The following is a 144179-nucleotide window of genomic DNA, read 5'->3' as shown; positions in this document are numbered from 1 at the left end:
ATGTGTAGCTCCTGGCTGGTGGAATGAGCTGCCCACCTCCATTCAAAATGTTGATTTCCTCAATGTGTTTGAAGACTCTTCTGTTTCGTGAATTTCTGTATCTTGTATCTTGTTCTGATGATCAATTTTGTAATCTTGTCCTGTAATACATGTTTCTAAACAGTCCCCCTGACTGATGTTTACTTGATTATGTTGACCTCTTTTGTATTTAGATTTGGATCAAAGGATCTGCTAAGGGCAGCACGGTGGCGCAGTGAGTAGCGCTGCTGCCTTGCAGTTAGGACACCCGGATTCGCTTCCCGGGTCCTCCATGCGTGGAGTTTGCATGTTCTCCCCGTGTCTGTGTGGGTTTCCTCCGGGTGCTCCAATTTCCTCCCACAGTCCAAAGACATGTAGGTTAGGTGGATTGGCGGTTCTAAATTGTCCCTGGTGTGTGTGTGTGTGTGTGTGCGTGCTCTGTGGTGGGCTGGCACCCTGCCCAGGGTTTGTTTCCTGCCTTGCGCCCTGTGCTGGCTGGGATTGGCTCCAGCAGACCCCCGTGGCCCTGTAGTTAATATATAGTGGGTTAGATAATGGATGGATGGATAGATGGATCTGCTAAGCAAATAAATGTAAAATGTAAATGTAGAGTTGAGAGAGCAAGGATTAAAGAAGCAGCTGAAGATATATTTAATGGACAGACAAAATATCAGAAGAAACTGAGAGCGAATATACTCAGAAAGAGATCTCAGCAAATGTTACAGGCCTCACAGGGCACTATGAGAACCATAACTGATCTCCAAATGGATTTTGAGGTCTTGTTTATATACATATACCACCTCACACATCACGTGAAAGACTAGGAGCTACGATTCACACATCACTGCACATGAGGTAAAATATACCTAGTATGTAAAAGATACAGCCAAAGGAGTAAAAATAATGTTAAAGAGCATGGAGTGACACAGTAGCACGTGGTTAGTCAAAACCCTTCCATTTTAGTTGAAGGATCCTAAAATTGCCTTAGGTAGACTGTTTGAGAGAGCACATCCATCCATCAATGCCCTTCATGGTCAGGCTCCAGTTGCGCTCCAGTCACATTCCTAAGGAAAATGATGTATTCCATTATATTAATTTCACCATGTCATGTCAACAGTTTTTACTGCATAAATTCTCATCTCAGTACTATGAGCTGGGGTGGCTAAGGACCTGTGTTCAAAACCCCACTATGATATATTGTTTGACACTGAACATTGTACTTAATTAAACTATAAGCAAACAACTGGTAATATAAAGCATTTTAAGGCCATGTTCAGTAATAAAGACACTTAGAATAATGAGTAAATGCACTACGTAACAGCTGAACTGATGTTTCATGATATTTATTGGGACTTTGCTCTTGTTCTACATCCTGTCACTGTCTATGTCTCTATTAGCCAAGTAAGAGTAGGTGAGTGAGAGTGAGTGTCCACTGCAGTGAACTGAAATCTATTTTGGGGAATTTGAACTCGGTATTGTCATAGGCTATACTGTAGCTGCCCATAATTCTTTATTGGAAAAGGTGAACTCCAAAAGCAGATTCACCAATAATTGCATTTTGATGTCCATTAATATTTAATTTCTATAAGGAAGAATTAAAAGGATATGAAGGAAAGTGGAGAAAATTATATTATTTATCGTGGTTTTCAGAAAGCATTTGGTAAAATGCCATATGAGAGGTTGGGCATCAAAGTACAAAAAAAGTGGGAGTTCAGGTGTAGTGTGGAGATGGGTGCGATATTGGTTCAGACACAGGAAGCAGAGGGTTATGGTGTGAGGAATTACAGTTGTGTTTTAACGTGTGGGTGTCATTTTGGTGGAAAAGTTAGTAGTGCTGCTTTCTTAAAAGCCTACCATTCTGGGTTCAAATCTCTTGCCTGGCGGTACTGTTTTTTTTTTCCCAAGTCCTGCTTGCTTGTCCCTCCTGTATTTCAGAGACAAGCATTTTACATATAATTTGGCCAAATGGTAGCATGAGAGTAGCTGTTTGCATCAGTATGCTCTGCTAGGAACTGTTACCCTGTCCTATCCTGAGCTCATTGCTCTGGCCTACCATGAACCTGAGTCAAATTAAGTGAATTTGAGAATGTCATCCATATTACTAACCGAAGGTTGTAAACCTGATATGGAAACAGGGCGCTGGGCGCATCGAGGCGCACGCGCACTGCCGCACTGCAACGAGCCCGCCACAGAGAAAACAAAAAAGGTTGTAAACCGGATATGGATGCAGGGCGCATCGAGGCGCACGCGCACTGCCGCACTGCAATGAGCCCGCCACAGAGAAAACAAAAACGAGAGGATTCAGCGCATATGTGAATCACATTACAGTATTACAGCACGGAATCCCCAGACGTCCAAACTACACAGCATATTTGAATCACACATCGAAGCGCACGTGCTCTGCTGCACTGCAACAACATATAGCTAACGGAGTCACGGCTCCAAAAAGAAACAGCTCAACTAATGGAAATACAAAAACGAGCCCGTATGAATAAAATGAATGAACGAAAGTGCCTACACAAAGACACCACTTTAGTACAAATATGTTTATTTAATTAAATGAAAACTTTACCATGGCTACGACCTGTAAACTAAACCTGAGGTAAAGCGTGCACGCCAGGTTGTACAGCTGCCCGAACGCGACCGCCCACACCACCGCATATACCACATTCGTTTAGTAATGTGGTCCTCCATGCCCGGATCCGCCGACATGGCCACTTCAGCACGCGAATCTGCCGCCGTCAGCAAACGACTTCTCGCTGACGACACAGCCATAGAAGCACAGAAACTAAACTGCATGGCTAAAAACAATAAACGAAGGCGCCTACAACTGAGTCACAGCTCTAACAAATATGTTTATTTAATTAAATGTACTTTCCTGGGACGCACCCACCCTCCATGATATTTCATCCCTCCAAATATTGGAGGGAACAGAAAGTGATTGCTATTCTTGGATTTGCGATTCTTTCGAGAATCGTAGGCTTGCTGGTGTTAATCTAATATAAAGATTATTTATATTTTTATGGCAAAAAGGAAATATATAATAGAGAGTTTTAGGTTCACATATTTGTAGTAGCCTTGCTGTTAACCACATTGTTGTTCACATCTACCTCAATGTTATGGGACTACAGATTGCCATGTAAAGCTGCTAGAAGCCATTACTGAACTATCTGTAAGGTCAGTCTCATCTGTCATATTTATGGCTTTTTCAAATCATTATTTATCATTTTTTCAGCTGATATGTCAGTTATTTTGGGAAAACAGCATGTTTTGGCTCTCTGATTTTTCCTTTCACTGTACTACTGAGCTTTCTCTTTAAATAACCAACCATTTTGTCTTTTTTCCTCTTTTGCAGCACTGTAGCACAATATCATAAAAGTGACTAATTAGTCACCTGCTCTGATCATGTCCTATTCACACATATTTTTCTTTGGAAAGTTTTTTTGTTTTTCTCAGATTTGATGGGATAGGATTTTTGTGAGTGCCTTTTGGTTTTTGATTCTGGGGTTCGTCATGGGTGTGTTCTTGCTCCTACTCTGTTCATTGCTTGTATGGACTGGGTGTTGGGCAAGTTCATGGGGTCAAGCAGCATTGGGGCATCTGTTGGTGGAGAAAGGTTCATTGATCTTGACTTTGCTGACGATGCTGTGATCCTCACGGAGTCAATGGAGGCTCTGATTGGGGTGCTCGAGAGACTGAGAGAGGAGTCTGAGTGTCTGGGCTTGTAAGTGTCCTGGATAGAAACCAAGATCCAGGCCTTTAATGACCTCTTGGGCACAGCCATCAGCAGTGTGTCTGTTTGCGGAGAGAGTGTCAACCTTGTCGAAAAGTTTACTTACCTTGGCAGTGACATTTGTGTCTCTGGTGAATCTTCCTATGAAGTCAGTAGACGGATTGGGAGAGTATGAGGGGGTAATGAGGTCGCTGGAAAGGGATTTGTGGCGCTCCTGATATCTATACAAAAGGACGAAGGTCCAAGTGTTTAGAGTCCTGGTGCTTCCCGTCTTGCTATATGGTTGAGAGACATGGATGCTATCCAGTGACCTGAGATGAAAACTGGACTCCTTTGGTACTGTGTCTCTCCAGAAAATCCTTGGGTACCGTTGGTTTGACTTTGTGTCGAATGAGCGGTTGCTCATGGAGTCCCGAATGGGGCACATTACCTGCATTGTGAGGGAGCGTCAGTTACAGTACTACGGCCATGTGGCACATTTCCCAGAGGGTGATCTGGCTTGTAAGATCCTCATTGTTGGGGACCCGAGTGGCTGGACCAGGCCAAGGGGTTGCCCACGTAACACCTGGCTGCGGCAGATAGAGGGTCATTTCCAGAGGGTGTGACTGGACCGCATGTCTGCCTGGGCGGCTACCAACCGGGATCCCGAGATGTTTTGGCATGTAGTGGGTGCGGCAACGCACTGTACCAATGCATGCTCCCCAACTTGACGATTTGACTTTTGGTGAAAACTTGGACTTTTCCTATACTCTGCATTTTTCTTTTCTTGCATACCATATGCTAAGGGCTCTTTGTGAGCCGAGGCACAGGGTGTACACTCAAGTTGCCCTGATGGTAAATCTGACTATTATTATAACTATAGCTAAACTGTTAACATATTGTATGTCAATTTCAAACTAGAATGTAATATCAAGTAAGTAATGATCAACCAGTGTCTCTCAGTTTATTTTTCCCTCCTACCTTTCAGGGGGGAAACCATTGTTTTAAACCCTTGATGTGACTTTCCAGGATAACACAATCATAAATGAAATGGTTTCCTCTCAATTAAAAGTCCCATTTTTTTCTATTCATTTTGAATATCTATTACTACTCCTCAGTTGCTGAGTGATCTAAATGATCAGAAAAGTGGCACTGCCATCTATAAAGTACAGTGTGACATTTTCACATTTGCTGCATCATGTGAGACATATTGATCCCCGGGCTCAGTGTTGTAACACTTTACAATTTCTCAGACAGGTCAGGCTATATTATGTTACATTTATTGAAATAATACACACATGTTGCATCATTTTGAAGCCTGGCAAAGACATTACAAACATATAAATGTCATAATTTGCTTTTATGTTTTTTTGTACAATGGAATTAGTCTTCAATTTAAGGACAATTAAAAGAATCCTAGTTAACATTACAGTAATACATATCTAAAGATAAAAGCTTGAAATGTAAACCTTTGACAGGAAAATTCTTTGGTGAATGAAAGAACTGGAGAGAGTAGCTAATAAGTCAAAGTCATTAATGAAATACAGTGAAATGATATACATTACAAAAATGAAAGAAATAAAGAGAAAAAGTAGAATAGGTGAGTACCTTTACAATATTATGTACATAGGAGTGTAAATGCCATTTTGAAGTACTTTTAATTAAAGTTTAAAAGGTCACATTACTGCTCTTTCTAATTCTATGACTGTGAAAAAACTAGTGTAACATTAATAGTATAAGGTAAATGAAGAGGTGGCATAACATTCTCAGATTGTATAACAACTCAGGATCGTAGGGGACCAGAGAGTATACTGGCATCATTAGGCATGAGACAGGAACCAACCTTAGACAGAGCATTACCTTGACATGAGTTCCACTTTCACTCACAATATCAGGGAAATTTGACAGACTAAACAAAAAACAAAAAAAAAAAAAACAATGATGACCAGGAGATATAAGGAAAACCAAAGCCCAAAAAGCAATTCAAAAGCCACAAAGTTCAGAAACTCTATACGTCTTTAAACCTAGGAAAACAAACACGTTTTTTTAAAACACAATTCAGAAACAAAGGAATGGATGCCACAATATTTTATCTTCTTGGTGATGACTTGCACTGCTCTTCCAGGAGCCACGTAGAAGGCACTGAGATGCTTTTATCAACAACAAAAGACAAAAAACAAGACAAAAATAAAACAACATGGCAGTGATAATATTTAAAACATAACATTAAAAAATTAATTATGTTTAGAAATATGAATAAATTAACATAGCACAATGACACACTACCCCTCACACAGTATCAATTTGCAATCAGCAATTAAGTTATCATAGACATCTCAGGGGATGTGGGATAAAAATCCACACAGACATCATAAATATACAGTAGAAACTGCACAGAGACAATGGCAGGCATGGGATTTGAACCCCAGATGCTGAGCTTGTAAGGAGGAGGAATACACACTGTACTAACAATGCAAATAAAGAGATAGTTTCATTTATTTTCCTGTTAGAATAAGAATTATAAACAAGTTTAACAATTTATATGCATGGTATAACATTCATGTTTTGGAACATTACTGCATGTTCTTGGGGTTGTTTTATAGACTGAGCACATGTACTGTATATTTCCGTATGCATAACTGACTAAACAACCATGCTTAAGGAGTGATTTAGATAAGAAGATAAATTAGATGAATTTTTTCTACACTTATGTGCACTTTTTACTTTTATGGTTACAAACATCATTTAACTTACTTTGTGTGACTTCAAGCAGCAGGAAAACTTGGTTGGAATTGCAGAGATTTCAAAAACCTGTTAATGTGAGTTGAGTTTCTGCCAAACAATAACTTCTATTTTCCCATCTGTTCTGGCTATCAGAAATGTAAAAGAGGAAGATACAGAAGTTGAAATAACTTGTCTTAAATTAACCAGTAATTGCACTGCGTACAATGTTTCTCTGTTGGAACATGACTTCAAAAATTTGCCAAAGGTTTTTAAAATCACGCTGTTCAGAATACTTTTATGAAAGTTTTACTTTACCAACAAAGTTTTCTTGAACAAAAAGTGTACCAAATTTAAAGAAATCAGTAAACTGAGAGCCAAGTTGTTTCATGCAGACAGATATGTTGATGACAATGGATGCTTCACATTTTATTCCAATCTATCATTGTATTTTTGTTTTAAAAATATACTTTCTGAGTTACAGGGGTTTTCTCTTTAAATCTAATAGCAGAAGTCTGACACTTAAGAGAACATTACTTTCTACAATTTGTATTTAACTAGCTGCGTGTGGTCTTTGGGACAAAAAAACAACCTGAAGACTCTCTAGCAGTTTTACAATATTCGTGAACTTGGAGAGGCATCAACTAACTCTTAAGAATTACCCACTGCAGAGGACGTGGACAAGCTTTGTGCTTGCTGCCCCATTTGCGTTCGTAAGAAGACACTGGCGATACCATATCTTGGCTATATCAATGGCATGTGAGTCCTATTAATCTCTGTCTCTAAAAAATACCTCCAGATAGACAATGTTTTTAGTGAAAACTTCAAGCCTTGCTTTCCATTACTGAGGCGTTTTGCTTGCAAGTTGTTGAACATCGGCATTGCTTCATTCTCACATTTTTCTCTTCATCTGTGAATTTCCCATTGGGATTAATAAAGTATCTATCTATCTATCTATCTATCTATCTATCTATCTATCTATCTATCTATCTATCTATCTATCTATCTATCTATCTATCTATCTATCTATCTATCTATCTATCTATCTATCTATCTATCTATCTATCTATCTATCTATCAACACAACATCATTGTTGGTTTGCTGCACTCAGGTCTTTCATAGTGAGAAGTGTGGTCCATGCAAGTGCTGAACGAAAAGGAAACGTGCATGCATGTGCCATCTAGTGGCTATGGTTGAGAGTGAGCAGAGCGGAATGCTCCATACACACACACACACGCACGCACACACACGGAGACACACACAGGTCTTTTGTTTATACAGTATATGTCTAATATGATTTTTATTGTAATTGAATGAGAAGACCAACATTTTAGTTTGCTTCCATTTCAACCAGTTATGCCTAAAGGTGCCCATAATAACATTGACGATTCTGTAGTTCATTGTATTAACTTCAAGTTTACATCAAAAAAGGATGATACACTGTAAATTGCATGTGATTGCATAAAAAAGGCAAACCATAAAAAAAGTAAATGTTATAAATGTAATCAAAAATGTACTTTTGCAAAATTAAAAAGATGTTTTAAAAATGTATTTAGAAAAAGGTACTTCTCTCATTGCAGCCTGAATAAATTTTGAATTGAATGATAAATGTCTTTTGAATGGAAAATTATCATATGTTAAAAAAAAGTCTGTTGGTCTTTTAACAGTAAAAATGAGAAGGGCTTTTACTATCTAGACTTTTATTTTGAAGTTTATTTGAGGACTAAAAGTTTTCTAAATAAATAAATATAAACCTGAAATGTGCTACTGCCTGGAACTTTTTATGTAACACTGAATTGATTCTTTGCTGAAAATCAACTCTCCATTGGTGACATTCTTACATTTCTAGCATATAAAGTGAAATTCTGCATGATTATGAGTGTATTGTTGTATTCTGTTACATTTTTTGATGGCTGGACAGGTTCTTCTGTTCTTCATCAAACCCTAGTAAAGTGTCAAGCTGTCCAGTTAAGTGAGCTGTGGGGTTGTGTTGACTTTAAATTGAGTGAAGTGTTGCTTGGCCGAGTGAAAGCACAAAAATGGAAAGGTGGGTAGTACAGTGGATTCAGAAAGTATTCAGACTCCTTCAAGTCTTTCACATTTTCTGCAGCATAATGCTAAAATCATTTAAATTCATTTTTCCCTTATCAAGCAACACTCAATAGTCCAGAATGACAAAGCAAAAGCAGGATTTTAGGATTTTTTTCAAATTTGTTAAAAATATAGAAAACTGAAATATTGCATTGACACAAGGCCCTTTGCTGTGACACTTGAAATCCTGTTCAGGTGCATTTTTGCCTATTAATCATCACTGAGATGTTTCTACACTTGTTGTGGTCAATTCAATTGACTGATTAGGAAAGGTACAGATTTGGAGAAGGGTCATGGAAAGAGACTTGACCAAGAGCCTAGTCATCACTATGTTTGAGCTCCAGGGAGCCTGGTGGCACCTAAAGCACTCTCCGACTGAGACAAACAAAACTCTGTGGTCTGATAAAACCAAGATTAGCATCATGTTTAGAGGAAACCTGGCACAACTCATTACCTGTATAATGAAGCATGGTTGTTTCTGCATTATGCTGTGGGGCTATTTTATAGCGGTAGGGACTGGTAGAATAGACAGGGTTGAGGGAAATCAGAACCAAGCATCATCCACAGACACCCATAATGAAAACCTGCTCCATAGAACTCTGGACCTCATTTTGGGCGAAAGGTTCACCTTCTAATCGAACATCTCTGAAGAGACCTGAAAATAGGTTTCCATTCCAATCTGACAGAACTTGAGAGGATCTCCAGTGAAAGATGGCAGAAAATTCACAAATCCAAGGTTGTATGAAGACTCTGGGTTATAACTGTTGTCAAAGGGACTTCATCGAAGTACTGAGTAGTTTTTTCTTTTTAATAAATTTGTAATCAATTCTAAAATCCTGTTTTCGCTTTGTCATTCTAGGGTATTGAAATTTGCTTGATGTGGAGAAAAAATGAATGCAAATGATTTTAGTACAAGACTATAATAATGTGAAAAAAGTGAAGGGGTCTGAAGACTTTAAGAATTCATTATGTGTGCAAAAGGAGAACCCTGTACATGGGGTTGCATTATATTTTAGGGAATCACGCGGTGAAGGAGTTGTGAAACTTTGGTTGAAAAGTAGTCTCTGTCTTCATATTGTCAAGCAGGTGCTCTCCTGATTGTGGTTGTATGTAATCAAAATAGTATCTAAACGAATAAGGAAAAAAAAAAACGTTCACAAGCAGACAAAGATTATTCACATTTCAAAGAGATGTTTGCTTGTATTGTTCTACTTGTAAAAAAATAAATAGTACATCTTTCTAACAACTGTTTTTTCAGATATTTTAAAATGTGTTATACAGTATGTATATAGAGATTTTGTTGGTTGGATTTGTGATGTCTTACATTTGCATTGCTGAACGTTTCCTTCCTTTCAGTGCTTCATTTCTTTGACTGATGCAAGTCACACATTTCAGTCCCGTTTTCTCTGCCTACATTATCATATATAATCAACAAAATGATTAAAATATTTATGCGCCCTGGCAAAGAGGAATCTGAAAGTAACACCTGAGCGGCAACCTAAGTTTGAGATTAAATATTTTTGAAGCATTTCATACAAATTTTCACATAGAAATGGAAAACTTTAGGAATAATATGAATAATTAGACATGAGATGGGTCAATATGATGCTATAAGTAAATGCGGCGTGCAATGGACTGATTTCCATTTAAATGGTAATGTCTTCATAGAGGAAGCTAGAGCACTTCTATGCTAATTACTTTGTTTATCATTGCAAAGGTGTGTTTTTCCCAAAGAATTCTTTATCATAAGTTATGTACAGGCTATTGTACTTTGTTCTTAAGTTAACAGTATGTATTTGTTTTTGTATTCTCACAGAACTCATATATGCAGCAATTGTGGGTTCAGTATAATTATGAGGACTGAGACAACAAAAATTTAGAAGAAAATGATTCAGTTTAAAAAATATAAACACACTCAATTAATTGTATTGCAAAATAAGTATTATGAGTTTTATGCCTAGTTATACTAGAAAGGTATGCATCCAAATTTAGATATTATATTCATTACTACTGAATATACATTCTTTTCATTGCTACTTACTGTTTACTATCATTATATGCATCCTTCCCATGCAGATTGATCAAATAGCTAAACACATAGTAATATTCTGAGGTTAAAGTTCTGCTCTTACTATAAATAAAAAACAGGTTACATTAATAATTACAGATGAACCAAGAGAGAATTCAGGCCTGTGAGCAGTTTAAAGTTAATATAAGTACATTTAAAAGTATGCCACATAAGAAGTAAAAATACTAGAATTGAATGCATAATGAGGGGTCCTGGATGTACAAACTATGAGAAGGACCTAGGCATTGCAGTGTATCTGTCCACATTAAAACATATGTATATAAGTGATCAAAGAGGTGTAATGGATAGCACACATTGGCTGGTCTCCTGACAGGCACCCTTACCTGTCTAACAGACCAGTATAACGGAAGGACTGGGGAAACTATGACTTGTGAATACTTTTTCACCCAATACACTAGATGGCAGTGTCCCTGTGCCTCAGTATTCATTCAGATACCTGCAGGGCATGCTGGGAATTGGAGTCCTGGGATGCAGCACTGTTTGGTTCCATGGGTGATGCTGGGGGATTGTTGCAGGATTTGAAATCCCTACTTCATGGGACTTCTGCATAACCTAGATATGCTTCTAATGGACCATGTCCTACACTGGGTCTAAGACCCTCAGGTCTCCAACATGTTGGAGTTGGGTGTGGAAGGCAGAAAATCCTTGCTGGCGTAGAAAGAAAGAAAGAAAGAAAGAAAGAAAGAAAGAAAGAAAGAAAGAAAGAAAGAAAGAAAGAAAGAAAGAAAGAAAGAAAGAAAGAAAGAAGTGTGTTGGTTCATGTGATTGTGGAAAAAGCCCATGTAAAGTATTATTATTGTAATAAACCTTGCATCTGGAGTTTGGTTCTCTGTGGTGTCCCCTACATATCAGAGAGGTATATGATGTTAGGTGAGTGTGTAGAGTATAAATCAAGAAAGGTTATGTTTAAGCTAAATATTGCATTTATGTGGTGACATCTGGAGTGCATTTCTTTTCTTTTCATTACAAAAGGACATAGCAGCACTAGAAAATGTCCAGAGAAGTGCCACTAGGTTAATTCCAAGATTGAGGCGTATGAGATGGGAGGAAAGATTGATGTTGATTTAAGCAAAATGCAACTGCAAGAACTCTAATAAAAAGAAGAAATCTGACCATATTCCACTGGCATTAAATCTTAACAAAGGTTACCTGTGTCTCTTGGTATCAGTTTTAAAATACTACTAATTGATTATAAGACTCTGAATAATCATGCATGTTCATAACCTTCATATTCATATTGGAATTTCAAATTCTGCTCTGCTTGCTATTCCGAGAGTAAAGTATAAAAGAAACAATAAGACTAATTTTAGCTTCTATGCCCAAGAATACAGAATAATCTACTGTGCCTATAAAGATCTATCAGGCAGGATTGTCAGAGTTGCTTAAATCACGTCCTAAAACTTACTTTTTTAAATTAACTTACTGTTAAATTTGTTACTAATCATATTGATTTTCATTTGTTTCTCTTCTCAGTAACCATTGACAGCCCTGTGCCACCAACATCTGGGCAAAATTCCCTCAGGCTGGTGGAAGAAAGAAGAGTACTGAGTTCCAGTCTTAGATGCTACCTAAGTATTGTTGTATATTTAATTATTGTTTTTCTTTGTTTCCACTTACTGCCTTTTGTAAAGCTTACTTCCATATTTAAAGTACATTACATTTTACTTTGTATTGGAAGGTGCTACACACTGCCAGTTACATGAGAGCTTGCACTATGTATGGTATATATTTTCTTAGCTTGCATTAAAATATATTTTCCATCCATAAGATAGTGTGGAGAGCTATGAGTCAAGTTAGGTGCAAGCATGTTTGGACTTGCGTCACCTGTTTGAGTGTTTCTGTAAAAATATGGATTGTTAAATAGTACTGAGTATTATTTATTATGTGAAAGCAGCCTGCTTTGTCATTTTATTTGCAATCATGGTTATGATAAAAATGTTAGAAAATAGGTAGCAGGTTAAGAAAAAGTTAAGGAAGAAAATAATTTCACACACCGGCAACATTAAATCATAGAGAAATCCTGAACTGCAAGGTGTAAAAGAATATCTGCAGATCCTATCTTGTATGGATGACATAGTATCTCATCCAACTATCTTATATATACAAGATAATGAGCCAGTTTCTCGAACAAATTTCACTAGCTAGAAGAGCTTGCTCACCGGTTTTCTCAAAGTGACAGACACTCGTGAATATGCGTGAGAATCAGTATAAGCACTTAGGAGGTGGTGAAAAGCTTTTTAGTTAATATAATTGTTACGCTTCTCATTGCGTCAGCAAATGGAAAATGTTTATTTTACTATTCACCGACTGCTTAAGACATGAAAGTATTCATTGACAGAGATAAAGATATTTAAGCAAGATTTAGGTTCTATAATAACCTTATATTACAAACAACTTGTAATATGTGATTTAGTGGTTGTGACTCTAAAGATGCAACTATTTCTTGGTGTAGTGTGACACATTAACACGTATTATACAATTCAGATGCACACATGAAGACTCTGTCCCCACAGCCATAATGTCCAACTCTAGCCACGTCTTATATTTGTACAGAGTGCATTCAGGCAGCATAAAGTGCAAATAAAGATGGGAATTAACTGTCTACCTCACCGCAGGTGGGAAACATCCAAATATCATCACATATAATTTAAATCAGTAACATTATACAACTGTTAAGAAACAACAAAAGACACATCACTGTTTTTCAGATGCAATTTGAATTTTTTATTGTTTGATACTAGATTTTAAAAGCTCATGTCTGTTCTTAACCCTGATATGGTTAAAGAAACTATAAATAATATTTCTTTGTATATCCATCCATATATCTTCTTAACTCTCTAATCCAGGGCAGAGTTGTGGGTCAGGAACAATCCTTGGATATTATGCCAGTTCATTGTAGTTCTTTGTATACATTAGATAGCATTTTGTGTCTAAATGAGCCTGTCCTATTAAAAGTAGAAAAAGTAAAAAGTTTTATTTTTCACTATAACTCCTGTAGCAGTGATATAATTGTTATAATGTTCACAAAGGTTTTCTGTGCCACTCAAATAAAAATGTTTTCCTTACAGGTGCAATTTAGATTATTTTTGTATAACGCTCTTCATTGAGTGCAGACTTAGAGTAACAGGCTTAGAGTTCACAGGTAAAAAGCAATTACAGACTTAACAAATGACTGATTACATAATGCAAATACAAAGGTACAGATTTGTTTAAACCCCACGTCTCTATCTGACTTGACGTCTTAATCATCAGCTCAGCCTGTCCAACAGCAGCCCTGCATATCAGGGAACAAAAGACAGACACACTGAGCCAGGCCTGGATAAGAAGGTGGGTGTGGGACCTCTTTAAATCCTTAGTTTTGTAAATGGTTAATGAATAGTATTATTATTGTTAATAATAATAATAATGCATCAGAAATTTTTAAAAGTGCATTTGATGTTTATGGAACTGTTGAATGATTTGCTAAATTTGGGATAAATGGTCAGCCAGTTAAAAGATTGCACTTCACAGGAGCTTTCTGAGTAGGTCATTTTGATTTTCACAAACCTAACTACGGGGGAGTTACCCCGCTTGATTGTACTGCAGATGAACTCCCCATAACTGATCATTTTCTTATTTCATTCAATGTTAAACTTGCACTTTCCAATACTAAGCTTTCTCGTCTCATGTCTTTCCGTAATATTAAGAATATTAACTTAGACCGTCTTTCCTCTAGTATTGATTCCCTTATGGACATTCATAATTTATCCACTCCTGAAGAACTGGTCTCACACTATAACACTCACTCACTCATTTTCTTCTTTTCAGCTTCCTACTTTCTCAGAAATCTCAGATCTTGTCTGTAAGTCTAAGCCATCCACGTGTCAACTGGACCCCCTCCCTACAGTTCTACTCAAAGCCTGCCTCCCCTCTCTGGTCCCTCTTATTTCTGCTATAATCCACTCTTCTCTCACTATTGGCACTGTTCCTTCATCTTTTAAAACTGCTGCAATAACCCCAATACTGAAAAAATCTGGTGCCCAATCCGAGTAATTTCAGTAATATTCGTCCTATTTCTTATCTACCCTTCATTTCCAAAATTCTTGAAAAAATAGTGGCTATTCAACTTCATTCTCATTTATCTCAAACTAATCTGTATGAACAGTTCCAGTCTGGTTTTCATCCCCTCCACAGTACAGAAATGACACTTATTAAAAATTACTAATGACCTCCTTATGGCAGCTGATTCTGGTTTAATTACTATTCTCATCCTCCTTGATCTGAGTGCAGCCTTTGACACTATTTGTCACACTACTCTTCTCAATAGATTATCTTCGATTGGCATTACCCACACTCCACTAGATTGGTTCAGATCCTACATCTCAGGCCGCACTCAGTTTGTTCGGCTTAAAACTTTCACATCCCAACCCACCGCTGTTACTTCAGGTGTGCCCCAGGGCTCTGTCCTGGGGCCCCTCCTTTTCATTATTTACCTCCTTCCCCTTGGTAATATCTTTCGTAAATATAACATTAGCTTCCACTGTTATGCTGATGACACCCAGCTCTATCTCACTAGCAAACTTACTGCTTCCTTTCCACCCTCCTCACTTATTGATTGCATAAAAGAAATCAAATCCTGTTTTTCTTCAAATTTTCTTAAACTAAATAGTGACAAAACTGTGGTTCTCCTCATTGGTACAAAATCAACATTATCCAAAACTGATCATTTTTCATTTGTTATTGATAATTCCTCTGTCTCCCCTTACCCACAGGTTAAGAGTCTGGGTGTCATCCTTGACAGTACTTTATCCTTTCAGTCCCACATCAATAACATCTCCCGGTCTGCATGTTTCCACTTGCATAACATTAATCGTATTCGCCCCTCCCTCACTTCCCACACCACTGCTATCCTTGTTCATAGCCTTGTCACTTCTTGTCTGGATAATTGCAATTCCCTTTTCTTTGGTCTTTCTCACAAATCTCTTTATAAGCTTCAACTGGTCCAGAATTCAGCTGCCCACATCATTACCAGAACCCCCTCTATTCACCATATCACTCCTGTTTTGCAGCAGCTTCATTGGCTTCCAGTTAAGTTCCGCATTCAATTCAAAATTCTTCTGTTAACTTTTAAGACTATCCACAACCTTGCCCCTCCATGTCTGTCTGACCTCCTCCATGTTGCCATTCCCTCCCATACTCTTAGATCCTCTTCCTCCATCCACTTGACTGTCCCCTTCGTCCATCTTACCACTATGGGGAGCAGAGCATTCAGTTGAATTTGAATGATCATTTTTAGTCAGTTTTATTCTTGGATTCTAAAACTGAAAAAAAAATTGTTCAAATGACATGTTGAGGGCGGCACGGTGGCGCAGTGGTAGCGCTGCTGCCTCGCAGTTAGGAGACCCGGGTTCGCTTCCCGGGTCCACCCTGCGTGGAGTTTGCATGTTCTCCCCGTGTCTGCGTGGGTTTCCTCCGGGCGCTCCGGTTTCCTTCCACAGTCCAAAGACATGCAGGTTAGGTGGATTGGCGATTCTAAATTGGCCCTAGTGTGTGCTTGGTGTGTGGGTGTGTTTGTGTGTGCCCTGCGGTGGGTTGGCACCCTGCCCGGGATTGGTTCCCTGCCTTGTGCCCTGTGTTGGCTGGGATTGGCTCCAGCAGACCCCCGTGACCCTGTGTTCGGATTCAGCGGGTTGGAAAATGGATGGATGGATGGATGACATGTTGAGGTGAATGTCCGCCATAGACGTTGTGTTTGTTTGCTCAATAAGACACCAAGAAGGAATGACTGAGATGCATTTGTATGTCTGTTTTTATCCCTTAAGCTGTAACTTTTACAAGTACCATAAATTTACACAGGATATTACAGACTCACATCAAATGTATGTTTCATTATGTAATAATAATAATAATAATAATAATAACAGCTCACTATTCAAAACGATAAATGCAAGGATGACGCAAGATTCTCGATCCACTGGACTAATTTCCTTCATAATTTTACACACTTCAATCATATCTCCTTTTGCTTAAACTGAAAAGGCTCAGCTCTTTTAATCTTTCGTCATAACTCATCCCCTGTACCTCTGGAGTCAGCCTAGTCACTCTTCTCTGATCACATTTTTCTTATGTCATTTTCAAACTGAACAGTTGATTGATGAATAATGGGGGGCAATCAGTAGCTACCTCCACCCAACAAGCAACACTGACTTGACCTTTTTCAAGATAGGTCTAGAAAATGTTTTTTATTCTAGCAAATTTGTCTAGGGAGATAGGAGAGAGAGGGAGAGAGGAGTTCTGTCAAGTTGGTTCTTTTGGGTCACGGTTTCAATGCCGGATTGTTTTTACCTTGGCAATCCTTCCTATTCTACCTGAGAATCTTCTGAGACAACACCCATTAACTCTTTCTTAGGATTTTAAGGAAATAATGGCAGATAACTCACTATTATATAGAAAATGTGAGACACAAATGGCCTAATAAACCATTACCTTTGTTTCCTTCTTGAAGTAACAGTTTTCTAAAATCCAAAAGCATAATTTCCTGAATGAAGGGCTGCCATACCTGAAGCAAAGCTGAATTTCAAATAATTGCAGAAGTAGGAAATACAACTAACAACTTCCTGTGTTTCTTCTGCAATAGTTATTGCCTTGGGGTTTAGTTACATGGCCAGGGCTCCTTGGCTTTAATGCTTTTGACGGGCAGTCTTAGGTGAATACATTTCTGCATATCAAGGATCAATGCTTATTTTCTTAGTTACTGTACTTGGTCTTATGTTTGTATGGTTAACGAACCTCTAGGCTCAATGCCAACCCCTGATTACGAATTCATCTCATCCTCACTGCAGAAAAGCAACTATAGTTATCTGGTCATGCGGCATTGCCAGGATACTAATAAAATGTGCCAAATCAAATGCTATGAATGGATTGTTATTCCTGTTTCTTGTTAACTAGCAGCTAAAAGAGATGAGAATACAAATCATTCAAAATACATTGAAAAAATAAAAAGATAACCTTAGGTTTGTTTCTGAATATATGAAAAAGGTAGTAGAAATCTAATTAAACAAGACTGTTATTTTAATAGCAATATATATATTTCTGATTAAAAAGATGCATGAAGATAGCAGCCAAAAGAAATTTTAAAATACAGCAGTGAAACTCTGAAATGGTGAATTCACCTTCCATTGTGTCTTAAGCTTTACTCTCCAAGGGTTGTGACACATCTCCCAGGTTAAGAACAGTATGTTGCATAAATAAACTGACACTGTGGCACATCCTTTTAAGCTCAATAATGCTAATAATGTATATTACAAGGCATTTCTTGACACACAAGAGTAGGCATGCTATTATATGCAAATTACTTCATTACCAATGCAATTTTAGACGGAATTTAAAAGGGTGAATTTAAAACAGCTCTTGGTATTATACATTTGCTTAAAAGTGAAAGATTTACAGTACACTGCAATGAATACACATGCAAAGTCATTATTCTCTTTAAAAAGTAATACCACTCACTGCCAACTTTTATAGGTTATCTGGACACATATTGGATAATAATGCAGACTGTACACTTGTATACAGCTTCACATAGGTTATAATGATGACTTTATGAGATTTTTCTGAAAAATGCCCCTTAAAAATGAATAAGTTGTAATTTATGAAGGGCAAAAGTCCACCACAGAAGCAGTAAGTTTAAGTGTGAATGGTAAACCAGACTACCATTTAATCCATACATCAAGATTTACCCATAATTGGTTCTGTCAGGTTATAGACTTTGGGTGTTTGAACATAACAAATATTTTTGAACAATTCATTTTGGTGAATTAAAGATATTGAATTTAGTAAATATTGTATATATTGTAAAGAGGTGGTACTCCATGTATCTATGGAGTGGTACTCCTTGGATCTATGGAACAGAAGCCATTTTTATTTTGTGTTGTTTATAATAAGACCACAATTTGCTGTCCCATTTAGAAGCTTTTTTCATTTCCCCAATCTCAGAGTCTACCAATCATTTCCTAACTAAAGCCTATCATCTTCCCACAAGATACTAGAGGGCACATAAACTTAATTTTAATTGATGGCTATCACATAATGGTAGGCAAAGTGCTATAATGGCGTTCTGGCCCTTATGTCTGTGGTAGTAGATGTAGCACAAACCCGGTGTTTTTATGTAGATATAAATGTAGACCAGACCATAACCAGGATGGAATTCTCAGGCAATCAGTAGGACATGGAATTAATGTTAAGAGATGCATAGTCTTGAGTAAATGTGATCAAAAGACATGACCAGGAGATAAAAAAGTGTAACTCAGAATGGTGCAAAAAAGTGGAAAGTAAACAAAATTAAAGGCACAAGCAAAACTCCTAAGTCAGAGAGCAAAGGTTAGTTTAAAGACCTGGAATGAATGCCTACTTCAGAAGAAACTAACTAATGCTAAGATTCTTTAAAGGTAGTAAAGTGTATCCACCGAGGGATAGCTAGTGAGTGCAACAAAAATAGTCATGAGAACCTAGTCATGAAATCACATAATCAACAAAAGCAAGTTAATAAAAAAATAAATACTAAAAAAATAATACTTTTAAAAATCAAGTTGAAATAAAAATAATTACAGAATTACATTTTTAGTGAACAAACTACACAGAAAACAATAGTATATCTGTAAAATTCTAATAATATTATAAGTAGAAGTGATAGATAGATAGATAGATAGATAGATAGATAGATAGATAGATAGATAGATAGATAGATAGATAGATAGATAGATAGATAGATAGATAGATAGATAGATAGATAGATAGAAAAAACTTTATCTTTAGGGGGAAATTGTCTTTTTAAAGAAGCCCAAAAAATAAATAAATATATATTATAACAAACAACATCCTCCCACTGATATACACACTAGAATGGCTACAAGTAAAAAAAAGTCTGACTTGCCTGAAGATAAAAAGAAAAGTTGCATTGAGGCATTACAAAGTCATACTGATGTTGGAATAAAGGAGCCCCAGAAGAAAACCACACCGTCCATCACAGAGTTGTAGAACTTTGAAGGATGTAAAGGATGTCACTAATCACATTGCAGTAGCACAGTCTCCTAAGAAAAAAGAGTCTGCTCTGCACTTTCTTTTATTGCTCCTCTACAAGACCAGTCCAACTTGTCATTCATGTGTACCCACCAAGTACTTGTTGCAGCCACCTTTTCTTCAACTCTCTGAAAAGAGAATGGTCATAGAGGCTGTTTGGGGTGGTGAAGGACAATGAACAGTTTCTTGGTTTTACTGATGTTAAAACGTAACTCGTCTCCTCTGTCTCATTCCCTTTATCATTATAGCCGATTAGTGCAGAATAATAAGATCAGTTCTGTAAGTGACAGGATCTGGTGTTATATTCAGGGTCCAAGGTCTACACAGTAGGAAGATAAAAACAGACAGCACTGTTCCTTGTGGTACACATTGTTGCTCTCATCCTTATTAGATACACAGTCCATGAGTCTCACAAACTGCAGTCTGGCCGATAGTCAATTTATTTATTTGGTATATTTATGTCTATTAATTTTATTTATTTAGGTTTGTTTATTTACATTTGTATAATTTTTTTTTCATTGTTTTATTTACCCCTTTTGTGTATTACCTTTATCTACTTAGTGTTGGTGTCTATTCTGAGTTTGAGGATGGCTCAGCAGCAGCCATACTAGTCACTATATTATATATATATATATATATATATATATATATATATATATATATATATATATATATATCACGGCATTCGTAGTCTGTGTCACAATCTGATTGTATGGGTGGTTACCTACCAGGTAACGCTTGTGGTTGGCCAGCAATCTGCTAACATCCGCCACGGTGCCCTCAGTTTGTGAGGAGCAGATCATAGAATGGTTGAAATAGTTTACTGTCAAATAAATGCAAAGAGTACACGACACGTGTTTCGCCCTCATTCTGGGCTCATCAGGTGTACACACTCCACTGCACTCCCTCTCGGGAATCGAACCTCGGTATACTGTACATATATACATACATATATATATGTATGTATAGTATATATATATATATATATATAGAGAGAGAGAGAGAGAGTGAGAGAGAGAGAGTCACAAACTCGACAAAGAGCCATAGCAAGGCTTGGGGCAGCCATCCATATATTGTTGCCTGGCTGCAAAATTGAATAAAGTGATAGCACTGATGTGCACAAATCAGAGTCCAAAACAAAACTGAGAGGATAGGGGAAAGGTGGCAGCTTTTAAAGGCCAGTATAGGAAATGACATCATAGGGGCCAAAACCAGAAGGGTCTTCATCCATAGGCTCAGACCCAGAAGTGACGTCAAAGGGGTCAGAACCAGAATTGACATCATTGGGGCCAGGCAGAATTTCCCGTGAACGGTCTGCAGAAAAGCGAGAAAAAGAGTCAGTGCGCTCTGCCCCATCCCAGTCTGGCTCGGAGTTACCCTCATTCAAGCCCTTTAGCTGCCTCCCACACGCACGTGTGTGGCAATATATATATATATATATATATATATATATATATATATATATATATATATATATATATATATATATATATATATATATAGCATAATACAATAATAAATGCATTAAATAAATGAAATTGGATTGTTTAAGCTATTAAAATGATTAAATGTAGATGCACATAGAAGCAATAACTGCCTTACACTTGTACAAAAGTAGAACTAGTGCCCTAATAAAATGAAATATTAAATGGAAAAGATCTGTCATGGATTAACTTGACTTTCTGAAGCAATGCCATAGTAATTCACTCTCTGAGCTTTCAATGCTCGTTCGATGATAAAGACCAAATCAATAAGAGTAAGAGTACATTTTCAGATTATGTTAAAGCATTTTTTTTCTTAATTTCCATCCTAGATAGGATGACAGTGCTTTAACTGGGTGTATCAATTAACAAATAACAGAGACTGCAATTGTAAATTTGTGTTTTCGTTACATATAATTGGTTTTAGTAGTCTGTGACTGTTTCAAGCTGTCTATCACAGAGAATCATATTTTCGTAATGGCCAAGTTTAAATTTATTTGGGTGTTATTTTACATATAACTGATCAATTTTCTATTAATATAAACTAATAGCATTTCATTTAAATGCAATTAACTGAAACAAATTAATGATTACTTATGTCTTTCTATTAAAAAGGCATAGTAATTAAAAATATTATGACTCATTACACTACAGAATAACATACTTAACTTGTACTGTAGAATTTCTTTGTTAATATGTACCTGGGGTTAAGGAGATGCAATCACATTAACAATATCTGAAGAAATACACTATTAACCTGGGAAACCACTGAACTGAAGTGCCATTTGAACTGAAGGTTGAGTAAATCATTAAACGTGACTACCAACAAATCATAAGTGCAGCAATTTGAGGAATTCAGCCAACACTAAAGGGGCATATCCATTTATTTGGTTACATTATTGTACATCAGTGGCATCTCAATGTAAAGGGCAGGTGGGGCATTGCTCTTCCCACAGAAGATAGTTCTGTTGTGCACAAATCTTTATGCAAAAGTTTCACTGGGTCAGTAAGTATGTCTGGTACCTCTATATCAGTCAGATACTACATACATTTTAGATGTTAGCTTACTGCTTGGTGCGTATAATTCAGGTTGCATTATACCTCAATCTGTGCATTTATGTACAGTGAGGTCTGTTATGAGAGAATGTTATACATGTGTGTGCTGCTATACGCTAGGTAAGTAAGTAGGAGATGCATATTACATATTAGTAAAAATATTTTTAGAAAGCTCAACTTAATCATCATTATCCACTTTCTCAAATTTTCCATAATACTCTAAACACAGCTTTTTGTCTAGAACAGTATCTCTTTTTGGAGTATATGAAATTTTCTTTGTACTTGGAGCCATTAGCCTGTTTTCAGCTTGCTTAGAAAGGCCCTTTGACCCTGCAGTGTTCTCGGCATACATTTGCTCATGTGCAGCCTGAATTTTTCAGTTCCACCTTAGAGTTTAAACACTAGAGTTCTTCTAAGCAACTCATTGCTTGATATTTTTCTGATGTGAATTGAATAGTGCATGAAGGTACTCATCCTTCTGTTTTGGAATAATCATCATCATTATCATAAGGCATGTCTGTTACTTATGTAGAATATAATTTAGCACCTTATGAGCAAAAATTGGACATTTACTAATACTGATTTACATTTTTGATTTTGGTGTTTAGGACTTAATTCTGGTGTTGAAAATATTTTAATATTGTTCTTTGGTTTAGAAGGTTTAATCTGTAATGAACTATTAAGACTGGCACCCCATTGAAAGATTTTAAGACTTTTAACAGTAGAAACAGGGGAAATTGTGCATATATATATATATATATATATATATATATATATATATATATATATATAGAATGACAGATAGGGGACGCTATCGCTCCCTTGAACCCTCGGACTAAACGCCAGACACCAGATAAAAGTCCAAATATGATATTTATTTGAACTATACAGTGCACAAAGCACCCTCCTCTCCACAATACTCATATAAATACACAATAATTAACAATCCACCATTCCCAGACGCGTTGCCACCCTGCAACCCAGCTCAGCTCTGGGATCTCCCACAGTCCTTTTATAGTCCTTGACCCGGAAGTGTTTCCAATCCCTCAGTCCACGTGACTTCCTATCACTTCCGGGTCAGATCAAAAGTCCTCTTCTTCATCCCGGAAGTACGTCATTTCATCTGTCGCTGTGACTAAGACGTACTTCTGGGTTATAGGTGAAACCAAAGTCTCTGGGCCTTCCTGCAGCGTCCCCTGGAGGCCCCCATGGTATCCATCAGGGCTGTGTTGAAGAACTCCACTGTCCATGATGCCCTGCTGGAACTCGGGGCACCTCTATGTTGCAGGCAGGGCTCCACCTGGCGGCCTGGGGGTATTGGCCGGGATAAAAGCCATGCCATGTCCCACAATATGATATATATATATACTGTATATACATACATACATACAAACATACACACAATAGTCTATACACACACCAGAATAATTAAAAGGAAGACAATTAAGAAAAAGAACATTTCTGACTTAACAGTTATAGCCATAGTGAGACAATGTATACACATATTGCTGTTAGTATAACTATGTTTGATATGCCATTTTTTCATTTGTATTCTTATCTATTTCTAAATTGTTTTTCTTTTAATTTTTTCTTTGACCTTTTGTAAAGCACTCTGAGCTACATTCTTTCTATGAAGCCTGCTATAGAATTAAATGTATTTGTAATTTTTTCTTTTTTTTTCAACTAACGTTGGATTGTAAACTGCAACCATCCACCCATTTTCACAATAACACTTGAGGACAAATAACAAACAAGCTGTTTCTTGGTCTGTGGAATCAGACATTCTTGATCGCAGCCATTTTGTCCACTTTGCCCCCTGTGGTGTACCCAAGGTATTGCACCTCCATCTTGGCAATAACAGTTCTTTCTGGGTTTACCACTAAACCTGCAGATTTCAGTCGATCAAATATATCCACCAAGTGCTGTAAGTGCTCTTCCCAGGTTTTGCTGTAGACCACCACATTGTCTATGTATGCTCTGGCATAATTTTCTGCTCCTTGCAGCACTTTGTCCATGAAGTGCTAAAAGTTGGCTGCTGTTCCATGCAGACCAAACGGCATCACTGTGAATTGATATTATCCTCCAGGTACTCTAAATACAGTGATCGGTTTTGCCTCCTCTCGGTTTTGGCTGAATGCTATGGCTTAGGTACAGCACTTTTTCTAGCCGGACTAGAAGGCAACACCAGCCTCTGCCCATGTTTGTCCAGGTGGTAAAGAATGTTATCCCTGGGGGCAAACTTCCCTCCAGTTTTAGATTGTACACCCTTTGTGGCTTTGTCAAAGTGTCCTGCTGAACAGAAGCTATGTCACTCAGCAAGTCACAAGTGTCACCTGAGATATCCAAAGGCACTATGGGTTCACTCTGCTTCTGAGGAACATTGAAAAGCGTCTCTCACCTATGCTAACTACATGCTATGGACCACAACTTTACTTGCTACTTCCCCAAAAGGCAGCAAGTCCCAACCATCCTCAGCACTTTGTTTCACTGCTTCGACCCTCATGACCACCAGGCTCTCCACCTACAGAGTAGCCTGTAGAAGGTCTTCAATCCCCGACCGTCCAACCCAAGCAGTACTGGGTAAGGCACTGCTCTCCCACACTTCACCAGTTTAATCAAGTAAGTGCTTTAACTTTTTTTTCCTGTGTGATGGCAGTGCTCTGGCAGGCAGATTACCACACCTTGTCGATTTGTTTATTCAAAGCTACAACAGCATAGGGCTTTGCAACTTCCACAATTACCATTGACATAAATATTGACAGTTGCTACATTTGGAACAGTGTTTAAGAGGCTAACATCTTTCTAGTTCTTCTACTTTATCACAATCATTTTGCTTTATTGCCACATTGAAGCTTCACACGACTGTATTTACCAAGCATATCGTAGTGGTTTGGCTGTACAGTGCATCTGTTTCACTCAAAATCTGATGACCAATTCACATTATCATCACTATCAATTCATTCAACTAATGGTTCAGTTTGTTGTAAAACTGGCTTAACAGCTTATCATTTACACACAATTGTAATTTGGCTGAAGTCTCTGCCCCACTCATAAATATTGATGAGTTAACATACAATGGCAAAACACAAAGAAATAGTCCTTTCTTTTTTGCAGCATGATGTTATTTTATCCAGCTAAACACCAGCGGAATACTGTCCCAGGCTTTATTCAGACTTAACCGCTGCATATCAGATCATAGCAGCTTCATCCAAGAGACACACAGGATTAACTGTTTTTGCCTAGTATTTTTGAGCACAAGAGATGTGCGGTGTTAAAGTTAAGGAGGCTAAACCTATATTTGAGATTTTGTTTTTTCTTGTTATTGTAACACTGCACAGCATTTTTGACCTAACACAGTCTACTTTGTAAATATAACATCTGCTGTTTTGCTACTGTAGAATTATTATGGCCACATTATAGCATATATTTTGTGGCATGCTGTGATGATTATTTTTATAAGTCCTCTTATGATTCAATGCAAAAGCTATCTCTAAATTTATTATAAGTTATGGACACTTCAGCTGTCCTTAGACTAGACAGACATACAGGAAAGCACAAAAGGCTGCAGTGAAACTCTTCCAATTTTATAGCAATACCAGTATAATTATAAATGTAGTCCATTCCCACCAGATAGCTATAGTATATCAAAAATCTTAAACTGATTTAAAGCCTAACCTATAACTATTTTAAAATTTATTTACTTCATGTGAATTATTTCTTTTTGAATACAGTAGGTTGATTTAATTTAGTTTAAGATATGAAAGCTAAAAAATCAAACAAAAAACATAATTGTTATCAATAAACAGACACTGATGCAGGCATAACCATCACCTAATTTAATTTAGATCTGCAGCCAAGCATAACCATTTATGACACAAAAATACATGCCAGCTTATTTTAACACTTCCCTAAATGCCTAATGACATAATGAAATCTGAATGATTCTGAAAGCATATGGCATCTCTGTCCTTGTACTGCTTATATTACTTCTGTATATTATATAAATTAATAGTAGTAATTGCTTGTATTTGCAATTACTAGTCTTTTCTGGTTTTTCTTTCTTTTATGCTTCTGTGGTGGCACTTTTCCAGCCTTGAAGAGAATGAGTGGTCAGCAGTTACATTTCTGCATTAAGGGACATAGGGGAACACCCTCACCAGATGTTATACAAAATAAACTCCCTTCAGTAATTTAATTTACTATTAAAATGTTTAAAATAGCCCTCAACTTTGTCTTCTAAAGCAATTTTTCCAGTTTTCACCAAATGCTCAATAAAATCTTAATTTTTGCTGTCATATATGTATCCCAGAATGGGCCTGTTAGATCTAAGGTCGGTGTTTCATCACGAAAATAACACCAACTGAGTTTAAAAATCTGTGTGGTACTAGGAGAATGTCTGCACAGATAGGAGAAAGTTTTAATTTTCATCAGATCAAAATCTAGGTAGAAAGTGGTCAAACCATTAAGGAAAGAATATTTAGTTTTATAGAAGTTTCATTGGCAATTGAAAGAGAAAGGAAAGCTGCAGACCTAGTATGATATATGCTGATTTTAATTAGAAACAGATAACATTCCATACAGTCAAGTCAAATTTAACAATTCAAAGAAAAGCTAAATTCAACCCCCATCCAAGAGAAAGAAAGAGGCACAAGCAACCAAAGCTACTCTAGAAAAGGAGCAAGAAAAGAAGGGTATCCTTTTCCCCTCTTATTGATTAGATCCTGACATATTTTTTTAAAAAATTAAACAATACAGAATATTGGTTACCCACTGACTTAAAAGTGGTGGGGTAGGATTCTTCCAGTTGAGCAAGATATGTCTATGTGCCAATAGTGAAGTAAAGGAAATTACAGTTTGTGTGTCCTTCTCCACTTTAAGACTGTCGGGGAGTACACAAAACACAGCTGTTAGATGGTTAGGAGTGACAGCGACATCAAGGCTGTCTGATAGGCATGCAAAGATTTTTGTCCAAAATGTTGTTAATTTGGTGCACACCCAGAACATGTGGGCCAGTGTGGCCAGAGCTCAACTGCAAAATTCACGGGTTGAATCTTGCCCTGGAAACATTCTGGACAATTTTAAATGAGATAAATGTGCTAGAAAAAGTTGAATGACTGAATGCTTTCCATATATGGAGATTGAGTGTATTCTGTGCGTGGCTGCCTTCCACTTCTCTTCAGAAATATTGAGTGACAGATCCTTTCCCCAATGTACTCTGGGGTCTTTGAAAGGAAGAGGCTTTAAAATATTTTTATAAATTGTAAAGATACTATCTGAGTCTTTAAGACTGATCAATAATTCTGGAATAGAACAAGGTGGAAGGTTAGGAAAAGTGGGCAGGATCTGTTTAGCAAAGTTTCTAGCTTGAAAGTAGTGGAGAAGTTGTGTTGATGAGAAGTTGTATTTGAAACATAATTGTTCGTAGGATGCAAAGACATTATCTATGTACAAATCTCTAAGTGTTTTAATTCCGGACATTTTCCAGACATTGAATAGTGTATAATATGTTTGAAAGGGAGGACAAAGGTGGTTGTTACAGTGCATCCGGAAAGTATTCACAGCGCATCACTTTTTCCATATTTTGTTATGTTACAGCCTTATTCCAAAATGGATTAAATTCATTTTTTTCCACAGAATTCTACACACAACACCCCATAATGACAACGTGAAAAAAACTTGAGGTTTTTGCAAATTTATTAAAAATAAAAAAATTGAGAAAGCACATGTACATAAGTATTCACAGCCTTTGCCATGAAGCTCGAAATTGAGCTCAGGTGCATCCTGTTTCCCCTGATCATCCTTGAGATGTTTCTGCAGCTTAATTGGAGTCCACCTGTGGTAAATTCAGTTGATTGGACATGATTTGGAAAGGCACACACCTGTCTATATAAGGTCCCATAGTTGACAGTTCATGTAAGAGCACAAACCAAGCATGAAGTCAAAGGAATTGTCTGTAGACCTCCGAGACAGGATTGTCTCGAGGCACAAATCTGGGGAAGGTTACAGAAAAATTTCTGCTGCTTTGAAGGTCCCAATGAGCACAGTGGCCTCCATCATCCATAAGTGGAAGAAGATCGAAACCACCAGGGGCCTCATGTATAAACGGTAGGCACGCACAGAAATGTTGCGTACTCCCGTTTCCACGCTCAAATCGCGATGTATAAAACCTAAACTTGGCGTAAAGCCACGCACATTTCCACGGTAACTCATACCTTGGCGTACGCAATTTCTCCGCTTGGTTTTGCAGACTGGCGGCACCCAGCGTCAAAGCAGTGCTACTGTTCCTGTGTGGTCACCCTTTCTTTCTTAGCTCCACATTCCTGACGCGGCTTTATAAATACACTGAAACTAACTGCATATTGTTTATTAGTGTAATGCATCTGATTGTAATTAACCTGCAGCAATATAATGGTCCAGGAAATAGCCATAGTATTCCAAATACCATAACTGCTTTAGCGTTGTAACTCTCACTGCATCTTCTTCTTCTTTCAGCTGCTCCCGTTAAAGGTTGCCTCAGCAGATCATCTTTTTCCATATTACTCTCACTGCACCACTCAGAGTATTTATATCACTGTATCTGAGTGGGGAATCACAGCAGCAGCTGATCGTAAAGAGAATTATCGGTATACAGCATGAAGCAGACGCTGCCTGAGCCGCAGCAAAACGCTTTAGAGACTTCCCAGTACGGATTTCGCAGTTTAGAAACAGTTTCATCCCAAGAACTCTAAATGCACTCAATCAGTCCATCAAGTGCTCCTTGTAGAACTGTTTACTTATAAGTACAATTACCTCACTGTAAACTTGCACTACAGTTATATAATTGCACAACCTGCGCCACTTTATAAAGTGCGTATTTACATATGATGACGATAGCATTTTTAAGATGAAATGCAGCAAAATATGTTTATTATATTATACAGATAAAACTTTAACTTCATTTAAATAATCAATATTGTTAATAATTAAACATGTGAGGATACGGTGTCGCAGCGCTAGCTAGTTCAGGGATTGTTCCTGCCACACGCTGTATTCTTGCTGGGGCTGGCAAGACACTGGAAGGATAGATGGATAGAATAATTAAACATGTACTACGAAGATATTTCAATATTCCTTAAAAGTTTTGAAGTATTGGCGTTCTAAGCTTACAGATGGCTTAATGTCTGTTACAGAGCTGATTGTGTGACGATTGGAGAAAGAAAAGAAAGGACAGGAATTGGGGGTTAGTATGTTTGAGAGAGACAGTACTGCTGAAATAAATTATTTCATCGAAGACCTTGCACGGTGCAGCAAGCATCTTGCGTGAGACATGAACAATCACTGCGCCACCATGTTCCCATGTTTAATAACATGCTTTAACTCCTATCATCATGAAAATATCAAGTATACATCTCAGTATTTAATTATTCAGAGAGCTGTAATATCACGAATGTAATGGATTCTGTGTCCTGTCGAAGGAAGAGAAAGCCTGTTCAAGAAGCACGTAGTGATTCACACACATAGAGCACATAGAAAGATCAAATACAAAACAAAGCATTTAACGTGCTACTTTAGTTTATAGAACTTGCGTACGCCAAGCATTTAGCTACAGTGAAAATGTGCGTGGCTTTAAATAGGTTTTATACATCGTGATTTGAGCATGGAAACGATGCTCTGAAGTAGGAAGAGCAGCTTGGGAATGATGGTCATCTTAACAATGTTGATTCTCCCTGCTAATGTAAGGTGGAGGGAGACCATCTAGTCACGTCATGTTTAATTTTTTCCATGGAGAGAGCAAAATTTTGTTGAAAAATAGCTTTAATTTTACTTGTAACATTTACCCCTAGATATTTAAACTGATCTGCTAATTTAAATGGGAAGGTGTCCAGTCTGATATTACGTGCTAGAGAATTCACTAAAAAAAGCACGCTTTTATTCAAATTGATTTTAAGTCCACATGTCTTTTGAAAATCTGCTTTTAGGGCTGCTGGCAAAGAATTTTGTGGGTGCGATATATACAGTAACATATCATCTGCATATAGTAATACGGTAGAAGTCTTTCTCTGAAAATCCTCTTATCAGTTATTCAGAAGAGAGACTGGTGTGTATTATGCACATTGTAGTAGGTCCTTGTTCTTTTTAGGAAAGATGGTAATTAACTTGTTTATAAAATTCCACTGTGTAGCCATCAGGGCTGTCTGCTTTCCAACTTTGAAATGAGTTTATAGCATCTAGTAATTCTGAAAGTGTCAGAGGTTTATCTGGTTCCACAGCACTAAGAGTATCTAGCTGTGGTATCTCTAAAGAATCAAGAAACTCATTAGATTGTCTTATCTTCTTTAAACTGAACAGAATATAAGAACTTATAGTACTCTCTAAATATGTTAGTTATATTTTAATGATCAATAATTTTATCTCCGTCTGTGTTGTTAATTGCTGTTATTGCATTATGGACTTCCTGCTTGTGGATTTGTTGGGCTATGATCTTATTGGCCCTTTCTCCGTGTTCATAATAATGATGTCACGATTTAAATATAAGCTGTTCCGATTCTTTAGTAGTCAAGAAGTTAAATTGTGATTGCAAAACCTGTCTTTTCTACAGAGTGCCACAGTCGAAGACCTGGCATATTCTAAATCTATTCTGGTAATGTCGTTGATTAACTCAGACGCCTTTTTGTTTTCCAATTTATTTTTGTGAGAAAGATATCCAATAATCTGTCCTCTTAAAAATGCCTTCAGAGGTTTGCAGAAGAAAACAACATGAAAGAAGAAAGATTATCAATGAAGAAAATAATCTATTTGCTTGGATATGAATTCTGTACAATTCTTTTCAGCTAATGACGGGGGTTAAGACGCCAGCTACGAAATGAGTGTGTAGGATGCAATAATTTAAGCTCCATGATCAGAGGAGCACGGACAGAGATAACAATAGCATCGTACTTACAAGATTTGATAGTGGGCAAAAAATTATTGTGTACGAGTAACAATGATGTATGTGTGAGAAGAAGGAGTATGCTCTTAGGTTAGGATTTAAGAACCTCCATGGGTCAGATTATTTATGATCTGTTACAAACTGTGTAATTATCTTTGCAGTATTAGATGTTAACACTGTTGTATCTGAGGATCTATCCAGGTCTGGATTTAAAGCACAATTAAAGTCTCCAGCCATTATAATTTTGTGAGTGTTCACATTAGTGATAGATGCAAATACATTTTGTAAGAAAGCTCAATCATCCACTTTAGGTACATAGATATTAATCAAAATTATTTTAGTATTAGATACATTTCCTGTCACCATGATATATTTCCCTTCAGAATCAGATATTGCATCTGACACTACAAATGGGATAGTTCTGGGTATTAAAATTCCACACCCCTGGTTTTCTTTGTATAGCTAGAGTGAAAATTTGGCCAGACTGATCTCTTTGCAACCGAAACTGGTCCTTGCTTAATAAGTGAGTCTCCTGTAAAATACTATCTTGGCATTGAGACAAGAGTACCTTCTTTCTCTTTAATTCATCATTGAAACCCTTGACATTCCAGCTCACAAAGTTCACTATTTGGTCATGGAAATATTTCTTCTGAATTTTTGTTGACATTTTGTAGTCTTAGGTTAAGGAAGCACATTGTACATATGATAGCTTTGACATAGATTTCATATTATTGCTAAGTGTTACAGCTATGAAGCGTATTGTTATGTTGTCACTAACATTTATTGGGATATAAGGAATAAAACAGAAATAGCATTGCTCTCTTTCTCTCCATCGTCTAGCCCCTAACCCCCATCCCTCCCATTGTACCTCTGCAACTGAGGCAAGCTACACTTTGCGAAGTTCCGTTCTTCTGACATGCTATGGGAAGGAGCATTTCTAGAGCAAAATGAACCCCCAGCAGCAGTGTGGAGAAGGTTAATACTGACATATCTTGTGAAAATACAGTCCAAATACAATAGACTAATTATATAATCTTAAACAGTCCAAATATAATAGATCAAGGGTATGATGTTAAAGAAGAAAAAAAAAAGCTTTAAAATACACTGGAAAGGCTGAATACTTAAAAAAAAAAGTTTAACAAAAAGACAATAACTTGTTACTTTGTGGTAGCCAAAGTGTGCACATAATTAATTTAAAAATTGTCAATATAATAACTGAAGCTTAAACAATAACTGTGTACTTTTAAGTAACCAATTAGCCAAGATGTAGCCATAAGTTGCATCCATCCATCCATCCATCCATTGTCCACCGTTTATCCGAAGTTGGCAGCAGCCTAAGCAGAGAAGCCCAGACCTCCCTCTCCCCGGCCACCTCCTCTAGCTCCTCTGGGGGGACCCCGAGGCGTTCCCAGACCAGCCTGGATATATAATCCCTCCAGCCTGTCCTGGATCTGCCCCATGGCCTTCTCCCAGTGGGACATATCCGGAACACCCCCCTAGGGAGGCGTCCAGGGGGCATCCTGACCAGATGCCCGAACCACCTCAACTGGCTCCTCTAAATGCAGAGAAGCAGTGACTCTTCGAGTCTCTCCCGGATAACTGAACTCCTCACCCTATCTCTAAGGGAAAGTCCAGCCACCCTGCAGAGAAAACTGATTTCGGCTGCTTGTATCTGCAATCTTGCTCTTTCAGTCAGTACCCAAAGCTCGTGGCGATAGGTGACAGTAGGAACGTTGATCGACTGGTAAATCGACAGCCTCGCCTTTTGGCTCAGCTTTCTCTTCACCACAACGGACTGTTGCAGAGCCTGCATTACTGCAGATGCCGCACCGATCCATCTGTCAACCTCCCGTTCCATTCTTCCCTCACACGTGAACAAGACCACGAGATACTTGAACTCCTACACTTGTGGCAGTAATATGTTCCCAAACTGGAGAGAGCATTCCACCCTTTTCCGGCAGAGAACCATGGCCTCAGATTTAGAGGTACTGACTCTCATCCCCGCTGCTTCACACTCAGCTGTGAACCGCTCCAGTGAGACCTGGAGGTCACTGTCCGATGAAGCCAACAGAACCATGTCATCCACAAATAGCAGAGACGAGATTCTGAGGTCACCGAACCAGACCCCCTCCGCTCCTTGGCTGCACCTAGAAATTCTGTCCATAAAACTTATGAACAGAATTCGATGACAAAGGGCAGCCCTGGAGGAGTCCAACCTCAACTGGAAACAAGTTCGACTTATTACCGGCAATGTGGACCAAGCTCCTGCTCCTCCTGTACAGGGACTGATGGCTCATAACAATGAGCCTTGTACCCCGTACTCTTGGAGCACACCCCACAGGATGCTTCAAGGGACATGGTCAAATGCCTTCTTTAAATCCACAAAACACATGTGGACTGGTTGGGCAAAATCCCATGCCCCCTCCAGGATCCTGGCCAGGGTGTGGAGCTGGTCCAGTATTCCACAGCTGGGATGGAATCCGTATTGTTCCTCTTGAATCCGAGATTTGACTATCGACCAAACTCTCTTCTCCAGCACCCCGGAATAGACCTTACTGGGGAGTCTGAGGAGTGTGATCCCCCTATAGTTGGAGCACATCCTCCGGTCACTCTTCTTAAAAAGGGAAACCACCACCCTGGTTTGCCAATCCAGAGGCACTGTCCCCGATGTCCATGCAATGCTGCAGAGGCGTGTCAACCAGGACAGCCCCACAACATCCAGAGCCTTGAGGAACCCAGAGTGGACCTTGTCCACCCCAGGGGCCCCACCACCTTGGAGCTTTTTAACTACCTTGGTGACCTCGGCCCCTGATATGGATGCCCCCCCCCCCCCCCAAAAGTCGCTGTCCATGGCTTCCCCAAACTCCTTCCACGCCCGAGTTTTTGCCTCTGCAACACCCGATGCCGCAACAGGCTTGACCGCCAGTACCCCTCAGCTGCCTCTGGAGTCCCACTGGTCAACCAGACCCAATAGGACTCTTTCTTCAACTTGACGGCCTCTTGAACCTTAGGTGTCCACCACCGGGTTCGTGGATTGCCGCCCTGCAAGGCACTAACAACCTTGCGGCCACAGCTCTGTTCTGCTGCTTCGACAGTGGAGGCTTGGAACATGGCCCATTCAGACTCAATGTCCTTCGCCTCCCTCGGAATGAGATTGAAGTTCTGCCGGAGGTGGCAGTTAAATATCTTTCTGACCGGTTCCTCTGCTAGATGTTCCCAGCATACCCTCACTATACATTTGTGTCTGCCTGGTCTGTCCGGCAGCCTCTCCCGCTATCTGATCCAACTTACTACCAGGTGGTAATCAGTTGATATCTCAGCCCCTCTCTTCACCTGAGTGTCCAAGACATAAGGTCACAGATGCGATGACACAATTACCTTAAGTCGATCATCGAGCTGCGACCTTGGGCATCCTGGAGCCAAGTGCACTTATGGACACCCTTATGCTCGAACATGGTGTTCGTTATGGACAATCCATGGCCAGCACAGAAGTCCAACAATTGAACACCACTCGAGTTCAGATCAGGGAGGCAGTTCCTCCAAATCTCACCTCTCCAGGTTTCACTGTCGTTGCCAACATGAGTGTTTAAATCTCCCAGCAGGACGATAGAGTCTCCAGCAGCTGCGCTTCGCAGTGCTTCCTCCAGGGACTCCAAGAAGGCTGGGTACTCTGAACTGCCATTCGGCGCATAAGCGCAAACAACAGTCAGAGTCCTTCCCCCAACTCGAAGGCGCAGGGAAGCAACCCTCTCGTCCAATGGGGAGAACCCCAATGTGCAGGCCTCGAGCAGGGGGGCCAGAAGCAAGCCCACTCCTGCCTGACGCCTTTCACCCACAGCAACTCCAGAGTGGAACAAAGTCTAGCCTCTCTCAAGAGGAATGGTTTCAGAGCCCAGACCGTGCATAGAGGTGAGCCCAACTATATCTAGCCGGTACCATAAGTGGCATATAATTAAAAAAAAGAAATATCAATATAATAATTGCAGCTTAAAAAGAGAAAATGGATGGGCAAAAACAAAGTAAAATATAAAATAAAGTAAAAAAAATATATATATATATATATATATATATATATATATACTGTATATATAGTTACGCCAAATTTCGCTTTTTCATCCACGGTGGAAGCCAACTGTTCAACTATTTTAATACAGGTCGTAAACATTTGCTCAAGCTGAGCAGCAAGTACTTCAGTTTTACTGTCTAACTTACTTGTATTTTCCTCTATTTTTTCATCACTTTTTGTAGCATTTCTGTAAAGGTTATAGTAAACTTAATCCTTCAATTTTGTTAAATGTCTTTTATATCCTATTTCTCATTTAGGACCTGTCATGTTTGTTGGGATGGGTAAAGTGTTTAATTATTGACCATTTCCATTTGAGGGCTGTTGTTGTGTTCAGATATGCATGCTTTGTAATGTTTGTCCTTCCTGAGGCGCCTTAGAGAGGGGCGTTCCCGATGTAGGTAATGTATCTGCCACAAACACATACAGCGAAGTTCATCCTGCCTGTTTAATCCTATGGTAGCATAGCCGGTAAGTTTATATTTGTAAAATGTTACCGTTCTGTACTGCTACTTATAGTTTAAACCTGTTATCAAACTGTTTGTTATTTGTTTGCTAAATATTATATTTATTTACTTGTAGTTTCACACCTGCTCTTTATTAATAAACTGGAGATTTGTACACCTCATGTCAAGTCAGTCTCCGGGTTGTCATATTGATCAAGGGAGGAGTTTAGCTGCCAGAATATCTATTACCATGTAATAGTGAGATCAGAACTGGACCTTTTATTTCATTGTTTATTTCTCTTTTGTTCTTTTTTGTGTCTCACTTGATATCATTTATGTTCCCCCTCAGCATGGCGATCATTACCTTCAGCTCAGAGAGTGTGTTTCAATCTTCCCTGATCTCTGTAGGCAGAGTTGTGAGTTCAGTAGGAGATGGTGTCATAGACCCAGGGTAATTAGCTGAAGTTGACAGTGGGGATGTAAAGGCCATGCTCAGCTCCAATGATCCTCCTGGAGTTCACAAAAGCTCCTTGCCTGCCTCACTTGCAGTTTCGCTCCCACTAACGCTCTCAACTGGAACAGATGTCACTGTGTCAGGTCCTGGCAGGTCTGTACTTTCGCCTGTCTGTTCCAGGTCTTATCTTGAAATTATATATAAAAAAATGGTTAAAATAACACCACTGCTAAAGGAGCTCCCCCCTACAGATCCATCTCCAACAATGGATGAGACCAACTCCAGCCACATGGATGAGACCAACTCCAGCCACTAGCCTTCTCAATACCCAGACATTACAAAGGAGCACTGAGATTCATAGAAAAGTATGCACTGGGCAAAAATGAGGCTATGGTATGGAGCAGGTGGAAACTACTGAAAATAGGTAATTGGTAAGAAAAAAATAAACCCATTAGCAAAAGGATCTGCTGTGGTCATCTGTTCACAACATCTTAAACACAAAAGTTAACCCATATAAAAGAAAGGTAGTGTCACACATGTGCGAATGTGAGTCCGCTTAAGGGCTCTGGTGAGGGTTGTTATCTGCAGAACCAGGGGTTGGCGCTGTTTGCTAATGCCTCCTTTCTCTCTCTCTCTGCAGACTGGAAGAGAGAGAGTCATTCCACATCTGATGTCACTTCCATTGTCTTCCCTCCTGGACCGCCCCTTCCTTCGGCCTTCTTTGTACTGAAACATAATTTCTATAACTTGTTGCATACTTTTGTTTTCTACAAATTTTCAATTATACAGGGTCACCAGGGTGATGCCCCAATCCTTTCAAGTTGTTGCATCTCCTTTTTCAGTAGTGAAAGGCCTCTTCTGCACCAGCTTGGGGTTTTGGGATTTTTGCATCAGACTCAAGAAGACTTCAGACTGTACTCACTGCCAAAGGGGCTTGAAGTAGATGCTGAGTAAAGGGTCTGAATATTTGTGCCAATGTGAGATTTTAGTTATATAATTTTTAAATTTGTGAAATGTTCTAAAATCCTGTTTTTGCTTTGTCATTTGTGTACTTAGTATTGCTTGGTGAGAGAAAAAAGGAATTTAAATGATTGTATCATAAGGCTGCAACATAGCAAAATATATAAAAAGTGAAGGGTTCTAAATGCTTTCTGAATGCATTGTACATACACAAGTGAGTCAGCAGTATTTGTTTGTTTAAGTCAGTCTGGCATATTTACATTAAGTAGGATATGAACCCATAAAGGATGTGATGTGATAATTCATTATGAATATTTTTATTCAATTTTCTTTTATAAATGTAATAAAATAATAAACAATACATAGCAGCCAATAAGAAATAACTAACTCTAATAGCACCCATCAACCAACTCATTCACAACCCCCAGAAACAGCAGCAACACCACAGGAGCTACTGTGTTACAAATTTACAGTAGGAAATAATTTTACCAGAGAAGCATCTACAGCTCCCATCTGGAAGGACTCACTGGAGTTGTCATTAACCCATGATGCAGATAACTAGGAGTGAATCAACTTTTAGTATAAGGGCAGCCAATTACTCAAAATGATTAATTCAGGGGTCTTCCAATGGGGCACAAGGAGTGATTTAATGGCTATTCTGCCCAAACAGATGCTAGCACAGAGAGAGAAAACATAGCTTTAAAAGTCAGCCATAGAGGGTCCCAAGAGGGCACAGGAAATTAGAATAACAGAGATTCGGAAAAAATGCATAGAGAAATGGATAAGTAAAGCAAGGCTGTAAATATGTTTCTTGCAGGAGTAATAAACAAATGGTGTGTTACTAGGCTACCGCCATAAGCTATTATACCCATGAATTCAAATGGAAAAGCTATGTGAGGTCACTAAAAGGCCACTGAGATAATAAAAGAAGAACATGGATAAATATTTAATGGGAATGAAGAGAAAAGCAGACAAGATACAATACAGACAGCTGAGTCAGGCGGAGGTGGAAAACCAAAGATTAAAAAAGATGACAATTTAGGTGTTGGTCTGGAGTTTACTAGTTTTATAATGGGTAAGGAATAGAGACCCGTGTGGTTTTTATCTAAAACCGTTATCAGCGGACTGTACCCCTGGGAAAAATGGGTTGTTAAAAATCTTTTAGTGAATTACTTTAATCTCATACTGAAAAATGGGAAAAATCCCACTTTTAATTTCTGAGAAAAAATAATCCCTCATCAAAAAATAACTATGGTTAATAAAACCATTATTAGCACCCCTAGAAATTGTTATGCACAAAGTAACCGAGACATTTTTCCATTTATATCTGACTTTTTTAAGTTGATCAGAGTATGTAGAAACAATCAAGCCATAATCCATGACTTTCTGTTTCACTGGGGTAAAAATATGAGGTGGCACAGAAGCCAAATTCCTTTATTTATTCATCAACTTGGGAAAGATAAGAAAACACAATTGAAATGACAGGAAAGTGTGTTGATCTTCATAAGTCAGGAAATAGCTATAAATAAATTGCTACTTGCCTGAAAATACCCATATCCATAGTTAGGGCGATAATTAAAAGGTTCATATCAGCTAGAACTGATTTAACAGTTTGCCTAGAAAATGACACAAACTTATTTTGGCCCCACGCACAATGAGCAGGATGCTAAGAAAAGTAACATTAATCCCCAATGATCACCTGAAGAAATACAAAAAAAGGAGCATCTTGAGGTCATCATGTCTCCAAAACTTCCACCCGACACCACCTCCATGCCAACAGATTATTTGGAAGGCATGCCAGAAAAAAAGCCATTCCTGTCATAAGCGTAAGCAAACTGGAGTTTGCTAAACACTACTAGATTTTTGATTAAAAACCTTGTTCTAGGGTCAGATGTAGCAAAAATGTAGCTTTTTGGTAACAAACACTCAAGGTGGATTTAGCATAAAAAGAACACTGGATATACAAAAAGAACCTAATCTTTGCTGTCAAGTATGGTGGATGTTCTACTATGCTCGCTCACATGGATAAAGCCATTCAAGGGGTCTCATATCAAGTTATTTTGACCTGCTCTTCCTTGGAATCTTCTGGCCTGCCACAGCGGTGATTCCATATCACTAGTGTTTTTCTAATCTGAAGATGGGAGCTAAAGCATGTCGATTGCCCCCATGTTGCGGCTCCTATCTCATGTCCTTGAGTGATGAAGTAATGGCTCCAATTTTGAATAATGTCTTGAGACTGTAGCTGCCTTCTGCATACAGTAATAATAGTACCTGTATTTTCTTTGGAGACCTGAAATCGCCTTCCTGCCTCTTGTGCAATTCTGTGACCCAATCTTGACAATACCTGTATAAAAATAGCACTTCTTAAAATGAAAAAAACTATTTTATTTGAAAATGAGACATTAGATGTAACTTTTTTTTATAGAAATACAGATATGAATACAGAATGAATGAAGATGTTAGAAGTAACTTACTTTTTCAGCCTAAACTGTAAAAAAAACAGTTTAGGCTGAAAAACGTCACTAACAGGATAAAACTGAATAATAAAAAATAAGCGCTAACTTTTACAAGTAGCCAAAATTTACACCGGCTGTTACAGACTTGAATCCAATGAATGTTTTTATTATATTGTAGAAATAATAGCAGCTTACTACTCAAAACGCTGTGTGCCTGGCCTTGAACCCGGAACCTTTGGGTTATAAGGCAGCAGTTCGTGCCTGTGCACCATTCAAGAATACATACAGTACCAACTTCATCTCAATTGACATTTCAGCTTGACTTTTTAACTCATTGACAGAAACATGAAAATCAAATGATTTTTTCTCTTTAGTTATCCATATTACTAACCGAGAATGCTAAACCGGATGGACGCAGGGACATCCGGCCATGGGCCGTAGCCGCAAAAAGACGTACTGCGCAGGTGCAAGAAATGAGGGGCCGCGAGAGGCGGATGAGGGGCCGCGAGAGGCGGACAAGACCACAGAAAAAAGGAGTGAGCAAAGAAAAAAGAAGTCAAAGAAATGAGACGCCGCAAGCACAGAAAAAAGGAAAAGGCAAAGAAAAAAGTAGTCAAAGGCAGGCGCCGCACGAAACCCATTGCACACGAAACTAGCACACAAAAAAAAAGAAGACGCTCGCGCACAACAGCAAGGCTCCCCCCCCCCCCACAGGCACCGGACGGGACACACACCAAGAGGGGGATTTAACAAGCCCCTGGAACACAAAAAAAAAGAACACAAAACCACCCCACACACCCTACAAGCAACGGACGGGACACACACAAAGAGGGGGATTCAACAAGCCCCTGGAACACAAAAAGAAAGAAGACGCTCGCGCAACAACAATCCTCACCCACCGCCCCCCCCCCCCCACATCAATAAGAAGTGACACCCAAAGCCACATATCTAAAGGAAACGTCCATATTAAACATACGTCATCTCAACACCTTCACATTAGGCAGCATAGGTGGATCTCCTTAAAATAAAGCACTATTAACCGTTCAACTGCAGAAAAGGCTCCATATTAACAGTGAGTGCGATCCTCCTTATTACTTATCCATATTTCGCACGCTGAGGAACAAACAAGTCATGAATACACGGTCACGGGTACAAAACGATTCGGATCGGATAACGGGACCAAACACACGAACACGAATGAAACAAAAAAATACACGTTGGCGCATACAACGCGCTTCGGAAACTCCGTGAGAAAAAATGTCTTAGATCAAAAAACGCAAAGCTCAAGTAACCCCGTTACAGAGACGTGCCCAAATGGACAGACACATTGAACGTAGACGCATACAGCGCGCGTCTCAAAGTGCTGCATCGAAACAAGCACGATTTCAAAAGAAAGAGCTTGCGTCTCAGACATACAAAAAAGGGAGCGAAGAGACAGAATAAATGAACGCAGACGAGTACAACGCGCATATGACCGGCCAGAAAACAAGCAAGCAAGACTCCAAAAGCAGAAAGCTCAACTGACCGACATACAAAAACGGACAAGGCTCGATACAAACAATGCACGACGTAGAGTGAAACGGACTTTGCGCAAAGCGGAGGCGAATCAATTAAAAATCAAAAATAGCGCGTCACAAATAATGGACATGCAACAACGCGGCACTCAAACACCACAAGCAAAAGATGCCCGTCGCGGACATCAACGCCAGACGTCTGCTAAACGCTTACGCCAGTTGGCTGACAACGCCTTCAATAATGAGTCCACTATTGAGGAAAATTCATTGGGATTAATGAATGTCATTTGCAATCATTGTCATTCACTTAACCTCCCAGAAGAAACAACTGGCAATACAAATAATGAATTTACACGTTGTTGTCAAAAGGGTCAGATTAGACTGCCTCCTTTACATTCATATCCTGAATATCTACAGAAGCTTCTAACTAACGATGTGCCTGAAAGTAAAAACTTTATGAACTGCATTAGATCCTACAATAGTTCATTTGCTTTTGCATCTACCGGAGTACATATCAGGCCACCAAAAGGCAATGGCCCATACTGCTTTCGCATATGTGGTTAACACAACGCACTATATTATGTCCAAAAAATATTAATGTTAATCACATTAATAACCAGGTCATTTCATTACTTCCTGGAGAGACACGGCTCTTTCTAAGCTCTGACAAAGTTGACTCTGATGACGACAATGAACATCTGAATTTCCCCTTAGAATATTTGAACACTATTAACCCGGACGGATGACCACAACACAACCTTACCCTTAAAAACGGAACAATAATCATGCTATTAAGAAACCTTAACACTAAACAGGGTTTATGCAATGGCACACGGTTAGTCGTCAACACCATGACACACAATGTTATTCAAGCAACAGTTCTTTCAGATTCACATGCTAACAATACTGTACTCATTCCTAGAATTGACCTTACGAGTTCTGACCTAGAATTACCTTTTACATTGAAACGCCGACAGTTCCCCATTAAACCTGCATTTGCCATGACCATCAACAAATCACAAGGACAAACCATGGACAAGGTTGGCATCTACCTCTCTGAACCCGTTTTTGGACATGGACAACTTTATGTTGCCTTCTCACGTGTTCGACGTTCATCTGAAAGACACCATCTTTACTACTAATGTTGTATACAAAGAAATATTCCAATAAAACATTACTCTATGCCAAACACTCTATTTTTTATTTATATAGGCATCATCCAAACCTGCACACTATTCTATATCTAATTCATACATCTCACTCTTTGTCATGCCCCAACGCCAGGGGTTGGCGAGCGAAGCAAGCAGGGGGCGGAGCCCCCTAGTATTCTTGATATTTGGACTAAAGTCTTCACACATTATACACTTCACATCATAATTAGTGTAACATGGAAAAAGTTTCTGTTTTAGCTGTGTTCAGCAGTTCCTGCTATCCTACACTTACACAGATCGTTGTAGACATGGAACACACATGAAATGTAAGTGTTCCAAATAATGATATATTATTTACACTATGCAACTCCAGGCACCTCACACCACAATAAAGAGACTTGAGCTAGGAGAACTTTAGCTACGTTGTTGGGGGGATGGGATAGCAGGGTTCTGATTGACACATTTGCAAAACAAAAGACGTTGATGAGGAGAGGTGCGAAGGGTTTTAAGGTGGGCCGGGATTACAAGTTTTTTCATAGGCTTCAGGGATTCCAGTGTTAAAGGGGCAAAGAGAAGCATTTACTACCTATGGCTGACAAATTGAATTCTATGGAAGCAAGGGATGAGGAGCAGTAGACTTCATCAAGAAAATATTGAAATTAAGAAAATCAATGAAATCCTTTATCTCACAGGGCACATTTGAGTGTATAAAATTTCATTTTCAAAATATTTCCAGGTAAACAGTGGTGGGTATGAATGAAGGAGACAAAAATGGAAGGATAACAGAGAGAACAGAAGGCAGGCAGTTAGAGAGAGCAGAAGAATAAGTGGAAACTGTTGGTAGTCCCAAAACATACAAAGAAAGGAAAAACGTGACAAATGCAACCAATAGCTAAATGCACATCATAAACTTTGAGACATAGTAGGGTGCAGGCAAAATACCAATATAAACTGAACATGCTGAAAATGTGAGTTTTCAGAGGATTCTCAGATATTATTAGGTATAGGCTTCCCACAAAGAACAGAGGTCACACAGACAGAGTGAAAATGAAGGTAGTGTTCTAGTGGATGCCTTACAGTAATTTGCATATAAGCCAATAAGATAATAAATACTGAAAAACTTTTGAAGAAGGCTGAGTGATAAGAGCACAATCAACATCATGAGATCTGGTCATGAATTTCATATTATAATAAATAATAGGAATCCATATTCCAGTGAACATTGTGTAAGCAGGTTTATATTTATTCAACACCATGAATGACATAAAATTTGATGCAATTTCCAAATTAAGCTTAATTGATATTCAGCAATAGATTTATTACAGTGTTCTTTTAATTTTTATAAATCATTGTGCAATTACTTATTTGAACAAATAATAAATCCCAAGCTACTTGTCTTTTCTGAGTCTCATTTACTCTCTGAAATTGATTTTATTGTTAAAGGTAGCTGAAAAAAATGTAAGGATACCCTTGCTACTGTAAGGTTTTTATTCATGCTTATCAATAAGTAATTATAAGATAAATATACTACTTCTCTTTATTTTGCATATTGAATTGGAAATTAGGTGCTCAGGAACTATAAACAAAATACCATTATTGAGGATTTGGAGTACACTTTTGTATTATTTAATACTGTTATTTATTGTTTAAAATGTATTGATGCTCACTTAGTTTTACAACAAATTTTTACTTTTAAACATTTTATCACATGTTTACTGTGAAATGAATCAATTTATTTGCAGAAAAATATTGTGTTCATCAAAATCACAATGAGTTTGGTGAGTAAAGAGAAATGAATTACACACAAATTCATGAATGTAAGCAAAAACAGTGATTTACTTGACTGAGGATAGTTAAAGTGAGTACCAATTTTAGTGTACACACAACTGCGTCTCCTACTTGATTTTTATCTACAAGAATCCTGTTTTTGTACCAGCTGGAATTAAAGAAAGGGCAATGTGCTTCTCAATAAAAAAGTGCTTGAAAAATGGTGTTCTAAGTTTAATTGGCACTCTGTCTTCTTTGTTTGGAAGGATTCTAGTGAGTCCCAAAACTAAATCTAAGTCAGCCAATTATTTTCGACAGTTTCCTCACACAAAGACTTACAATTATAAGGCATGCCAAGACAGAGACCTGAATTACAAAATGTAAAACAACTGAATAGATCTTGCAGTGAGAAACTCTGCAAGTCTAGGTTAACAAATTCATTAACCAGGGCACAAACGATATCTATATTGTTCACATTCATGATATACGTATCAAATTATTGATTATGTCTCTTCAACTTCAAGCTTGTAATCTTAGGGGATTAACTATGACTGGGGTGTAGCAATTCCCATATGTCACCTGCAGTAAACTAAAAAGGAAAAGTTTGTTCTTAGGAAATACGCAGGAATACAGCCATTAAAGGTTTAGCCTAGTCTGAACAAAATGAGACTTTGTTTTTCACTTGTATGCCAACATTCAAAATAAGTGAGTAACATAATAAGTGAAACCTACATTAGGATTAATTAACATGCCAGTCATCCTCTTTACCAAGCGCCCTTTGAAATCTCTTCAAATGAAGATAGTCACTACCTAAGTGTTTCTAGCTAACGCTTGTCTCAATAAACTTAATAATGGTTGACTTGTACATAGAGTATTGGAAAAGATATTCAGTCAGAGCTTTGAGCAACTTGATTCATAAAAGAGTTATTGTGGTATCTGTAAACAATGCTTTATTTTAATAGAGAACACCTTGTCCTAAAATTCTTAATTAAAAAAAATTTTTTGACAGTTTGTTTGGGGAGTTTCTTAGTTTGCTTTTTAGGCTAAGCCTAAAATCAAACAAATCCAATTAAACAGAAGAGAGAAACAGCACCTTTAAACAACACTAGGGATGAAAGTCAGGATGTCAAAAGAATCACAAACCAAAAGACATGAATCAAAAGCAGTACAGAAGCTGCAGCAGTGTATCTGCAACTTCTCCTTATATAGTGCAGGTGGGCAGTTATCAAATTACATTATTACCCTAACCCTAATCCCATCAGTTCAAGCTCGAAATATAGGAGGCAGGGCAGATAACAATATTAGAAAAAGAAAAGTAAACAGAAAGATTATATGCAAAAACAGAATTAAAAAACACAATATGAAAAGTAACATATAAGAGACAACAAAAATGATTACTTAAACAAAAAAACACATTTGAGCCAAGGAGGAGAACCTGGTTCAAATATATCATCTGTAACAGGTTTTTCATCTTCTCCACCTGGTGTTTTGTTCATAATTTGGATAATTCAGTTTTCTCTGAACTGTCTATCTGTAGCACCTTGCTTGTAGGATGTTAAGATAGAAATTTCATCTCAGAAATTCATATTTACTCTCCATTTGATAGCACATGAATGCAGCATTAAATATCCCGCACACACTCTTAAGTCACTCAGACAAGTATGGTGAACCACAGTGTTGCTTCTTAGAGGCACCAATGCAATCACAGACTTATTTTCAAATTGATTAAAACCACAAAAGCACAAACTTAACATTGTACTGGAGCAGTTTGAATAAAATACTCAAAAACTACCGGGGGCTGAAAGCAGCATGTTACTGCAGCTCTTACTAGTGAGTGCTCAAGACATCGATAAGCCTTTCACTGACACTGATTTACAAATAAGAATAGATTGCATCAAAAAGTAATTCTACCGCAGTGAATCTTGCAGTACATTATTGTTAACAGCAGTCCTCTAGCAACATGGAAAGAGAAAGTAGCTAAACTTCCAGCACTTGCATTACTGGTCTAATGCTACATCTGTCCTTGCTACATCTGTACCCAGCGAGTGAGCATTTTCAACTGCAGAGGATGTTGTCACAGCGGAGAGGTCTTGGCTTTATGCAGAGTCGTCATTTTCACTTTTCTTAAAAGGAATTATAACATGACATAATGGTAAGTTTACTTGTAAATATGAGGGATTCACAGATCTTATACTAAAGCCGTAATATCAAGAGAAATGTGTCTCAGTTAGTCACCTCAGACCACTCCAAAGTGAAGTTTTCTTAGTAATAGATGATTTTTGCAGTACTTATAGTAATGAGGTAATTTAGAGTATTAATACCATATTAAATTATCATTTAGGGAGGCACGGTGGCGCAGTGGGTAGCGCTGCTGCCTCGCAGTTGGGAGATCTGGGGACCTGGGTTCGATTCCCGGGTCCTCCCTGCGTGGAGTTTGCATGTTCTCCCCGTGTCTGCGTGGGTTTCCTCCCACAGTCCAAAGACATGCGGGTTAGGTGGATTGGTGATTCTAAATTGGCCCTGGTGTGTGCTGGGTGTGTTTCTGTGTGTCCAGCGGTGGGTTGGCACCCTGCCCAGGATTGTTTCCTGCCTTGTGCCCTGTGTTGGCTGGGATTGGCGGGTTGGAAAATGGATGGATGGATAAATTATCATTTACACTACATAGTTTCATATTTATTTTTTTGTAAGTTCAAATCTCAGGTTTAAATATAAGATTTCACTCCCATACTAAACTATACAATTAAAATCGTAAGATGTTTAGAGGTCTATTTGTTTGTTCGCTTGTCACGCAAAAACAGGTGAATTGATTTTTGTGAAATTTTGCATGTGCCTTGCCATTGGTTTAACTGAAAATATTGGCTCTACGTTGTAATGATAATTGAGGTTATAATTGGAGCGGGGCAACGCAAAAACCAACACCAACTTAGGGACTATGATTACCATCAGGGAACAGAAATTCACTGGAGCTGAGGTGAGGGTATTGTGATCTGCATGTTCAAAATTTAGTACTGGCCAAAGAGAAACTCATCAATGACCACAGGTACATGCAGCATTTTCTTAAGAGTTTCATCATCTCACAATATTACAGCTTTTGTCTCATCATAGGTTGTGTTTAGTCATGTTGAATTTCCAAAAGACAGTTTTTCACCCATTTATTTATCCATAGATAGATATATAGATAATGTGATAGGCAAGGCAAAACTATCTATCTATCTATCTATCTAATAATTAAAGCAGAGTTGTCTAAAATCAAAAAATACTGTAAAAATAAAATCAGTGTAAACTGGTATAATTACACAAACAGTCCAGTCCTTTGATTCACTTGTAAATGTTGAAATTCATTTATGAAGTGCACTCTTGACCTGCTAGAGGTAGTAAAGAAGGAGAGAATGAAAACAAAACTGAATGCAATTATGCACATCCTCTCTCTGACACACAAGCACTGAGTAGTGTCATACAATGAATTATTCAGTAGAAGTGTCAAGAAACTCTTTGGGGGCTCCTTTAAACTTACAGCAATATATCTGCATAATGCCTGGCTATGACTGGGACTGCCAAGTCAGAAGTTTTCTTTCATTTTAGTCATTCTGGTTTATATTTCAGAGGGATTTGTTGGATGTCATAATATAGTAATACATGTACTTATTTACTTATTGAGCTTCTGTGAAAAGCCTAATTTCCTACTGGGGACAAATGTAGTTCTATCTATCTATTATACTAGAAATAACATTTTCCCCAGAGTTTTGCAAAGTGAACGGTGCTTTAAATTATTTGTCTGCATAGGAAATAATGGTGACACTTGCAACTGGACACATAGAAAGTATGTTTAATATACTCTTTTGCAAAGAAAAATCTGTCTCATTGGAAAGTACTGTGAAATATAGAATAATGTAATTTATGAAGGATGTGTTTAATCTGGTAGTATTTTAAAATATGATTAATTTGGTCAAATATGATTTTGTAAAACACATTGTTCGAATGGTATTATGTAGAGATAGTCATAATATACATAAATAAAAAGTCAGAAAATGATATTTTTAAACCTCCTGCATTTTGAATAAAGAAAAAATAAACACAAAATAATATAAGTTGATATACCTTGTCAAAGACAAGCTAATTAGCAAATTTAGTCAAGCATTATACTATTAAATATTTTTTACACTTCAGGTATTTTTCTTATGTGTTTTTTTTTGCCCTGATTATTTTTTTTCCAGTTCATTCAACTGTCTTCATATATCATACTCAAGAAAATGTGAAGTGCTACTCGTACTTTTAAAATTCTGGAATGCCTATAATTACTGCATTGAAAGTTGTCATCAAGTTCATGCTAAATTGACTCATACAAGCTTTTATTTCAGTGCAATGCATTATGTCAACAAACTGATGAGTAAGCAGACCTTTTTAGAACAACAACAACAACATTTATTTATATTGAACATTTTCAAACAAAAAGTAGCTCAAAGTGCTTTACATAATGAAGAAAAGAAAAATAAAACACAAAATAAGAAATTAAAATAAGACAACATTAGTTAACATAGAAAAGGAGTAAGGTCCGATGGCCAGGGTGGACAGAAAAAACAAAAAAAACTCCAGAAAGCTGGAGAAAAAAATAAAATCTGTAGGGATTCCAGGCCACGAGACCACCCAGTCCCCTCTGGGCATTCTACCTAACATAAATGAAATAGTCCTCTTTGTAGTTAGGGTTCTGATGGAGTCACTTGATGCTGATGGTCATACAGACTTCTGGCTTTTAATCCATCCATCATTGTTGGAACATCATGGTGCTTTGGGTAGATGGTGGTGGCGCAAGCCACCACCAAAAGGACACTGGAAAAGGAAACAGAAGAGAGAGTAGGGGTTAGTACGGATTTTAGAGCCACCATGAATAGTTATTATAATGAATTGAATATACAGAGTATCAGGATTTAAATTACAGTAAAGTTATGAGAAGGCCATGTTAAAGTAATGTGTTTTCAGCAGTTTTTTAAAGTGCTCCACTGTATTAGCCTGGCGAATTCCTACTGGCAGGCTATTCCAGATTTTAGGTGCATAACAGCAGAAGTCCGCCTCACCACTTCTTTTAAGTTTTGCTCTTGGAATTCTAAGGAGGATCTGAGGTTACGATTTGGAATATAAGGTGTCAGACATTCCGATATATAAGCCGGGGCGAGATTATTTAAGGCTTTATAAACCATAAGCAGAATTTTAAAGTCAATCCTGAATGACACAGGTAACCAGTGTAGTGACATCAGAACTGGAGAGATGTGCTCAGATTTTCTTTTTCTGGTTAGGATTCTAGCAGCTGCATTCTGCACTAGTTACAAACGATTGATGTCTTTTTTGGGTAGTCCTGAGAGGAGTGCGTTACAGTAATCTAGTCGACTGACAACAAACGCATGAACTAATTTCTCAGCATCTTTCAATGATATAAGAAGTCTAACTTTTGCTATGTTTCTTAAGTGAAAAAATGCTGTCCTAGTGATCTGATTATTGTGCAATTTAAAATTTAGATTACAGTCAACAGTTACCCCTAAGCTTTTTACCTCCGTTTTGACTTTTAATCCTAATGCATCCAGTTTATTTCTAATAGCCTCATTGTATCCATCACTAATCACTAAGATTTCAGTTTTCTCTTTATTTAACTTGAGAAAGTTACTATTCATCCATTCTGAGATACAAGTTAGACATTGTGTTAGTGAATCAACACAATGTTGTTAACACTGTTATAACAATGTGTTGTCAATTAACTTATCATAAAAAATATCCAGTTATTTTATTGTTAAATGATAAGAAACGTTTTAAAGCCTTGATAATTTTTAAGGCACGCATATATACATGATGTACTATACCACTTTTTAGCACTTTGTAGGATTTTGTTAAAAGCAGAATGGTATGGAATTGTCTGGTGGAAAAGCAAAAATATATATTTCTATTAAATTATTACATTAATAACATTTAATTGTTTTGACTTTAGGAACTTTCAAAACTTGACTTGATGTTTTTTGGAAGAAATAAGTGGATAGGACTGGCGAGTTTTGTTGGGCTGAATGGCCCGTTCTCGTCCAGATTGTTCTAATGTACATAGAAATAAGCAGAAAGAGAAATTAACTATCATTTTCCCAGAATGAGCAATACTCTGTTTAATGAAGAAATGTTGTTGAAAAAGACCAGTGAAATGTATGAGGATACAGCCAGAGTTGACATTTCCAACAATTTACAAGAGCAACAGCAACATTAATTTATATAGCATATTTTCATGCAAATGTTGTAGCTCAAAGTGCTTTACAAGATGAAGAAAGAAAAGTTTATATGAAACAAAAATAAGGTTAGGCAATACTAAGTAACAAAGAATAAAATAAGGTCCAATGGCCAGGAGGTCAGAGGAAAAAAAAAATCTGCAGGGGTTTCCAAGGCCAAGAGACCACCCAGCCTCCATTGGGCATTCTACCTAACATAAATGATCTAAATCACTCATCGTGGTTTTCAGGCTTTATTTGAAAAAATTTGATGATGATGGTCATGTGGACATCTGGGGTACTGCTTCAATCCATCAATGTAGGAACTGCATGGTGCCTTGATCAGATGATGGTGGCACAGATCGCCACCACAGAAAAAAATGAAAAAGAACAGGAGAGAATAATAGGGATTAGTACGGATTGTAGAGCCTTAATGAAAAGGATAATTCAATGCACATGCAGCTTTACAGGGGCAAACTAAAATGTAGCTGTGACAAAGCCATGTTAAAATAATGGGATTTTAGCATCTATCCATCCATTATCCAACCCGCTATATCCTAACTACAGGGTCACGGGGGTCTGTTAGTGAGGATGATATTTTTGAAATGCTTCTTCCCATAACACCATTTTTGTTAATTATGGGCAGTGCTATTGCTTGCTGTTTGTGATGCAAGGTTGCCAAGCTATTGCTGGACCTGACAGGTGATGTCTTTAACACAATGGTATAAAGCTCAGTGTCTTACAATTCCTAACTGTCCAAGTTTTTGGATAAATGGAGTTTTTAACCAAATTGTTTAACACAATCTATAAAAGTGAGGAGATGCCTGAGGAGTGGAGAGAAGTGTATTAGTACCAATTTTTAAGAATAAGGAGGATGTGCAGAGCTGTAGTAAAACTGAAGAGCCGCAGCATGAAGTTATGGGAAAGAATAGTGGAAGCTAGTTTAAGAAGGAAGGTGATGATTAGTGAGCAGCAGTATGGTTTCATGCCAGGGAAGAGCAGCACAAATGCGATGTTTGCTCTGAGGGTGTTGATGGAAAAGTATAGTGAATGACAGGAGGAGTTGCATTGTGCCTTTGTGGATTTGGAGAAAGTATATGACAGGGTTCCTAGAGCGGAGTTGTGGTTTTATATGAGTAAGTTGGGAGTGGCAGAGAAGTATGTAAGAGTTGTACAGGATATGTATAAGGGAAATGTGGCAGTGGTGAGGTCTGTGGTAAAAGTGATGGATGCATTCAAGGTAGAGGTGGGATTACATCAGGGATCAGTTCTGAGCCCTTTATTTGCAATAGTGATGGACAGGTTGACAGACAAGATTAGGCAGGAGTCCCTGGGGACTATGATGTTTGCTGAGGACATTGTGATCTGTAATGAGAGTATCGAGCAGGTTGAGGAGACCCTGGATAGGTGTAGATATGCTCTAGAGAGGAGAGGAATGAAGGTCAGTAGGAACAAGACAGAATATGTGTGTGAATGAGAGGGAGGACAGAAGAATAATAAGGATGCAGGGAGTAGAGTTGGCAAAGGTGGTAGAGTTTAAATACTTGGGACAGTACAGAGTTACAGGGAGTGTGGAAGAGAGGTGAAAAAGAAAGTGGAGGCATGGTGGAGTGGGTGGAGAAGAGTGTCAGGAATGATTTTTGACAGATGGGAACCAGCAAGAGTGAAAGGGAAGGTCCACAAGATGGTAGTGAGACCAGCTATGCTATTTGGGTTGGAGATGGTGGCATTGACCAAAAAACAGGAAAGTGTTTGTTTGTGACAAGGATGAATAGGAGTAGAAATTAGTAGATTAGAGGATCAGCTTAGGTTGGGCAGTAGAGAGAAAAAGTCAGGGAGGTGGGATTTTTTCAGTTTGGACATGTGCAGAGGAGAGATGCTGGAGATATTGGGAGAAGGCTGTTAAGGATAGAGCTGCCAGACAAGTGGAAAAGAGGAAGGTCTAAGAGGAGGTTTATGGATGTGGTGAGAGATGACATGCATGTGATGGCTGTAACAGAGCAAGATGCTGAGGACAGGAATATATGGAAAAAGATGACCTGCTGTGCAATGAGAGCAGCCAAAGGCAGAAGAAGAAAATAACAGCAATTACATAGCAGTATAAAAAGCAATAATACAGAAATAATTAAACAACATTTATACTTAATTTTAATGACTTAGCAAACACTTTTATCCAAAGTGGCTTACAAAAGCGGCCCACATAATTGAGTTAACATCAGTCTGAAGACAAGAATTACAGAACAATGTTGCAAAATTGTAGAGTTCAGAAAAAAATACAAGTTAGTTACAATTCAACCTAAAAGCTAACACCAGTTAGACAGAAATTCACCAAAAATCTTCAAACATTTCTTAAAAACATTGGGGGAGTTAGAATTTTGAATGAAGTTAGGCAGCTCATTCTACTAGCCAGGAGCTACACATGAAAAGAGTGTGGATTGAGATTTGATATCATCCAGAGGTGTCATTTTCAGACACTGTTCCTCTGCAGACCTGAGGGGTTGAGAAGGAGCATAGGACCTTACAAGTGTCTCCATATGTATAGGTGTTGACTTGACTACTCTGTAGGCAAGCATCAAGGACTTGAACTTAATATGTGCTGATACAGGGAGTCCATAGAGTGACATGTGCCTTCCAGTGACTGGTTATACATCAGATGTGCTGCTGCATTTTGAGTCATCTGCAGTAGCTTGGTGACACATGGCAGTACTCATACCAGCAGAGAGTTGCAGTAGTCCAGATAGGAAAAGACCAAAGCCTAGACATGGAGTAGTGCTGCTGTAAAGGAAAAAAAGAAAAAATGGTTGAAAGTGCATGCCTGTTACACTAAAACATCCTGATCTCAGTAGTACCAACACATTAAAATTAGAAGATGAGATCATATATCACATTTAACTATGTTGTGTTCTCTGATAAGAGTTTACATATAAGAAATCATGTGCATTTGAGCCAGATATTTACTTAAGACTTTGAATATGATTAACTAATTTGGAACTTTACATGTACTTGATTGCATAAGGGGTGTTACTAGAATATACCATTTATCTCTATGCTGATTAGGGTAAATTAAAAAAATATTTACAGTGTTATGCAGATGCACCTAAATGATAAGACACTCCTCTCTTAGATTTCTTTAGTCTGCCAGGTCTGACATGGGACTACACTAGTTTTTGTAAATAAAGGACATCCATTGTGGAGTTCATGTGTAATAATAGCTCAAGATTCTTCTTTATCTATGAAGTATTGTTTGCAACACTGCATACAACAATAAGATGCAAAATAAATAAAAGCCTGGGGACAAAAAACCCTGGCTGTAACACAACAGTAGTATTGTTGTTATGCAACCCCATTCTGTTATTTGGGGGATACAACATTAAATTGTGAACGTTTGTGGTTGCCACCTTGTTTGCTACAATGTGATAACAGGAAGTGTGTGCGATGTCATTTTTTCCACAGTTAAAGGACAGTAATATGCACATCCAGCTTGTCCATTATTGTGAATTTAAACCATTAACTTTTAAAGTTAGAATTCTTTGTTAGTGGGCATCGACATTCTGGGTACAAATTTAGACTTTGATTTGAGTTAGTGTTTAGAAATTTCATAAAAGATTTCTGATCTCCAAGTTTTGACCTTGGCCTGTCATATGTTTGTGTTACTTGTTCTTGATCCACTAATCTCCTTTCCCTGTGTTTACTTGACTCCCTGTTTCAGAACACTAACCTGCTTGACCATTCTTTCACATCTTTATATATAATACGCTACCATGGCTGTTCGTTTGTCTGTCCAGGATTTTAAATCCCCTTTAGTTCGCAAACCGTTTGACCTATTGACCTGAAATTTGGTACACATATACTACGTGATGTCCACTGTCTGCTTTCAGAGTGATGATTGACCTCCAAGGTTATTCCCCATTTATTTTTATTATAGAATCAACTCTCGGCAGCAGCCAACAGGGTGGTCATGCATGCATACGGGAGCCATTCTTATCCCTACCACCTTCACCGTCACTTCCCCTACCTTTTAATATCTTAAATCATTCCTGAGGCAGATTGAAGACTTAAGTGCCAGTTTAAGTGAAAATTTAAAGAAAATGTACTAATTAATTGTAACACAAACACTGACTTAATCAGTTTTAATGAGAAAAGATGCCGACGAAAGAAGAGAAGAAGTGGGTCGCTAGGGTGGATAAAAGAAAAGCTGCTCAGGAAATAGCAAGCGCATCAACCGCTGAGCAAACTAATGCTAAACGTACAGAGAAAGAATATGAATGCTCAAGTCAAGTGTAACTTGCAGTGCGCCGTTACTGGTCTTAAATATTGAAAGAATCTTTTTGGGTAATTTTTCACATTTACACAATTTTTCTCTAAAATTGTTGTCTGGCAGAGCCCCCTGTCAGAAGTAGCTTCAACTCCCACCTCCAGCAGAACTTCGACCACATCCCGAGGGAGGTGGGGGACATTGAGTCCGAATGGGCCATGTTCCGTGCCTCTATTGTTGAGGCAGCTGACCAGAGCTGTGGCCGTAAGGTGGTCGGTGCCTGTCGTGGCGGCAATCCCCGAACCCGTTGGTGGACACCGGCGGTGAAGGATACTGTCAAGCTGAAGAAGGAGTCCTACCGGTCCCTTTTGTCCTGTGGGACCCTGGAGGCAGCTGATAGGTACCGGCAGGCCAAGCGGAATGCGGCTTTGGTGGTTGCTGAGGCAAAAACTCGGGCGTGGGAGGAGTTCGGGGAGACCATGGAGAACGACTTTCGGACGGCTTCGAGGAGATTCTGGTCCACCATCCGGCGTCTCAGGAAGGGGAAGCAGTGCAGTGTCAACACTGTATATGGTGGGGATGGTGCGCTGCTGACCTCGACTCGGGATGTTGTGGGTCGGTGGGGGGAGTACTTCAAAGACCTACTCAATCCCATTAACATGCCTTCCAATGAGGAAGCAGAGCCTGGGGACTCAGAGGTGGGCTCCCCCATCTCAGGGACTGAGGTCACCGAGGTGGTCAAAAAACTACTTGGTGGCAGGGCCCCGGGGGTGGATGAGATACGCCCGGAGTTCCTCAAGGCTCTGGATGTTGTAGGACTGTCTTGGTTGACACGCCTCTGCAACATCGCATGGACATCAGGGACAGTGCCTCTGGATTGGCAGACCAGGGTGGTGGTCCCCCTCTTTGAGAAAGGTGATCGGAGGGTGTGTTCCAACTACAGAGGGATCACACTCCTCAGCCTCCCTGGAAAAGTCTATTCAGGGGTCCTGGAGAGGAGGGTCCGTCGGATAGTCGAGCCTCGGATTCAGGAGGAACAGTGTGGTTTTCGTCCTGGTCGCGGAACAGTGGACCAGCTCTATACCCTTAGCAGGGTCCTGGAGGGTGCATGGGAGTTTGCCCAACCAGTCTACATGTGTTTTGTGGACTTGGAAAAGGCATTCGACCGTGTCCCTCGGGGAATCCTGTGGGGGGTACTCCGAGAGTATGGGGTACCGGCCCCCTTGATAAGGGCTGTTCGGTCCCTGTACGATCGTTGCCAGAGCCTGGTCCGCATTGCCGGCAGTAAGTCGAACCCGTTTCCAGTGAGAGTTGGACTCCACCAGGGCTGCCCTTTGACACCGATTCTGTTCATAACTTTTATGGACAGAATTTCTAGGCGCAGCCAGGGCGTTGAGGGGGTCCGGTTTGGTGCGCTCAGGATTGGGTCACTGCTTTTTGCAGATGATGTTGTCCTGTTTGCTTCATCAGGCCTTGATCTTCAGCTCTCTCTGGATCGGTTCGCAGCCGAGTGTGAAGGGATGAGAATCAGCACCTCCAAATCCGAGACCATGGTCCTCAGCCGGAAAAGGGTGGAGTGCCCTCTCAGGGTTGGTAGCGAGATCCTGCCCCAAGTGGAGGAGTTCAAGTATCTCGGGGTCTTGTTCACGAGTGAGGGAAGAATGGAGCGTGAGATCGACAGGCGGATCGGTGCGGCATCCGCAGTAATGCGGGCGTTGCATCGGTCTGTTGTGGTGAAAAAGGAGCTGAGCCGCAAGGCTCAGCTCTCAATTTACCAGTCGATCTATGTTCCTAACCTCACCTATGGTCATGAGCTATGGGTAGTGACCGAAAGAACGAGATCGCGAATACAAGTGGCTGAAATGAGTTTCCTCCGCAGGGTGTCTGGGCTTTCCCTTAAAGATAGGGTGAGAAGCTCAGTCATCCAGGAGGGGCTCAGAGTAGAGCCGCTGCTCCTCCGCATCGAGAGGAGTCAGATGAGGTGGCTCGGGCATCTGATCAGGATGCCTCCTGGACGCCTCCCTGGTGAGGTGTTCTGGGCACGTCTAACCGGGAGGAGGCCCCGGGGAAGACCCAGGACACGTTGGAGGGACTATGTCTCTCGACTGGCCTGGGAACACCTTGGGATTCTCCCGGAAGAGCTAGAAGAAGTGGCCGGGGAGAGGGAAGTCTGGGCATCACGGCTCAAGCTGCTGCCCCCGCGACCCGACCTCGGATAAGCCGGAGACAATGGATGGATGGATGGAAATTGTCGTTTAGCTTTCATCTACTCTATATACTGTATATAAAATCCTAAACCTAAATGTGCAACGATTTTGTGCAATGATTATATGTGATGTTTTTATGTGACTTTTTATCACACTTTAAACTGGGCTTATTTTAAATCCTACAAACATATGTTTGGTATCATTCTTTTCAAAATTTATTGAACTTTAATGGGATGTTGTTAGATTTTCAGATTCTTATTCCGCTTTTAAATTCGAAACTAAAAAATATCAAGAACTCACATCCCGCGAGACAAGACTTTGTGCCAAAAGATTTAACCATGCCCGGGGCCGGAAATAAAAGACAAAGAGTAGGACAGCTGCTGTACAGGCTTTTAAATGTTTGAAGCGCTGTGGGAGATGCAGAGCACGTGGCACGGCAGCAACAGCAAGCCAGCGATGATCGAGCAAAGAGGAGGTAAAAAAAAAAACTGTGTTTGTTTCCAATTGTATCACCGTTTAAGGTGGGGTTTCAGAGGAGCGACCACATCTTCTTGGGGTGCATTCCCCTCCCTCTTCACAACACAAGCGGCAGAGATGTGAAGTGGCTGATGCGTAGCGCAGGCCCTTGGGGTGGGGGATTAGTTGATGAGCAAAGTGAGCAGGGGGAAACCCCCTAGTACTTCATAATCATTTCTCTCATTCTCTCATGAGAACTGAATTTGTTTTTGTGCATGATACAGTTGCTTTTTCATTATTCTACTTTATCAATTGTTTAACCAGAGGGAAGTGCCCATTCATTTCTAACTGCTTCTAAATTTCACTCTGAAATTGTCCTACATTGTATGATACATCCTGTTAAAGCTGCTACACTACTCCTCAATTCAATTGACAATTCAAATTTTGTCTTAGTTAATTTTTTTTGAGACATTGTTGCATCTGTTCAAAATTAGCTACACTAAATTCAAGCTTGACAGTTGTAATTTTTAAACAGGTGGTCTGCCAAAACACTAAGAAATGTAATCAAACTGACAACCTATTTGTAATATATACAGTATAAGCATGTTTTGGAAAGAATTGTGAAATTATGATTATATATTTCATGGAGAAGCATAATTAATAGTAATGTGTTCCTCCACCTTGTCCTAAAGTTCTTCAGTACTTTGAATCAGCCTGTGGCAATGCTGCTAGTAGGCAAGTCCCAAGCCTGGGCACTTAAGTATATACAGTACAAATATTTCCAAGTAACTTCACCCAAATTAAGCAAAAAACAATCAGGATGTAACAGTTTTTTTTTTTAAAAAAAGACTTGTTATATTTCTTAGATGCAAGTGAAGCAAGGGTCCCACTAATGTCACGGGCTATAAGATACAGTGATTATGCTAGCATATAATAGCTATGAATGCATATGAGAAATATAACCTGTATATTCTGGAAATGTAAATACTATATCTGAAAAAACAAAAAACTTCATAATTTGTTCTGTAAATTGGGCTCACTTTGCTTCAGTTTTTCCGTCTTATTGACATGGTATATTGATAGAGTGTCAGTTCATTTTATCCAGACCTCTCAGCCCTTTGTCTTCTCTGCAGAAATGTTTGTCTCCTTAGTAATTTACAGCAACCTAGTTTGTCAGTGATGTAGTATTGCTGTTTTCCTGCAATCTTACATCGTGACAGTTTTAGAATTACAAGGCTTGATGGTTATTTTGTTGGTAATCTCAAAAAGGATGGTTTCTTGAACTTGTAAGGACACTTAGTTTTAGTTGCTTTTTTGTGCCTACTCTCCAACCTACTTTTAAACAATGCAATGCTCCTTTAATAAACAATAATAATTTAAATTAAGATACATCAAACATATCTTTATTTCATTTAAATAAGACATATAACATTTTGCTATATTGATTGCCACAGGAGATTAAGAACACAGTCCTAAAATATGTAATGTACATATATAATTATTGACTTACTGATAAGAAAAATATTTACTTTCTCTGCTAATTGTGAATCTTTTTCTTATTCAAAGTGCACAAGTGGCCAAAGTACAGTTTATTGCTCATTGCAGTTAAAAGTTACTGTAATATTTGAGTTAACATGACTGTTATTAGTGAACTTCAGCAAGTAGTCAGAGGTTAATTAGGATTTACTAGTGTATGCTTTATAATAAAACCTCAAAGGTTAAGTGACATTTTCTTAGTGTGGAACTTAAAATATACCTGAGGTAGCTAACTGTTCATGTATGTTTTGTCATGGTAGAGTAATATTTTACTCTACTTTCCCCTTTTTTATTATTAATATGTAGCCTTTGTCAGAAGGCCTCAAACCTCACAGACTTACCACTGTTTCTGAGGTATTATAGTATATAACTTCTCCCCACCTTCCCTTCTACATTTATAACCTCAGGCAATTAGGTGTAGTAAAAGACAAGCAGGAGTTAAGTTATAATTTAAACAATGTATTATTGATAATATTCATAAATAATAACAATATGCAAAGTACATTTGAATACTGGCAACCATACAACCTGATAAATGTTGATGTGTAGTTCAGGTGGCACACAGACTTGTTAGTTACTTAAAATGTCTCTGGTTAAGGCATCATTTTGTGGTCAGCGTTCTTCAGAACAGGCCGCATTGCCTGTCTCAATATGGCTGCCAAGCTGTGTTCTTCATTGTGTTGTCCTTGTCAGTTCATGGTGTGAGATGGTCATTCATCCAGTTGTTAGTAAGAGAGAGAGAGAGTGAGGGAGTGAGCAAATTTATAGATGTTCTGTCCAACCCCTAGAGCCAATAGTACGTCATAGTACTTAAAGTCTTCTGATACAAGCCAGTTCCAAACAGCCATACTTCAGACCAATGCGGGAATAGATCATCTTCACACCTGCCATCCCCATAAGGTAAAGTTTGTCAGTTAGGCAGCCTGGCTTTCTTGCGGGGTGAGAGAGAGACTTTAACAGAGAAAAACCTAGTTTTATGCACTTCCCCCAAATCATGCCGTAAAATTCAAAGAGACTCAGTCCTGGGGGGGAGGGGTACTTAAACCATCAAACCATTGCTGTTATTATCAATAATGTAACACTAATATTACATTGCTTTGCCTAACTTACAAATAATGACATACAAAATATTTATCAACTTATATGCAAAATCTCACATCACAACAATGTGTTAAATATAATGTAAATCTGGCCCTGTAGTATGAAATGCATACATACACAGCATATGTATGTGAAAAAAGTATTGCTTTCTCTCATTTCAGTGACTGCAGGAATATGTCATAACTGCCAATAGATAGGGTTAGTTTCACTGAAGCTTGCGAGGAACAGCAAGAGAAAAAGAAAATAAGCACTTTCCTAAAGTTTCCATTTTTTAGCATGACACTGGAAAGAAAGAGAAAAAAGGGAAAGAAAACTGCAAGTTTTTTTGTTTCAGAAATCTTAATAAATGAGAGGTACTTAAGTGAGTCCCCTGCTTCAATTTTGGATGTGCTACAGAAACCCTAACAAAAGTATTAAAAATATTTATCCAGTATGTAGTGCCTAAAAAAACATTCATTATTTACGAGTTTGCCTCAAGGTCTGTACTTTAACATGCTTTTCAGTGTGTCATTGGATTAACTCAAAACATGATGATTAGGTTTAAAACAGATATTTACAACACTGTTTTATGTAGTTCTGAAAGAAAACTATTTTACAGATCCTTAAATAAATCCTAATCCAATATGTAAACCACTGAGATCATAACATCATATTCCCTTAGGTATTTATGTTAAAGTAATTATAGTTTTAATGCCTGAAATTGCTACGGTTGCCTGGAGCATTTTTTAGATGTGTTTAAAATTCACAGCAGGGCACAAAAAAGTAAAATTAAAAGAGCTACATGTATTTCACTTAAAGAATATGGTCATGCGACATTGATGGGATTAATATACAGAATGTGCTGAATGTTGAAAAATCATTAGTTACACCTTTTCAATATTTTGTATGTACACATTTATGGATAAACTACAAACAGCTTTAAACATGCTATTTTGTGCATATAAAAGCAATATTTCAATAAAACATATTCATATTTTCTTTTTTCAGTGAATGTTTGGAATCACTTTAAATCACAGCATGGCTAATCCGAAAATAGGCAGTCATAAATCATTTCCATTACTCTGTGTTATGTAAAAATGTCTAAAGTAAATGAAAATAATGTACGCCTATTATTTAATATTTTTTTCTCATGCATATGAAACACAAGTATCCCACTGCAGAGTCACAACATTGGATCTAAGACAGCACCAGCCCTAATTTGGTTGTCAGTCTATCCTAAGTGTAGAGGAAATTGATTTTATTATGTTATACAGTATATCATATTCTTTCAATTGAAAAGGCATTATAGACCATGTTTTTAGGTTATTATTTCTTTATGCTTAAATTGTAGGTTATTTTCTTATACTTAAAATTTGACTTCATTAAAAAAGCAGCCAACTAAGCAAACCAGATTAAAGAGGAAGTGTTAGCAGAGGCAGCAGACAGAAGGCTAAACTAGCAAAAATGAAATTCACCAGTGTAATAACTGTAATCTAGCAAAGATAAAAAGTTAATAGGTAAATTGATCATTTTCTGGAATGTCCATGTGCATAAAACTGTAGCTTTTGAACCTTTGGTTATCTTTGTGCATGCTCACCTCGTGGGCAGAAGTAAGGGCTAGGATTATTCATCTTGGCCCTGACGAGCTTTAAAAAGTCATCAGCATAAAGTGAAGGTTTTTTATATATCTATCTTCTATTATTGGAGAGAAGAAAAAGAAAGAACATAGCCCTCAACAATGTGACCTTAAGAAAGTGAATATCACCACATTTAAATATGTCAACCCAACTCATCAATCTCAGCTCCTCAGATAGCAAGGTTGTATAAATGATTTGCCACACCTTTTTATTTTGCTTCTGCTTTTTGGGTTTAGCTAAGAATTTTTCATTTTTAATTACACAATTGCAAGTTTATTGCCTGCTCTCCTTGCATGCATTTAGTAATTGGTCTATCCTGCTGTCTGGGGTATAAATGAATAAAGGAGGAGACATCCAAAAGTGAAGTAGAGTAGCAGTCGATTCTGGGTGTAGTTTAGATCTGTAGTCCCAGTGTCCCATGCATTGCAACTGTCATGCTTCCATTCTTCCAAGCTAGGTAAGTGAGAACAAGGATAAGAGAACAAGAGTTGGGGTGATGGACATACAGGTGGACCTACATAACAAAGAATCTGGGCATTGGAATAAAAGTGTTCAATGTTTTCAGATTGGGCTACCCCAAAACTCTTCCATGCTGAAACATTTTGGTATAGTCGACAGGATGACAAATTTGGAGTACACCCTAAATTAGGAAAGTAGACACACTACTGTCTGAACCCATAATGAAGTCAGCTAATGTCCAGTGAGGTAGTTGGTGAAGACAGGGATGGGGCTAAGAAAGAAAGGCTTCTCATATTGGCCTGAAGAAGGGAAAATGACAAATGCAATGTAGGTGTTACAATAGGAAATATAGAGAATAGTGTCAAAAGTTGAGAAAAGAGAATAAAAGCAGTACAAGATATTAATGCATGGAAAGAGGCACTGACTGAAGTGGAAAGTGATATTGTGTTGATTTGTGAATGTTTAAAGTTTATGCTTGACAGATATAATAACTGGCAGGAAAAAAATGCAAAGCACTGGCATGTAGAATAGCCATAGTAAAGACTAACAGTAGAGAAGGAAAAGAAAAAAAGAAGAACAAGCCGTCTATGGTAAAAGTGAGAGCAATGTCAGAAGCTAACTAGACTTGTAATATGGTCAGCAAGAAAAGCTGAGCCCTTTATGTTGAATACTGCAGAGGCAGGAAGCCTGAGGTTTAGAGGTTTTTGCATTACCCTCTGCTACACAGATATGCTGGATGTTGTTAATAGCTTTAGAGCAGAAGTATCAGGAAAGCAACGCAGAGTTGTATGAGTTAACAGGAAATAGACAAATGTAGTGAAAGAATGTTAAAAGACCAGGACTGAAGTAAGTGTCAAATGAGAAAAAGAAATATGAGAAAATATTAGCTGGAATAATGGCAGCAGAGACGAACGTTATACTGTGTAGTGGAAACTGTGAATGCCCTCGGTGAAAGTTCGAGTTTGACAGTGGGTTCTTGGAACCTGGAGAAATGTTAGGAAACATTTGCCCTTTTGTGTTTTCTTTGATCTGACAATTGAACTGACAGCTGTCTCACTGACACTACAAAGGAAGAAAGCCAAATTTCTTACATAGCCCTCTGTATAACATTTTGTAACTGCAGAGATTTTAACTGGGAGTAATATAAATGTATTGCAGGCTTTGTGGAGAAGGCAATCAGAGGAGGAAGAGAAAGTGAAAGTACTAGCTAAACGGGATCAGGAAACATCAACATATTTTGGTTTGTAAAGCTGCCATAAAAAATAGGAAACTGTGGTGACTGAAAGCCAGATGAAGAAAGTAATACAACAACGTCTTTTGTGTATCATAAACTGTGTATGTGGCTGTTTCAAAGTGCTACAAGCATACACATAACTCAAGGTATGCTAGTGGATAAAATGTCACAGAATGAGACACATTTCACAGTGTTAGAAAAAGAAGAGTGGGCACACAGAAGAGGAGTGCTATGGATGCTGCATATCATGTATCATGCTTTAGCTGCAGGTTTAGTGGAACAGTGTAATGGACTGTTAAAACAGAAGTTGAAAATGTTTAGCCAGCTGCAACAGGCATTGTTCAGCTGAGACAATCGACCTTTAGGAGGGAAAAATACCAATGGCACAACTTTTAGTGTCACCAAAAAATGAGCTGATATTAAATTTAAAAATAGCGATTTCTGATCCACTAGAAGCCATTTGTGGAGCCAATATTTGGACACTGAGATAGATAGATAGATAGATAGACAGAGTTAGGTCCATAAATATTTGGACAGAGACAACTTTTTTCTAATTTTGGTTCTGTACATTACTACAATGAATTTTAAATGAAACAACTCAGATGCAGTTGAAGTGCAGACTTAAGAAGCCATCCTTAAGCAGTGAAAATAGAAAAAACCCATCCGAGAAATTGCTACAATATTATGAGTGTCAGAATCTACAGTTTGGTACATCCTGAGAAAGAAAGCAAGCACTGGTGAACTCAGCAACGCAAAAAGACCTGGATGTCCATGGAAGACAACAGTGGTGGATGATCGCAGAATCATTTCCATGGTGAAGAGAAACCCCTTCACAACAGCTAACCAAGTGAACAACACTCTCCAGGGGGTAGGCGTATCGATATCCAAGTCTACCATAAAGAGAAGACTGCATGAAAGGAAATACAGAGGGTGCACTGCAAGGTGCAAGCCACTCGTAAGCCTCAAGAATAGAAAGGCTAGATTGGACTTTGCTAAAGAACATCTTAAAAAGCCAGCACAGTTCTGGAAAAACATTCTTTGGACAGATGAAACCAAGATTAACCTCTACCAGAATGATGGCAAGAAAAAAGTAAGGAGAAAACGTGGAGCAGCTCATTATCCAAAGCATACCACATACACAGTAGAGGCAGTGTGATGGCTTGGGCGTGCATGGCTGACAGTGGCACTGGGACACTAGTGTTTATTGATGATGTGACACAGGACAGAAGCAGCTGAATGAATTCTGAGGTGTTCAGAGACATACTGTCTGATCAAATCCAGCTAAATGCAGTCAAATTGATTGGGCGGCGTTTCATGATACAGATGGACAATGACCCAAAACATACAGCCAAAGCAACGCAGGAGTTTATTAAAGCAAAGAAGTGGAAAATTCTTGAATGGCCAAGTCAGTCACCTGATCTGAACCCAAATGAGCATGCATTTCACTTGTTGAAGACTAAACTTCGAACAGAAAGGCCCACAAACAAACAGCAACTGAAAGCCGCTGCAGTAAAGACCTGGCAGAACATTAAAAAGGAGGAAACCCAGCATCTGGTGATGTCCATGAGTTCAAGACTTCAGGCTGTCATTGCCAGCAAAGGGTTTTCAACCAAGTATTAGAAATGAACATTTTATTTCCAGTTATTTAATTTGTCCAATTACTTTTGAGCCTCTGAAATGAAGGGATTGTGTTAAATAAATGCTTTAGTTGCCTCACATTTTTATGCAATTGTTTTGTTCACCCCACTGAATTAAACCTGAAAGTCTACACTTCAACTGCATCTGAGTTGTTTCATTTAAAATTCATTGTAGTAATGTAATGAACCAAAATTAGAAAAAAGTTGTATTTGTCCAAAAATTTAAGGACCTAACTGTAGATAGATCCCCAATTCCAAAAATGTTGGGAAGCCTGTGTAAAATGTAAATAAAAACATAGCAATAATTTCTCATAATCTCATATTTCATTCACAAAAGAAAATAGAAAACACATCAGATGTTGAAAGTGAGACATTTTACTATTTCATGAAAAATATAAGCACATTTTGGATTTAACACTAGAATTACCAAAGCTTACGAAAAAAAATGTAAATCCGGCCTACCTTAAATCCGCTTGCACCTCTCCATCAGCGTCTTTTGTCTTGTAAATGTGTCAATAAGCAAAATCAGCAAGCAGCCTGCTATCCCATCCTCCCACCGCTGGAGAAAGTACAAAAACCTCTCCCAGCTCAAGCCTTGTTTATCAGGGAGTGAGGTAGTACCTAGCTAGAGCTGTATAGGCTAAAAAAATATTGTTATTTGGAACACATGCATTTCATGTGTGTTCTGTGTCTACAAAAATCTATGTAAGTGTAGGATGACAGGAAATGCAAGAAATGTTGAACACATACCTAAAAGACAGACCTTTTTCCTGTTTTAGTACTAACAAAAAATTTTGACATGAATTGCATAATGTGTGAAGACTGAAGTCCAAATATCAAATAAGCACTTTCATGAAAGGTACAAATAGAACAAGGGTGGTTTAATTCAAGACAATAACCAGAGAAAAAGAAATGGGGTTAGTGTATGTCATTGTAGTTGCTCAAACCCTTAAAATAAAGGTTGCGGGTTCAAGCCTTCCCATCTCCCAAAATCAACATTTTGAGTAGTGAGTTGCTCTTATTGTTATTATTATACAATAAAAACATACATTTGATTTGAGTCTGTAGCAGCCAGTGTAAATGTATGGTACTTGTAAAGGTTAGGGTTTTTTTTTATTCATTTTTATTCTCTCAGTCGCATTCACACTCTCCCCTAATTCTAGTGTTAATGGCAGCAACATTTCTCAAAAAACCTGGGATGGGGGCAACAAAAGGCTATAAAAGTAAGTGGTACTAAAAAGTAACAGCTGGAGGAACATTTTACAACTAATTAGGTTAATTGGAAACATGATTGGGCATAAAAAGAGCATCTTAGAGAGGCAGAGTCTGTCAGAAGAAAACTGTGTTTGCAAATTGTGGAACAATTTCAGAATAATGTTTCTCAAGGTAAAATTGTGAAGACTTTGAATATCTCATCATCTATAGTACTGTATATACAATAATATCATGAAAAGAGTCGAGAATCTAGAGAAATCTCTGTGTGCACAGGACAAGACCGAACATCAATATTGAATGCCTGTGATCTTCAGACCCTCAGGCTGCACTGCATTAAAAACAGGCCTGAATCTGTCATGGAAATCACTGCATAGGCCTAGGAATACTTCCAGAAATCATTGTCAGTAAACACATCCACAAATGCAGGTTAAAGCTCTATCATGCAAAGAAGAAGCCATATGTAAACATGATCAAGAAAAGCCCCATCTTCTCTGGGCCTAAGCTCATTTAAACTAGACTAGTGTAGTGGAAAACTGTTCTGTGGTCAGACGAATCGAAATTTGACATTCTTTTTGAAAAACATGAACATTGCGTTCTCCATTTTTAAAGCCTGCATCTCTGATGGTATGGGGGTACATTAGTGCCCACGGAATTGACAGCTTGCACATCTAGAAAGGCACCATCAATGCTGAAAGGTATATATAGGTTTTAGAGCAACATATGCTCCCATCCAGATGACGTCTTTTTCAGGGATGACCTTGCATATTTCAGCACGACAATGTTAAACTGCATACTGCGTCTGTTAGAACAGCATGGCTTCATAGTGCAAGAGTCCAGGTGCTGAACTGGCCTTGAAAAAATGAAATGAAAAAAGTGAAAAAGAAGACCCAGGACTGTTGAGCATCTAGAATCCAATATCAGACAAGAATGGGACAGCATTTCTCTCCCAAAAGTCCAGCAACTGGTCTCCTCAGTTCCCAGACATTTACAGACTGTTGTTTAAAGAAGAGGAGATGCTACACAGTGGTAAACATGGCCCTGTCCTAACTTTTTTGAGACATGTTGCTGCCATCAAATTCAAAATGACTTTATTCTTATCTTAAAATGGTACATTTTCTTAGTTTAAACATTTGATATGTTTTCTATGTTCTGTTGGGAATAAAATATCGATTTATGACATTTGCAAACCATTGCATTCTGTTTCTATTTACATTTTACACAATGTCCCAATGTTTTTGAAATTGAGGTTGCAGATAGAGATTTGTCCCCTGGGGGAAATTTGGCAGTTTGACTAGTTATACACTTCTTGTTTGAGTAGAAAGCTGAACCTAAGGTTAAACAGAGACTTGCCTGACACAGCTGTGATATCATGAGCTTCAGATCAGTGTTGAGTTATGCTAACCCACTGCAAGTGGAAGCAGGAGAATGGGTTAGTGCCTGGAAGCAAAATGTGGACCTTGGCACCAAGCCGACATACAAAGAAATAAAAGATAATGACCACAGAACAAGAAGACGCAAGACTGAAAATGATTGATTGACAGAAACTGTCTTGTCATCTTCCCCTTTACAGACTTGTCCACAGGGCAGACTGAAAGGTCCAGAACAAAAAAAAAGAAGAAAACCTTGAAGACCAAGAAACAAAGGAGGCCTATTGGGGGTTTAAAGGAGTGCAATTTCACAGCTTTAGACCAGTATGGAGTACATGATATATTAAATTATATTATTGGGTATAGTAGGGATCCAGAGTGTAGAACTTTTATGTAATTTGGACCTGATTAAAGATTCAGAATATTTAATTATGGACTAACTGTTAAGCACTTAGAATAGAAAAAGATTACGTAGGGATGTCAGTTATTTATGTAGAAAGTGGTGTCCTTGCCAAGTGATGAGCACCCAAAAAGATACACAGATTTAGAGAAACAAATAAAGAATCACCAGTGTAGGCTTAAGTGTATGGGGGCAAGTAGCAGATGGGGATTCATCACACACTGGACTCAATCCAATCTAGGGCCTTCACCGTTTGCAAGAAGGCTGTGGCCCTTTACTGATTTTGCTAATTGACAGACTGTGGAAATGTTGTACAGCATTTAGAATTTCCAAACGTGTAAGCTACTGTTTTATAGTGTATTTCAGAAAATTGTATAAAAATGAGGAAAACAAAGAGGAGAAGCCTCTGAGATAACTGAAATTCTTTGATAGGATTAGGAAGAATAGCTTTAGGGCTAATTAATCCTAGTAACTGATATATCGCAAAGTGTTGGAGCTTTTCGAAGAAACAGATGGAGCATCTAAAAAATATAGACTAATGGGCTCTGGTAATTGGTAGATGAGCCTTATTAGGAGAAACACAGAAGCCCTGCTACATTTGGCAGACATAGTACAAGAACAGGACCAATGGACAAGGTTAGAGTAAACTTGCCTAGAGCAGCATGTTGCCTCAGCACTACAGCATTATGGGTATGAAGCAAAACCAGCGGGCTGACCAGTCAAAGATGTTGAAAGAGTATTGGGTTAAACCCATTGTCCTCACATGTCAGATATGTTGTAAAGGTGAAGGTTGATTAGCAACAAAGCAACAGGTTCTGTCTGCGGACCAGGAAGACACTTTGTGCCCCATGCATGTGAATACCAGTCTGTACTAGTAAGAGCTGGTGATAGTAGGAAAAAGAAGAAATTATTATTGGAGAACCAGGAAGGAAGAGAATAAAAAAATGTGTCCTTAAGAAAGTGAATGCCACACACATTTAAGTGAGTTGGCTTACATCATCTATGGCAGATACTCAAATAGTCAGGATGTAGACTCTTCCTAGTCTTTGTCATTCCTAACCTTTTGGGGTTCTAATTAGAAAAGAGCCTCTTCTAAAATGACTCGTGAAAATGAAATCACAGATCGCTCCGAAAGTTTAAGTACAATAGACATCAATGGCAAAAAAAAACAAAAAACTGCCAAATTCACTAGTCAAAGTAGGATTGCAGATACAGTATCTACAACTGAAATTTAGACTAGTCAATATGTAATTGCAGAGATATCTAATTAAACTTTCAGCAGGTGAAAGTGTATTTGTACATATCTAAAACGGCAATTATCATGAAACTTTAAATTTTTAAAATTCTTGCAATAAATTTCAACTATAAAAATGTAATTACAGATATCTCTAATTAACTTAGTTTCAAATAGCAGATTCAGAGATTTTCAGTCATTTTAGAGAGAGTGCTTAGAATTCCCCAGAGAATCTGTGAGTGTCCCCAAAGAATTTATTCGATTGGATGAGTATAACTGTTTTTCTAATGAAAGTGGTTAGATTAGAATCACTTCCAGATACAAAATCAGGGTCTGCCCACAGGTGAGTGATTCTGTCCTGCCTAGTTGTCATTCCTGGAATTATAGATCGTTGCTGTTCATTGAGTCCATTTCACTGTTTCTGACTGAAGAAGTTTGCCAAGAGGCCTCTGGAGAGATGTCAGTTCAACTCTGATTTACACTTTTGTTATCTGGTACTTCGCAGGTCCTGGTACAAACTGGAGTTGAGTCACTTAGTTTATAATGTAAGTGGGGGAAGGTGCAGCTGGAAGACTGCTAAATCTGCTGCCTTAATAAGCCTAGAAGAATCAGCAGTGCCCACTTTGTTCCACATGAGTGTTTCTTTTGGACTTCTTAACATTTTCCTAGTGTTTAGAATGTCGTTCTTTCTAGTTTCACTTTTGCTTTGTTTCCCAGTTTTGTTAAAAAAACCTGATTTATTTTATTATTAATTTGTAATATGATTATATGCAGTGGCAATGCACCCAGCGAAAGACCTGTATTAATTGGATTTTAAAAATTCAATGAAAATTTCCTGCATTTAACATTTTTGTCGCCTTCCCCAGTTAAAGTGTTACATGGGTGTTCTGCCATGTTTTTAACTCACCTACCTCTCTGCTGAATTCAGTAACTATTAAAACAAATGATATAAAACTACCTTAAACAACCCATGCTGTTCCTGGGCAGTGTGTTGCAATTCAGGGGAAATCTGCTATGGTATTAACATATGAAACATTTTGAGAACCTGATGTTATCATCTATGTATGTCTATTCAGATACTACATATTGTTATTTCTTCGTGGCTCTGGGACTGTCAGGTTGATCTGCAAAATTTTATTAACAGGCTCATGATCCTTTATAATGGGAAGAGTTGGACAAGGAGAAGAAGCCATTTCTAACGACATTACAGCGACACTCAATTCACCTGATGTACAGTAATCTCTGGTGATGTAACGTGGTTGCAGTATTTAACCAATTATATCTTCCACTGATGATTAAAGCACAGATGTTATCTTAGGCATAGTCTGGCAATGGCGTGTTGTACCAGTTATTTGCTTAATGCTTCATTTAGTTATTTTCTTTTTCATATTATGATGCAACTCTTTGTTGTCTACTTACTAACTTTTGCAGATTTCAAGTATTGCCTTCACCATCTGTTAACCTGTCCGTTGGCTGTAACATCACACAACACTCCATAGCAACTTCACACTGTTTTGTTTAACCAAAAAATGTACATTTTTTTTATGTTTTCAAAAATTAAGATATATATTCTTGTTGCTGGCTTTGTAGAGGTCTAATAAGGAGGTCCTTTGAATCAGGAGGCTCCACTGCCTCACAGAGGCTTTGGGGGAATTTGCTACACCAGGCGTCACACCAAGTTACGTCATTAATGAGACCCTGCTGTTGAGTGTTAGTAGCTGTCTAAGTTTGTGGATATATATACACTATTCATTTTAATCTTTATTGTACCAGCTTTCTGTCTAGAACCAAGTTTTGTTTTTTTTTGGTTGGGGTTGGTTAGTTACACATTCATTAGTCTTGCTGGATTTGATCCCTGCTTAGTGTTTTATTTTGTTTTCATCTTCTGATTCTTATTTCCTTGCCTTTATGGCCTAAACATTCCACTTGTGGCAGAGTATACAATGACATCACACCTGTGGTTTACAGTCCCCCTCGACTCACTGGACTGTGTGCCTCTACTGATAAACTGAGGAGAGAGCTAGAAAAACTCTGCATGTACAAGGTTTCAGTGCCAGATGGAATCGGCACCAGGGTGCTGAAAAAATATGCCAGCCAGCTCTTTCTGCACCTGTTCTCCCTTTCACTGAATTTGTAGGTTTCCCAGCTGTGGAAAACATTCTGTGTGGTCCCAGGAACAAAGAAAGGGCATTCTATTTATCCTAAGAACTTCAGACTAGTTGTTCTTACTTCATACATCCTGAAGACCTTTGAGAGGCTGGTCCTAAAAAATATATGACCCCTGGTTTCAGAATGTCTGGAACTTCTGCTGTTTGCCTGTCAGACACAAAAATATGTGTGGAGGATGCTCTCATCTCCATACTCCACAGAGCCTACTCCCACTTGGACAAAGGATAATGTTCTTTGACTTTACCAGTGCTTTAAACACCATTCTGACTCATCAACTGGGGATCATGGACTACCTGACCAACAGACAGCAGTTTGTGAGGCTGACAGACTGTGTTTCAGAAATTGTTGTGTGACCTGTCTCTCTTCCTGTTTACTCTCTACACAAGAGGCTTCCAACACAATAACAGTGCTTGCCATTTTCAGAAACTTTCAGATGACCTGTCTATCATGGGCTGCATTATTAATGAAGATGAGATGGAACAGAGTACAGGAAAATTGTGAAAGATTTTGTCTTGTAAAACAGGAACAACAATCTGAGACTCAACATCAGAAAGACAAAAGAGCTGGTGGTGGACTTCTGACATGCCAAGAAGCCTCTAAAACCAGCCACCATTCAAGGGGAGAACGTCAAAGTGTTGCAGAGCTACAAGTACCTAGGCGTACAGCACAGTGGTGCTGTACAAGAAGGGCCAGAATAGACTGCACTTGCTAAGGAGAGTCAAGTGTTTTAATGTGTGCAGCAAGTCTGATGGAAATGTTGTACCAGTCCATAGCAGCCAGTGTGTTGTTCTACACTGCAGTCTCCTGGGGAAGAAACCATAGCTCAAAAGAAGCTCAATGCCTGAACAAACTTATCAAGAAAGCCTGCACCATTACAGGGTGAACCCTGGACACACTGGAGGCTGTTGTGGGAAAGAGGATGATAGCAAAATATGATGGCATCATGAAAAATCCCATCCAGGATGCACTGTCTTTGAGCATTTTTAGTCACAGGCTAATTCCAGCATAGTGTGCTAAGAAGTGCTTCTGGTGATCTTTTCTACCCACTGTTATCAGGCAATTCAATGCTTCCACCCGATGTAGATAGATAGATAGATAGATAGATAGATAGATAGATAGATAGATAGATAGATAGATAGATAGATAGATAGATAGATAGATAGATAGATAGATAGATAGATAGATAGATAGATAGATAGATAGATAGATAGATAGATAGATAGATAGATAGATAGATAGATAGATAGATAGATAGATAGATACTTTATTAATCCCAAGGGGAAATTCACAAAATGTACGATGTACTTGTTAAGTTTATTTTCATTTATTTATTTTACTATCAATTGATTGATTGTTTGGCTGTATTATCTGTCCTGTGAGTATGTATCCTTGTTTTTTATGTTTCTGCAAGCTGTATGCATCTGAATTTCCCAATGGGATTAATAAAGCTTATCTATGTACATGGTACTTGCACACATGACAAAAAATAATTTAATTGAATAATCTTATAATTAAGCATGTTTATTTCAACTTCAAGTGTTGGTTTCTTGTTATGACTATGTTTTTTAATATTTGTGTTGATTTCCCAGTATTTGGACCTAAGCTTTGTCTTTTGACCCTGGATTTTTGTTTCTCCCACCTTCCATTCCAGGAAAAAGCAGTTTTCCACTTTGCCTTTTTTCCTGTGTCTGAACACTGCATGGGCAAACCACAAGCATTGGCATCTATCCTCTGTGGTTAATTTCCACATGTCTTTGACAAGCCACTTCTCCAGTGGCTTTAACTCTCCAAGCAGAATTCCAGAAACTGTATACAAAAATAAGAGTCTGTGTTTTCACAGAGCTTTTCTTGAAAGTTGTTAAGATGGATGAATGTAGTAGCCTACCAAAATTTTAGCATTTCTAAAATTACTAGTTAAACTCAAAGTTTTGTACTTTTATCCTATTGCTAGTTTCATGTGCTGCAGTAGGACTTGTAAGAGCTTCACTTCAAGTGTGCTTCTTTTTGTGGGTTGGCTGTCCCTTGCTTGCTGTGAGGCACCAAGTAGTTGCTTAATTCATTTAAGCCAGGAAATGGCCCTGCTTATAGTCCTTCATACCGGGCACATTTAGACGTACCAATCACTCATAATAATCATTTCATAAGGAAGTGAGAAGAAAACCAAGCACATTGAGAAAAGCAAGCTAGACATAAGTAGATGACGCAAAACTCCAAATGGCTACCAGGCTTTCATCTCATCCCAGTTTTGTGAGTTTAAGTAAAAAAGTCAAATAAGGTGATTTTTATTTATGTACTGTTAATTGACATGTTTCAAAAAAGCATACATTTAAAGGCAGTTAAGTTAAAAGTGACACCTGCTACTTTAAGGAATGCAGTGAAATGTGTTGTATTAACTATCGTAGCTCAACTGCAGTTTTGTGGAAGTAATTTGCCCTGTATTTATCTTGAATATTACTATTTTAAAATTTTATTACAAAAGAACACCTGAAAGCATAAGAAAAACTATTGTAATTTTTAAGAAAACTTTGAAGGGGCTGCTCAACATAATATTACTGTTTGTTAAGCAATGCACTCAAGGTTAACAAAATCTTTTAAACAAAGACTAAAATAATGAAATGTTTTAAACATAGGAAAAGTAGTCATCCAACATAAAGCTTGTAATTTAATATCTTTGCTGCTTCACTGCTTCACAAACATTAAAAATATTTCTTTCCATTTTGCATAAAAATACCTTGTGTTTTATAATTCCATTATTGGAAAAGCACGACTTATGACTAACAAGATTTAAAACAGGTGATTAGGAAGGTTTTTCATGCAATGATTTCCTCTAAGGAACAATGAAAGTTTTATTCCAAATAATAAAATTTATTGTTTATGCCTTATATTAAGTAAATAAATACCTTGAATCACATCAGTTACTGAGATGCTAATAAAGAAAAGGGATTTAGGGAAACAAACAGCAATACCTGAGTTGGTTTATCAAGGAAAGTGTATAAAGGAACATAAATGGACAAATGCATTAAATTCCTGGCTTGAAGTTTATCCCAAGATAGGAATGAAACAGAAAAAGTAAATAAATAATAATTCACATATACATATTTTTATATTCAGTATTATGTGTAATTTCCCCCCAATGTTCAATAATTCGTCATTGATTTGGAAAGATCACCTGATTTGGCTTCACTTGATCTGGAGAATTATGAGATTTTACAAAGAGGTCTTTTCATATTGCTGAGTTCCTCTCCCGATAATAAAGATGGAGACCAGAAACCCTTCACAGGAACCCCATTTTGTTCATTAGTTGCCAAAATCACATTCTTTTGGTTACTCCTTAGAATTTAGGTCCATATTTGAAGATGGGGAAATAGAATGACCAAAAGTTAACCACCACTTTACCACCGGTGTTTGGTACAGTATCTACAAAATTTCTACCACTGCACTAATTTATTGGTCAAGTTTATGATCAACACTGCCCTCATTTATGAGCAAGACCCTGAGGTACCTTAAACTCCGCCAACTTGGGATGGTACTCACATCTTACCTCTAAGAAACAAGCCATTTGTTTACCAGGAAGAGACCATGACATCACACTTAATTCTCACACCAACCACATCAAACACTCCAGTTCATTGTGGAGATCAAAGTTCGATAAACACAAGAGGGAAAATTATCTGCAAATATGCTGGATTCCTCTCAAGCTACATCTTGATAACTTATCCAAGAACATCATGAAGAAGAAAGTTAAAAAGATACATTTGAAATGGTGAATTTTTGGTCCATACAGTATATACTGTATTCCTACATTTACCACAATATATATTTTTTTAATCTTGACATAATTTTAACACTATGACTGTAGCTGCATTTTCCCAAAGTTACCAAAGTTCAGCAGCTCTAACTTAAAAAATGGGATTCAACAAAAGCCTGACGCGCAGAAATGATTCCACAGACAAAATATCTTCGTTTTTAGAAGTTTAGTTAAGTTTCCAGGTAAAACAGTTCACACAAAAAGGAAAATTAAAATAGCAAAAAATGGAAAAAATTTATAATAAGAAAAGTTCAGTTTTAAGCTTAATCTTGTTACATTTTAAATCGTTACTATTCACTTATCATTTCTGAACCATTTCGAAACGTTTCTGAACCATTTCAAGACAGTCAGAAAACTTTATGCTTATCCCATTTCTAACTTGAAAATGGGTCTTTCAAGTCCCTGTTTACTGGGACCTGTTCTAAACACAGCAGCTACTATTATCACACTGTTCCTCAGTTATAGCAAGAAGGTTCTATCTCTTACTAACTTATAGGGGGAAAAGACTATACCATTGTCTATTACTATGGAATAAATTATATTCTATTCAAATTAAGCAAACATTAATATGAGTTTAACTCAAAACTTTAACTTCCAAAATTGGCTCTTACAATGACCATACTTTTACAATTTATTTTTATTTCGGCAGTGGAATAGTTTACAGGAATTCCTGGTAAAAAGTAAATGAAAAATCAAAAGTCATTTCTGAAGTGGATTAGATTCAAAAGGGCAAGTATTATTTCAGTGAATGCCATCCATAAAGTTATTTTTCCATGAGAAATGAGCATCAGCTTGTCAGTTAAATGTTATGATCACCAGCTATTATCTTCTACACCTGTCAGACAAATAGTTAGTTTTTAGAAACCCATGTAGATTATGTCATAAACCTATTCAACTTCAGGCACCATTATTGTTGTGAAAAGTCAATAAGATGAAAGCTAAATTTACCATTGTCATTCTGCTGAACAATGCACGCTGATTTTCTGGAGTAGCCCTGTGTCAGCTTGCATCAGCAAAAAGAAAATATTGGTGAAAATTCTCATCTAACATATTAACCTATTTTTAGAAGACATTTTTGCTGCTAAGCAGTTTGCCCATATATCAATTTGAAAATGAAAACTCTCCTTCACTTCTGAGAATTCAGTCAAATTCTCTGGTATACAAATTGCATAGTTACAAGTAATGGTTTTCTTTGAATTCCTGTTTTTCCAGAAACCTAATTATCAAAGGAACTTGTGTGTAATTCTGCTTTCATCTTACAAGTAAAATTTCCCTCAAATATTATTGTTGATGCTCTATGTTCTGTGTTGCCCCATGGAAGTTAGGGTTCATTTTTACAACTATCACAAGTACAGTATATTTGTATTCATTTCCTTCATCCATCTTCTAAATAAATTACTAAAGAAGTGAAAAATAGGATGCAAACAACACACGCTATACACAACATACCGTATAGAGCTGGGGGTGGGCAAACTTTTTAAATAGTAGTCTGAATTCTCAATAATAACTCATACAATTGGTCCCCAGACAATATAACATGTTTTAATAGAAAAATGAACTATAAAAAAACCTTTTATTAAAAGTTATTAAGAGCAATGTTCAAAGCAATTTTAACACTAGAATCCCTGAAGCCTAAGAAAAAACTCATAATCCTGGGCCACCTTAAATTCCTTTGTATCTCCTCATCAGCGTCTTTTGTTTTGTAAATGTGTCGATCAGCACTGGAAGCAGGCAGCCTGCTATCCCAAGTTCTCCCAGCTCAAGTGTTTATTTGGAAGCGAGATGCCTTGAATTGTATAGGGTAACTAATATATCATTAGATAGATAGATAGATAGATAGATAGATAGATAGATAGATAGATAGATAGATAGATAGATAGATAGATAGATAGATAGATAGATAGATAGATAGATAGATAGATAGATAGATAGATAGATAGATAGATAGATAGATAGATAGATAGGAACAAATACATTTCATGTGTGTTCTGTGTCACAACGATATGCGTAAATGTAGGATGACAGGAAATGTGAGGCAAGAAATGTTGAACACATAACTAGAACAGAAACTTTCTTCATGTTCTACTAATAATTGGCAAAATGCTGACATGAAGTGTATATTGTGTGAAGACTGAAGTTCAAATATCAAATAAACAGTTTCACAAAAGACACATATAACAAAACTAGTGTGCATACAACTTTTGTATTTAAATACTTTATTGTATTTATGTACTATGTATATATGCATCCTGGATATGTCCCTTGTGTTTTATGGATGGCACTCTTAAGAGGACGAGCCACCACGATGTCACTGCTGTGTGATTGTCCCCAGTCTTTATATTCAGGCTGAAGATTAGGGGCCCTCAGAGTGTAATTGTTGTGTTGTGGAAATAAGATCATTATAATTACTGTTTGGATTTTTGCTTCTGATTTTGTGGATTCTAATTTCTGGATTATGGACTGGATTTGTTAGCATTAGTTTGCCTTTAAGGTAAACACTTTATGCCTTGTTTATTTGTTATTCTTTCCTTAGGTTTTCATATTTGTGCTTCTTTTGTTTTTTTTAATAAATTCTTTAAATTTGCACTGTTTTTAATCTCAGTAGTGTATGAGTATCCTCTCTTTTAAAGGACATTCTTGCCAGGTCTGAGTGCTGCAAAGAGAACATTACCTTATTATGAGTAACACTGCTTTACACAAGATGCCTAAAGTAGCACATTTGGCAGAGGTGGAGCTGAACTCGGCTTATGTATACCAAGAAGACTGGGGACCACCAATAAACTCATTTTTAGATTCTTAAGGAATTTGTCTTGGCTGTGGGGGTTGCCATTAAACTTCATAAAATAGCTTACAGCTTTGCAAGCTTGAATTGAAATTGTAATGATTTGTTAACAGGAACCATGCACCAAAACAGATTAAACAAATCTTAGAATTTTCAGAATTGTACCATGAAATGGAAATGTTTAATAAAGGGACAGGCAAAGCTGTCAATTACCAGAAAAAGGTAGGAGAACCAGACTGACGCTAAGCACAATGCAACACTGGTTTGACTTAGGGTCAACACTTGAGTGTCCCAGCCAGAGCCCAGACTTAAACCCAATCAAACATCTCTGGAGAGACCTGAAACTAGCTGCTTACTGACGGTTCCCATCCAACTCAACAGATCTTGAGGGTTTCTGCAGAGAAGAATGGCAAAAAATTCCCAAATCCAGGTATGTGATCAGACCAAAGAAGACTCCTGCCTGTAACTCCTGCCAAAGGTGCTTCAACTACAAACAGAGTAAAGAGTGTGAACAATTCTATCAATGTGATATTTCATTTTTTTTTTATTCAAAATGAATTACAAAAATTTCTAAAATCCTGATTTTTCTTTGTCATTCTTTGGTATTGAATGTTGTTTGATCAAGAAAAAAATGAACTAAAATGAGTTTCAAAGCCACATAATTCGAGGCAGAGTTATGGATGACCAGAGTCAGCTTCAACGCACTAAAAATTGACCAGTAATATTATAACAATATTTATAAAGAGGTAGGCTATTGTATTATACACAGTTCACATACATGAAGATTCTTACCTTTATGACACAAAAATCATATTTCCCCATTTTGTTTTGCATGTACAGATATGCATATTTTGTGAATGTACTTGTGAATACATTTAAATGTAAAACAGGCTTTGTATTAATTTGAAACACACTGATATAATAATTTATTTTAAATTTAACCAATAACAAAAATGTTTTCTGGTATAACAGATCAACCAGTTTACCTCAGCACTCCCATTTGGACACTTTTAGCTCTATTGAAAATGTCATCACAAAACCAAAAAACTTAAAGCTAATAACATTTTCTCATACAGAGGATTTGTTTTTGTTTAAGCAAGCACTAAATTAAATTCCTAAAATTTAATTCACAATGACTGTTCGTGATGGAAAGAGCAGTCCATTAGCTACGTGTATTTCTCTCTTCTTATATTTTTCCTGCCCATTATTTCTTACTGTTGTGTTTATGTTGGTGCACTTGACAGAAGTGTTACTGCTGGAAATATCAAACAGCAACAAGGTACTGTAATATATTTAACTCGGTAGGCCTAAACATTAGACTTGCTGAATCAGTACTCAAATTAATCATACTATTTGCCAGGAAATACTGTATCTGAAACCTGGTTTTCCAAGCTAAAAATACAGGAGAATTAACAGAGTACTTTTAAGCAGAATACAGAGAATATAAACCATAAATAAATAAAACATTAGTTTTTAGTGGAATTCACTATAACTCCACCATTGCTGGTCCTAAATGCCAAAGGTGGAGGGTTGGGTGTGGGACCATCTACTCCACCCTGTGAAAAAAAGCAGCTAAAGAAATGCCAATAAGTACAAATCTAAACAACTCATCCTTGGGAATGAAGACTTATGAAGTGATGAAAGCCAGAAAACAATGGAAGCCACAAGGCCAAATACCCTTCTTATGATGAGGGCTGTCAACATCAGAATATGGAATGTGAGGACCATGAAAAAAATGGGAAAGACCACACAAGTAGCAGCAAAGATGAAGAACTATAAATTATGCCTGCTTGGCATCAGCAAGACCAGATGAACACTGTCCAGACAGAAAAGACTGACCACAGGAGAGATGTTGTTCTACTCTGGACACGAAAGGAAAATGTCCCCCCACCCACCCACAGAGTAGCACTGATGTTGTCCAAAGCAGCACTGAATGCTCTCATTGGCTGGCAAGCCCATGGCTCAAAAATTATTACAGCATCCTTCAGATCCAAGAAGAAGAAAATCAACATGAATATCATCCAGTGCTATGCCCCAACTAATTACAACAAAGAGGGTGACAAAGAAGAGTTTTTCAACAGACTGCAGTCCATAGTAGAAAGATATCAAGAAAGGGATGTCAACATCATCATGGGGGACTTCAATGCCAAGACTGAAAGTTAAAACATAGGGTAAGAAGACATTATGGGAGGTCAAGGACTTGGGAACAACTTGGGTTTCACCAGATCACTTAACGGAGAACCAAATAGATCATATCTGCATTGCAAAGAACTCCAGAAGATCCCTGCAGGACATAAGAATGAAGAGGGGAGCAGACGTGGACTTAGACCACCATCTTCTTGTGGCCAGACTAAAGCTAAAACTAAAGAAGAACTGGGTGGCAGTAATAACATCACACCAGAAGTACAACATAAGACTCCTGAGGGATGCACAGAAGCTGAAGAGTATAGGACAACCCTGGTCAACAAATGTCTAGTCCTGAAGGACTGATTGAAGATGAGGAGACCACAGAGAACAAATGGAAAGAGTTCAAAGATACAGTGATAATAACATGCCAGGAAGTGCTTGGCCCTAAGAAATACCAGCACAAAGAGTGAATTTCACCTGATAGCTTACAAAAGATCCAGGAAAGAAAGGAAAAGAAGGCCGCAGTGAACAACAGCCATACAAAAACAGAGAAGGCAAGGAAAACCTGACAACAGAAGCAGAGCAAGCAGCAAGAGATGGGAAAATGAGAGAACTGCACAATATCACCAAGAGACTATCAGGGAAGTTAAGCAGGCTAGAAAGACCAGTCAGAGGCAAGGAAGGAAAAACAAGCACAGGAGATGAACATCAAAGGAACACATGGGTGGAGCACTTGAAAGAACTCCTGAACTAGACCTGTTCCACAAACTCCACCTTACATTCAGGAGGCTGACACAGACCTGCAAATAGACTGCAGCAAGCCAACAAGACAAGAAATCTAGAATGCCATTAAGCAGCTGAGGAATGGAAAGGTGGTAGGACCTGACAGCCTTCCCGGCAGAGGCACTCAAAGCAGATTTAGATTTAACAACATCTGGGAATAGGAACAAGAGCCAACAGATTGGAAAAAAAGGTTATATCATCAAACTTCTGAAGACGGGTGACCTCAACAGTTGCACCAGCTACAGGGGGATCACCTTTCTGTCCATACCAGCGAAGGTGCTAAACATCATTTTTCTGTCCATAGCTGCAAAGGTGCTAAATAGAGTTACTTTAAACAGGATGAAGGACCAAGTTGACACTCAACTACATAACCAGTAAGCTGGCTTTTGCAAAGATAGATCCTGTATGGACCAGATAGCAACACTGTGCATCATTGTTGAGAAGTCAGTAGAATCAAACTCTTCCCTGAATGTCAAGTTTGTTGATTATGAGTAGGTCTTCAATAGTTTGGATAGGGTGACCCTCTGGAAACTGCTTCGGCATTACAGTGTAACAGTCAAGCTTGTCAACATCATCAGGAACTCATATAGAGGGATTGACATGCAAAGTAGTTCATCAAAGGCATTTGACAGAAGCATTCAAAGTGAAGACAAGTGTCAGACAGGGCTATTTATTGTCACCTTTCCTCTTCCTGCTTGCAATTAATTGGATTATGAAGACAGCCATACTACAAAGAAGGAATGGAATCAGGCTTTTCTCCTGTAGATTTTTCTTTGCCTTTGCATATCAATCTCATACTTCACACAACTGTTCCTATAATGAGCTCATGTTTTCTTGACAACCATATGTGGAGTTAGCACACAAGGGTACAAAATTCTGGAGGCATGCAGTTGCCAACGCAAGGGTACACGTTCCAGGACTGATGATGAAATTTACATCACGCATAACCTAGAAGACCCTTGCGGTAGCGCAGACATGTCAAGTTTAGGATCCTAATCATCTGTACAGAGTGAATAGTATAATAAAAAAAAGTGATAAATGAATGGATAATAGCAAACAGGTAACTTGCATTTTGCAGTTTGTGTAGAATTTCTGACTACTGTATTGTAGTACTTCAGTCATCTTACTTTCATAAAACGTAGTGCAAAGTTCTAATCCTGACTAGCAGCAGAGCAGTCCACATCTGGTTAAAATCTGAGTTGAAAGATTAGTGCAAATGGAAGATTATTTAAAAAATGTAAAAATACTCCTATTGGACTTGTCCATCAAACCCATTTATCCAATATGTATAAAACTTGAAAATAAAGGAAATGACATGTTTCTGTATCACCTTGTTATTAATGTCAAATATTAATATACACATCTATTGTTTTAGAAATGATCAATTGCACCAATATATCTCTCCTTTAAGATTTAGTTAATTCTTAAAAAACACAATTAATTAAGTCAATGAATAATTTAAAAAGCCAATTAAAATTAAACACGCTGAGAATTATTTATTGCTACCATACACATAGTAGCCACTAAATCCTAGAGTAATTTACAAAGCATTAAGACTTCCTGTGCATAATAAAAAACACATTTCAGAGTTAACAACATGTAAAGTACTATTTTGTTTTCCATTGCCAATTTTTTTTTTGATTGTCATGTGATTTCCTTCCAGCTGTTTTGTCCTAAATATTAAAACTCAAGGAAAGGGCTAGAAGCAGCCACTTGATTTAGTTCAGGGTAGCAAGTGCACATTTCAGGACATACATTATAAGCAATTGGTTTTATACGGCAGAGTTTTTTATTGCTTGACACGCCTGAGAGTGATGTGAAAGGTGAGCTACTTTCCTATTTTCTCAGGACATAATTAACAGCTATCTAGCACTTGTCAGGTCCCAAAATTGGATCAATCTAAATTCCGGTGATAAACAACACATAAATAATTTTCCTATGTTATTATTAATTAAACAAGGGAAACATACAGAAGCCATGGTGAAATTGTGAGTATTCTCTTAATGCTCCAATATCAATTTAAAAAGTAAATGATGTTCTTACAGTAAACTAAACTAACTGATGATGAGGTAATGTTGCCATGAGAAAAATAAATACTCTACAACTGATATTTATTTATTTACAATACATTGTAGATGAAAAAGAAAATATGTGTTTAACAGTGGTATCACACACTTTCCAAGTCACAATGGTTGTTATTGCTGAAGTAGTGTTTGAACTTCTGAATCAGACTTCATAACTTGAGAACATTACCTATTCTCATATTTTAAGGACTATTTGCTGGAAGACTCCTGCTCTGGTTACACTTAAGAGGACATGCCTCAAGGCTGAGTGTAAATGGAGAAAAACTAAATTAATAGTTCACTATGAAATATTGAAGGTGCATATTACTGAATACAACAAAGCAGTCCTATTTATCTAAAATTATAAATGAAAATGCAGGAAATCCAAGAGTTTTATTTTTCACTACCGATAATCTTCTAAACCCAACTCAATCAATGGATTACCTCCTGAGTAATTCAAGTAAAGCATGCAAAGCTTTTGCAGCATTCTTTAATCACATAATGAGCAATATTAGATGTAATGTAACACATCCCTATATCATTGACCCTTATCAGGTTCACTATAGTGAACTGAGTTTCTTCACTAAAATAGGTTTACCTGAACTTCATAGAATAATTACTCAATTAAAACCATCCACTTTACCTTTGACTGTGTCCCAACACACGTGTTTAAAGAAGTTTATGATGTGCTCATTGATAGTGTACTTGATATAGTGAACTCCTCATTAGATACGAGGGTCTTCCCCTGCTCAAGAACTATAATCTAGATGCCTCTGTCTTTAACAATTTTAAACCTATTCCCAACCTGCCTTTTTTAAGTAAAATTCTAGAAAAGGTCGTTTTTACCCAGTTAAATAATTATTTGAATAATCATGTCATTCTTGATAAGTTTCAGTCAGGTTATAGACCACATCACAGCACAGAAACTGCATTGGTTAAAGTAGGTTCTCATTCTTACAGACTTGAGTGCAGCATTTGACACCAAAAACCACATCATTCTCATGAATTATTTCAGCCTATGGGTGGGTCTCTTCGGTAATGTCCTAAATTGATTTCAGTCTTATTTAACACACAGGAAATTTTTTGTTAGATATAGTGATTGTAGCTCAAGGACCCATGATATTTCATATGGAGTATCACAAGGATCTTTTCTGGGCCCACTATTATTTTCAATTTGCATGCTCCCATTAGGTCAGATTATCTCAAAACACAAGATGACAACAGTTATGCAGACAACACTCTAGAGATTTACTTATCTATAGCACCTGATGACCCTGATTCTCTGTGTTCTTTGATCAAATGTTTGTCTTGTATTAATAAATTGATGAATAGTAATTTTTTCAAGCTAAATAAAGAAAAAACAGAAATTTTAGTTGTTGAGAAAAAAGGAAATAGTAAAGATCTTAGACTCTTTGGTACTAAAAGTCAAGGCAGAAGTTAAGAATTTAGGTGTGATCGTGGACTCTGATCAAAACTTTAAATCACATATTAACTGTACTGTATTGCTAGGACTGCATTTATTTTACTTAAGAAATATTGCAAAAATTTGACCTTTTTTTATTTTTTTGATTTTATTGGAATCATTCCATACAAATAGATAAATTCTTACAAACAAAATAGGATTGAAAACAAATCAACCCCTACCCCAGAGAAGGAGAGCATGGCCAACGGAGTAAAACTTAAAGCTAGTAAAAATAAATAAATTAATGAGTTTAATAGGCGGATAAAGATAAATGTAGAAGAATTTGACCTTTTATAACATTGCAAAACACTGACAAAATTAATTCACGCTTTTGTTTTTAGTCAACTACATTATTGAAATGCTCTCCTAAGAGGACTACCTAAGAAAGACATCAACTGGTTAAAGTTAGTTCTGAGTGCAGCAGCTAGAATCTTAACTAGCAAAAGAATCAGCATCGTTACATCATTACATTGATTATCTGTGTCCTTTAGAATAGAAGTTAAAATACTGCTAATGGTTAATATAAAGTTCTGAATAATCTTACAAGGCCTCTCATATATTTTCAGAGTGCCTGTCCCCTTACATCCCCAGCTGAAATCTAAGATCATCTAACAACTGGTTTGCTTATCATACCAAGAGCTAAGCATAAAAGAAGTGGTGAGGCGGCCTTTTGCTATTATGCACCAAAAATTTGGAATATTTTATTGATAGAGGAATGCCAGGCTAATACAATTGATCAATTTAAAAAAGTATTTAAAACCCATTTTTTCAATGTGGCCTTTAATTAATTCACTTCTGTTCCAATTCTAATAGATTATATATGCATTGCAATATCATATACTTCATGGATGTGCTATCTGTAGTGCCGGTTTATGCCACCACCACCACTTGGTCACCATCACAACTTTGAACATGCCCTTGAGCCACACAGAATTCCCAAGTCAAGTAAAGCGCATATGTCCACTCTCTGGACAATTCACTAATCAAATAACAGTACTCTTAAGAGCCCACCCTCTTAACTTTGATGAGTGAAAATGTTCCATATGGTTTTACTGAAATAAATAAATGAAGAAATAAATAAAAACATAAACAAATAAAGGGCGGCATGGTGGCGCAGTGGGTAGCGCTGCTGCCTCGCAGTTAGGAGACCCAGGTTCACTTCTTGGGTCCTCCCTGCATGGAGTTTGCATGTTCTCCCCATGTCTGCGTGGGTTTCCTCCCACAGTCCAAAGACATGCAGGTTAGGTGCACTGGCGATTCTAAATTGTCCTTGGTGTGGGTGTGTGTGTGCGTGCCCTGCGGTGGGCTGGCGCCCTGCCCGGGGTTTGTTCCCTGTTTTGCACCCTCTGTTGGCTGGGATTGGCTCCAGCAGACCCCCGTGACCCTGTAGTTAAGATATAGCAGGTTGGATAATGGATGGATGGATAAACAAATAAGCAAAAAAAAAAACATGTTTTGTTGCATTTTAAAAAATTTATGCTCACAAATATTGTAATTATGTGACATTTCACTTTACTCTTATTTTTCTGTGTATTTATTTATTTAATTCTGTCCAATACAGCCCTCCTGACTATTACTCACACAAAATCATTTACTTTAACAGATGCATTCACATGTTAAACTTTTCACCATTACTAGAGAACTTCTCATACTGTATATATTTTTATCAATGGTACTTTTAAACAGTTGTTTTATTTTTCTAGCTGTGTTAAATAGCAAAACAGTTAACCCAATTTAAATCATATATATGGTACATACCTGTAAATATAAAGAAATGTAATCTACTTTATATTGTAGCATTTTCCCATGTTAACTGTGTTAACACAAAATATAAACAGTGCCTTCAGACTCCTTTAATTTTTTCACTTTTTGTTATGTTGCAACAATATGCTAAAATCTTTTCAATTAATTGTTTCCACACATCAAGCAACACTCAATAACCCTGCAAAACAAAAACAGGATTTTAGAAATTTTTGCAAATTTATTACAAAAACTGAAATATAACTTTGACCCCAGTAGTCAGACCCTTTACTTGGTACTTTGTAGAGGCACCTTTGGCAGCAATTATGGCCTGGAGTCTTTTTGGGTATAATGCAACAAGCTTTGCGCACCTGGATTTGGGGATTTTCTATAAAGCGTTTGCAGCATTCTTTAGTCACAAAATAAATTATATTAAATGTAATGTAACACATCCCTCAAATTGCTCTATAAGCAATTTTCAGGTATCTTCAGAAATATTTATCGTTTTTATTTAAGTCTGGAATCTCTGGACCACTCAAGTACATTTCTAGAGCTGATCGGAGGTCAACCACCATCCCATTATTAGGTCCAGAGCTCTTAGGAGTAGACTTTCATTAAGGATATCTCTCTACTTTACTTCGTTCAGCTTTCTCCCATCCCTGACTAAATCTCCTTGTCCCTGCTGCTATACCACAATGCTTCACTCTTGAAAAGATATTGCACAGGTGATGAGTGGTGTCTGGTTTCCTCCAGATGTGATGCTTTGAATTGAATTTGAATTCAGTTCAATTTTGATTTCAACAGTTCAGAGATTCTTGTTTATCATAGTCTGAGAGTCCATTAGGTTCCTTTTTGCAAATACCAAGTGAGGCTTTCATGTGTCATCTGCCTACTCTGCCATGAAGTCCAAATTAGTGGGGTGTTGAAGTGGTGGCTGTCCCTCTGGAAGCTTCTCCCATCCCCACACAGGTTCTCCAAAGCTAAGTCAGAGTGACTATTGGGTTCTTCTTCACTCTCTTCCCAAGGCACTTCTGCACTGAATGCTCATTATGGCCAGGCAGCCAGCGCTTGGAAGAGTTGTTGTTGCTCCAAGCATATTACACTTAAAATTTCTGGATGTCACTGTGTTCTTGGGAATCTTCATTACTGTAGAAGTTTTCTTGCAGTCTTCCCCTGATCTGTGGCTCAACACAATCCTGTCTCTAAGCTCTGGAGGCAATTTCTTTGACCTCATGTCTCTGTTTTTCTCTGATACACATTGCCAGCTGTGGAACGTTATACTGTATAGACAGGCATGCGCCTTTCCGATATCATGTCCAAACAACTGAATTACATATAATTGGGCTCCAAAACAAGGTGTAGAAACACCTCAATGACGATCGACAGAATGTCATGCACCTGAGCCAAATATCAAGTGTCATAGTAAAGTCTCTGAATACTTGGGTCAATGGGATATTTCAGTTTTTATTTCCTAAAATCCTGTTTTCATTTTGTCTTTCTGGATCAACTATTGTTTGGTGAGGGAAAAAAGGAATTGAAGTGATTTTAGCATAAGGCTGCAACATCACAAAATATGTGAAAAATGATGAGACCAGAATACCTCCTGAAGGCACTGTATACATACAGTATACAGTAGATTGTTAGTTTAGTTATCTGAGAGGTGGTAATTAGAAATTTTAGGTAAAACATTATATTTTCTTTTATGTTTCCCATTTGTTGGTGTCCATCAGCACTTTCTTAAGATGTAAATTGTAAAAAGTATTAGTGATTTGCCAAAATGTGCTTTCTGAGCAAGATTTTCATTTACCCTTCGTCTATGCGTAAATCTGTTTGCTTTATGGCTACACAGGAGAAATAAGGTTACTTAGAATATGATGTTATTAAAAATAAATCATACTTGCCAGGTAAGACAGTGAGAAGTGAGAGAAATATCTGCATAGGTGGGACAATCAAACTGATCTTCCACTGAGCAGCTTTGTTGTTGCTGTCATGCAGAAAAACTGCATTCCAGAGGCACATTAAAGAGAGCGGATTTTTAGCCAGCCTAATATGCTTGAGTTGATGTCTTCTCCTTCGCAAGACATCTGGGAAAGAATAATCATATTTTATTCCTGATTAATGAGAGAAAATACACACAGCCTCCCACATGTAAGCAACAACCTCATCACATTTAAGGCTAGTTTGCCTGCAGCAGCACATGATTTAAACAGTGTCTTATTCCTCACATCTTTACATCTACATTAACACACACATAAATCTTTAGGTTAAATTAACTTTTCTAATAGCAGACTCTATTCATTCTTTTTTAAGTCTACCCCAACAAGAATAAGTGAAATACAGAAAGCAGCCATGAATGAAATACCAGTCCATGTCAGGGTACTCTCATATAGAGATAAGGATTTGACAGTCATTCTAACAGCCTGTTATTTAGCAGTACAAGGAAGCCAGAGACTCAAGTGGGAACTGAGCAAATGAAGAGAGAGGAGAACAACTCCAACCGAACTGGGAATCAAACTTCTAAGGCTCAGATTTGAGGACATGTAATGCATGTGGTGGTGCTCCATATATATGAATCTAGTTTGCTATAAATTATTTAATGGTTTTATGTTATGGTTACATTTGCACACACATATTGTTTAAGTCAATGACATTTGTTCCAATTCAATTTATTTCAGTATAATTGCATACAATGTTATTTAGAATTGCCAAATTTGAAGCATTGTGACCATTTGCAAATATACTTAGAAAAAAGACATTAAATAAAAAAAAAATATATTCATTGTCACATGCGTGTGCTTGGGAGACAACTTGAGGGGTTATTTATTGGTAATTCCATCCCAAGTTGCTAATGCTTCTCCTCTTCTCTCCCTTGCAGATCAGATGATCGGCAGCAATAGTGACATCACTTCCAGGTCATAGTTCCTTGGCCCCACCCCTCCCAGTTTGACTTCCTCTTAAGGAGTTTCACCGCTATCTTGTGTCAGTCTAACTGATGACTCCCGTCTGGAAAGACATCGCACTTGTTTTTGGCAATTTTTCTTTTTGTTTTGCCAAACTATATAGGGTTCACCTTCAAGGTGCCCCAACTCTTTATCTCCAGTGTTTCATCTTACATCATACATATATGTTGATAGATAGATAGATAGATAGATAGATAGATAGATAGATAGATAGATAGATAGATAGATAGATAGATAGATAGATAGATAGATAGATAGATAGATAGATAGATAGATAGATAGATAGATAGATAGATAGATACTTTATTAATCCCAAGGGGAAATTCACATACTCCAGCAGCAGCATACTGATACAAAAACAATATTAAATTAAAGAGTGATAACAATGCAGGTAAAAAAAGACAATAACTTTGAATAATGTTAACATTTACCCCGCCCCACCCCCCCCGGGTGGAATTGAAGAGTTGCATAGTTTGGGGGAGGAAGATCAGTCTGTCAGTGGAGCAGAACAGTGACAGCGGTCTATCGCTGAGTTTATGTATAATAAGTAAATACAGTCCGGTCTATAAGTATTTGGACAGTGACACAATTTTCACAATCGTGGCTCTATGTGCCACCACAATGGATTTGAAATAAAACAATCATTATGTGATTGAAGTGTAGACTTTCAGCTTTAATTTAAGGGGTTTACTAAAAATATTGCATGAGCCATTTAGGAATGACAGAAATATTATCCATGTTCCATCATTTTCAGGGGCTCAAAAGTATTTGTAAAAAACTAACATAATCATAAATATAATGATCACCTCTCTATTATAAAAAAAAATCTTGGAAGGAAACAAGAGATGATTTTCTCGGAGAGACACTTGTATGTCCTGCGAGACGAGCCCATGCCTGGGGCCGGAAATAAAGGACAAAGAGTAAATGACAAAGTAGAACGTCATAAAGAATTCAAAAATGTTTGCTCTGTACACATGCAGAGCAGATTAGAGATAATGGAAGTGCGAAAATTCGAAAGTCTCAAAAAAAGGATAGGAAAGATCGCTTTAGCGCAAACAAATGGAAATTATTACTCGGTGAAATAACGGAACAGCAAAAAGACATTGAATATATTGTTCAGATTTAAACTTTAAGTCAGAGACTTGCAGATCGTCTAATTCGTGTTGCCAGCGAGAATTAAAAGATTCTAAAAATGTTGGTGCGGTATGAAGTCCCGTGAGACAAAGACTTTTAACATGAGATTCTTTCAAGTCACGCCCTACTTACAACTATTTTCAAATAAGACCACGGTTACCTAACCTCAGTTGTGTGAATGCTTTTGTCAGACACTTCCTGTGCTCTCAGCTCTTATAAACTTTATCAGGACAATATTTTTATATGTTCTGGATGACACGTCAACAACTAAGCGAAGAAGAAAGGGCATGGACAAGCATTTGAAAAAGTCATTTTAATTATTAGAGAGAAAGAAACGATATTCACTCACAGGCAGTTATACATTGCGTTGTCCTGATGTAAGTCCAAACACGGAATCACAATTCAATGCGATCTTGAAGAAAAGTTAATTCCAGATATTGTTTTTACTAAAGTTTTAAAGTAAAAGTGAAAAAAATGCGCATGTTACAATTCCAATGGAAATAACAATCTCTTAATATTGTTTATCTGGTTAACCAGAACCTTTGCTGCTGCCCTACATTTCAGTTAGTATAACAGGCAAGAACAAACCCTGTCATAGAGGTTGAGATCATCAACAGGAGATCACACAATGTCAAGAGGACCACATTATCCAAAAAAACAAACAGCAAATTTGACATTATTTGAATATTTTTCTACTCTCCAATACCTCATCTGTGCCTTGATATCCTTTCAAAAAATCACAAACAAGGAGGGGTCAAGACACACACAAAATGTCTGTACAGTATATCAGGTGTGAATAAGGTGCTATATAAGCATCCGACCCGGCACAGATTCAGGCACGTATAACTTGAACACAAATCTTTTTATTTTCTCTTCAGCCATGGGGCACATCTTCCCCGTGTCCCACAGGCCCAACACAGTCCCACAAGTACTTAACACAACACAAATAAATCTTTTTCTTCACCTGTGGGGCACGTCTTCCCCGTGAACCACACAGGTATTACACAGTCCCAAAGTACCTCTTTCTAAAGACAGCAATCCTTCCATTGGCACCACCACCACTCCTCCTCCTCCTCCTCCTCCTCCTCCTCCTCCTCCTCCTCCTCCTCCTCCTCCTCCTCCTCCTCTCAGGCACCTCGTCCTCTTCCTCCCGATTCTGGCCCTGAGTGGTGGTTGCTGGCTTCTTTTATGGCCCTCCCAGGAGTGCTCTTGGTGCTTGCTCACCTGTTCCAAATTGCATTCCCGTGTGGCGCCCATGATTAGACCAGCTGGGCTTAACTATCTCTGCCTCGCCCCCTGGCGGCCATCCTAGGTCCCCACAGGGTTTGGAAGAACTCCATCTCCCATGAAACCCTGTGGGAAACTGAGGCATCATCAACCAGGGAGGCTGCCACCAAGCATCCCGGGGGAGGTATTGAGGAGTCCATGGCTGCTCCCCCGGAATACAAGTAGAAGGGACATCCTGGCCGGGCATGAACCCTGGCCATCCTCCACACAGGTTACAATGTAAAGTGTAGAAAGTGTAAAATAATGTTTAAAAGATGTCAAATCATTGATTGTTTTTAATTATTCAATATAGATTTTATTGAGCTAATACTAGGTAAATAATCACAACATCCCAAGCACCTGTATTTTTTACTGAACTATTCTTTAATAAACCACTTCAAAAAATGCTCTTATGAAAAAGAGATAGAACAAGCTCAGATCATAAGAGAGCTGGAGTTATAGACCCACCTCCCACTATTACATTTTTATTCATAGTGGTGAGCCACAACTGGAGCACCTTGGGATTATTGAGCGGCAGTCTGTGAAACTGCACAGGTGAATTAACTTCTGCTTGTTGAAGCATCTTGGATATGCACAAGTATGAGGTATATTACCTTTCACTGATTTTTCTTCAAGTTTTAATCTTTGGTTTTACATATCTTGCAGTGCATACTTTTTATTGATATCACATGAAGCCCATTGTTAGCCAATGAATAAGATGATACTGGGCTGGACTCCTGACCAACGAATGAAATGGAGAGGCCAGTCTTCAGCTCAAATCACAAATAGGGCTTACATTACAGTATATAGTGTAGCAAGTGTAAATAATGTTTAAAGAATGCCAAATTATTGATTGTTTTTAATTATGCAATATAGTTTTTACTGAGGCAAGAAATGTGAAAAGCAGCATAGTCAAAACCAGAAATGATAACAATCTGAAATGACAGACCATTATCTCAGTGTCAGGAACCCTACAACAGGCTGTCTGTTTCTTGTTGAAATTTCTAGTCTCGGTGAGAGTGTAGGCATGGCATCATGCAGGTATATGAATCAGTGTTTCACCGTGCATCTGCCTGGGTAATTGTGTTGTGTGTGGATACTGTAATGTTCGAGTTTCGTAGCGCTTCTCAAAGTTTTCTTTGCAATGCACAAAACAAGTGATAAACGGCATCAGTTTAGGCTGAAAATAAAATTACATCTAACATCTCATTTTCAAATAAAAATTTTTTTGCAGTTTAAGAAGCAGTTTTTTTTAAACAGGTATTGTCAAGTTTGGGTCACAGAGTCAGCTGCATGAGAGACAGAAAGGTGTGTCCAGATTTCCAAGCAGGTACTTTATTACTGTATAGAGAAGGTAGGTACAGTTTCAGGACTTCCTTCAAAATAGAAGCTGTTACTTCAGCACTCAAGATAGGAGCCGCGACACAGACAATTATCCTGCTTTAGCTCCCATCTCCAGATTCGAAGAACACTAAGTGCTCATTATCACCACTGTGGAAGACCAGGAAAGTGCAAGGAAGAGCAGGTCAAAGCCCAGTGTTATATGTTCTAAACATCGTGTGACAAGCATGTTATACGGTAAGCCTGATCCTGCAGAGGACAATCAATTACTTCACCCTTTGTTTACTGTTTACCAGACACAGCAGAACAGCCAGTGAGCTGTCCTTGTGCCACTGCCATTAGAGAATGTGAATCACCAACCACCTCAGTCACAATAGTATATGTATTTTCCCCATATTAATTATATTGATATTTCCTTTACCCATGAATTTTGTTATAATTTGATTCCACCACCTGTATGTTGTGAAAGACCAGCCTTGGCACAGACAGACACGGACTCCGAATGTTCAAAGCATGCACCCTTTATTGTGCAACACACAACACCAACACAGTGCACAAATCACCACAGTATACTCAGTCCTTTTCCTTCTTTCAGCCGCTTCCACTCCTCTCTCACAAGCTCCGTCCTCTTCCACCTGACTCCGGCCTCTTGAATTGAGTGAGGCGGCCCCTTTTATCTCGCCCTGGATGTGCTCCAGGTGCTCTGTAATGGTCTTTTGGCAGCACTTCCTAGTGTGGCAGAAGTGCTGAACCTTGCACCCGGAAGCACTCCGGGCGTACACAGTTCCTGGTTTGGCAGCACATCCTGGTGTGGCGGAATTGCTGTCCTTCCCAGCTTCATCTCCGTGACCCTGATGTAATCCACGGGGGCTGCCCTCTTGCACCCAGGGAAAGATAATACCTCTCTCCCGGTTTGTCATTCAGCCTTTGATCAATACTTTGTCAATGCACCTTTGGCAGCAATTACAGCCTCAAGTCTTTTTGAATATGATGCCACAAGCTTGGCACACCTATCCTTGGCCAGTTTCGCCCATTCCTCTTTGCAGCACCTCTCAAGCTCCATCAGGTTGGATAGGAAGCGTCGGTGCACAGCCATTTTAAGATCTCTCCAGAGATGTTCAATCAGATTCAAGTCTGGGCTCTGGCTGGGCCACTCAAGGACATTCACAGAGTTGTCCTGAAGCCACTCCTTTGATATCTTGGCTGTGTGCTTAGGGTTGTTGTCCTGCTGAAAGATGAACCGTCGCCCCAGTCTGAGGTCAAGAGCACTCTGGAGCAGGTTTTCATCCAGGATGTCTCCGTACATTGCTGCAGTCATCTTTCCCTTTATCCTGACTAGTCTCCCAGTCCCTGCCGCTGAAAAACATCCCCACAGCATGATGCTGCCACCACCATGCTTCACTGTAGGGATGGTATTGGCCTAGTGATGAGTGGTGCCTGGTTTCCTCCAAACGAGACGCCTGGCATTCACACCAAAGAGTTCAATCTTTGTCTCATCAGACCAGAGAATTTTCTTTCTTATGGTCTGACAGTCCTTCAGGTGCCTTTTGGCAAACTCCAGTACTCCAGTAAAACGCCATGTGCCTTTTACTAAGGAGTGGCTTCCGTCTGGCCACTCTACCATACAGGACTGATTGGTGGATTGCTGCAGAGATGGTTGTCCTTCTGGAAGGTTCTCCTCTCTCCACAGAGGACCTCTGACAGAGTGACCATCAGGTTCTCGGTCACCTCCCTGACTAAGGCCCTTCTCCCCCGATCGCTCAGTTTAGATGGCCGGCCAGCTCTAGGAAGAGTGCTGGTGGTTTCGAACTTCTTCCACTTACGGATGATGGAGGCCACTGTGCTCATTGGGACCTTCAAAGCAGCAGAAATTTTTCTGTAACCTTCCCCAGATTTGTACCTCGAGACAATCCTGTCTCGGAGGTCTACAGACAATTCCTTTGACTTCATGCTTGGTTTGTGCTCTGACATGAACTGTCAACTGTGGGACCTTATATAGACAGGTGTGAGCCTTTCCAAATCATGTCCAATCAACTGTATTTACCACAGGTGGACTCCAATTAAGCTGCAGAAACATCTCAAGGATGATCAGGGGAAACAGGATGCACCTGAGCTCAATTTTGAGCTTCATGGCAAAGGCTGTGAATACTTATGTACATGTGCTTTCTCAATTTTTTTATTTTTAATAAATTTGCAAAAATCTCAAGTAAAGTTTTTTCACGTTGTCATTATGGGATGTTGTGTGTAGAATTCTGAGGAAAAAAATGAATTTAATCCATTTTGGAATAAGGCTGTAACATAACAAAAGGTGGAAAAAGTGATGTGCTGTGAATACTTTCCAGATGCACTGTATATATACCATATATATATATTTTTTAAATTATTGAAATACTCCCAAATTTTACACAATGTAAAATGCTAAAGAATTTGAATTATATTATTAACAAATGTAACATTTCTTACATAGCTTGCATGTCATCAGCAAATGCAGTTTGTAGCATGAATAAATAGCAGCACATATTAAATGCATTTCAACATAAGAATGCAGAGCACCACTGTTTACATACATTTTGTAAAGTTGTGGCATAAGCAGGTTAAGTGAATTCCTTCTAGTCACAAAGTGGGGGGGAAAGTGGGACTAAATCCAGAAATATTATGATTTTCATCCAGTTACCTGGCCCCTATAACACACTACATTAGTTTGGCCAATGGGTTAGGATATCTATGTAATCTATTTGAGATAACACAGGCATCATTTTATAATAAAGGATCATAGCTCCTACTTCTACTCTGTTCAGTGCTTTCATGGACTGAGTGTTGGGCAAGTTCATAGGATCCAGCGGCTGTGAGGTATCTGTATCTGTTGGTGAAGAAAGATTCACTGATCTTGACTTTGCTGACGATGCTGTGATCTTCACGGAGGCAGTGGAGGATCTGATCGGGACTCTTAAGAGACTGAGAGAGGAGTCTGAGTGTCTGGGCTTGTGAGTGTCCTGGATAAAAACCAAGATCCAGGCCTTTAATGATCTCTTAAGTACAGCCATCAGCAGTGTGTCTGTCTGCGGAGAGAGTGTTGATCTTGTCGAGAGGTTTACTTACCTTGGCAGTGACATTCATGTCTCTGGTGACTCTTCCTATGAAGTCAGTAGACAGATTGGGAGAGCTGGAAAGGGGTGTGTGGTGCTCCCGATATCTATGCAAAAGGACGAAGGTCCAAGTCGTTAGAGTTCTGGTGCTTCCTGTCTTGCTATATGGTTGCGAGACATGGAACTGTCCAGTGGCCGGAGACAAAGACTGGACTCCTTTGGTACTGTGTCTCTTGGGAGAATCCTTGGGTACCGCTGGTTTGACTTTGTGTCGAACAAGCGGTTTCTCATGGAGTCCCGAATGAGGCACATTACCTGCATTGTGAGGGAGCATCAGTTATGGCACTACGACCATGTGGTGCAATTGTTGAGGACAGAAGTGGCTGGACCCAGCAAAGGGGACAACCCACTTAACACCTGGCTGCAGCAGAGGGTCATTTCCATTGGGTGGGACTAGACTGCATGTTGCCAACCAGGATCCCAAGCCGTTTTGTTGTGTGGTGGGTGCAGAAATGCGCTGTACCAGTGCATGCTCCCCATCCTTACCTGACCTAACCTGATAGCTCTTGGTAATCAGAAATACCAGAAAGAGAGTGTGAATTTACTTTCACTTAAACTGTATTCCACTTTCTCAGAAAATTTATATTTTAATGTGTTTGCAATGATAGGTCCACTAGAGGCCAACTTAAAAGAATGAAATACATATAAAGATATCCAGACTTTTTCCAAATATGTGCCCCAAAACAGAAAAAGATGCTAAATGTTTGAAATAGGTTACTTCATGCATTTAAAACATATTGAAAACATAGTTTATCATTACTCAGTTTATTGAATTATGCATAAAATTTCTTACAGAATACAATACAAAATACTGCTCTTAACATTTAAAGCTCTCCACAGCCTGATCTCCTCCAGGCTTACACTCCCATTCGCTCACTTAGATCCTCATCTGCAGCTCTATTTTCTGTACCACACATCAAACTCAGTTCTATGGGAGCTCGAGCGTCTCTCATAGTGCTCCACAATTCTGGAATTCTCTTCCTTCTCTTATTCATCAGCTCAATTCAATAACAGTTTAAAACTGCCCTCAAAATTTATCTTTTCAAGCTAGCATACCAATTGTGAATTCTACACTGTTACTCCCTGTTATCTTTGTTTGTTTGCTAAATATTGCTTTGTGATTTATCATTCTCTTGTTTGTATTTAAATAATGTTGTTTAATTTTATTGTAAGGTGAGATTGAGTGCTAAAAAAGGCACCTATTAAATAAAATGTATTATTATTATAATTAAAATATATCACTGTGGGTCTCTGTGGGTTGTTTAAGCAATCAACATTGCTCCACTCTGACAGTTGTCACTGATCCTTGAAGGGAAACACCCCCCATCCCCTTAGGCGATTGCCAACAATTCTTCAATGGATGGCCACCCCACTTTCTAATGAGCATTGTGGAAGGACAGGACTGGATAGCGAGAAAATAAAAAGTATAAAACCCTGATTTAACATACTGTATCTCTGGACTGGCCTATCATATAAAATCACATCTAAGATTAAACTTCAAAATTGTCAATAATACCAGATGGAATATCATTGTACTACAAAAAGACTACTAAAACCTACTTAGTTTGTGTAACTGGAAGAATCTTAGTCCACCTTCCATGAGTCAGTGGATAAGAAATATTCTACAACACCACAAACTAAAACAAAACAAATTCTTTAGCAGGATCTGTTGAGATCTTTTTAAAAATCTGGAATTAATTCATTAATGTAACTATTGAATAATTACATAGGCCCGTGCTGATCCTTTTCAATTTTCTTTTATTTCATAAGAAGTACCACTTCACATTGGACTCTCTTGTTTAGCTATCAGAGTCTAGTGGGGTGGAGTGTTGTATTTTATAGTTTGTCTTTGGAAAATGTCATTGTACTTGCTATGTTTTTTTTTTTTTTTGTTATTGCATTTTGTTCTTTGGAGAAATAAAGTGGTCACTTATACAAGACTTGCCACTTACATTAGAACACTTATGTTAAAAAGATAAAAGCTCTGCCTGGTAGCCATATGATCTGGGTTTGCCTTCTACTGCTGTTTTATGTCATGATATTGACACAGATAGCTTCTTTAACCCTTATGGCTTTAAACCCTATAGTGCTGAAAAAGAAAAGCAAATTATCTCTCTATTATAAAAAAAAATCTTTGGGAGGGAGAGTAGGGAGACAAGACGTGATCTTCTTGGAAGACAATTTGAAGTCCCGCAAGAGACACATTAACTTGCTCCCAGCTCTTAAAACAATGACAAGCGACAAACAAAACATGCAGCTCACCAGCAGCAGAAAGCCAGCAGATGATCTGACCATTTCTCCTTAGCGTGCGTTTAGCCACCCTAATCCCCCACCCCTTCACAACGCGAGCGACAGAGACGCGAAGTGACAAAAGGACAGCTGCTGTACAGGCTTTGAAATGATCAATGGGCAGCGAGACAAGCAGAACAGGCAGCTCGCTAGCAGCAGAAAAACAGCAGATGATCTGACAGGATCTCCTTAGCGTGCATTCAGCCGCACCCCCTTCGCAACACGAGCAGCGTTATATGTCCTGTGAGAAAGAGATGTAACCATACCTGGAGCCAGAAATACAGGATTATTGTTTTACAGAAATTTTAAAGTAAAAGTGAAAATAATGCATATGTAACAATTCCCATGAAAATAACAATCTCTTTAAAATTGTATATCCGGTAAACCAAACCCGGGGGGTGGGTGAGCGAAGTGAGCAGAGGGCGGAGCCCCCTAGTCTTAAACAAATAAATAAGCACAATCAGAAAACATGCTTAAAAATACAAATCAAATAATGTACAAAATGAGTTCACAGACAAGTGATTAAAAACCTTACAAAAGGTGTGAAAAATTCACCACATGATTGAACCGCTTGGCAGTTAGCATTTAGGAATTGTGAAGAGTCCATTATAAAGCTTAATGGCGTAATAGGATGTATCACCAACCACCCATTTTTCAGCTCCATTGAGCTGTTGTGGGGACTAAGTGACTGCCTTGGCAACATCAGCTAAAAGACATGAACCTAACAGAAATTCATTCCATTTTCAGACACACTCAGGAGCTCATTTACATTAACTTCTGCATAGCTATGGATAATGCCTATTTAAAGTCGCCAGTTAATTTAACCTGTGCAATGTGGGAGTGAAGTGGAATATCAAATAAAAAACAATACATTGCAGAAAAATCTTCAAACGTCTCAGGTACCAACATGCCAGCCTATGTCTCCAGAAAAATTAAATATACATTATAGTAGCTCTCATTTGGATTAATCTAAAGGGTCTGGTCACCACACTGTAGAAGAAGACATTGAGATTAAAAGAGATTGAACTGGTGACAAGCTGGGCTAACATCTACGTAAAGTGCTTTATTAAACATTAAAAGTGTTTGTTTTGACTAATGTTATTATTAAACTAATTCTGCCAATTTTCATGTTGCTTGGTGTAATTTGATCAGCACTGAGCACAAAGACATTTCAGCTTACTACAATAAACAATACTTTTCTAGATAAGTAATTACATGGAGCATACTGGAAAAATGAATAAGAAGATAAACTTTTAATTATAAGTTAAATTACAGAGCAACACTAATTACTTCATTACCTGTTGGGGCAGACACTTAATGCAGAAACATCACTGCTTACAGTTATGCCTTCTGTAATCCAACTTGTGTTTCTGTAAAGTTTAAAATTACACAAACGTTTGTAGTTATTTTAAAGCTGGCACCCCATTCAGAGTAGGTGTGTGCCTGTTGTGTGATGCTGCATTGATATGCTCTGGCCCCCACTCAAAAAGCAGATCCATTAATGGATAGATGGATGGATGTTGGATATCTACATAAAAATTAATCATTTATTTAAAAATGGTATAAAATGCAATATAAGGCCATACATGTATTAATAATACACTGTAATATTGCTTCAATGTTTGTTTTGCTTTCTGGCTCTTTTAAAAGAATAACTTAATTATTGTCAGGCAATGGTTTTAGCACATTTTAAACTACTTAATTCATTCTAAAGTATTATTATTTCACTAACATGCTTTTATCTTTATATAACTACTAGCTTTGTAAGCCCGTGGTGTAAAAAGCCCAGGGTCCTAAAAACTATTGAAATTGTCAGAAAAAAAATTGAAATGTAGCGATGTCAGATAATTGAAAGGAACTACTCTGGGTGTCTCTCTCCTAGGAGGGTTTGGTTTGCTGACGTGCTGTATTAGTGGCGGGAGGAAAAGTAAAAGGGATATTGTTTTGCTGATGTTAGTGGCTAAGTGACTTTGTCTTTCTTCTGAGGTTTCATTTTGCTGATGTGCTCACCTTGCTTGTGTTATTAGCAGCTGTATTATCGTAGTATTTCCCTCTACTTACCCTTTACGTGTTTTTCTTCAAGGGTAAGCGTACTTGTCAAGTTCGTTATCGGGTTGGTCTACTGTTGCACTTTAAGATTAACACACACATACATAGCTATATGCATACACACAGACTACAACAGTGCCCCATGAATGACACACACACATGCTGATTAGCCTTTAGCACTTTAAACCACACAAGTGCTTTAAAAATAACACAACCTCTCACTCTCTCAGCACTTCAAGAGACTTACTTATTATCGGCACGAACAACATACAAGGTTTTAATGATATCGCAGACCTAAATATTACTTTTGGTCTACAAGAATATATTTAAACATATAAAGGCTCAGCATCCTTGACTATAGGCCATTTATCAGCCAAGAATGCCTTTTTTTACGTACTGTTCCCTACTATTGAGTGAAGTTCTCACTCTTAGCCCTTAATAAACCTCGCAGAACAGAGGTAATGGCAAATCTCCGGCTGCACAAGGTGCTCAAAGAAACCTAACTTATTACTTCAATCACTCTATAGACATTACGACAAAGCATAGAAAGTTAAAAGCAGCATGGTATTTATTACAGGAATAATAATAATACCACTGGAACAAAGAATAATAGAAAATAGGACTGACAGAAAAGTCTGCATATGTATAGTCTTTAGAAAAAGCTTACAAAAAAGGCAGAGATGACAAGGATGAATGTCACAGGCGGCTTGTGATCTAGCACTCGCAGTTGTTCATGATGCTTTTCTGACGATTAGATGGAAACGTCTTCACATTGACGTTGTTTTGTCCTCCTCTGACATCTTCGTCCCTTCTTCTTCCTCCCTCCTTCCTTAATCACTTACTTCCTTACTCACTATATCAATCCTCAGATGAGGCATGTTTATTCTAAAATTCTACTGGGGGGTTTTGCAAGATGTGATTGTTAGATATCCTGATTGGCTGGCTGTCACTATGAAGAATTAATTCACTGTCCGTTTTCCCAAACAAAACTTTTTTTATGTTCTCTGAGGTGTCACTATGTCTTCCTTTCCCAGGCTGTAAAATAATTAGATGTCCATCCTTTCTCAGGTTATAAAGTAATTGAGTCACCAGCATGTCTTCCTTTCTTTGTTGGAACAGCTCTTTTAAAAGTGAGGTATAACTGGGAAGAAGGCATGCTTTGATTTGTCCTGAATGTAGTTCATCTGATGTCTTGTCTTGAACAAAATATAATGGAAATATAAACCAAAATGCACAGATTTTGTACCCCACAAATGCAGCTAAGCAAGTTTTCTGTTTCCTTGGAGGTGGAGCCCTTACTCAGACTCCACCTCTCACTTCTGAGCCGGACAGACACACACACTATCATGTGTAGATGTTTATATATAAGATATTGTGAGGGTAAGTTATATTTCCTGTAAAGTACTTTGAGCTGCATTCAGTGTAAGAAATGTGCTATATAAACAAATCTATTATTATTATTATTATTATTATTATCATTAATGTCCTTGTTTTTATTATACTCTGATAATCCAGAACATTATGACCACCTGCCTAATATAGCTGTGGCTCCTTTGTATGCCAACAAAAACAGCTCTGGCCAGCCAAGGTGTCCTGTGGTACGTGGCACCAGACTAACATCAATTCCTATAACTCCTGTATTGTGTTAGGATGAGCCATCACACACAATGGACTTGTTGTTCCAACACATTCCACAGATACTCCATTTGAAATTAGACTTTAGGAATTTGGAAGCTAGGACAACACCTTGAACTTATCCTTCTAAAAGAGGCAACTTCCATCAGAGAATACAGTTGTCATGAAATGGATGTATCAGGTCTGCAACTGCAATAATATGCAGATACTGCATGAAATTAACATCCATATGAATGCCCAGGCATGGTTTCCTAACAGAACATTGCCCAAAGCATCACACTTCCTCCAGCGGCTTGTCATCCCCCCATCGCGGTGTCATCTCTTCTACATGTAAATGATGCACATATACCTGGTTGTCCATATGATGCAACAAAAAATGAGGTTTACACTTCCAATGGTTGGCACTCTGACTGGTCTTCCGCTACACAGTCCCAGCACAGCAAAGGACAGCAGTATAGGGAAAAACAAGACACTTTGTGAGCACTAGCTCAGGCTGCACTTAGATGGTACAAACTGTAAAAAATACATTTAGGTATGTCACAGTGTAAAAAATACAAAAAATTGTTTTGGACTTGCCGTTCGGGGTTTCTTCCAAAGTCTCTCCACCAACAGTTTTTGGTGTGGGCTCCACACGCTTTAGTCTAGCGTACTGGATGGCATAATTAAATGCAGTGTGGCAGATTTGTGCAACAACAGACAGATAAGAGCAATGGAAGACAGCCATGTTGGGGCAGTTCAGTTGGATTAGTTTGTTTGATTTTTCTGTTCCATTGATCTGTGGTAAAAAACCTGTTTTTGTTAGTGTTTTCTTTTTCTTTAAATCTAGAGGTTGTTGTCAGTTCTTTGTATTATTTGTGTTTAAAGTTCTGTTTGATTATGTTTAAGGTTTTGGTGTGTACGATCAATTCTCCTGCACAGTGAAAGATGTGGCTCCACTCTGTGAGTGTTAGCAGGATCTGAGAAATTAAACTTTCATTTTAAGGGTAGCGTTAGCTAAAGGAGGGGTCTTTTTTTAATCGATTAAGTTATAGGTGGGTAAGAGCATTTGTTTTATTTTCTTGCATTTTTTTGTCCTTACTGTTTCCTCCAAAGCCTTGCTTTGTTTTTGGATACCATTTTTCTTTGTCCCATAATAATCACTGTAAATATTATTGCACCAAGAACTGTGAATTCATTTTAAGTACTTTTGTGGAATAAAATTTATTTTTTGTACCTCTCTTATAACACCATCGGTCCCGGCTGGTCTCAAACTTCTAGCAGGCATTTGGTTTTTAACATTCTTCAATGTTATAAAGTCACTCATGTCTTTACACCTGCTAATATCTTTTACATTAAACACATCGACTATGAATACTTAAAGTCAGCTTACCATCCATCCATTATCCAACCCGCTATATCCTAAGTACAGGGTCACGGGGGTCTGCTGGAGCCAATCCCAGCCAACACAGGGCACAAGGCAGGAAACAAACCCCGGGCAGAGCGCCAGCCCACCGCCCATATAATGTATCGATGGCCATTGATATGTGCTGCTGTTATGAGGTAGCAAATGTTATTCACTTCATATTGGAGTGATTATAATATTTTAGATCAAACCCAATTGTGCTTCATTCACTCAGAATATGGAACCAATGTAGGAAGTATTTTAAGATAGAGAACCTTTTATCTGTGGCACCTCTGCACGAGAACCACCTTTTTCCACCCTCTCTAATGTATGCAGTTTTTAATGCCTGGAAAACATTTGGGATTAAATCACTTAGAGATCTGTACATAGAAAATGTCTTTGCATCCTATGAAAAATTACACTCCAAATTTAACTTTCCAGCATCACATTTCTTTTACTATCTTCAAATTAGAAATTTTGTTAAGCAGAACCTGCCCAATTTTTGCCCAAAAAAATATTGCTCAGTCTCGAAGACTCAAACAGCATTTCCATAATATATATAACTCTTTTACAGTCCCTCCCTTTCAAAAAATCCAAGAGTAAAGTGGGAAAAGGATCTCTCACTCAACATCTCAGAAAAGGAGTGGAAAGTAGCAATGCACAGAATTCACTGGAGCTCCATATGAGCAAAACATACAATTATTCAACTTAAAATTAAATACTGAGCGCATGAGTCTCATTTAAAATTGTCCAAACTGTTTCCAGGGCAAGATCCAACCTACGAACACTGCAATCAAATTCTGGCCTCACTGGGCCACATGTGTTAGGCCTGCACCATATTAACATAATTTTGGACCAAAATCTTTAAATGTTTTTCAGACAGCCTTAGAGTCACAATCCCTCTTAACTTACAGTTGTGTTTGGGGTACTTCCAGATGGGCTTAAAGTGGAGAAGGACAAACAAACTGTAAACTGTAATTCCCTTTACCACACTATTGGTACATAGATGTATCTTGCATAATTGGAAGAATCCTAGGTAATCAGTGGGTAACTGATGTTATATACTATTTGAAACTGGAAAAAATCAAATTCACACTAAGAGGATCTGTACAAAGCTTTTTCAAAACCTGGCAGGATCTGATCAGTAACATTTTAGAATAAGCATTTAAATTGAGGAAGCCAGTTCTCTCCCCTCTTTAACTCCATTTATCTTTATTCATTTATTAATTTATCTATTTACTTATTTTTACTAGCATGAAGTTTTACTCTGCTGGCCTAGCTCTCTTTCTCAGGGGTGGGGTTTGATTTGTTTCAAACCTTTTTTTTTGTAAAACTTTGTATGGAGTGTTATTTAATTTTAATAAAATTAAAAAAATGAAAATGATCAGTTAGTACATACGTAACTGTTGTGGCAGACGGCTGGGGCTCCTGGAGAATGGAAGGACTGGGAGAGGAACAATATCTCCCCCAGGACACGAGAGGGCAGCTGACCTGGTTTGCATCAGGGCCACGGTATTGGAGCTTAGAAGCTCAATCCTGTTGGGGCCTGTTGGAGCCATGGACTGCAGCACTTCCACCACACCAGGAAGTGCTGCAGGAAAGACATCAGTGAGCAAATGTAGCTCATATGAGTGAAGTATAAAAGGAGCCCACCTCACTCCATTCGGGGAGCCAGAGTTGGGAGGGAGAGGACAGAGCTTGTGGGAGAGGTTTGAAGGTGGCAGAAGAATAGAGAAAAGGAGATAAGAAAAGGAAAAGAAAGGACTGTGAGCAATAGTGCTGGTGATTTGTGCACTGTGTGTGTGCTGTATTGAAGAAAGAAAATTGAACGTGTGTGTTTTGGGACTTCTGTGTGTCCTGTGTCTGTCTGTGATCTGGGCATCTTCCACACTGTTTATACTCGTGAGATATGGGGTTGATATGTGGTAACGATGCCTCTCTCTCTTTACTTTCGGCAGAAAGAAATAAGAAAAATAAATCAGGGTTGATGAACTCTAAAAATAGTCGCCTTATGACATCACTTCCAGCTCCTCTTGATGACACCACTCACCTTGCCACATCACTGCCGGTCTATCCTTGATGACGTTGCTTCTGTCCCACTGATTCAACGTCATTTCCTGCCAACTCACTTTCTGCATCCATTTTTGTTTGTCACTGTATAAAAACGCTATCTTAATGTACAATGACTGTCAAATACTTATCGTTTTTGATCGCAACAAAGTCTGTTTTGTCTTTATTTGTCCATTGGACATTATACGGGGACTGTCCCCAAACCTTTATATTTGTAAGGACTCTTTTTTGAAGGAAATTCTATCACAATATATATATATTTCTACATCTATTTAAAACACAAAATGCAAGACAGTATATATACAAATAAATTCAAATGCACAGTCGTTCAGTTTTTTACTGTTTCGAAAAAAAGGAGATTAAAGTACGATAAGCCATTTGACACAATAGGAGGGGATCATGTTTAAATCGAGAGATACTTAATATAAAATTTTTAATTAATGTCAAATCATATACCAAAAAGGTCTATGTCCTACTTAACAAGTACATTTATATACAGTATATGTGTAGTTTCACATTTAAAAAATGTAGATAAAATGCATGCAGTCGTGGCAGTTTATTAATTTGAAAATTAACATATACTGCTAATGTACATCTTCAATTTTATTATTCAAAAAAATAACAAAAAGGTATTCTCATGATTTAATACAAATCCCTTTATTGAACAATTTACACATTTTTATAGCCTTTTACCGCACATCTACTATTTATGACTGTAGAAAATGATTCTCAAATGTATACAATATAAAACATTAATTCAGAAATTTTCAGAGTGCTGCTATTGCTGGTATGCAACACTGCTTTGACCTCCCAAGTCCTCCATTCTATCCATGTCAATGTCCAGGCATGCCAATGTAGTCAGCCATGATAGATTACCTGGGTTAATTTACAGATGGCACTGAAGACAGCAGTCTGACAGCATATCTGTACAGTACTTTGATTTATGATGCTACTTGAGCAGGTTTTGAGAGACCCAAGAACACTGTGATATTTGTAGGCCTTTAATGCTTCAAGTTTACACAAGTAGACATCAAAGGTTCTTTCAAATAAACTCAAGAATTTTATAATGTCTGCTCTCTAATTGTGGTGCTACTGCATGTTTTTACCTGAGATTAAGCTGACATCAATCCCACTTATGTCCATCAATCTAGTTTTCTATTCTTTTTCATTCTCAACCCCTGTATTTCAACTCAGGGTCTTGGGTAGGTGAAGCCTAAGTGAGTGCAAGTCAGGAACCCATCCTAGCCCAGACACTAGTGCATTATAAGGGATTTGTGCACATGCTCACATCAGGACAAATGTGAAATCATCAGTGGAGTAAAATGAAACTTGTATGCTTTTGAAATTAAACTGGAGTATCTGGAGAAAATCCACTTGAAAGAGGGGCAACATGCGAAGTTCATGCCGGCAGTCCATATCAGGATTTAAACTCTGATCTCTGGAACTGTGAAGCAGCAATGATAAATCACTCACCATTTAGCATTCTTTATACAATAAAAGTTGAATGATTGTTGACCTCATGCTGAGAATTGGGAGACCTAGCTTGTCCACTTTTTTCACTCAATACATGTGATATATCTTGTTATAACGGAAACTTTGATATAATGAATATAGGGAGAATAAATATACTGTTGTGACCCTGATTCGCTATCTCTAACAACAGCAGCACAAGGACAGCTCTGTAGCTGCTCTGTAGCTGCTCTGCTGCGTCTAGTAAGAAGTAAACCAAGGGCAAAGTAATTGGTTGTCTACTGTAGGATCAGGCTTACTATGTAACGTGTAGATAAAATTCCAGTTAAGCTGGATAAAAAATAAAATCTGCAGGGGTTCCAAGGTCAAAAGACCACCCAGCCCCAAATTAGATATTCTATATAACATAAATGTTCTTAATTCATTCCTCTTTGTTTTCATGCTTCACATGATAGGATTTGAAGAGACATGCTGCCTTGATCAGGTAGTGGTTACACAAAGAAGAACCAGAAAAGACAGCAGAGGAAAGCAGAGATTAGTAAAGATTACAGATCCCTAAAGAATATGATAATTCTGTGCCCATATAATATATTAGGAATACAACTATTTGAAAGTCAATTCTAAATGACACGGGTAATCAATGTAACAACACTAAAACTGGAGAGATGTGCTCAGATTTTCTTTTTCTACTTAGGATTCTGGCTGCTGCATTTTGCACTAATTGCAACTGATTGATATCTTTCTAACATAGTCCTGTTAGGAGTGCATTACAGTAATCTAGTGACCTAAAAACAAAAACGTGAACTAATTTTTCAGTGTCTTGTAAAGTTATAAGAGGTCTAAAGTATGCTATACTCCTTAAGTGCAAAGTGGTTGCACAGGTAGTCCAACTTCTACAGGATGGCACATCAATATGTGCCATTGCCAGAAGGTTTGCTGAGTCTCCTAGCACAGTCTGAAGGGCATGGAGGAGATTCCAGGAGACAGGCAGTTACTCTAGGAGAGCTGGACAGAGCCGTAGAAGGTCCTTAACCCATCATCAGGACCGGTATCCGCTCCTTTGGGCAAGGAGGAACAGAATGAGCACTGCCAGAGTCTTACAAAATGACCTCCAGCAGACCACTGGTGTGAATGTCTCTGACCAAACAATAAGAAACAGACTCCATGCTTGAGGAGTCCGACATCCTCTAGTGGGTCCTGTGCTCAATGCCCAGCACCATGGAGCTTGATTGGCATTTGCCATAGAATACCAGACTTGGTAGGTCCACCACTGGTTCCTTTTAACAGATGAGAGCAGGTTCACCCTAAGCACATGTGACAGACGTGAAAGGGTCTGGAGAAGTCATGGAGAACATTATGCTGCCTGTCACATTGTCCAGCATGACTGATTCGGTGGTGGGTCAGCGATGGTCTGGGGAGACATATATATGGAGGGACGCACAGACCTCTACAGGCTAGACAACGACACCTTGACTGCCATTAGGTATCGGAATGAAATCCTTGGACCCATTGTCAGACCCTATGCTGGTGCAGTGAGTCCTGGGTTCCTCCTGGTGCACGACAATACCCAGCCTCATATGGCGAGAGTATGCAGGCAGTTCCTGGAGGATGAAGGAATTGATGCCATTGACTGGCCCCCACACTCGCCTGACATAAATTCAATAGAACCCCTCTTGGACATTATGTTTCGGTCCATCCAATGCCGCCAGGTTGCAGCTCAGATTGTCCAGTGATGCCCTGGTCCAGATCTGGGAGATGATCCCCCAGGACACCACCTGTCGTCTCATTAGGAGCATGCCCCCCCCAAGCCCCCCCCCCCCCCCGACTTCTACTACTACTGAGTACGATTTAGAGTTGCTGCAATGAAGTTTCGGCAAAATGGACTAGCCTGCCTTATTATTTTTTTAATTTGATTTGCGGTGTGCCTTTGAATTCAGGCTTCTGTAGGTTGATAATTTTTAGGGATGCACCGATACCGAAACGGGTATCTGGTATCGGCCTCGATACCACATTTTCTAAAGTACTCGTACTCGTTAAAAGTCCCCCGATATCGGGGACCGATACCACGGTCTGAGAAATGTCTATGTTTGAGCGGCGTGTAAGGGGTTAATCACAGGTGCCGAGTGCCCGCCCCCAGGCCCCGGCTGCAGCTCAGAGCGGGGAGAAGGCAAGGTGAGGCGAGACATGTCAGCCGTGTGGAACTATTTCAAAGTGAATGAAGACGACAAAACAAAGGCGGACTGCAAAAGCACCTAAAATCCCAACACGACAACGAGTACAAAGAGTTTACCCACGCTTCTAAACCAACACAACCCACGCTGCAGCAAACTCTTGCAAGACGAGAGAAAATGTCCAGAGACAATCCACGTGCTGTGAAAATAACACAGGCAATTATCGAGTACATTGCATTGAGTGACCAGCCACTCTCGAAGGTAGAAAATGTGGGATTCCTGCGTCTCCTCCATGTTCTGGAGCCCAGATATGATATCCCAAGCCACCGCTACATGACTGACACAGAGCTGCCTAAACTACACGACTCCGTGAAAAAACATATCCACAGCCTACTGCAAGCCTCCTCTGCGTTTAGTTTCACCACGGATATTTGGACAAGCAGTGTTAGCCCCCGTGTCACTAATTAGCCTAACCTCCCAGTGGATAGACGAGAGTTTCTTGTTTTTTTTGTTAAATTATATGACTAAAGCTGTTACCTGTAAATTTAAATCATGTTTTTATTAAGTACTCGGTATCGGCAAGTACTCGGTATCGGCGAGTACTGAAATGCAAGTACTCGTACTCGTACTCGTTTTCCAAAAAAGTGGTATCGGTGCATCCCTAATAATTTTCATTTCCATCAAACGATGTGACATCCTTTCGTTCCTAACACATTACCCAGTCCATATCAGTAGAGATATCCAGCAGGATTTTTTTTTCCCCATTGAAATCTGATGTGTTTTCAAAGTGTTCTTTTAATTTTTTTGAGCGGTTATTTATATATATATATATATATATATATATATATATATATATATATATATATACACTTGAACTCTGGGACTTTAAGTCAAAATAAAATAGCTATTTTATTTCAAGAATATTGTTTACAGTTACTTTTTAATTATTTTTCAGTCAAATAGCACAATCACTGCGGTGGGTTGGCACCCTGCCCTGGATTGTTTCCTGCCTTGTGCCCTGTGTTGGCTGGGATTGGCTCCAGCAGACCCCCGTGACCCTGTTTGGATTTAGTGGGTTGGAAAATGGATGGATAGCACAATCATTTGTAACTAGTCTTACTGAAAACAGCTTTGAGAGACAAGAATTTTTTTTTCAAAATAAAGATTTTAGTTGTTTGAAATAAATGGAATTTAATTCAATTCAGTATTTGGCTGGTATGACGAGCCTAAGGGGTAAACAAATGAGTCACACTGGGGAAGCCAAAGCTCACCTCTGTTGTGGTTGGCTTGTGCACTGTGGTGGAAACGTTAAGCAGCACAACATATAATTCAACCTGCTTTTTTGTTCATAGTAAATGTTGAGTCTTTTTTTATCATTCCTATTTTCTATACATTTTTATATATTGTGGTATTTTTGGCAGAAAATTCTAGTGGGGCCACACTGACTATATTTAGGGCAGACTCACACAGTGATTAAGTAGATTTAAACCGGTGAGACTGTAGCATTCAACTTCACACTTAACATGGTAAAGGAAAACACTGAAGAAATTAACATTTATATCATTCCCAAAATTAACAAAGTGACTATTAAGGTATTGTGAAGCACAGAACCATTTATCAAGCAAAACAAAGACCATCCCATATTACAGATACTGTGAAGACATTAAATACTTATTAGTAAAGGTTAATGAAATCCTGATAGAATAAAAAACAGGTTAGAAAACAAACATTTCAGCTTTATAAAAGGAGACTCAAATATTGATCTGCATTCCATAATGAATAATCCAGATTAAGGTTTCTAGATCACAGCTAATACAATGAGAGTAAATTGAGAAAGACATTTGAACAGAGAAAGCACCGAGCAATCATAAGGGTTTCAGAGAAAATATGAGCAGCTATCAAAATTTTGACCAAACTAAAATCATTCAGTTATTTTAGGATGAGTGTGGTTTACTCTTTAAGGGGAGTTTTATAAGAAGAAAGCAAGACATTGAAAACTGAAGTGGCTTTCTTGCTTAATCATCCACCCTCAAGCATAAAAGGTATGTTATCAAAGCTCTTTCAATGTATCAAAAATAGGCTACATGTGCTGCATGTACTTTCAACACTCTAAACTTCAGCAACGTTTATCATGCTCGGGTAGCTTGACTAACTTGCTCCCCTAAAACTAGACGTTACTGTTAATTATTTTGCTTGTTTATTCTGCTTATGCACATTAAACTTTTTCTTTGATCATATTTTTAGATCTGAATATCCTCATGCTGGCTATTGCATACTTGCAGCTGACATTTACATTTGTGCAATGTAGAAGTGATCCAGATAGGTACACTTTCTGTTAGAAAGAAAGAAAGAAAGAAAGAAAGAAAGAAAGAAAGAAAGAAAGAAAGAAAGAATTTTTCTTTCTTTCTTTCTTTCTTTCTTTCTTTGTTTCTTTCTTTCTTTCTTTTTTTCTTTCTTTCTTTCTTTCTTTCTTTCTTTCTTTCTTTCTTTCTTTCTAAATTTGACAGAAATAGTTTATATAAGGTGGCTTCTGTGACATCAGTGTACTATGTGCAGCACATCTACTAAAGTCCTTGATATGCAATGCTATCAGAAGCAAAATGAAGGAGATGAACCAAAAAACCACAAAATCTGCATAGCAAAGAATGGCTTAAAAACCATCAACAAAAAGCCCCCAATCCTGATGTATGGTTTATGCAATTGAATGATCTGTCTCTTTTCTCAATAAATATAAAGATTTGGCTTCTGACACCAAACCCCAGACCCAATAATGCCCAACAAAATCAAAGGTTAAAACAATGGATGTTTAATTCACCAAGCACTTTACACAAATAAGCAAAGCCAATAATCACACAAAACCATAAAACTCTTTCTTCTTCTTCCTCCTCCAGTTGAGTGTTGCCCGCTTCCTCTGACTCTGACTCCTTGAGGTAAGGCAGTGGACTCCTTTTATGCTGGACTCGGAAAGACTTCCAGTGACCCAACATGATTTGTGGGGAGCACTTCCAGGTTGTTTCAGAACTGGGGCGGTCTTCCTCCGACAGTGCCACCTTGCAGCATCCAGGAACACTGACAGGGCTGCACTTTCACACTCCAGTTTCCATGAACCCCTGTGGGTGTCCAAGCTGAGACATCTCCAGGAGACCACTGCCACCAAACATATGTGGGATGGAACTGCTCCTGCCCTCTGGCTTCTGCTCGTCTATCCCCTGGCCTTTTTGGCAAGAGGCCATGTCGTCATCCAGCTGGAATGCCCTTCTGTCCTCCATGGCACTAACAAAATATACTGATTTGTTCAACATGACTGTTCAGTATTCAGCAGTTGAAGCTTTTATCAAGCATGACAGGAGCAAAGCATGGAAGCCACTTTGAACAGAGCAATTTATCCATTGAACTCAAGCACACTCACCCAAAGAGCCACCTATGAGTATATCGGTTGCTTTCCTTTGATTAGACATTAACAATCTCCACATTATATTGTTTGATTTATTTCATAGAATCACCAACTGTTTAAATGATTTATCTCTTTTCCTAATGATTTTTTTTACCTGGTCAAAATGCTAGTTTTGTTGGCTATTCTATTAGCTCAGGGCCATTTGCTTTTAATTCCAATGGCATATCTTATTGAATACTTTACAATTAACTTACTTAAAGTTTCTACTTGTTTAGAATCAGTAAAGGAGATATTATTCACTTTATTGATATCTGCCAATGATATGGCCAAAGGAATACAGTGATCCCTTGCTATATCGCGCTTCGCCTTTCGCGGCTTCACTCCATCGCGGATTTTATATGTAAGCATATTTAAATATATATCGCGGATTTTTTGCTGATTCGCGGATTTCTGCGGACAATGGGTCTTTTAATTTCTGGTACATGCTTCCTCAGTTGGTTTGCCCAGTTGATTTCATACAAGGGACGCTATTGGCAGATGGCTGAGAAGCTAGATTGCTTACTCTTCTCTCTCTCTTGCGCTGACTTTCTCTGATCCTGACGTAGGGGGATTGAGCAGGGGGGCTGTTCGCACACCTAGACGATACGGACGCTCGGCTAAAAATGCTGAAAGATTATCTTCACGTTGCTATCTTTTGTGCAGCTGCTTCCTGAAACGACATGCTGCACGGTGCTTCGCATACTTAAAAGCTCGAAGGGCACGTATTGATTTTTGACTGAAAAACAAACTCTGTCTCTCTCTCTCTCTCTCTCTCTCTCTCTCCCAACTCCTGACGGAGGGGGTGTGAGCTGCCGCCTTCAACAGCTTTGTGCCACGGTGCTTCGCATACTTAAAAGCCAAACAGCCCTATTGATTTGTTTGCTAGAGATTGTTTTCTCTATCTATGTGACATTCTGTGCTCCTGACACGCACTCCTTTGAAGAGGAAGATATGTTTGCATTCTTTTAATTGTGAGACAGAACTGTCATCTCTGTCTTGTCATGGAGCACAGTTTAAACTTTTGAAAAAGAGACAAATGTTTGTTTGCAGTGTTTGAATAACGTTCCTGTCTCTCTACAACCTCCTGTGTTTCTGCACAAATCTGTGACCCAAGCATGACAATATAAAAATAACCATATAAACATATGGTTTCTACTTCGCGGATTTTCTTATTTCGCGGGTGGCTCTGGAACGCAACCCCCGCGATGGAGGAGGGATTACTGTACAAATCTCATTTAAGTTACAGAGTAAGACAAAAATGTCAAATTTTATAATAGTTATATACGAGTTTGTCAGCTTGAATGAATCAAGACTTAAGCCATGATGGCTACTGCTTTTTCCAAAAGTATGTAAATTAGGCAGTTAAGTGTATTAAAGCAATTAATTACATATTATAGTATAGTTTCATCTATGCTGTAATGGAAAAATGTTACTAAATTTTGTCGCTTACAAAGACACGAATACCTAGTAGTGTTGATTGACAATTTGGCAAAGCATTTTTTGCAGATAGTGCTTGTTCATAGAATATTTTCCTGTAAATTCTCTATGTAGCTGGCATAGATTAACTTTTTTTTTTCCCCCCAGCACCCATGATGCTTTGCGAGGCCTGGATGACATCTCAGACCTGTAGCGGCCATTTTGTATGAGGATGTCACTAGTCGATCATGTATGCACAGGTGTACTCTAAGTATACTCTATTTCAAATTTTACTTTGCTTGTCTTCTTGGTCCTAGCTCCGTACTCTAGACAGATTTGCACCCTGCCTGCATTTAAAAATGTACTTGGAAAATTGCAGCAACTGAATAACCAGAGGCCAGCAACACTCACATCGAAGGATCACTAGGCTGATTGCAGCTGTTGTATGACATTAAGGGGTACATTAGTTAACCATAATGAGAATATTATGAAAATACTCCATAGTTCTGCATAGATTCATTGTACGCTGTGTCTTTACTGTTGGATCAATCATGTTACATTCCTCTTTTGTAGTGTAGATCAGATACTGAGAAGGACAGCCCCCAAGTATAAAATATTGATCTCTTGCATCTCAAGCTCTCCTGGTACTCCAAAGTTCAAATGGAGAAGTGTCTGTATGGAGTAGCGTAGCAGTGCAAACTGGTCTTTGAGTCCATGCACTGTGTCTATATAAGAGAAGCTGACATGGGCCAAATTAGCCATGCTGTGCAGCGACAATCTACATAATCCTTAAGAGAACCCTCCCTTTCCCTCTCCCAGAGTCAGAAAACACATGAGACCCTGTGAAATAATAATAGATTTATTACTATTTACAAGGCTTTTCTATCTTCTTGATTGAGGAAAAATATGCAAAGAATCTGTATAGATATACTGGAAACAAAAAAAACTGGCAGCTGAAAGAAGCAAATGCCGATTTGGCATTCCTTGAATCATCACTTGAAGCTGCAAATCAAGCTGATGATAAATATGATAAGCTGAAACAAGCCAGTCCAATGGCAACGCTTCATGGTAGGGTTGAGTTAGTGTCCCGAAGACTGTTAAACTGTGAGTACAATGATACACTTATTGTTAGTTTGTGGGCGCTTGTTGTATTTGGTTTATAGTTATTATCCTATTTGTGTCTGGTGTAATTTTTAAACATGGTGACGCAATGATTCACACTGCTGCTGTAAACCACAGATCACATTTTTGATCACAATAATCAGTTTGTCATAGTTGGTGGATGCTTCTATTGCTCTCAGGGACATCTCATCATTATAATCCACTCAGAAATAGTTCAGTTCCTCCTTCAAATCAACTTTTCATTGATTTCAGCAAAGTTTTCGAACATGCCCATGAATTTGTCAAACACATGAGGAAGCAAACTCTGCAGTGTCCCCTCATCACTAACATACTTTTAGAGATAATGTACCATTAAATTTTAATATGTTTAGCTGCCAACATCTGTTTCTGCTTTGTTGAATTGTTCTTATTTGGTGTTACAAATATAATGCTGTTGATGCTTTACTCTATTTGAATAATATCTAAGCTCTAATAATGATCTCAATTCAACCTCTCGGGTTCTCTTTCTTCCAGAAAGTCAATATATTCTCCAGTAATCCTGAAGCTGTTAGCAGTGGCATTACAAGATAATGTCCATTAGGTTTTTAATGTTCTAAAATAATCAAAATAATTACAATAATTCACATCAAAAAGCCATCACAAATGATTTCCATTACAGTTTGTTTTTCTCTTTAGAAAGGACTGCTCCAAAAATATTAACTTACAGTATATGAAGCTAATAAGCTGTATGACATGACAACAAATATATTGTAATAGCTTTAAAAAGTCTCCACTTATTTGCCATAATTGCCAATACATACCTTGCATTCTCTTATTATTTTTAATACTAGTAATAAAGGGTTTCTAATAATAAATTCCGTAAATGTTAACATTTATGAAGCACACTTATTGCAAGGCATCGGGTTAAATTTTTTTGAATATGATCACAATTAAAAGAGAAATAGTATACATTACAATTAGAAATTCTGATCTATTTCATGCTTTTACCCATCTTGGTAATTTACTACTTGTATTTGTATAATAATACTGTTTTTTCATGTATAAGAAAAAAAAAAAAAACACAGATAACTGACAGATCCCTACACAGAAAAGTTTCTACATTTCTCTTTGATTAAAATGGTGAGGTTGCTTCAGTGCACCCTGATTCTTTTAGGCTTCAGTGCACAATATAATTCCAGTTAATCACTTATTTTAATTTAATGCAGAGTGGTTACAAGGATGGGATGCTCCCTGTAATGATAATCGGTTTCCAAACACACAAAAAATTACACACGTCTAATTTCCAGATGCATTTGCCGATTGCATGGTTCTTTGCTTTTCAAGGTTATGTTTTGTCCTACAGTGTTGCACTTTGCATATTTCAATAATTTAAAAGTCTGATAAAAATGGTTTACATTTTCTAGAGTTAATTAAAGTAAAATACAGTTGTGTTTCTTCCAAAAACTAAACAAGAAAATAGTATTTCATGTAAATAATAACTTGCTGACTTTCTTGCTTGATTGTTGAGTACTGGAAAATACAACATTCTGTAACGCTAGGTATAAATAATTTTTTTGGTCATACAGAAGACATTTCACACACAAAACTATTAAAATAGATTCATTCTGGTTATATTTGAATTATTTAATACTGTAGCAATTCTATTTTTTACAGTAGTTTAATTAACTATTTTTAACATGCTGATTTAATTAAATGTTTCCATCCACTTTGCTATTTGCTTAGCCAGTGTGCGGTTGTATGTAGCTGTTGTCTACACTGGTATATTGGGTGCAAAGTGAGAATCAATCACGAACCATTTTACAACCCATTCATACCCATACTCATGTTAGGCCAATTAGCTTAACATGCACATCTTTGGGATCTGGAAAGAAAACCAAGCTATAAATGTAGAGAAAGATGCACAAATACAAAGGGAAAATGTGCACAAGCATTGCCTGAGTTGAGGTTTTATGCCAGTTATAAGAATACAGCACAGTCTGACAGCTCTGCAATGTGAACACCCATTATCTATTTTTTCCCCCAAACCGACTTCCGAGACATCTTTTGGCAATGAGTGTTTAACGACAACTGCTATGACGTTTAAAGCAGCTAACCAGTGGATGCAAGTTTCTTTCGGAAATAGAATCAAAAACAAAAAATACTATTTCCCAAACAGAAAATAAAATTAAAAACAGAAGGAAGAGTTTTGCAAGTGTTGTGAGTTGTTGTGAGTGGTGGCTCTGAGGCTAGGGATCTGCACTGGCAATCGGAAGGTTGCCGGTTCGAATCCTGTAAATTTCAAAAGAGACTCTGCTCTGTTGGGCCATTGAGCAAGACCCTTAACCTGCAATTGCTTAGCGATTAGAGTAGTGAGAAAAGCACTATATAAATGCAAAAGAATTCTTTTTCAAGCCAGAGAATTTAACCGTAGTCATGGTAGGGCAAGGATTTAGATAGAGTTGAGACAAACCAGCTACAACTAAAAATCACTATATCGAAATGAAAACCATCTAACCACTGATGAAATCCGTATCTTGGAGAAAGTGGTTTGTGTGCTACGCTGTAATTCATAGCAAGTCTTCATGACACAACTAAGGGAAGAGGTCCCTAGCAAACAGGAATTCTAGTTGATACTAGGTAGGGTAGTGCCTTCTAAAATATTAATGTGACATGATTTAAACTAAAAAATATTCTCAAAGAAATTAAATTTAAACTTCTATACAAGAACAAAATTCAAAAAATCACGCTTTTAAAATATCATTTGAAATCAAGCCAAATGCTTTCATATTTTTCCTTCCCCTTTAGAGGCATTTTGATTTAATTTGAGACATTTAAAGTAATTTAAATTTTAAAAGCCTGTTCCCCATTTTTGGGGCCTGGATAGACAAAAGTCTGCCATTAGAGTTTAGAGCTTAGGCTGCCTTTGGTGAGCCCCTGTCTTTATGTAGGCCAGTGAAGACTCCAGCCCGATTTTGTGGGTATTGTTTGAGCACTGGATCACACTATAGTGCCCTTTTCAATGTGCATACTTACAGAACATTTACAAATACATAGTAAAACACCAACTTTGATAAATCTTCTCCCACTTAATCTCTGCTGTTAAGAAAGCGAGAAATATTAAAATTCAGTGCATTTAAACTACCAGAAGAATTACATTTTTAATAAAAAATTATCAATTTTTATGTTACTTGCCCCACATACTTTTTGGTGGTGCCCAAGATAAATTTTTAATCATTTGTTTTCATGCAGAATGAAGAGAAAAGAACTTTTGACATAATAGAAGACAACCGTGAGCAATGCTGCACAAAAAGAAACACTGAAAAACATCCTTGAAAAAAAGAAAAAAAAAATCTTGTTAGTTATGATGCATGATCCACATGTCGGTTGTCCAGTTGTATGCATTTTTGTTAAAATATTGTTAAATAGATACTTTCAGAATTATTGGCATATATTTAGGAAAGCTGAAGTCTCATGGGAATGACTCTTCACCAACAATTGAGGCATAGAGGAGGGTCTTCAATTCAAAAAATGACTCCCATGAGGCTTTAGCTTTCTTCTTAATTTAGCATTTTGTATGTTTTCAGCATTTGACAGGATAACTGACATTACTGGATAACTGGATTATGCATCACAAATGCATGTTCCCCATGGGCGTTTTTCAAGTTGTTCACCATAATTGGTCACTATTGGCTTCTATTATGTCAGATTCTATTTGCTTTCCATTCTGCATGAAAACATGAGATACAAATTTGTCTTTGCTGGTATTAAAAACTACATTGGACAATTAACATACAAAATATAATTTTTGTGTCTCCTATTACTTTAAGAACATACATGAACGATGACATGAGGTACAGTAAGTAACATATAAAAAATATAATGTTTGGCTGGAGTATTCTTTTAAATACGCAGAGAAGGGTCACAAAAAAGGTGCACATAAAGTTACAAAGGATAAAGCAGACAGTAACAGTATCTGTTTAGATCTTTCAACCGCTCTTACATACTCTAACTACTAAAGCACTTGCCCTCCCAAAATTCCAATTCTCTTTTAACCTTTGTCTCTTGTCATTCTCCCTGTAAGTCTAAGCCCCCAGTGCTCCTCCAAATTCTAAACTGTATTGATTTGAGATGGCTTTAACCCTTATCCCTGTGTCACTCCAAGGCCAAGTTGTGATATCAGGTCCTGTCATCTTTGATTACAGCAAGCTAGAATTCTATAATAATAATAATAATAATAATAATAATAATACATTTTGTTTATATAGCGCCTTTCCCATGCTCAAGGTGCTTCACATTAAATAGAATAAAGGACAATAAACCAGAGTAAAATACTGAATTCAATACTAAAAGAAAAACCTAACAAATAACCTAATTTGTGATATAACAGACACACAGATTATCCTGAGCAGCTGGACCGAGAGGTAAACTGAAAGAAAAGGCAGAATGTTAAGTTAAGTTAAAAGCCTTCCTACATATATGAGTTTTAAGTTGTTTTTTAAAAGAATGAATGGAGTCAGCTGATCTAATTAATTTCGGGATGTCATTCCGAAGTCTAATTGCTATGGAGATGAAGGCCCTGTCACCCATAGAGTACAGGTTAGTGTGAGGCACAACAAGATTATCAGAATCAGAGGACCTTAGTAGGCAAACAGGAGCATAGTGATTTAGAAGGTCATTGATGTAGTTTGGTGCAAGGCCATTTAAAGCTTTGTAGGTTATTAATCAAATTTTATATTCAATCCTATAAGGCACGAGGAGCCAGTGAAGGCGAAGCCGGATGGGTGTGATGTGCTCACTGTTGCTGGTTCGTGTAAGGACTCTTGCAGCAGTGTTTTAAATAAGCTGGAGCTGTGATATAAGATTAGAAGGGGCACCTGCCAGCAGCGAGTTATAATAATCGATTTGGGATGTGATAAAAGCATGGACAAGTGTCTCAGCATTAGAAAAGGAGAGGAATGAGCGAACACGGGATATGTTACGAAGGTGAAAGTAAGAAAGTTTCTTAACACTAGAATTACCAAAGTCTACAAAAAAATCTCATAGATCCATCCCACCTTAAATCGCTTCGCACCTTTCCATCAGCGCCTTTTGTCCTGTAAATGTGTCGATAAGCATCAAGCAGCCTACTATCACATCCCCCCACCACTGCACAGTTTTCTCAGCTCAAGTCTGTTTACCTGCATGTCAGTTGCTTAGAGTTGTGTAGAGTGAGAAGTCAAGCAAAATGAAACTTTTTATAAATATTATATGGTTATTTGAAACACATGCATTTCATGTGTGTTCCGTGTCTACAACAATCTATATAAACACATCGTTAAAAAAGAAATGTTTTTCATGTTTTAGTAATAACTGACAAAATGTAGACATGACATGTTTAATGTGTGAAGCCTGAAGTCCAAATATCAAATAAGCACTTTTCACAATAGGTACAAATATAACTGAACAAGTGCGCTTCTAGTCAAGAATATAACTTCAGAAAAAGAACCCGCGTTAGGGTGCAACATTCACAACCCTTTGATACGATTGCTTCAGTGGCGCAATGGTATCAACTGTTGATTGGTAATCCAAACTTCACGGGTTCAACCCCGGATGAGTCCATTTTGAGAAGTGAGCTACTCTTATTCTTACTATTTTTGAATAAAAACATACATTTGATTTGAGTCTGTAACAGTCGGTGTAAATGTATGATACTTGTAAAGGTTAGCATTGTTTTTTTTTTTATTCAGTTTTATTCTCTCAGTTGCGTTCACGATCTCAAATCCCCCCCCCCAAACTGACACTGCTGTTTTTACATAAAGACATCCTATAACAGAGGTGAACTCAGATGATGACGACGGTTCTACATCGGAGAAAGAATGCACGTCACACTTTTCCCATCGCTGTACTTTGAATATATACACGGGAAGCTCTGCAGCCTATTTGTGACTTTATGCTGTAGGAAGTAGGTAAATAACGTTCGATCTGACTCTTGTATACAAAGTACAGTGATCGCAGCTTCCACCTGCAGCTATAGACTCTTCACTACGCGAGCGACTCTCCACACTAATGTTTAGATCTGGAAGCATATAAATACAGAAGAGAAGACGGTCAAGGACAGAGCCCTGAGGAACTCCTTGTGTGACTGGCGCTGAGCTGGATCTGCTGTTGCCAAGACTAACAAACTCTTGCCTATCAGTCAGATAGGACTTGAACCACTGGAGGGCAGTGCCAGAGATACCCAGCATGTTCTCCATTCTGGACAGTAGAATATCATGTCTGACAGTGTCAAATGCTGCACTGAGGTCTAGCAGAATTAATATGCTGGTTTGTCCAGAGTCTGCTGCCATAAGCAAATCATTGGTTACCCGAAGAAGAGCAGTTTCACAGCTGTGCTGCATCCTGAAACCAGACTGAAAGGGTTCCATCAAATTATTAGAGGTTAAGTAATTGGTGAGCTGGGAGGCTACAACACGATCAAGAACTTTTGACAGACAAGGTAAGTGGGAAATAGGCCGAAAATTGTTAAGATCGTCACAATCAAGACCAGAGTTTTTTAACATGGGGGTTACAGAAGTAATTTTAAAAGTGGCTGGCACAAACCCAGTGTAGAGGGATGTATTGATTTTTGTCGTAACAGTCGGGATTATGGCATGAAGGCAGGATTTAAGAAGTGTGGTGGGGATGGGGTCCAGTACACAAATAGTTGGCTTCGTCTTACAAAGCAGATGCCAATGTGACTGGTGAAAACTTAGAAAAGGAGCTGGATATAGTGGGAAGACAGGGAAGGATATAAATGGATGATGGATTTATGTTAGTTGGGCCAGATGTAGGTTGAAGTAGTTTATTAACTACAGAGAACAAAACCCTTGTGTTGTCATGGTCACTTTCTATTATTCTGCCATAATGGGTGTTCTTGTCTGCAGTTGGTGCATCCCTGTAAGCCCTTTGATGGTCAGAGAAAGTTTGGATGTGAACAGTGAGGCCAGTCTTACGTGACATTCTCTCAAGGCGTCGGCCAGTTGCTTTCATAGATCGTAGCTCTGAATTATACCATGGAGCTGAATGCTTAATGGAAACCTCCTTATGTTTTAAAAGAGCTGTTTTATCGAGTGCTGAATGAAGGGCTGAGTTATAGTGGTCAACAAGACAATCTAGTGTTGATGGAATAGGTGAAGACAGAAAAGGATCAGAAATGGATCCAGCAAGAACAGAGGGACAGATATATATTTTATTTTATTGATTTTATTGTAATCATTCCATACAAATAGATCAATTTTAACAAAAAAATAGGATTGAAAACAAATTAATCCCCCCCCCCACCCCCCCCCCCCCCCCCCCCCCCCCCGAGAAAGAGAGCATGGCCAACAGAAAAACTTAAAAATAGTGGAGAAGAAAAAGAAATGGGAAGGAATCTACTTCCTCACAGCTTTAAGAACTTATTCTAAAATGTTATTGATTAGATCCTGCCAGGTTTTGAAAGTTCTGCACAGATCCTCTAAGTGAGAGTTTGATTTTTTCCAGTTTCAAATAATATAAGTCATCAGTTACCCACTGACTTAAAAGAGGAGAGTTAGGATTCTTCCAGTTTAGCAAAATAAGTCAGCGTGCCTATAGTGTAGTAAAGGCAATTACAGTTTGCTTGTCCTTCTCCACCTTAAGCCCATCTGGAAGAACACCAAACACAGCTGTTAGTGGATTAGAAAGGATTGTGACACCAAGGCTGTCTGAAAGGTACTTAAAAATTTTGGTCCAGAATGATGTTAATTTGGTGCAGGCCCAAAACATGTGATCCAGTGAGGCTGGAGCTTGATTGCAGTGTTCACAGGTTGGATCTTGCCCTGGAAACATTTTGGACAATTTCAAGTGAGACAGATGTGTTCGATATATAATTTTGAGTTGAATAATTGTATGCTTTGCGCATGTGGACCTCGAATGAATTCTCTGCATTGCTACCTTCCACTCCTTTTCTGATATGTTGAATGAGAGATCCTTTTCCCATTGTCCTCTTGGATCTTTAAAAGGGAGGGACTGTAAAATATTTTTATATATTGCAGAAATGCTGTCTGAGTCCCCAAGACTGAGCAATATTTTTTCCAGCATAGAGGAAGGTGGGAGATGGGGAAAATCGGGCAGATTCTGTATGACAAAGTTTCTAATTTGAAGATAGTGAAAGAAATGTGTTGCTGGAAAGTTAAATTTGGAATGTAATTGTTCATAGGATGCAAAGATGTTGTCTATATAAAGATCTCTAAGCAATTTAATCCCAAATGTTTTCCAGATATTAAAAACTGCATATGTTTGCGAGGGTTGAAAAAGGTGGTTCTCATGCCACAGATAAAAGATTCTCCATCTTAAAATCCTTTCTACATTGGTTCCGTATTCTGAATAAGTGAAGCACAATTGGGTTGTTAGTATATTGGCGATAACTTAAACTTTTTGGGGCACAAAGCAGGGAATATAGAGAAGTACTGCAGGATTTTATTTCTATTGCGGACCAGGCCTGTGTATGTTCATCTATTTGTGTCCAGGTTTTTATAGCTTGTATGTTTGCTGCCCAGTAATAAAACTGACAGTTAAGTAGAGCCATGCCACCTTCTGTCTTAGGTCTTTGTAGGGTTGCTCTTTGGATATGTGGATGTTTTAGGTTCCAAATAATTGAGGTTATGGTTGAATCTAATTGCTTAAAGAATGATTTATTGATGTATATTGGAATGTTTTGAAATAAAAAGAGAAGCTTAGGAAGGATATCCATCTTAACAACATTAATTCTTCCAGCTAGAGTGAGATGGAGGGTTGACCATCTATGCAAGTCTTGCTTAATTTTTTCCATACAGACAGCGAAATTTCGTTGATAAAGAGCTTTATGTTTACTTCTGATATTTGCCCCTAGGTATTTAAACTGATCTGCAATAATAAAAGGGAAGGTGTCCAATCTAATATTGTATGCTTGAGAATTCACTGGAAAGAGCACACTTTTATTCAAATTAATTCTGAGACCAGAGATCTTTTGAAATTCTGTAAGTGCTGTTAAGACTGCAGGCACAGTATTTTGTGGGTCTGATATATACAAAACCATATCATCTGCATATAGAGAAATTTTCTGTTCCAGTCCTTCTCTGATAATCCCCTTTATCTGATAAGCATTTCAACAGTGAACTGCCAGTGGTTCAATGGCGATTGCAAATAGCAGTAGTGACAAGGGGCATCCTTGTCTGGTACCACGTTCTAGTTTAAAGTAGTCTGAACAAATTATGTTAATACAAACTGAAGCTTCTGGATTGGTATACAGCAGTTTGATCCATGCACAAATATTTGGGCCAAACCCAAATTTCTCTAATGTAGTGATAAGGTAGTTCCATTCGATTATATCAAATGCTTTTTCTGCATCCAATGATAATAATATCTCCGGGGTGTTTTTTGCAGGTGAATATATTACATTAAACGGGCATCGGAGATTGGAAGCTAAGTGTCGGCCTTTAATAAATCCAGTTTGATCTTGTGATATTATCGAAGGCAGCACTTTCTCCATCCTTCTAGCTAGGACTTTGGAGAGTAACTTAACATCATTATTCAGAAGTGAAATTAGTCTGAATGATGCATATTTTAAGTCCTTGTTTTGTTTAGGAAAGACGGTGATTAATGCTTGGCGAAAAGTTTGAGGTAGAATTTGATTGTCTCTAGCCTTTGTAAATGCTGCTAATAAGAGGGGAGCTAGCTGAGTAGAGAATTTCTTATAAAATTTGACAGGGTAGCCATCAGGGCCTGGTGCTTTCTCATTCTGAAGTGACTTTATAGTATCTAGTAATTCTGATAGCGCCAGAGGTTTGTCCAATTCCTCTAAAATAAAAGTATCTATTTCTGGTATCTGTAATGAATCCAGAAATGCATTAGATTGTGTGTTGTCTTCTTTGAACTCAGTAGAATATAAGGATTTATAGTAGTCTCTAAATGTGTGCATTATATTTTTATGATCAATGATTTTATCTCCGTTCGTGTTGGTGATTGCTGAGATTGTATTGCAAACTTCTTGCTTGTGGATTTGTTGAGCTAAGAGCTTATTAGCTGTCTCTCTGTGTTCATAGTAATGATGTCTTGATTTAAAAATGAGCTGTTCAGTTTCTTTGGTTGTTAAGAGGTTGAGCTATGAATGAAGAGCCTCGCTTGGACACCAGGCAGGTTCTTGATCTATTCTAGTAATTTCGCTGGTTAGCTCTGATACCTTATTGGTTTCTAATTTATTTCTGTGGGAAAGATATGAAATAATCTGTCCTCTTAAGAAGGCCTTTAGAGTTTCCCAGAGTATTCCTGCAGACACCTCTGAGGGTGTATTTGTCTCTAGGAAGAAACTGATTTGTTTTGATATAAATTCTGTACAGTTCTCGTCTGCTCATAGAAGTGGGTTAAGACGCCATCTGTGAGATGAGTATGTGGGGCATAATGATTTCAGCTCCAAGATCAGAGGGGCATGGTCCAAATTAACAATAGTGTTGTACTTGCAAGATTTAATCGCAGGCAAGAAATTATTATCTATAAAGAAATAATCAATTCTTGAGTAGCAATATAAAGTCCCCAGCCATTATAATTTTATGAGTGTTTACATTGGGAATAGATGCAAATACATTTTGCTTGAATTCCCTATCACCGACATTGGGTGCATAAACATTTATCAGAATCACTTTACAGTTAAATAAGTTGCCCATGACAATCACATATCTCCCTTCAGGATCAGATACTACATCTGATGCTACAAATGAGACTGTTCTATCTATAAGAATTCCCACACCTCTAGTTTTCTTTGTAAAGCTGGAATGGAACATTTGGCCAGTCCAGTCTTTTTGCAGCCGGAACTAATCTTTGCTTAATAAGTGGGTCTACTATAAAAATCCTATTTTAGTGTTTAGACCTGTTAGGTGAGAGAATACTTTCTTTCTCTTTAATTCATGATTCAGGCCTTTAACATTCCAGCTCACAAAGTTAACTGTCCCATCATGGAGACATTGATTCTGAATTTTTGATGTAATTTTGTAATCTTAACTGGAAGTGAGACAGCTTTAACCTTAATTTACAATTTTCCCACGAGTTATTGCCATGCAGCCTATTGTTATGTTGAAAGTTATAATTATAAGGATTAAAAGGATAGATTAGATATAGCTTGCTCTCTTTCTCTCCCCCTTTATCCCCCCACCCCTCCATTTTGCTTCCCCACGTGAGGCTGGACCCCACTTCACAAAGTCACAGTCCTCTGACATACCTAGAGACAGAGCACGTCCAAAGCAAAACAAGCCCCCCAGCAGCGGCATTTGAGGATTAAAAAGTAGAGATATCTATTGCCAATAAAGTCTAAATACTATAGGCATAATCTTCAACAGTCTTTAAATATTAAGACTGTAAACCCAGGAAATGGTATTAAAAAGTGACCCTGGATAAGCATAGTAAACCCTAATGCAATAATAACAATAACAATCAACCAAGGGTATGATGTTAAACAGTCCCCTTTAGACTAGTTAAAAACAAAAATATATATATAAGATATTTTTAAGTTTTCTGAAAGAAATTTGACGTTTACAGGTAAGAGGAGGGAGAGGTAATGAGGCAGTGAAAAGCACTGCTTTATGGTCAGAGAGTCCCAAATCACTGCTATAAGTGTTGCTGACAGATAATCCAGATGTGCAGATCAGGTCAAGTAAATGACCACCAGAGTGGGTGGGAAAATCAACATACTGCACCAAGACAAAACAGTCCAGTAAGGATAGGAATTCATTTTTCAGTTCACATGTAGTAATGTCAATATGGATGTTGAAGTCGCCAAGAAGAATGACTCTCTGGGAAAGTGAACTTAAGTGGGTTAATAATTCAGTCAAATCAGATAAAAAAGACGCATTGTATTTCGGGGGACAATAGACAACAATAAGTAAGACAGGACCATATTTTGTTATTAGCTTAAGAGCCAGACACTCAAACGACAATGGACCATCAATGGGGATTCATTTGATGTTTAACTTTGGTCTAACAATTACTGCGACTTCTCCGCCTTGTCTTGAGCTGCGAGGCTCCGTGAAGTGAATGTATCCGGGCGGGGTCACCTCCGTAACAGATGTAAAATCATTTGGTTTTTGCCAAGGTTCTGTTAAGCATAGCAAGTCAAGGTTTAAGTCTGTAATGAATTCTGATAGCACTAGTGCTTTGCCATTAAGAGATCTTGAGTTAAACAATGCAATATTAGCCGATGTGGGTTCGTTGTGCACAGATCCATGACCAGGGTTTATTTTAACATATTGTAGATTTGCCACACTGACACTCCTATTTCCAAAGCCGTGAGCAGGACGGCATATTCCTGAGTAAATGCTGCTGGTGAACTTTTCATTCGCGATGTAAATATTTTGGGCGCCGCACAATACCATTGTCTTTTAGGACATTCCAGTCTGACCATTTGCTCTGGACAAACTGTTTAATATGAAGGAGTTTGTCACAAGAGTATTTTAGCATAGTAGAGAGCAATACTTATCTGGTAATAGCAGAGAAGCAGCACAGCACAGTGGAGAAGGTAAGACAGGAGGATGGGGTGGCGCAGATGAGCGGCAAGCAGCAGAAAAAGCATAGTAGGAGATATTACAAAATGCACATGAAGATACCAAAATTCAGAGGTTCATACAGCCACATACATATAACGCTGGGTATTACAGGCAGGATCCAGCTGGGTGTAAACCTCAGATCATTTCTTTGTCATTAAGCATGTATAGAAGGAGTCGAGAGCAATCCAGTGTATAAGTTATAATCAAGAAGACAGACCATCCCCGGCTCATAGATCGTCACGGTGCAAAAAAATGTCCATAGGGCTCGTTCAAGGTATCACAGAAAGATTTGGTTGTCCCCGAGACTGCAAACCCAGTCAAGGCAAAGTCCATAAAAAAAATCCAAATCAACACAGTTTGAGTCAATTGCATCCATGAACTATACGTACAATAAAAAGAAAGTGAGCAATTGCAAAAAGTTTACGTTTAACGCGAATAACAGGGAGGAGCGGCAGCAACATGCGTGTGCCAGCATCCCCTCCACAGATATCTACTTAAAATGATATGACACTACCCACATTACTAAAACCTTGTGGCCCCTCATCTGTCTGCAACCATGGGGCCCAGCTAGGGGCCATTTGATGCTACCTTTTACACAGGAGGTCTTGCAGCACTGTACTCAAACAGAGACCACCTGACTGACCAAGCTGGTATGCATTAAAGTCGTCTCACTGCCACTTGGGGTTATTGATTTCCTAATGAAAGCCACTGACCTTTGCCTTCTTACTGTTGCATTTTCCCCCAGCCAAGCACCCTATTGCTATATAGTTATGATTTATTTCCCCACCTAAAACCCTCTATTGTAATAATATGTGTAATTATTGCAGTAATGCATGTGTATATTATGCTAATATAAACTGGGAGAGTTGTTTTTGGAGAGATGGAAACACATTTAAGTCTGACAAGCATGCAATGCATATGTCACAGATAAGGAGACATATTAATTCATTTAGCAGCTTCTGCAGTTTAAGGCACAAGAGATTAACTTGATTTGTCAAGGAAATGCAGTAATCAATACGTGTTTTTATTTGTTCATTTCCTGGATCCCCAAAGGACACCAGATTATTTAACTAGTATCTGAGTATTTTAAGTGGTTATAATGGCAACCAGTTCTTAAGGGTAGGAATAAGCTGATCAGCTTTATTAAAAAGAGAGTTAAAGGATAGAAATCATCTTTCAAGCTGCATTGTAAAAACTATACACAAGTGATTTTTTTGTTCATTACAATCCACTATGTAGAAAACTCAGTGTCACTGATTTAGCCGGCTCAGTCCTGGATTTTAATTTTTATTGGTAAAGCGTGATTTTGTAATTCAGTACTTTCACCTATAACCTTTATTCTTCCTGGCAGAATAAGTGCTCCTTTGCCATCCACTACATTTATCAAGAGTTAATTTGCTCTGCATCTTTTGTTCTCATTTTATCTGGTCAATTGATGTTGCTCACCTGCTTATCTGCTACAAAACAGAATCTTTTCTAATTCTAAAAAGGACAAAAGCATACCTTATCAAACCAGACTGCCTGTTTGTGTCTCATGCATATTTACCTGCCACATAAACAACACTGTCACCTTTACAATTGCATCCCAATCAGAATGGGGCATTCCGTGTACGGTAATGATGAATAGATATGCTGTTAATTTGTTTGTTCTATTAATCCGTTAAAAGATTTTATATTTAAAAGGAATGGCTTAATTCTGCTGTAATTAATATACTAATTAAGGAGGCAAATGAAAGGCCAAAATTAAAGAGGTTATAAAATATGTACAAAATTATTTTTATGAGGGTTTTATTACTATGGCCTATACATATACTAATGCAGGTATGTTGTTTAATCTATTAAACAGCATCAATTTTAAATTCCTCTTTAGCAGTTGCAGACATATTTGGTAAAATGGAAAAAAAATACAGTGTAAAAGTGTTTAACCATACCTAGAAAAAATAAATAAACCTTACTCCTTCATTGCACACAAGAATAATAAAGGGACATTGGCAACAAGGGTAAATAGCAAGAAATAGCAGAGAATACTCTGTAACATAACAGTTAACCAATTTTTATTGATTATCACCTTTTTTGTCAGTACAGCAGACCATTCACAAGTGAGGAAAACACAACACATTATGACTTATTATAATAATACTGGTCTGCAGACAAAATCCTCTGGCATAAGAAAATCATAGCTTTAGATGTGCTGAATCCATTTCAGAAATTGAAAATCTCTCTTCCACAAAGCATTTCCGCTAGATATCAGATTCAGTGAAAAACTCTATTTTGAAAAAAATTGTAGATTTTTAAAGAATCGGTTAAGTTGTTTTTATGGTATAAGTATTTTTAATGCTCGGAGTATTATTTAAAGAACATTTTGAGCTGAAAAATGGCTTCCTCAACTTATCACATATCATGAAACTACTTTCAGATGTCTTCTATACAACTGAAACTGTTATCATTTGGCAATATAATGACTGTGCAGAATGTGGCTGAACCAGGACAGTAAAATTATCTCAAAAGCATTCCTGGACTTGATTATAAAGCTAAAAGCAATTTCCTCGCAGTCACCTTCAAAATACTCTCCTTGAGATACAATACACTTCTCCAGTTCCTTTTAACATCTCCTGTTCTCATCATTTGTTTGTTGCAAAATGAACGTCTGGAATTCCAAAATATGCTACATACTAATCCAGAAGACATAAACTAACCATCTAAGAACTATCTAAGTGCCTGAGACTTTGTACAGTAATGTGCGTGTGTCTCAGGGGATGTCTGTGTCTAAAAATAAAGGGGAGGTTTTCAATGGGGAATCATCACTAACTGAATTTCTGTTCCCTTTACACTTTAGAAGAGCAACCCAGAACACTAGCAACATCATTACAGCGCCACACTTTCCATTTCCACAACTATAAAAATGCTAATGAGACTGTGCTGGGAGACACAGCAAACCTTCTTGTGACAGCATGTATGGATGTGCCTCTCTGGAGGAGATGGACTACCTGTGCAACCTGAATCAGTTTCCTGTACTACCTCATGCTACCAGTAGTGACAAGGGGCATTGCGTGTAAATGGTGCATATGCTCAAAAATGTTGCATGTGCCTGTTTCCATACACATTTTGTGATGTATAAAAACTAAACTTGGAGTAAAGCCACGCACATTTTCATGGCATCCTTACACCGTGCATACGCATGTTTCTGCTCAGTTTTGCAATTGGGTGGCACCCAGCATCAAAACAGTGCTACTGTTTCTGCATTGTTTCCCTTCATTTTGATATTCACTTCCATGACGTGGACATTATCGAATACACCAAAATTAATTGCATATCGTTTACAAATTTAATTCAATTGATTGTAATCATTCTGTAACAATATAATGGTGCACTGAATGGCCAAACTATTCCAACTACCATGGATACTTAAGCTTTGTTAGAAGACATCACAAATTACAAGAGAGAGTATTTAATCAATTTCGATTTCCTAGAGCTATATACAGGTATCCTCTTGGAGACGTTCTGAACTAACGCTGACTTTACAAAGGCAGACTTTGAGGAATTGTGCTCTACCTGCTCCTCTGTAAGTTCTGTCCACTGGGTATTTGTCAGTAATCACTGAGTCTTGCCATGCCATCTGTATAGGATGGTATTATCTGTTTGTCATCCAGACAAGTTGGTTGAACTAGGAAACATCAAAGTACAATTCGTAGCAACATCCGTTTTTCCAAATGTAATCAGAACAGTCAACTGCATGCACATTACTATTGCAACAGTGCTGCACAACTTACATCAGTCAGGGATGAATCACCAAAAGAATGAGCTGGCATTACATTATCTATAAAAAAAAACAACTCTGCACAGTCACAGGTGCCTTTTCCAGCTAGTGCGGCAAAAGGCTAGCAATCCTTTTAAGGATAGCAAGGCACCTCAAATAGCCATGTAAAGAGCAGAGAATCTATCTGTTGTGGCACTCAGTGCCGACGCTACACTATAAAGGCGCCTTCAGAGAATTAATTTGCATATGTAAATAGGAGGGATTTCTACTCTATGAATGTGCTGCTCTATAATCCATAGAAAGTGTGTTGCATTTTGCAAGCATGTAGCTTGCTGCATAATGTAGTACACAATCGTGGTTTGCCTATACCTGAAGAGATGCAGTATGATGAACCTGACCCTGACTCAGACAGCATTACAACTTTGTTTGAATGTAATTAGCAGAATGTAAGAAGAAGAAGTAATCAGATGCAGCATTTATTTTGTAACCAGTTAATTTAATTTGTGGTCAGTATCACATAGTACAGCCCTTATATTCCTTAGTTCATTGGCCACATCTCTTATAGCATCCACTATTGCATTTTGTGACTCCAGAACTGGTCACTCAGTGGTTTTCGAAGCAGACGTGTGTATGCAGCCAGCGCCTGAAGATGTGCTGGTCACTGCAGCACCATCACCATGTGGATTCACGTCCTCAGCACGATGATGAGCCTTAGTAATATCTGAAACAGAATAAACAGATGGTGGGCTGCTACTTACCTATTCATGTCGACTTTGATATCTGTTCACTTCTCTTTTATTTTGGGCACTTTGTGACTTTCTGAACTTGAACTTTTGAGTGTCACCACCACGCTGTATCACTCCATCAACTTCCTTTTGTTGCTTATGCCACTGCTTAAGCCAACAATTAGTATGTTTTCCTTTTCCTCCACTGCATTCACTGAAATTCTTTTTTTTTACCATGTTCTTTTGCCATTGTCTTTTAACAAGACACTGAATGGAAGGGGCTTTTTATAATGATTTGCATATTCAAATATGCAAAATTCTGGGAGGAGTTGGGGTGGGGCTGTAGGTGAGTGCACGTGTGTTAAATTTCACGTTCATTGGGATTTATAAAGGGGAAGTGTGTGGAACTTAATGTACACACAGTTTTATGCATCTGGATTTTTTTGTGCAAATGCATGTTTCCAGTTTTGTCCATACACCTTGTTTTAGTGTGAATTCTATGCATGGCATTATACATGAGGTCCAAGGACACTAGCAAAATGCAACGTTAGAAAAGAATCAGTCAGGAAGGATAAGGAGAGAGCAACTGCCTGTGGCCACCATCTGCAAAACCATTCCCGTCTTGCTGTTGCCTCTCCTGTGCACTTGTTGTCCCTTTCCTTTCCACGAAAGCAGGTGAATTTGATTCACAATCGCTTATGCTTTCTAACTGGACAGATTGATTCCCCTAAAGCTTAACTGACTTGGTGTTAGATGGTGATGATTAAATGTTGCATGATTTTTTTGAGCAGTATATATATTTACAAATATTTGTTTATATTTAATAATATTTACTTTTATTGTGCATTCCTTTTTTTAATTAAAAAAATATAGCAGTACAAAAAACAAAAAATTGTACTATTGACAGATACTAGGAGAACCTTGGAAAGGATCTGACATTAGAAATACAGAACAATACACCAGAGAAACCTAAGCATCAGTTCAAACATTATAGAAAAATGAAGAAGTCTGGTCTATTAGAGGAGTTAACGAAGGAAGAACAGTTTGTAAAAGTAAGACTAAAGAGGTAGGTCACTTGTCTTAATTTAATAGTTCAGGTAATGGAGTCTCCTATCACATGAATATCCTTTGTCAAAGTAAAAAGAAAAAAGATCATTAAACAGAGAGAAAATATATACAGTATATATACTGTATATAACTTAAGGAAATGAGATATCAAGCAAGTTAGGCAAAAGTCAGTGTCTGTTGCTTTTTTTGCTTCACTTGGTAGCAACATTTCTCTTTAAATAATGTTTATAGATACATACTGTAGACAGAACATTATATTTTCTATTTTTTTCTATTCTATTGAAATTATTAAAAGCAAGTAATATTCCATACAAACAAGTCACACTTTACAAAACAAAATTCAATTCAACCGCCAAACATGTCTTTTAACTATTAATATTTAATTAAATTAAATCTGAAAAATTGGATGGATATTAAAGGATGCAGACATTATTCCTTATATTAAAAAAATATATGATTTTTAACATTCACACCTTGACACACATTCCTAGCATGTAAAAAGAAAGGGAGAAAGTCTTCTTAGAAACAAAATGAAAAAAGATGAAAGATAAAATAAAAGACCAAGACGAAAGAATGATGGCACTTAAAGATACAGATGACAGGTGCTCTGACTTACAAAAGAAAGAGGTTCTGATAGAATAAGAACGTTTTGAAGAAATATACTTGTCATGCTAAGATATGCCAGTAATAATAACCTTTTGTAAAGAAGACATTTAATTTTTACATTGGAAAGTGCTTTAATATATGCCCCAAAAATAAAAAATAAGGAATAAGTTAATATGGAGTTATGACAGAAAGATTTAAAAAAACGTGAAGTAGATTTTACAAGAATGTTAGCTTGTTCGTAAAAAAAAAAATCTTGCAATTGTGTTTGATAAAATTTTTTCCCAGTTACTTTTACAGTATGATAAACTTATACAAAGCAATTATTTTGTCCTTCAAGTAATTTTCTGAAGAGTGATTACTTCAGAAAAATAATTGTAGGAATTATGCTTTAAAGAGACACTGGGTGGTTCTGAATAGTGTTTCCCTCATCCTGACTGTACCCAACCTCACTGATTAAAGGATAAGCATCTCTGTATTTGTCAAATTCCTATGTCTCTGTCATTCCTAAAAATGGTAAATTATGAACATTATTAGATAAAAATGCATTACATTTGTTATTCCAATAGAGGGTGCATGTCAAACATGAACACTGCTTTTACAAATCCAATACCAAATGACATTACAGAGACATATGCTTTGTGTGGTGCGCTGTAAACATTAACACTGAGGTCTACATTGATTACATTATAAACCAATGAAGTAGGTAAGTGGTGATTTCATAAGGTGTAGTTTGAGTTCAAGTGTATTTTAAAATGGAAAGAATTATTCCAGACTTCACCGCTTATGATTTCACAGCCACTACTTTATACACACAGCACTTATTATTACAGGCAGCTCTTGCTCATTGAAACATGGCTTTATGAAAACGAGAGAGCTGTTTAACTGAGTGACAAATTAAGACTGAAAAAGAAAAACAGAATTTAATGTTAACTGTATGAAGCAAAATCCAAGGTTTATTGTATGAAACATTTGTGTTTAGTGTGGCAAAAACAGAAATGCAGGGATCTAAAGAGGGAAAAGAATGCTGTATTTAGTGTATGAAAATAAAACAGGATTCTAATGAACAGAGAAAATATTAAGACTGAAAAACAAGAAAAAAAAAATGGACAAAGGAAATGTCTACTAGTTTTAGTGCTTAGAGTAATCATGTATAAAAGAAAAATGGAAATCTAGCACTTGGACAGGAGAAGAAACCTAACTATTACAATTGCATAATGTAAAGAAACGCTGGTGTTTAAAGCACAAAGACATTTAAGAGCTTAGAGTACAAAACAATAAAGTGACACATCTATGTGCTTAGACAACAAATCAGTTTGAATTTGAAGCATAAAGGATATCTACAGCTTCAAGGACCATGTAAATATAATTTCAGAAAAATAACTGTAGAACCTTTGGTAACTTTTCAGAATATGGGCTGCCTAGGTGTGTCTGTTAGTCACTTACTGTTTACTACAAAATCTTAACAAAGGCTTTGCTTGATCATAATTAAATTTACAAACCATTTAGAATAGGGGCTACCAATGGGGCATTTTGATGGCCGTATCATGGGATATTCTATAACAGAGAATATCTGACTATAGCTGTTATAAAAAGTGAAGAGGTTCTCGAAGAAACTTCTGTGCTGGTGGTATGAAGGCATGCCATGGTTGGAAACATAGCTGGCAGTGGGTGAGAAGGCCTATTACCCATTTTAACCCCTGAACATCGGCACGCCTGGCATTACTTCATGCCATACTGGGGAAGGATGTCCTTTTGGTTGCATGAATCATGGCAGAGTAACTGCCTGAAAATAGAAGCACATAAGCTGGGCGTTCAGAGAAGCCATGAGTCCTGGAGAACGCATTAAAATGAAAGTAATTTCAGAAAGCTGCCTGAAGTTGGAGGCGCGTGCATATGTGTGTGTGTGTTTACAAGCAGCTGTGTACCTGCATGTGAAAAATGTCACTCAATAAATAAAAAGTCTCCATCTAGATTGAGGCTGCAGGAGTTAATGACTGGCCAGGTAAATCGGCCCAACATATAAAACCGAGGACTGCCCAGCAGAGATTGTCTTTTGACCATCTGGTGCATTGAGGTTCATGCCTGGGGAGGCACTGACTCCTTCAGAGTCAGATTTACAAATATATGAACCCAAAAGATTAGCTTATTCACTGTTCAACTGGCGGCATGCACATTGACTACTGGTTATGTTTCATATCTCATCAGCATTCTTTACACACACATAGATAGGTAAGGTACATATTTGGCGGAAAAAGAACGTTACATTTATAGCGGTGAGAGAGAGTGGAGAGAGCACATTTGCTCTGCACCCTCTATGTGTTCTAAATTTGCTGTTGCAATTTCACAATTCATACTCATTCAATACAAAAGGAAGTATTGAGTGGTGTACAAAAAAACTTTTAATTGAAATATTTTGTTGTTTTTAAAAGCTTTCAATTCTGATGCTTTAATCAATTTTAATAAAGACTGTACAACAAAAGGATAACAAGAAAAACCAAAGAATATTTTATTTAAGGTCAAAATTTAGTTTTTAAGTATTGGATTGTTTTTTTCTTAGTCTGATCCCATTTTTTATAAAAATGAAAACCGTTTATGGTCTTTTATTTGTAAATGATGTCCATGCGCCTATCCTTCTCCACAAAAATCTCGGTCACTTTCTTGTAAAAGTTCTCCTTATTTTCCTTTAGTTTTAAAAATCTTAATCTTCCATTTTGGCAGTCAGTCGGTACAAAAAATAAAAATAAACGGACCGCTGCAGTGCACTTAACTTTCTGATACGCTAACTTATTGGCGCCTGAGCCTCTGCGTAGAAAAACAGCAGCAACGAGAACCTTTTGTGCTCACATGCGCCCCCTTTGGTTCTGCACGGTACTGTCTGCCTCACCTTATGCCTTTTCACTGTTGTTTTATGTCCAATCAGCAAGACTAAATATGTCACACACATTCATTAAAGATATTAGCCAGACTGTGGAAAGTCAGGGTGTATAATAAACGCATCTACAAACATTATATTGGTGACATACAGAGAGACAGCAACAGGCACGTGCCAATTGCATGCATCAACCCTGTGTGGAGCACAGTCTGAGGGGAGGCTCGACTCGTCGCTGCCACACCTTGCATTTCTCTCCTGTATTTGAACAGGAAATTCACCAATTCAGCAATTTTGACTATAAAAATTATCAAAATTATTGGAATCATACAGAAAGCAAATTTATAGCACAGATCAGTGGACACATTTATTTTATGTTATCATTATTAGTTTTTCTACTTTTCATGATGACGGGCTCTGCCTCACCTGCCTCCCCTGACCGCACATACCTGGTCTGGCGTTAAAGAGAGTAGGTAGCTGAACAAATTATATAGCGATCGTTATTAAACATTATTGTTTATTAAGAGTTGCTTATTTTTTCACTGATTTTCCTGTATTTTTGTGCTTGTGCCATTTTCTTCACTTTTGATTTTGATAAGTTTTTTCTGCCCTCTTTATGTTTGTCCAGTGAGAAGGAGGAAGAAGAGTTGTCTGATTATTTGCTTTTGATATTTTTTTCCTTGACTTTGTTTTGAGCCATTGTAAATACTGTACATAGTCACCTTTATTTATTGTTGTTTATTGCTGTATATACTGTAAATGTTAATCCTGTATCGCTGCGGAGGACTGTATTTAATTTGAAGTGCATGACACCAGCATTTTTTGTCTTGCTGGCACTATAATAAAGAATTGTTTTCTTTTGAATATTTTGGTTCTGTGCTTCCATTTTCCACCACTGACCTGTTCGGATATATTATAAACACCCAGAGTTTGAAAATATGCAGTGGTGCCAAAGCAAGAGGTGCCCCAATTCTGTAGTGTTAACTAAAATGTCTTTATAAAAGACTATTACAGTTTAAAAAAAAAAAACATATTTACTGAGAAAAAAAATGAATGTGAGGAAGTAAAGATTTGAATTTACTGTGGAACGCTCAGCAGAGGTGGGCCTCCAGTAGGCCTGTATCTCAATAATAACATTAATAGACACATATAGTCTATTCATGAAATCTTTCATGATAATCAGTTTGAAATTGCCTGTTAAATTGTGTGTTTAACCAAATCTGTAGTTTTATGTGTGTACATTATGAAATTTGTTTTTCCTGAAAGCTTTTTATAGGGTTCGGCATCTATACTAAGTGAAGAGCAAAGTTCAAAAATAAACTGAAATTTTCTACACTGAAAGGTTAGAAAAATCCTTGAAAAATATGAGGGATGTTCAAAAACTTTCCACATTTTTTTAAAATTTTATTTATTACGAATTTCAAAAACAAATGACATCACTTTTCCACATAGTTACCTTCATTTGTGATGCCATTTTCCCAGCGTCGTAACAACTTTTTAATGCCCAATTACTACTCCTCCTGACTTCACCGTTTCCAATGAAAATATAAAAGTGCAGAAACGTTTTGAGCGTCCCTCGTAAAAGGGACTTTTAAGGAACTTTAACATTTCCTGTTAAATGGTTTTAATTCTAATTTTATTTGAATGTTAATAAAAAAAACACATGGTGTAAGGTTCAATGTGAACTTTGTTATTTGAAATCACACAAAGCAGGGAACAGCAGAACAAAATTCTGTCACCCAGTCCAATTATGCGTAAGAATAGACAACAAAAATAAGTACGAATAACGGCCAGAATGACAAGATGAAACAAGAGAGAATCAATAATATATTGCATAGATAAATTATATAAACTTTCAAAACACAAAACTCTCACAAACCAAAAAAAATATTGGGAGCACAGGGTGAATTAGGCAGACTTCTTTTAAACTAAAGAAGTTAAATGAGCAATGATATTGAATTGATACTCATATCAGCCAATGCCTTGAGTTCAAGAATTGGTATCGGTAGTGGGAGCAAAAAAAGTGCGATCAGTGCGTCCCTAATTAAAACCTACTTCATTCTGAGAAGAAGACACATGCAGTAGTTTCTTGTTTGGAAAATTAGACATTTAAATCTTGAAAGTGAAAATAAGAAGCAAAATTTGTAAGAATTAAAGCAAAGCCTTTGTCTTGATAATGTCAGTTTCTACAGTTAACTGTATGAATCTTCATTCTGTTTCAAATGTATTTTAGCAGGTGTTCCTGGGATTCGAATTGTTTTTAACAATTTAAAACCATATGATGTGTGCTGCCTTGCTCAAAAAGCCCCCCTTACTAATAGAGTTTACACTGCAACTTACAGATGTACACACAGCTGATACAAGAAGAAAATTGAGAAGAACTGAGAAAACATTTTCTAAGCACAAGGAAAGTAGAGTTTGAGCGAGAAAAAAGCAAATAAACTGCTCGCCTCAGGCTTCATGTCTAAAATATAAGGCAGAGCTGACAAGTTGAACAGATAAGAAGGTGAAAGAGAATTAATTAGAATTTTCAGTCTTTGTGCTCCTACAGAATGGTTCATTAATAGTTCATTGCACCCCTAAGACACAAAACACAAAGCTTTCTAAGTAAATTTATCGGTTCACATTTATTTTAATCAATGCTATTAAAACATTTTTAATTATTCTTTTTGTTTTCCCAGCATACCATGTTTGACAGTGAGTTCAATAGCAAGTGTGCCAAATTTAAATATACTGTCTTTCCTCACTAAGTCTGATAAACAACTAACTTTGGGATTTATTGTGAAAAAATGTTCAAGTGGAGATTTCCAAGATGTTACATTAACCCTAAATGCAAACCAGGTGCTGGTACCTGTGCATGTATGTCTTGTGTTGTCAACTGTGTGCAGGTCAGAACTACAAAATGGGCCATTTGTTTTAGATTTTGGTAGAGAGTTTCTAAATTTATTTAGAAAGCAGCACTTCCATGTCTCTGTCTTGAATAAGACTCACAACTTTATATTGTACAACACCAGAGGATCATGAGATCATGAGATCACAGTGGATTTCCATAAGGAAAGCAAAGAGTTGAGAGCATTTTTAGGTGTGGTGTTAGACTTATTATGTGCATGATGATGTTTAGTTTCTAGGGATAAGACAGTATCCCGCGCAAAAGTTGTTGGTTGATCTTACTTAAATTATGAAACTGCCAAAATATCCTGGCAAAACATGAGAGGTTTAGGAGATCCATATTAAGTATTTTGGGGGTTTCACAACAGACATTTACAAGGGATTATGCATTATCTACCTTTCTAAATATTTTTACTATATGGTTAGAACTATATGTGTACAACTGTACCCATGTATTTAAATACAGTACATAAAGACACAACGTTTCTGTTATATAGCCATCATCAGGTGTGCAAAAGGCAAGGGTAGGAGAGAAAAAGCTGCCATTACAGAAGAAGAAGGGAGAAATTAAAACGTTAGTCAGTCAGTAACCCTTAAACCACCACATACTTGGGGGTTAATGCACCCCTGGATGCCAAATACTTTTTTGCTGCATTTTTTAAGTAAACATCACAATTCACAAAGAAAATGTGAAATTTTAATGGAACACATTTTTTTTCAAGTAAAGAGCATCACAATTACTGCAACACTGATCATTTTACACACTGCCAATGAAATGTAAAAACTTCTAAAAAAACTACTGCAACAATCAATTATTATATGTACAAAGTGCAACTGATGCCATTGATGAAATTCAATAAATCATTGAGCCAACTGCGCTTGACCTGGCTGCACGCAAGCACACAGAGGTAAGTGTTGATGCATGTAGTCTAGTCTAGTGCAGCGGCTGAATCCCAGAAACAGTGAGGCTGCAGTGCTGCCAGGGCCAGCAGTGGTCATGAGCTGGCTGCTCAACAAATATACAGCACAGACTGATCAGCTCCGGCGTGCTGACAAATTGCTCTGGTGAAGCGACTATAGCTGGTTGCGGCGTTTAATGAATGAACGTCGCCGAATATCCTTGGCCCCTGCGTGTTGGCAAATTGCACTGAGACACGACTATAACCAGTTGCGGAGTTCAATGAATGTATGTCGCCGCATATACTCGGCTTCCGCATGCTTCCAAATTGCACTGGAAACTGACTCTAGCCGGTTGCGGCGTTCAACGAATGTACTTTGATGAATATACCTGGCTCCGGCGTGCTGGCAAATTGCATTGGGAACCGACTATAGCCGGTTCCGGTGGTTTAAGGGTTAAGACCTGGAGAAATATGTGATCCCAGGTGGAGAATGAGTTTAGCCTCTTCCACTTTTCTTTGAAAGGTGTCTTTGAAGCCCTGTGAAAGGACCCTGAGCTCAGTGTGGCTATGACCAAGGGATGTAAGGTGTTCTAGTGTTCTACAATAGGCTTTGTAAGGTCTTGGATCTTAATGACTTGAAAGTGCTCCTGGAAATAGTCTGCCAGCTGTCTCCCTGCTTCACCTATGTGGATGGACAGACAACCCCTACAAGAAATTCAGTAAGTAATATTTTTAGAATGGTAAGTTGCCCATTGTTTAATATTGAATTTTCCAGAGTAACCAGATAAAAAGGTATTGGCAGTTATATATATGCAAGTAACACAGAAGCTTTTGTCACAGTTCAAAGTGCCTGGTGGGGATTGAGGCTGTATTCTGTGATGTGAGCTGTGGACAAAAAGATTGTGTAGGTTAGGAAGGAGATCGATACAGTGACACATACACTGAGAAAGCTGAGCTTTCTGCAGGTGGCTTGGTTGTAACAGAAACACAAGACAAAAAGATGCAGGATCAACTACATGTCAGATGCCTTAATGTGCAAGTCTCATACCTAACAGTAATAAAAGTCTTCATAAGTAGATAGATAGATAGATAGATAGATAGATAGATAGATAGATAGATAGATAGATAGATAGATAGATAGATAGATAGATAGATAGATAGATAGATAGATAGATATTCATCCCCTCAGGACAATTCTGGTGCTTGATTCTCCAATGCAAACAGCCTATCCCCAGCTGGGATGATTCCGTTTCTCAGTCCTATCTTGAACACAACAATTTCTGGTCCTCTCCAGGGGAACAACTTTGAAGAATATGCATTTGTATTTTATGAAATCAAGAATGACAGAGTCAGGTTTTATTGAAGATACGTTTTTATTTTTATTTATTTAATGTCAAAAGTCTTTAAACTTGTGTCTGCCACTACAAGAGTTAAGTGTGCTTTTAAAAGAACTCTTCATTAATTTATTTTGCGCAGCTCAGGACCCAGACCATTTATTTAACATTTAATATATATAAACTAAGAAAAGAACTAACACTAGCAAGATGATTAGACTTCCGCTACTGTAGAGAAAAATAAAGAATGCAAATACACAAACAAACAATGACCATAAAGGTAGCTGAGTCACTGCTGGTGTGGTGATGTTGCACACTCAGCTGCAGGTTCCACAATGAACACTAAGGAACATCCATTTTCCGTATATTCTTTAATGGCAGAGGATGTGACATCAGTAGTTTTGTGTTGGGTCTGCCCTGGAGACAAAGATGTTACATACAGTACAGTGCCCTCTCATACTCAGGAGTGGTATTTCCCTTCTTATTGTAGCCTTGTCATTGATCCCTGCTTGACAAAATAAGTATACTTTGTTTTTCTAATAAATAGTGTTATCTGTAATTCCAGCTGTCTACATTTCAGATCAGTAAGGTAGTTGGCTACTCACTGTACAACCAATAAAAGATATTCGGCACAATCTATTGAATTAGTATGTAAAGTTTTTATTGCATATTTACTCTTTTCTTAGAATAACCCTACCACACTATACACTGTAATAAGCACTTAGATAGAAGAAACACAGAGAAACTGCACAGAAGTATTTATTATTTTACTTCACAGCAAGCAACTTTCTTCACCCTAGGGGGCACACTCACACACATTCCCACAGGGTCAGTTTTGAGTTGTCATTTAAAGTAACATGCAGGTATCTGGGATGCGGAAGGAAAACTGCAAAAAACAAAGGAAAATACACAAAGACCCAGAGAAACACATTATACAGACACTGTACATCAGGGATTCAAACTGCAGCTCTCTGGAGCACTGTACTACTCTAATACACATATCATATGAACAGAATAAAAAGCCTAAATAATTTGCAACAAAAATACAGAAAAATTACGCAGAAATACAAGGCAGCTTCATATCTTGTAGTCGCTGTGGCTAGATTACACTTTGGCTTCCCAGAAAATCTTGCTAGAAAACTGACTGCAGAAAATAGCAAGATGGATGGCTGTACAGTTTCTCCTTGCTTAATATATCCTCTTTATGCACTTCTGCTTGCAAGACTGAAGCGTTTGTGAACAGGCTATGATATATATTCAGAAGCAAAATATGTAGTATTTCATTGTGGAGTATTTATCATATCTATGTATAATGAATTGGGCTCAGTTACAGTTTTTCAAAGTGCTCTCCTCCCCTGTTGATACACCTGACAGAGCTCATTCAACACTGTTGAAAATCTGACAAAAACTGTCTGTCTCCCTCAGGGCATATGACAATCATATCTATAACAGTCCTGCATGTGGTCTTCGTGATTGCGATTCAGAATAACCTTTTTAGAATAAATGTTTCTTTTATATTAAACTGTATCTGTTTCAAGAATAATGCAAAATGTGAAACCTTTTGAAATGCTTTGGAGTAAAATAAGATTCAAAATGTAGAGAGAATGATTGAAAATACCTAGGATTATTTATACAATTATACTGCAAAGACTGGAGAATATCTTATTACGTACTTAACTTTAGCAGTACATTGAAATTAATGTAATGTTCTGTACATTATTTTTATTTTGAGCACATTCAAGGAGAACTGCGCCCACTGGATTTCATGTGTTATTTAACCAATTGATAATGCTTTTAAATCCAAATGTGTAGACAACAGCAAGTGCGATTTTAGAATGTATATTCATTAATATTACTGAACACTTCACAGTGCTGCTACAAAATAGTTACTGATTAGAAAAAGAATAGAATTGAGAGAAGACATGGCAGTTCTGTGGTTAGTGCTACTTACTCACATTTACGTGGACCTGAGTTTGGCTGCCACACGAACAATGTCTGCATGGCATTTGCATGTTATCCCCCTCTTTAAGTGTTATTTTCTTTTAGTACTCCAGTATTTATTTCACCTTCCAGATAGTGGGATGAAATCATAGCCCAGTCACTATCAATATGGAGTTAGCACTTTTTGCCTTTGTCTTTTTGTTCCCCATTTTATCCCAAAGATGTGTGTTAGGTTACGTGTTGTTATGTATGAGTGCACCCTCTGATGAACTGGCATCAAATCAACAACTTGCTCCTACTTCATCAGCAGTAGCTCTGGAAAAACACAGGGCTTAAAAAATGAACGTATGGATGGAAAGATTAGTTAAGATTTGGAGACATTAAGATGACGACTTTTTTTTTTTACATTTTTATTATGCATATCCATCATCCAAAGCTGGATTGCTGAACATTTCTAATGAAGAACTTTAAATAGAAATCTCATTGACAATTGCAGACACAATGTGTCATAACTTGAAAGATGAACAAGAACTTTACAAGCCAGCAAAGTTGATAGAGTTCTGTATAGCTGTTACAAGAGATTTTTAACCAGGTGTGTCAAAATGTATGTTATTTTTATAGATTTTGACAGTTTATCATGCATTTATTTTTATACGTACAGAGATATAAGCTTGGTTGACAATCTCTTGCTGGGTAAATTAGTCATAGTAGATGTAATTAAATAAACTTGAGATGCATTCTATCCAAAAGTATACAGATATTTACTGGAGTTAAAGTGTAATATAAATAAGGTTTACCCAAACAAATATTGTTTTAGTGCTTTATGATTCCAAAAGGAAAATTTTA

Source organism: Erpetoichthys calabaricus, chromosome 4 (genome assembly GCF_900747795.2).
Source record: "Erpetoichthys calabaricus chromosome 4, fErpCal1.3, whole genome shotgun sequence".
In the NCBI taxonomy this organism is placed as follows: Eukaryota; Metazoa; Chordata; class Cladistia; order Polypteriformes; family Polypteridae; genus Erpetoichthys; species Erpetoichthys calabaricus.
Note: the sequence above shows the minus strand (reverse complement) of the source record.